This window comes from Diceros bicornis, chromosome 34 (assembly GCF_020826845.1).
Source record: "Diceros bicornis minor isolate mBicDic1 chromosome 34, mDicBic1.mat.cur, whole genome shotgun sequence".
NCBI lineage: Eukaryota > Metazoa > Chordata > Mammalia > Perissodactyla > Rhinocerotidae > Diceros > Diceros bicornis.
In genome coordinates this window covers 11,364,099-11,508,277 of record NC_080773.1, presented here as the reverse complement: position 1 = coordinate 11,508,277, position 144,179 = coordinate 11,364,099, and the positions used below count along the sequence as shown (strand labels likewise).

The window sequence follows — 144,179 nt, the reverse complement described above, 5'->3', positions numbered from 1 at the left end:
TTACAATTAGTCACTACGCTATTCAGGGACAACCTTTCTAGCTCAAGTTTTTACAACCTTTTCCCTACTCCCTCATCATCAAAATGAATTTAGTAAGGATTTTATTCTTGATGCTGCTGTTGCAAGATTGTTTAACAAGAGAAACGAGTGAATATTGATTATCAGCATTGTTATGTGTATTTCGTAAACCAAGTTTTGAAACAGAGTTTCCCTGTTCAGGTAGTTGGGAGGGGGTAGGAATGTACACTAATCAGAGGATTACTAAAGACAAACAGAAGTTGGGGCTGCAATACTGCTTAGTTGCTACTTTAAGACATATTGGTAATATCATAACTGTTCAAAATTGACCTTTATTTTCCTTACATGCATATAATTCTTTTCAAAAGTCATTACGTTCCTCTTACAAAGTTACATAATAAAGTTTACCCCATACCAAAGAAAATTTTTTAAAAAATCACCTTCACTATTTCCCACCTGTCTACTATTAAAACTTTGGATATTATCTTTTGATATTTTCTTCTGTTCTCAAATATGGTCCACATTTGAGTCTAATAAGTGTGTTTTAATGAGATAACTACCCATTTAACTGTAACTTGCTTTATTTTTTTAAACTTTTTATTGTAGAAAATTTCAAACATATAAAAATAGGACAGTAAAATGAACAGTGATGTACCCATCACATATTTTTAATAATCACCCATTTTTTGCCTGTCTTGTTTCTCTTCCAAATATTTCTGGCTGGGATATTTTAAAGCCAAACCAGTATATTATATCATTTCCCTTCTACATTTTTCAGTATGTATCTTGAACAGATAAGGACTTATTTAATATCCACTAATATTTCAGATTTTAATGACCATAGTTGGTTTATTTGACAGGATATAAATGAGGTCTGCACATTGCATTTGGTTGGTATGTCTCTTGTGCACCTTGCTTTTCTGACTTTTTTAAAATACCTACAGAATAAAACGGGAACATAGTAACAGCAATGCCATAATATATCTTACTCATTCCCCCCAAGCTGAGTATTCAGGTTATTTCTTTGTTGCTGCAAAGTAGTGCAATATATATCCTTACATGCTTATTCTTGCATGTTGGTGTTTTTATTTCTATAGAATATATTCCTACAGATTAGACTGCTAAGTCAAATTATGTGTACATTTAAAAATTTTAATAGATTATGCCAAATTTTGAAAAAGTCAATTTGCATTCTCATTAATGTATGTGAGTCTCATTCCCCATACTATCACCAGGGGCAAAAAATATGGACTTCCTTTGGAGCCATGATGGAATGACAAGTTTGAACAGGGACTGTGATCCCTGACAGAAGAGAAAAAAATGAGGTGAGCACTACAGTCACACCACCTTTCTACCTGGAGGCACGTTCCTTCTGGATAATGAGAAAGGTTGTCCCAAGCAGAGCATGCTGGTCTTGCTGTGTTGAGAAGATGGAGATCAAAGAGACTGGCATGCCTGAAAGTTGTAGGACAGTTCCAGAGAGAAGGGAGCTGTGCAGAGAAGAGTTTCAGAAATGTGCACAAGGGTCATCTTTAGTCTTTCCTAATATTAAGTAGTACATGTGTAGGGTGTGATCCTACAAGACTCAGCAAAGTGTAATCAGGGAGCTGCAAGTTGGAAAATGCCCAGAGCTGACACAAGGCAAAGAGATGTTCTAATTCTGACCCTGATGATCACCCATACTATTCAGTAGATAGCCCAGAAGAGTCACAGATTAGGAGAAGAGCTAAACTATCTCTAAAACAAACACCTCAGACCTGTCCTAAACTGCTTTTTTAAAGCTTCAAAAGAATCAAGCCAATTTTCAAGAAATGTAACTGCCTGCAGAGCAAAGCTCAATACTCAAAAAAAAAAAAAAAAAGTAACAACAGCCACTATAAAACACTGTAAATTTCACAATGTCCAGTATCTATAAAAAGAAGCCAAAAAATGTGATACAAAACCAGGAAAAATCAATCTGTTGGCCCAGACTGAAATGGCAGGGAAAATGGTATTAGCATAACATTATTAAAGAAGCTATTATGCTTTTATGCTGCAGATTTTTTTTAAAAAACCATAAACATAATGAGGACAGAAATGGAAGCTATATAAAAGAACAAAATGGAACTTCTAGAAGAGAAATATGTCCAAGAAGAAAAATTTACTGGAAATTAAAATACAATGAAAGAAAAAATTCAGTGAACTTGAAAACACATCAGGAAAAATGAAGCACAGAGAGAAAAAGACTGAAAGAAAAGAAGAGATCCTTGAGACCTATAGGCGAATATAAGCAGTTTAAGATATGTGCAAGTGGGATGTCAGTAAGATGGTGAAGTAGGATGTGCTGGACCCTCTTTCCCCCAACAAACACACTGATTGGCCATTCATGGAAAAATTCCCTTTGTGAGAAATCCAGGAGCTAATTGAGAGGCTTCTGCACCCCAGGAGAATGCAAAACCAGACTCACCAAAACCTGTAGGGAGATAGGGGACACCCTGTCACCAGAGTCCTGGTACTCAGTGCAACACCATAGGATCAGTGAGAGACCTTCTAGCTACCAGCTTCACCCAGGGGAGAGAAGGGGGTGGTTCACACATTCTACACCCCAAATTTCCTGAGGGGGCTCCCCAGAACACTGGCTTCTATCTTGCCTGTCATGGAGCTCTGACAGGCACAGCAGAGTCTAGCCACCCAATGGAAATGGAGATGGTAGCTTGGGCTGGTAGACACCATAGATCCCTGCCTCTGTTCAGCATAGAGCAAGAAGATGAAAAAGTCCCAGCCCTCAGCTTCCCTGTGGGAAAGGAAGGAGTTGATCCATGTATCCAACACCCCAACTTTGCTGGGACTGCCCAAAGAACTGGCAGCTGACTTGATATTCTTAGAGCTCTGACAGGTCTGGCACAGTCTATACACCTGGGGGAGAACAGAGACAATGGCTTGGACTGGTAGATGCCATAATTTCCCATCCCCAGCTCAGCACAGAATGAGTGGGCAAACATCACAGCTTCTTACTTCTTCCTAGGGAGAGAAAGAGTATGTAGAGGCCCCCAGAATCTCTGGATGGCCTGATTGATGGGGGTCCTCTCCTGTACAAGGCCAGTCCATGAAGACAGAGAGATGCCTGCTTTGTCTGAAGTGCAGACACCAACACAAAGAGTCAAGGAAAATGAAGAATCAGGCAAAGATGTTCCAAACAAAAGGAACAAGATAAATCTCCAGAAACTGACCCTAATGAAATGGTTATACAATTTACCTGACAGAGAAATCAAAATAACCATTATAAAGATGGTTACCGAGGTCAAGAGAACAGTGTGTGAACAATGTGAGAATGTCCACAAAGAGATAGAAAATATAAAAATGTACAAATAGAAATCATAAAGTGGAAGAACACAATAACTGTACTGAAAAAGTCAGTAAAGAACTCCAACAGCAGACTAGATCAAGCAGAAGAAAGAATCAGCAAAGTGGAGGACTGTTCATTGGAAATCATTCAGTCAGAGGAGTAAAAAGAAAAAAGAATGAAAAAGAGTGAAGACAGCTTAAGGGACTTATGGGATACCACCAAGTGGGCCAATAAATGCATTATGGGAGCCCTAGAGGAGAAGAGAAAGGACCAGAAAGTTTATTCGAAGAAATAATGACTGAAAACTTTCCAAATCTGGAGAAATGGACATCCAGATCCAAGAAGTTGAAAGGACAACAAATAAGATGGAATGAAACAAAGCCACACCAAGACACTTGATAATAAAATTATCAACAGTCAAGGACAAAGAGAAAATTTTAAAAAGAGGAAAAGAAAAGTGATTTGTCACATTAAAAGGAACTCCCATAAAACTATCAGCAGTTTTTCAGCAGAAACCTTGCAGGCTAGAAGAAAGTGGGATGATATGTTCAAAGTGCTGAAAGGAAAAAACTGCCAAGCAAAAATACTACGCCTGGCAAAAATGATTCACAAAATGGAGAGATAAAGACTTTCCCGGACAAACAAAAACTGAGGGAGTTCATTACCACTAGACCTGCCTTACAAGAAATGTTAAAAGGAGTTCTTCAAGTTGAAATGAAAGGACACTAAAAAGCAATATGACAGCATAAGAAAGTATGAAACTTATTGGTAAATGTAAATATATAGGCAAATACAGAATACTGTATTCACTGAAATTGTGTCCAGTGAATTATTTTTAATTCTAGTATGAAAGTTAAAAGACAAAAGTATTGTAGGGGCCAGCCCCATGGCCTAGTGGTTAAGTTCAGTGTGCTCTGCTTTGGTGCGGACCTACACCACTTGTCAATGGCCATGCTGTGGGGGTCACTCACATGCAAAAAAAAAAAATAGAGGAAGATTGGCACAGATGTTAGCTCAAGGCGAATTTTCCTCAGCAAAAAATAAAAAATAAAAAAAAAGTTGAATTGGGAAGAAAATAAAAGAATTTTTTAAAAAGCATTGTAAATAATTATAACTAAAAATGTGTTTAAAGATAAACAATATGAATAGATGTAAATAGTAAAAACAATAATATAAAGTTGGAGGTAGAGAAGTTAAAATGTAGAGATTTCGTATGTGACTGGACTTGAGTTGCTATCAGCTAAAATTAAAATGTTATAAATATATTTTATTAAGCCCCAAGGTAACCACACACACGCCAAAATACCTATAAAAGTTACACAAAAGAAAAACAGAAAGGAAATAAAGCATATTAGTTTAAAAAACCAACAAAACACAGAGGAAGACAACAAGAGAAGAAAAGACAGACAAAAGAACTACAAGATTAACAGAAATCAACTAACGTGATGGTTAACTTTACGTGTTAACTTGCCTGGGCCATGGGGTTCCTAGATTAAACATTATTTCTGGGTGTGTCTGTAAGGGTGTTTCCAAATGAGATTAGCATTTGAACTGCTGAACTCAGTAAAATAGACTGCTCTCCCCAATGTGGGTGGGCATCATCTGATGCACTGAGGGTCTAAATAGGACAAAACACAGAGGAAAGAGGAATTCAGCCTCCCTTTTTTTTTTTCTGCCTCACTGTTGAGCTGGGACATCTCATCTTTTCCTGCCTTTGTACTGAGATTTACACCATTGGCTTTCCCGGTTTTCAGGCCTTCAGGCTTGGGCTGAACTATACCACCAATGTTCCTGGGTCTCCAGCTGGCAGATGGCAGATCCTGGGAATTCTCAATCTCCATAATCACATGAGCAAATTCCTCATAATCTCTCTCTCTCTAGATTAGATAGATAGATAGATAGATAGATAGATAGATAGATAGATAGATAGATATTCAAAAGACAGAGTGGCTGAGTGAATATAAAAAAACACTAAGGGGCTGGCCCCGTGGCTTAGCGCTTAAGTGTGCGCACTCTGCTACGGGTGGCCTGGGTTCAGATCCTGGGTGCACACCGACGCACTGCTTCTCTGGCCATGCTGAGGCGGTGTCCCACGTACAACAACTAGAAGGATGTGCAACTATGATATACAGCTATCTACTGGGGCTTTGGGGAAAAAAAGGATGAGGATTGGCAATAGATGTTAGCTCAGAGCCGGTCTTCCTCAGCAAAAAGAGGAGGATTAGCATGGATGTTAGCTCAGGGCTGATCTTCCTCACACACACACACAATAAAACACAAGATCTAGCTGTATGCTACATAGGGTGAAAGTGAAGGAATGGAAATAGATAATCCATATAAATGGTAACCAAAAAAGAGCAGGGGTGGCTATACTTATATCAGACAAAATAGTCTTTAAGTTGAAAACTGTCACAAGAAACAAACAAAAAATTATATAATGATAAAAGGGTCAATATCAAGGAATGTATTACAATTACAATTAAAATATATATGCATCCAACATCAAAGCACCTAAATACATAAAGCAAACATTGACAGAACTGAAAGGAGAAATAGACAGCAATAAAATAATAGTAGGAGACTTCAATACTTTCAATAATGGATAGAAAATTCAGACAGAAGGCCAATAAGGGAATGGAGGACTTGAATAACACAATAGACCAAGTGGACTTAACAGATATATACAGAACATTCCACACAACATCAACACAATACCATTCTTCCCAAGCACACATGGATCTTTCTCCAGGATAGATCATGTTAGGTTACAAATTAAATTGTTACAAATTTGAGAAGATTGAAATCATATCAAGTATCTTATCTGACCATAAATAGAGTGAAACTAGAAATCAATAGCAGAAGGAAAGCCAGAAAATTCACAAATATTTGGAAATTTGACAACACTCTCTTAAAAGAACATTGGATAAAAGAGAAAATCAAAAAGGAAATTAGAAAATACATAAAGAAAAATGAAACTGAAAAGATAACATACCAAAACTTATGGCATGCAGCAAAAGCAGTAGTAAAGGGAAGTTCTTAGTGGTAAATGCCTACATTTAAAAAGAAGAACTATCTCCAACAGACTAACTTTATACCTCAAGGAGCTAGAAAAAGAAGAAACAAAATAACAAAGGTTAGATCAGAAATTGGTGGTCTAGTGGTTAAAATTTGGCTCTTTCACCACCACAGCCTGGGTTTGTTTCCTGGTCAAAGAACCACACCACCCCTCTGTTGGTTGTCATACTGTGGTGGCTGTATATTGCTGTGATGCTGAAAGCTATGCCACTGCTATTTCAAATACCAGCAGCATCACCCATAGTGAACAGGTTTCAGGGGAGCTTTTAGACTAAGACAACTAGGAAGAGGACCCTGGCCACCCACTTCTGAAAAAAAAACAGCCATGAAAACCCTATAAAGAGCAGCAGAGCATTGTCTGATATAGTGCCGGAAGGTGAGAGGATGGCACAAAGAGACCAGGCAGGGTTCCATTTTGCTGTACACAGGGTCACTAGAAGACAGAATTGACTCAATGGTACTAACAACAACAACAAAGAGCAGAAATAAATGCAATATAAAACAGAAAAATAATAGAAAAAATCAATGAAGCTGAGCTGATTTTTTAAAAGATAAGTCAAATTCACAAACTTTTAGCTAGACTAAGAAAAGAAAGGGAGAGAAGACTAAAATAAATAAAGTAAGAAATGAAAGAAGAAACATTACAACTGATACCACAGAAATAAAAAAGGATCATAAGATTACTATGAACAATTGCATGCCAATAAACTGAATAACATAGAAGAAATGGATCAATTCCTAGAAACATAAAATCAACCAAGTCTAAAACACACACAAAAAAAGTCTGAACAGAACTATAACTAGTATGGAGATTGAATCACTAATTTAAAAAAAAAAAACCTCTCAACAAAGAAAAGCCCTAATACAAGATAGCTTCACGTGTGAGTTCTACCAAATACTTAAAGAAAAATTAATGGCAATCCATCTCAAACTCTTCCAAAAATTTGAAGAGGAGAAAACACTTCCTAACTCATTCTATGAGGCCAGCATTACCCTGATAATAAATCCGACAAAGATACTACAAGAAAAGAAAACTACAGGCCAATATCCCTCATGAATAATGATGCCAAAATTCTCAACAAAATCCTAGCAAACCAAATCCAATAGCACATCAAAAGAATCATAAACCATAATCAAGTGAGATTTATCCCTGGGATACAAGTATGGTACAACACATGAAAATCACTTAATGTTATACATCACATTAACAGAACAAATGATAAAAATCATATGATTATCTCAATAGATGCAGAAAAAAGCATTTGACAAAATTCAACACCCTTTCCTGATAAAAACTCTCAACAAACTAGAAATAGAAGAGAATTATCTCAGCGTAGAAAGGCCATTTATGAAAAGCCCACAGCTAACATGGTGAAATGTTAAATTAATTAGAATAAACATTAAATAAAATAAAACTTAAATAGTGAAAAGCTAAAATTTTTTCCTTTAAGATCTGGAACAGGGCAAGAATGCCCAGTCTTGCCACTTCTATTCAACATAGTACTGGAAGTCCTAACCAGAGCAATTCAAAAAGAAAAAAGAAATAAAATGAATCACATTAAGAAAGGAAAAAGTCAAATTGTCCCTTTGCAGATGACATAATCTTATATACAGAAAACCCTTAAGACTGCATTTAAAAAAACTGTTAAAACCCATAAATGAATTCAGTAAAGTGTAGGATACAAAATCAACATACAAAAATCATTTCCATTTCTATACACTAACAAACTTTCTGTAAAGGAAATTAGGAAAACAATCTCTTTTACAATAGCACCAAAAAGAATAAAAGACTTAGGAATAATTCACTTAATTAAGGAGGAGAAAGACTTGTGTACTGAAAACCACAAACCATTGATGAAAGAAACTAAACAGGACATACAAATGGAAAGACATCCTGTGTTCATGGATTGGAAGACTTAATAATGTTTAAATGTTCATACTATCCAAAGTGATGTGCAGATTCAATGCAATCCCTATCACAATCCCAATGGAATTTTTTTTACAGAAATATAAAAAATAATTCTAAAATTTTCATGTAACCACAAAAAACTATGAATAGGCAAATCAATCTTGAGCAAGAACAAAGCTGGAGGCATCACACTTACTGATTTCAAAATATAGTACAATGCAAGAGCAATCAAAACAGTATGGTACTGACATAAAGACAGACAGATAAACTAATAAAATAGAGAGCCCCAAAATAAATCCATGCATATACAGTCAACTGATCTTTGGCATGGGTGCCAAGAATATACAATGGAGACAGGATAGTCTCTTTAACAGACGGAATCCACATGCAAAAGTATAGAATTGGTCCCTTATCATGCATGATACATACAAGTCAACTTAAAATGATTTAAAGACTTAAAATTAAGATCTGAAACTGTCAAGCTCCTAGAAGAAAATATAGAGAAAAAGTCTTCTTCACAGAGGTCTTGGTATTGATTTCATGGATATGAAACTAAAAGCACAGGCAACAAAAACAAAAATAAACAAGTGAGACAGCAAAGGAAACAATCAACAGAGTGAAAAGACCACCTATGGAATGGGAGAAAATATTTTCAAACCGTATAGCTGATAAAGGGTTAATCTCCAAAATCTATAAGAAATTCCTACAACTCAATAGTAAAAAAACCTAATAACCCAATTAAAAAATGGGCTAAGGACTTAAATAAACATTTTTTCCAAAGAAGATATACAAATGGCCAACAGGTATACGAGAAAATGCTCAACATCATTAATTATCAGGGAAAAGCAAGTCAAACTCACAATAAAATATCAACTAAAACCTATCAGGATGGATTTTATCGAAAAACAAAAGGCAACAAAAGGCAAGGATGTGGAGAATTTGGAAACCTTACCCACTGATGGAATGCAAAAATGGTGCAGCCACTATGGAAAGTAGTATAGAATTTACTCAAAACATTAAAAACAGAACTACCATATGATCCAGGAATCACATCTCTGGATATTTATCCAAAATAATTGAAATCAGGATATTGAAGAGATAGTAGCACCCCTGTGTTCATTACAGGACTATTCACAATAACCAAAATGTGGAAACAACCTAAATGTCCACCAACAGATGAATGGATAAAGAAAATGTGGTATATGCACACAATGAAACACTGTACAGCCTTTAAAAAGAACGAAATTCCAGGGGCTGGCCCAGTGGTGTAGCAGTTAAGTTCACACACTCTACTTCAGCAGTCCGGGGTTCGCCGGTTTGGATCCTGGCCGCAGACCTACACAGCACTCATCAAGCCATGCTGAGGCAGCCTCCCACATACAGCAACTAGAAGGATGCACAACTATGACATACAACTATCTGTTGGGGCTTTGGGGAGAAAAAAGGAAAAAAGGAGGAAGATTGGCAACAGATGTTAGCTCAGGGCCAATCTTCCTCAAAAAAACAAAGCAGCTCATCCTCTAAAAAAAAAAACAAGGAAATTCTGCAATATGCAACAACAGGGATGAATCTTGAGGACATTATGCTAAGTGAAATAAGCCAGTCACAGAAAGACAAATGCTGAATGATTCCATTTACATGAGGTATCTAAAATAGTCAAAATAATAGGAACAAAGAGTGGAATGGTGGTTGTCATGGGCTGGGGGAGGGGAAAATTGGGAGTTACTAATCAATGGGGATAAAGTTTCAATGACAGAAGATGAATAAGCTCTAAAGAACTGTTGTACAATGTTGTATTTATAGTCAACAATAATGTACACTTAAAAATTTGTTAAGAAGGTAGATTTCATATTGTGTTCTTATGACAATGAAATAAAATTTTAAAAAATACATGTGTTAATGTGTAAACATGAGTCTCAGAAGAAGATACAAGAGGAAGGAAGAAAGAAAAACATATGAAGAAATAATGGCTGAAAATATTCCAAATTTGATGAAACCTATAAACCTACAAATCAAGAAGCTCAAGGAATCCAAGGAGAATAAACAAAGAAAACCAAGGCATATCATAAACAAATTGCTGAAAACCAGTGGTAAAGGAAAATCTTGAAAACAGCCTCAGAACAAATACATTATGTATATAGGAACAAAGAATAAAGTCCACAAACTACTTGTCAGAAATTATACAAGCTAGAAGACAAAAAAATGTCATTTTATACTGATGAAAGAAAGCCCTGTCAATCTATAATTCTAAACATAGCAATAATATTTTTTAAACAGACTTTATTTATTTATTTTGAGGAAGATTGGCCCTGAGCTAACATCTGTTGCCAATCTTCCTCCTTTTTTCCTTTTTTCTCCCCAAAGCCCCAACAGATAGTTGTGTGTCATAGTTGTGCATCCTTCCAGTTGCTCTATGTGGGTTGTCACCTCAGCACGGCTTGATGAGTCGTGCATAGATCCGCGCCCAGGATCTGAACCGGCAAACCCCGGGCCACCAAAGCAGAACGTGTGAGCTTAGCTGCTACACCATTAGGCTGGACCCCAAAACATAGCAATAATATCTTTTTAAATGTAAAGTGAAAGCTTTTGTAAACAAACAAAAGCTAAGAGAATTCATCACCATCAGATCTACAAAAATATTGAAGAAAAAGTTGGTGGCTGAAGGAAAAGCATATCAATCAGAAACTTGGATCCACAAAAAGAAATGAAAAGCAGCAGAAAAATTAAATATGTGGGTAAATATAATCAAATTTTTTCTCATATTTTATTCTCTTCAAAAAAACCAGAGTATTTAAAGCAAAATTAATAACCATGTATTGTGGGGATTGTAATGTCTGTGGAAGTTAAAAATATGAAAACAATAGCACAAGATGGGGAAGAAAAGAAGTATACTGTTGTAAGTTTCCCACAATATATATGACATGGTATAAAATATGAAGATTGACATTAAAAGTTAAAGAAGAATATTGAAAACCGCTAGAAAAAGACACTAAACATTTAAAAGACTTATATTTAATAAGCCAACAGTAGAAGTAAAAGGAATACTAAAAAACAAAAAAAAAAAAAAAAAGAAGGCAGAAAATGAGGAAAAGGGGAACAAAGGGTAGATTGGTCAAACAGAAAATAAAGAGCAAGATAGTAGATATAAACTCAAATATATCAATGACTACATAAAACGCTAATGGTCTAAATACTCCAATGAAAGACAGAGGATGTCAGACTGGGTAAAAGACAAGAGATAATTTAAATATAAAGACTCATATTTAAAGTAAAAGGTATATACCAACTCAAAGAGGTTAAAAGTAAAAAAGATATACCATGCAAGCTCTAATCATACTGGAATGACTATATGAATGTAAAACAAATTGACTTTGAAGCACAAAGTAGTGCTTCTGGTAGTAGTATTCTGGTAGAATACTACCAGAAATAAAAAGGAATATTTTACAATAAGAGATGGATTCACCAGGAAGACATAACAATCATACACGTAATTGCAGCCAACAGCAGGACTTACCAATATATTAAGTAAAAACTGATAGAACTTAAAAGGAAAATAGCCACAGTCACTATTATATTTGGAGTTTTCAACATTCTGTTCTCAGTAATTGATCTTTTTAAAGTGTATAGGAAATCAGTAAAGATATAGGACACTTGAACAACACTATTAACCAATTCATCCTAATTGATATTTATAGAACTGTATATCCAAAAGCAGCAGAAAACAGATCATTTTCAATTCTTCAAGGAACATTCACCAAGATTGATTGTATGTTGAGCCATAAAACAAGTGTCAATACTGAAAGGGATTGAAATCATGTAGAATGTGTTCTCTAACCATAGTAGAATTAAACTGGAAATAAATAACCAAATCCAAAAATATTTGGAAATTAAGCAACATACTTCTACATAACCCACAGATCAAATAAGAAATCACTGGGAAATTAGAAGATATTTGGAATCAAATGAAAATGAAAATCACATACATAAAATTTTGTGGGATGCAACTTAAACAGCACTTAGAGAGAAATAGATAGCTTTAAATACTTATCAATGAATCAAGCTTCCATTTAAGGAAGCTAGAAACAGAAGGAAAGAATCAAACTGAAACTCAATAGAATAAAGGAAAGAACACAGATAAGAGCATAAATAGGACATCAGTGAAAATGATGGAATGACGGAGTAAGGACTTGCAAAAAGAGGCTAAATATCAGTGAGAACAGTGATATTTGTGGTGTTTTAACTTGCTCTATTCCCATTCCACCTCTCACCAGCTCAATGTTAGTCTTGAAGATAAACAGCCTGCAGTCATATTGCAAATCACCCCTGGTAGCAACTGGCAGGAACAGAATAAGGTTGTAGCTCCATCATTGCACCATTCCTAGAGAAGCTGTAATTATTTGACTTATCTGGTGGTGCCAAGGAAGACCTCACTTGCAAGACTTTTTTTATTTGACCTTACTTGGTGTTTTCTCAGTAAGAACAGCCTTTTCTCGGGGCAATTTTTGAAAACAATCAGAGGCAATTAGATAACAGTTGGAGCAAATAATAAGCTAAATGAAATCTTACAAGAAAATTTGGGGGACTAGGATGTCCAAAGGGGGCTTTGAAAAACTCTAACATATTCCTGGAAAACTACAAGGCCATGCACATGTGTAGTGGGGCTTGCACATGAACAGAGGGCTGTGGGCATGATTAGACCTGAAAGATACTAAGCTTTAACTTATGGCTGAACTTCTACACAAGCAGAAAGTGAAAGTTAAACAGAGTTGTAAACTACCATGCTTAGTGTGAATGACACGCCCCAACATGCATGCAGAGACTCTCAGCAAAGACTGAGAGGTTTATTGGTGATATACATTTAAGGAAGTCTCTGTCCAATCATTAGCTGACCATTAAGCTACTTGAGCAGAAACTAGATGGCCACATATGAAGAACACAAACTTTACAGAATTAGCTCAGAAAAGTCACTAAATAAATAACAATCAACCCTGGGGAGGGGGGAAAATCTGATTTCCAGATTTATAACATTTTCTTATTTTAAATGTCCGGTTTTCAACCAAAGATGGAGAGATATGCAAAGAAACAAGAAAGAATGGCCCATACACAGTAAAAATAAAAAAAAAAAACCAGTCAATAGAAATTGGTTTAGAGAAACCCTAGACTTTGGATTTCATAGAAAGAATCTTTAAATCTGCAATTTTAAATATGTTCAAACAACTGAAGTGCACCAAGCCTAAATAAGTAAAGTAAAATATGAGAACAATATCTCACCAAATAGATAATATCAATTCAAAAAAAAGAAATTATAAAATAGAAACAAATGAAAATTCTGGACTTAAAAAATACAATAACAGAAGTAAAACTTCACTAGAGGGGCTTAACAGTAGATTTGAGCATCTAGAAGAAAGAATCAGTGAATTGAAGATAGGTCAATTGAGATATCTATTTGAGTAACAGAAAGAAAAAAGAATGAAGGAAAATGAACACAGCCTCGGAGTCCTGTGGAACACCGACAAGCATCCCAATATATGTATAATGGACTCTCTGGAGGTGAAGAGAGGGACAAAGGGGCAGAAAGAATATTTCAAGAAATAATGTTTGAAAATTCCCAAATTCAATGAAAAATCTACACGTCCAAGAATGATCCACATCTAGACACACCACAAACTGTCAAAAGTCAAAGACAAAATAAGAATCTTGAAAGCAGCAAGGGAGAAGCAATTCACTATGTACAAGGGATACTCAATAAGACTAACAGCTGATTTCTTATCAGAAACCATGGATGCCAGAAGGCAGTGTGATGATATATTCAAAGTGCTAAAAGAAGTGCCAACCAGGAATTCTATATCCAGTGAAATTCTCTTTCTGTTTTTTTTTTTAATTTTTTGTTTATTGCAGTAACATGGGCTTATAACGTTTAAATTTCAGGTGTACATCATTATATTTCTATTTCTGCATAGATTACATCATGTTCACCACCCAAAGACTAATTACAACTCATCACCACACACATGTGCCAAATTACCCCTTTCGCCCTCCTCCCTCCCCCCTTCTCCTCTGGTAACCACCAATCCAATCTCTGTCTCTATGTCTTTGTTTATTGTTGTTATTATCTACTACTTAATGAAGGAAATCATATGGTATTTGACCTTCTCCCTCTGACTTATTTCACTTTACATAATACCCTCAATGTCCATCCGTGTTGTCACAAATAGCTGGATTTCATCATTTCTTATGGCTGAGTAGTATTCCATCAGTATATATACCACATCTGCTTTATCCATTTATCCCTTGTTCGGCACTTAGGTTGCTTCCAAGTCTTGGCTATTGTGAATAACGCTGCAATGAACACAGGGGTGCATGTATCTTTACGCATTGGTGTTTTCAAGTTCTTTGGATAAATACCCAGCAGTGGAATAGCTGGATCATATGGTAGTTCTATCCTTGATTTTTTGAGGAATCTCCATACTGTTTTCCATAGTGGCTGCACCAGTTTGCACTCCCACCAGCAGTGTATGAGAGTTCCCTTCTCTCCACATCCTCTCCAACACATGTTGTTTCCTGTCTTGTTAATTATAGCCATTCTGACGGGCGTGAGGTTATATCTCATTGTAGTTTTGATTTGCATTTCCCTGATAGTTAGTGATGTTAAACATCTTTTCATGTTCCTGTTGGCCATCGGTATATCTTCTTTGGAGAAATGTTTGTTCAGGTCTTTTGCCCATTTTTTAATTGGGTTGTTAGTTTTTTTATTGTTGAGATGCATGAGTTCTTTATATATTTTGGAGATTAACCCCTTATCAGATGTATGGTTTGCAAATATCTTCTCCCAATTGTTAGGTTGTCTTTTCGTTTTGTTGATGGTTTCCTTTGCTGTGCAGAAGCTTTTTATTTTGATGTAGTCCCATTTGTTTATTTTTTCTATTGTTTCTCTTCCCTGGTCAGACATGGTGCATGAAAATATGTTGCTAAGACCGATGTTGAAGAGCGTACTGCCTATGTTTTCTGCTAGAAGTTTCATAGTTTCAGGTCTTACATTCAAGTCTTTAATCCATTTGGAGTTAATTTTTGAGTATGGTGTAAGGTAAGGGTCTACTTTCATTTTTTTGCATGTGGCCATCCAGTTTTCCCAACACCATTTGTTGAAGAGACTTTCTTTTCTCCATTGTATTTCTTGGCTCCTTTGTCAAAGATTAGCTGTCCATAGATGTGTGGGTTTATTTCTGGGCTTTCGATTCTATTCCATTGATCTGTGTGTCTGTTTTTGTGCCAGTACCATGCTGTTTTGGTTACTATAGCATTGTAGTATATTTTGAAGTCAGGGAATGTGATACCTCCAGCTTTGTTCTTTTTTCTCAAGATTCCTTTACCTATTCGGGGTCTTTTGTTGTTCCATATAAATTTTAGGATTCTTTATTCTATTTCTGTGAAAACTGTTGTTGGAACTTTGATAGGGATTGCATTGAGTCTATAGATTTCTTTAGGAAGTATGGACATCTTAACTATGTTAATTCTTCCAATCCAAGAGCACAGAATATCTTTCCATTTCTTTGTGTCTTCTTCAATTTCTTTCAGCAATGTTTTATAGTTTTCGGTGTACAGATCTTTCACCTCTTTGGTTAAGTTTATTCCTAGGTATTTTATTCTTTTTGTTGCAATTGTAAATGGGATTGTATTCTTAATTTCTCTTTGTGCTACTTCATTGTTAGTGTATAGAAATGCAACTGATTTTTGTATGTTGATTTTGTATCCTGCAACTTTACCATATTCGTTTATTACTTCTAAAAGTTTTCTGGTGGATTCTTTAGGGTTTTCTATATATAAAATCATGTCATCTGCAAATAGTGACAGTTTCACTTCTTCCTTTCCAATTTGGATCCCTTTTATTTCTTTTTCTTGCCTGATTGCTCTGGCTAGGACTTCCAGTACTATGTTAAATAGGAGTGGTGACAGTGGGCATCCTTGCCTGGTTCCTGTTCTTAGAGGGATAGCTTTCAGTCTTTCACCATTGAGGATGATATTAGCTGTGAGTTTCTCATATATGGCCTTTATTATGTTGAGGTACTTTCCTTCTATACCCATTTTATTCAGTTTTTATCATAAATGGATGCTGTATCTTGTCAAATGCTTTCTCTGCATCTATTGAGATGATCATGTGATTTTTATTCTTTATTTTATTAATGTGGTGTATCACGTTGATTGATTTGTGAATGTTGACCATCCCTGCATACCTGGAATAAATCCCACTTGATCATGCTGTATAATCTTTTTAACGTATTGTTGTATGCGATTTGCTAGTATTTTGTTGAGGATTTTTGCATCGATGTTCATCAGTGATATTGGCCTGTAATTTTCTCTTTTTTGTGTTGTCCTTGTCTGGTTTTGGTATCAGGGTAATGTCAGCTTCATAGAATGAGTTAGGGAGCTTCCCCCCCTCCTCAATTTGTTGGAAGAGTTTGAGAAGGATAGGTATTAAGTCTTCTTTGAATGTTTGGTAGAATTCACCAGGGAAGCCGTCTGGTCCTGGACTTTTATTTTGGGGGAGGTTTTTGATTACTGTTTCGATTTCCTTACTGGTGATTGGTCTATTCAAATTCTCTATTTCTTCTTGATCCAGTTTTGGAAGGTTGTATGATTCTAAGAATTTATCCATTTCTTCCAGATTGTCGAATTGGTTGGCATATAGCTTTTCATAGTATTCTTTTATAATCTTTTGTATTTCTGAGGTGTCTGTTGTAACCTCTCCTCTTTCATTTCTGATTTTACTTATTTGTGCCTTCTCTCTTTTTTTCTTGGTGAGTCTAGCTAAAGGTTCGTCAATTTTGTTTATCTTCTCAAAGAACCAGCTCTTGGTTTTATTAATTTTTTCTATTGTTTTTTCAATCTCTATTTCATTTATTTCTGCTCTTATTTTTATTATTTCCCATCTTCTACTGATGTTGGGCTTTGTTTGTTCTTCTTTTTCCAGTTCCTTTAGGTGCATTGTTAGATTGTTTATTTGAGATTTTTCTTGTTTGTTGAGATAGGCCTGTATTGCTATAAACTTCCCTCATAGAACCACTTTTGCTGTATCCCATAAATTCTGGCATGTCGTATTTTCATTTTCATTTGTCTCTAGGTATTTTTTGATTTCTTCTTTAATTTCTTCATTGAACCAGTCGTTGTTCAGTAGCATTTTGTTTAATCTCCACGTATTTGTGGCTTTTCTGATTTTCTTCCTATGGTTGATTTCTAGTTTCATACCGTTGTGGTCAGAAAAGATGCTTGGTATGTTTCAATATTCTTAATTTTATGGAGACTTGTTTTGTGGCCTAATATGTGATCAGTCCTAGAGAATGTTCCATGTGCATTTGAAAAGAACGTGTATTCTTCAGTTTTTGGATGAAATGCTCTGTATATATCTACTAGGTCCATCTGTTCTAGTGTGTCATTTAAGGCCAATGTTTCCTTATTGATCTTCTATCCGTTGGTGTAAGTGGAGTGTTCAAGTCCCCTACTATTATTGTGTTACTGCCTATTTCTGTTTTTATGTCTGTTAATAATTGCTTTATATATTTAGTTGCACCTACATTGAGTGTGTAGATATTTACAAGTGTTATATCCTCTTCTTGGATTGTTCCCTTGATCATTATGTAATGCCCTTCTTTGTCTCTTTTTACAGTTTTGTTTTAAAGTCTATTTTGTCTGATATGACTACTGCTACCCCAGATTTCTTGTCATTGCCATTTGCATGAGTATCTTTTGCCATCCCTTCACTTTCAGTTTGTGCGTGTCTTTAGGTCTGAAGTGTGTCTCTTGCATGCAGCATATATATGGGTCTTGTTGTTTTATCCAATCAGCCACCCTGTGCCTTTTAATTGGAGTATTTAGTCCATTGACGTTTAAAGTAGCTGTTGATAAGAATGTACTTACTGCCATTTTTTAAGTTTTTTTTCTCAGTGTTTTAGTAGTCCTTCTCTGTTCCTTTCTCCTTCTATACAGAATTGATGGTCTCTTTAGTTTGACCTCTGTCTGAAAGCTCTACTCTTTAACTACCCTCCTCCCTCATTTTATGTTTTTGGTATCATATCTAACCTCTTTTTTGTGCATTTGTATCCATTACGTTCTTATCATGGAAATGGATAAGTTTTCCTATTTGTGGTCTTCTCTTTTCCTCTTAAATCAGTCCCTTTAACATTTCTTGTAGCACTGGTTTCTTGGTGACAAACTCCTTTAATTTTTGCTTGTCTGGGAAACTTTTTATCTCTCCTTCCATTTTGAATGATAACCTTGCTGGGTAGAGTATTCTTGGCTGTAAGTTTTAGCACTTCAAATTTATCATGCCACTCTCTTCTAGCCTGTAAGGTTTCCGCTGAGAAGACAGCTGATAGCCTTAATGGGTTTCCTTTGTATGTAAATTGTCTTTCTTTTGCAGCTTTTAGGATTCTCTCTTTATCTTTAATTCTGGAAATTTTGATTATGATGTGTGTTGGTGTGGGCCTCCTTGGGTTTATCTTGTTTGGGGCTCTCTGTGCTTCCTGTACCTGGATGTCTGTTTCCTCCCTTAGGTTAGGGAAGTTTTCATCTATTACTTCTTGAAATAGATTCTCTGCCCCTTTGTCTCGCTCTTCTCCTTCCAGGACACCTATAACACGGATGTTAGTGTGCTTGATGTTGTCCCAGAGGTCCCTTAGACTGTCCTCACTCTTTTTAATTCTTTTCTCTTTTACCTGTTCAGCTTGGGTAATTTCTTCTAGTCTTTCGTCCAGCTCGCAGATCCATTCTTATGTATCCTCTACTCTGCTTTTGAGTCCCTCTAGTGAATTTTTCATTTCCGGTATTGTATTCTTCATTTCTGATTGGTTCTTTTTTATATCTTCCATTTCTTTGTGGACATTCTCACTGAGTTCATCTAGTCTTCTCCCCAGATCAGTGAGCATCCTTAACACTCTTTGTTTGAACTCTCTGTCAGGTAGGTTGCTCATTTCTGTTTCACTTAGTTCCTTTTCTGGGGCTTTGTCCTGTTACCTTACTTGGAATGTATTCCTTCGCCTCCTCATTTTGCCTCTTTCCCTGTGCTTGTGTCTACGTATTAGGTAGGTCAGCTACGTCAACTGCTCTTCGATAGGTGACCTTATATAAGTGATGCCTTAGGAGGCCTTCAGTGTGCTTCCCTCAGTTCTCCTTGTTCCAGGGGTGACCCCTATGTGGGCTACGTGTGTCCTTCTGTTTTGGCCTGTTGGCTCTCCCTGTAGGCGCCCAGGTAGGCCGAGTTATGCTCCTGGCCAGCTGTTGTATTGATCAGCTGCTTGTAGTTGTTGTGTGCCCTTCAGTCTCTTTATCAGGTGTGGGGAGCCCCAGCACAGTTGGCTGCAAGTTCTAATACCACATTTGTGTTGCACTATTTCTTTTAAGTGAGTAGGCCCCCAGTGTGGCAGGTTGTTAGGCTCAGGGGCTTACAATTGCTATAAGCCTCCAGCCTTTAGGTCCCTTGTCAGCTCTCTGAGGATTGCAGCTTGGTGGGGCTGGCCTCAGGCATGGGAGCACCCATTGTTTCAGGCTTTGGAAGGTCGGCCAAACCCCTTATGTGGGTCTTTGAGAAGCACAAGTCTTCTGCAGCTGACAAGCCCTGCCACCCACAGGTCCACACACACAGTCAACACAGTCCTGCCCCATGTGCACGCCCCAACCTCCTCTAGTGGACCCAGTCTCTCTATGGTGGGGGCCCCACACACACTCCACCACTGCCCCACACTCTCCACCCACTCCTTGTGCATGCCCTGCCCTTCTGAAGTGGGCTCAGTTGCCAGGCTGCAGAGAATCCAGTCACCAATCTATGCAGGCCCACAAGTTGCCTGAGGGCTTGTTTTTGGGTGGGGCCAGTCTCTAGGGTGGGCTGCCTGCTCTGGCTGAGCTGGATTAAATTGGTGTTCTAGTGGGTGGGGCAGACCTGGGCTTGCAGGCCCCAGGGAGAACTCCAATGGCGTTTGTGTCACCTTGCCCACACCAGGCCACAACAATGGCCACCGCCAATGTCTCAGTCCCTGAGAGGTCTCACCTCTCACCGAGATGCACTCAGGGCCTATCAGGTGAGTCTTTTTTCACCCAAGCCCTGTGCACCTTTCTTTCTGCTGATTTTAGGTTTCTGTCTGAAATGGGTGAGTTTGTGCATGGGCCCTTAACAGCCGATTTTAATTTCTTTGTGAACCAGCTTTTCTGGGGGTACTCCCCAATGTTTTAGTAGCAGGCAAATTCAGATATTGTGCCACTCGTCTCGATTGTGCTGGGTCCAGAAAATGCCCACAGCGGGGGCGCTCCCCAGCTCAGGGCCCCCCTCCTCCAGGGAGGGCTGTGTACCTTTGGGCTGCTCCTGGGCAGCTGTGAGGCGCTGTGGCTTGTGAAGGCGGCGTTTTTTCTCTCCAGAAGGGAGTTTCTGCCTCTTCCACCTCAATTAGGATTGTCCTTTGTTGCAGGAGTTCCTCTTATCCAGTTTTCAGTTCTGTCTCAGGGGTAATTTTTCCACGAGTAGTTGTAAATTGGCTGTGTCCGTGGGAGGAGGTGAGTTCAGATTCTGCTTACGCCACCATCTTGACTTCTCTCTCTGAAATTCTGTTTCAAAAATTAAGGATACTCCAAGCAAATGGCAAACAAAAGAAAGCAGGTGTTGCCATACTTATATCATACAAAGCAGACTTCAAGATAAAAGGCAATGAGAGACAAAGAGAGACAGTATATAATGATAAAAGGGACTTTCCACCAAGAGGGTATAACATTTATGAATATATATGCACCTAACACAGGAGCACCAAAGTATATAAAGCAACTATTAACAGACCTAAAGGGAGAAATTAACGAAACACAATAATAGTAGGGGATCTCAACACCCCACTTACATCAATGGATAGATCAGACTGAAAGTCAACAAGTAAATAGTGGATTTAAATGAAACACTTGATAAGGTGGACTTAATTCAATTAGAAACAGCAGAATACACATTCTTCTCAAGTGCACATGGCACATTCTTAAAGATAGACCATATGTTGGGAAACAAGGCAAAACTCCATAAATTTAAGAAGACTGAAATCTTATCAAGCATCTTTTCTGACCACAACACTGTGAAACTAGAAATCAGCTACAAGAAAAAAGCTGGGGAAGTCACAAATATGTGGAGACTAAACAACATGCTCCTTAACAACCATTGGATCGATGAAGAAATCAAAGGAGAAATCAAAAAACACCTGGAGACAAATGAAAATGAAAATACAACATCCCAACCCTTATGGGATGCAGCAAAAGCAGTGCTAAGAGGGAAATTTATAGCAATACAGGCCCAACTCAACAAACAAGGAAAATTTCACATAAGTAATCTTAAACTACATCTAACAGAACTAGAAAAAACAAGAACAAACAAAGCCCAAAGTCAGCAGAAGGAGGGAAATATAAAATTAGATCAGAAATAAATGAAATAGAGGCTAAAATTAGTAGAAAGGATCAACGAAACTAAGAGCTGGTTATTTGAGAAGATAAACAAAATAGACAAACCCTTAGCCAGACTCACTAAGAAAAAAAAAGAGAAGGGTCAAATAAATAAAAAGAGAAGTGAAACAGAAGAAATTATAGTGGATACCACAGAAATACAAAGGATTATAAGACAATACTATGAAAAACTGTATGCCAACAAATTGGACAATCTAGAAGAAATAGATAAATTCTTAGACTCATACCACCTCCCAAAACTGAATTAAGAATAAATAGAGATTCTGAATAGACCAATCACAAATAAAGTGATTGAAACAGTAATCAAAAACCAGAAGTGACAAGTGACAAAGTTCCAGAGTTCATTCATGAGAAAAACTCTCAGAAAAGGAGGAATAGAAGGAAAATTCCTTAAACTGACAAAGCGCATCCATAAAAATCCTACAACCAACATGATACTTACTTGTGAATGACTTACCCCTTGGAGTAGGTTTCCACTCCTACTCAATATTGTATTGGAAGTCCTAGTTAGTGCATAAGGAAAGAAAAAGACATCCTGATTGTAAGGGACAAAGTACAACTTTCTATCTGCAGTTTACATCGTCATATACATAGAAAACCCTAAGGAACATACCCCAAAAAGGCTACTAGAACCAATAAATGGGTTTAACAAATTCACACAATTCCAAATAATACTTAAAGGCAATTGTATTTGTATATATTGGCAATGTAAAATTAGAAAATAAAATTTTAAAACAATACAGCTTAAAATAGAATAAAAGTAAAATAGGAATAAATTTAAGGAAATATGTATAAAACTTGTACAATGAAAACTATGAAACATTGTGGAGAAAAGTAAACAGACCTAAGTATAAAGATGTACCATGTTCATGGATTGGAAGACTCAATTTTGTAAGATGTCAATTGATATTTAAATATTGAAATTGATTTATGCATTTAATATAACGCAAATCAAAATCTCATCATTATTTTTGTAGAAATTGACAAATTGAGACTAAAATTTATATGGAACTGCAAAAGATCACGTATAGCCAAAATGACTTTTAAGACCTTTAAGAGAAAAAACATTGGAAATCTTACACTACCTGATTTCAGGACTTACTATAGACCTATAGTAATCATGACAGTATATTTTGATTTAAAGATAAATAAAAGATCATTGGAAAAAATAGACCCACACATACTGGTCAGTTGAGTTTGGACAAAGATAGGAATTCAATGGAGAAAGAATATTCTATTCAAGAAATGGTGCTGCAACAATTGAATGTCCATGTAGAAAAAAATGACTGTATACCTTTATGTCACACCATACAAAAAAAAATTTCAAAATGGATCCTTGACTTAAATATAAAATGTAGAACTATAAAACTTGTAGAAGAAAAACATTATCACTTGAGATAGGTAAATATTTTCTAGGATACAAATAGCACAAACTATAATAAAAAATGGAAAAATTTAATTTCATCAAAATTTTAAAGTTTTGCTCCTCAAAAGATACTATGAAGAAAATAAAAATGTAAGGCACAGACCAGGATAAAATGTCTACAATACATATATCTGACACATATATAAACTCTTACAACTCAATTTTAAAAAGAGTTGTAATTAAAAAGAGGGCAAAGGATTTCAATAGACATTTCACAAAATAAAATCTATGAATATCCAATAAGAACATAAAAAGATCCTCAATATTATTAGTCATCAGAGAAATGCAAATTAAGATCACGAAGGGCTACCATTACCAGAATGAGTAAAATTTAAAAGACTGACAGTGCCAATTGTTGGCAAATACATGAAGCATTTGGAGCTCTCATCTGATGGAAAGGTAAAGTACTATACCCACTGTGGAAAAGAGCAACTTTTTAAATAAAGTTAAAAATACAATTATCAGCTTGTGGTTACTTATATATGGACTAAGAAGTATAAACCAAAACTAAGGATTGGAGGGGAATAGGAATGTAGACGAAACAAATGTATATGTATATGTAACTATATACATTAATGCCACTCTTATGTACATACCTGAAAAATGAAAAATATGTCCACAAAAAATGATGCAAATATTCATATTAGTTTTACTTTTCTTAATCCTGCATGGAAACCATCCATATATTTTACCAACAGATGAATAGATAAATAAATTGTGGAATATCCATGCAATATACTACTACTCCACATTAAAAAGTAATGAACTAATGATGTAGGCAACTACCTGTATGAATCTCAAATTTTTATGCTGAGTAGAAGAAACAAGATTACATTCTGAATGATAGAATTCTATTTGTCTAGGAAAGAAAAATGTAATCTTTGGTAACAGAAAGCAGTTCAATAGTTGCCTGTACCTGGTGATGTGTGGTAATTGACTGCAAAGAGCTTAAATGAAAACTCTGCAGTGATAGAAATAGTCTATATTTTAATTTTAATTTTAAATATTCGATATTTTAATGGTTTTACTGGTATGTACATTTATCAATAATCATTAAACTGTGCACTTAAAATGGATGTATTTTATTCTATGGATTTTACCTTAATAAACTTAAAATTGTCCTAACATTTCAGGGGAAAAAAGATGTACTCAGAACTTGTATATTAAAAAATATTGAGAGGCCCGCCCGGTGGCATAGTTATTTTTCATACCTCTAGCACAAGGCATATTTTCTTTTAAAGACAGAAAGAGGTGGATGTTACCTAAAGTGTGCATAGTATGGAAGTTCAAAACTACATTCCTCAACTACAGTAATGATTAAGCTGCCAAAAACTGTGAGAATCAACATTTTTGGATCTCTGGAATCTAATCAGAAACTTTCAATGACCAGGGAAATTCTGAAAAAACAAAGGCACTGTGGAAATTGGTAAGAGACCTTTGTGGCATTTTGACTTACTTACCTTCAATCCCCACACTCAGCATGGAGGTAGCCATTAAGACATTGGATTGTGTACCTGGTACAGCTCGCTGGTGACAGAGGGAAGAGTGCAGAACTTATCCTCAGAGAGTTGTGGTTGTGGGTTTTGACCTGATGGTGGCTCCCTTTGGGACCAGCTCAGGGTCTTGCATTTGTTTCATCCACTTCAGAGCTTTCTCATGGAGGAGGGCAGCCTCCTGGGCAGCATTTGTCATAAGAATTTGAAGGAAAATTTGCTAGATGCAACCATGGGCAAGAAGCAGACAGACCAAAAAAGCCCATATAAGAAAGAAGATGGGGGAGGAGAGAACAGGGAGTTTGAAAATATCCTGCATATAATGGGGACTCTAAAGGCCATGCACATGCCGAGGGCTGGCTGCTTCCTCAGAAAAGACCTGAGAACACCCTCAGATTTTACTTACGGCTGACCTTTAGACTACACTCAAACAGGAATTGATGGCTAAGGCAGAATTGTAAATAGCCTAGCTAAGCACAGAAGGATTACCTAAAGACAGAGTCAACCTGCAAAGATCAGCAGTGTATGTTTTTTCTTTCTTTTTGGCTTCATGAGTTTAAGAAAATCTCTGTCAACTCACTAACTCACCACTAAGTTAATGGAAGATTTCGGTAACCAAGCATGACAGAGAATACAGTCTTGACAAAATAGTTTAGAAAAGTCACTAAATAACAATTACAATTCACAACAAGCAGCAATAAATCCCGGGGAAAGGAAAGAATCTGATTTACAGAATTACTACATTATAATATTCAAACATGTCTAGTTTTAACCAAGACTTATATGGCATGCAAAGAAATAAGAAAATATGGTCCATTAACAGGAAAAAAAAAACCTGCCCATGAGGAAGCCCAGACATTGTACTGACTAGAAAAAGACTTTAAATCAACTGTCTTGAATATGCTCAAATAGTTGAAGGAAGCCACGGACAAATAGCTAAAGGAAACCAGGAGAACAATATCTCAATCAATAGAGAATGTCAATAAGGGATAGAAATTATAAAAAAAGGAACCAAAAAGAAGGTGTGGAGCTTACAAGGACAATAACTGAAATAAAAATTCACTATAATTCTTACTACAATGCCTATAATTTTTTAAAAATGGAAAATAACAACTGTTGATGAGGATGTGGAGCAATTGGAACCCTCACACATTGCTGGTAAGAATGCAAAATGGTGCAGCTGCTATGCAAAATAATTTGGTGGTTCCTCGAAAAGGTAAACATAGAATTACCATATGACCCAATAATTCCACTCTTAGGTATATACCCAAAGGAATTGAAAGCAGGGACTTGAACAGATACATGTACACAAATGTTCATTGCAGCATTATTCATAATAGCTAAAAAGTGGGAACAATTTAAGTGTACATCAACAGATGAATGAATAAACAAAATGTAGTATATATGCACAATGGAATTTTATTCAGCCATAAAAACAAATGAAATTCTTATACATGCTACAACATGGATTAATGTTGAAAACATTTCATTAAGTGAAATAAGCCAGACACAGAAGGACAAGTATTGTATGTTTCCACTTATGTGAAATATCAAGTACAGGCAAATTCATAGAGACAGAAAGTAGATTAGAAGTTTCTAGGGGCTGGGGAGCAAAGGGAAAATGGGGAGTTATTGCTTAATAGTTACAGAGTTTCTTTTGGGGTGATGAAAAAGTTCGAAATAGAAGTTATGGTTGCACAACGTTATGAATATAATTAATGTCACTGAATTATACACTTAAAATTGGTGAAAGTGCAATTTTTATGTTGTATCTATTTTACCACAACTTTTAAAAAGTTGATAACGTAATATGCCAAACACCATTGGATAGTACATTTTGAGTTTTTAAATTGTATGGAATGTGAAATATATCTCAATAAAGCTATTTTAAAATTAGAAACAAACTAAAATTATACAGAAGATAAGAAAGTAAACAAAGTGGTACATTAGAAAAAATAAAGAAGGCAGCAATAGAGGAATTGAGGAACAAAAAATGTATGTCATATAGAAAACAAGTAACAAAATGGCAAAGTTCTTCCTTATTGGTCATTACTGTAAACATAAATTGATTAAATTCTCCTATTAAAAGGTAGATATTAGCAGGATGTAATTAAAAACACCATCCAACTATATGCTGCTTACGAGAAACTCAGTTTAGATACAAAGAAGCAACTAGGTTGAAAGGGAAAGAATGGAAAAAGATAATCTACACAAACAACAACCAAAAAAGATATGGAATGGCTACAAAACTATCAGACAATAAAGACTTTAAATAAAAAAATATTTACAAGAGACAAAGTAGGACATTATATAATAAAAAGCTAAATCTATCAAGAACAAATAACAATTATAAATATATATACACCTAACATTAGAGCCCCAAAATATATGAAGAAAAAACTGACAATTAAAGGGAGAAATAAAGTACTACAATAATAGTTGAAGACTCCAATACTTCACACTCAATAACAGATGGAACAATTAGACCAAAAAATAAGCGAGACTAGAGGACTCAACCAAACTATAATTGAACTAGATCCAACAGACATATAGGGAACATTCCACCTAACAACAGCAGAATACAGATTCTTCTCATGGCCACATGCAACATTCTCCAGGATAGACCACATATTAAGCCACAAAACAAGTCTCAATAAATTTTTTTGCCAGAGGCAGAGGTGAGTGAAATGGGTGAAGGTAGTCAAAAGGTACAAACCTCCAGTCATAGGATACGTAAGTATTGGGGATATAATGTACAGCATGGTGACTATAGTTAACAATACTGTATCATATATTTGAAAGCTGTAAGAGAGTAGTTCTTAGAAGTTCTCATTACGAGAGAAAAATTATAACTATGTGTGGTGATGGATGTTAACTAAACTTATTGAAGTAATCATTTTGCTATATATGTATATCAAATCATGGTGTTGTATACCTAAAACTAATAGAACATTATAGGTCAATTATACCGCAATTTAAAGAAAGTAAAAAATATAAATTTTAAAAGATTGACAGTATGCAAAGTATCTTCTCTCACTACACTGGAATGAAATGAAAAATCAGTAACAGAAGGAAATTTGGAGAATTAAAAAATATGTGGAAATTAACATATTCTTAAACAATCAATGTGTCAAAGTAAAAATCAAAAAGGAAATTAGAAAATACTTTTAGACAAATGAAAATGAAAAGAGAACATAAGAAAATTTATAGGATGCAGTGAAAGTAGTGCAAAGAGGGTAATGAGAAGTGCTATACATTGTGGTGCTGATTTACATTTCCCTAATGAATGATAATGTTGAGCATCTTTTCATTTGTTTGTTAGCCACTTTCACTTTGGAGAAATGCCCATTCAAATCCTGTGCCAATTTTTAAATGTGGTTTTCTCTTTGTTGTTGAGTTCTAAAAGTTGATTATATATTCTGGATACTAGACCCTTATCAGATATATAATCAGCAAATATTTTTTCCCATTTTGTTTGTTATTTTTTACTTTATTGATAGTGTTCTTTGATACACAGAAGTTTATAATTTTGATGAAGTCCAATTTATCTATTTTTTTCTTTGGTACTTTTGCCTTTGGTGTCATAAATAAGAATCCATTGCCAAATGTAAAGACATGAAGATATACCCATATGTTTTCTTCTAAGAGTTTTATGGTTTTAGCTTTTACCTTTAAGTATGTGATCCATTTTAAGTTAATTTTTGTAAATGATGTGAGATAAGGTTCCAACTTTATTCTGTTGCATATGAATATGCATTGTTCAGAATTATTTTCTGAAAAGACTGTTCTTTCCCACATTGGATGGTCTTCGCAGCTTTGTCAAAAGTCAGTTGACCATAGATGTATGAGTTTATTTCTGGCCACTCAATTCTGTCCCACTAATATGTCTATCCATATGCCCGCACCACAGTGTTTTAATCACTGTAGCTTTTTAGTCAATTTTGAAATCAGGAAGTGTTAGTCCTCCAGTTTTTTCTTTATTAATATTATTTTTGCTGTTCTGACCACTTACAGTTCCATATGAATTTGAGGATTGGCCTTTTCATTTCTGCAAATGGTCTGTTCTGATTTTGATAGATTACATTGAAACTGTAGAATGCTCTGGGGAGTATTACCAATTTAACAATATTAAGTCTTCCTACTCATGAACACAGGATTTCCTTTCACTTATTTAGACCTTTAATTTCTTTCAACAATAATTTGTAGTTTTCACTGTACAAGTGTTGAACCTCCTTGGTTCAAGGAGATCCTTTTTGATATTATTGTAAATGGAATTGTTTTCTTAATTTTCTTTCTTTAAGAATTTTTTTGATTGTTCATTACTGGTGTATAAATATATAACTGAATTTTGTGTGATGATCTCGTGTCCTGCAGTGTTGCTAAATTAGTTTATTAGCTCTAATAGTTTTTTTGTGGATTCTTTAGGATTTTCTATGTACAAGTTCACATCATTTGTAAATAGAGATAGTTTATACTTCTTCCTTACCAACCTGGATGCATTTTATTTCTTTCACTTGCCTAAGAGCTCTGGCATAGAACTAGTACAATGTTGAATAAAAGTGGCAAGAACAGACATGTTTGTATTTTTCCTGATCTTAGGTGGAAATATTTCAGTTTTTTACCACTGGGTATGAGTTAGTTGTTGGTTTTTCATAGTCACCCTTTATTAGATTGAGGAACTTTTATTCCAAGTTTGTTGAATGTTTTTATCATGAAAGGGTGTTGGATTTTTTCGATTGCTTTTCTGTCATCAATTGAGATGATCATCTGTGTTTTTCCTTCCTTCTATTAGTATGATGTATTGATTACTTTTCATATTTTAAAATACCCTTGCATTCCTGGGATAAATCCCACTTGGTCAGAGTGTGCAGTACTTTATGCTGCTGGATTTGGTTTGCTAGTATTTTTTTGAGGATTTTTGCAACTGTATTCACAAGGTATGTTTGTTTGTAGTTTTTGTCTTTAAAGTGATTACATTGTCTGGCTTTGGTATCAGGCTAATATAGGCCTCCTACATTAGAATAAGTTAGGAAGTGTTCTATACTCATATTCTTGGAAGAGTTTGAGGCTTGGTGTTAATTCTTCTGATAGACTTCTCCAGGGAAGTCATCTGGTCCTGGGATTTTTTTTTTTTCGTGGCAAGTTTTTTGATTACTGATTCAGATTACTGATTACAATCTCTTTACTTGCTATAGGTATATTCAGATTTTCTATAAAAAATTCAGATTTTTTTTTCATGGGAAGTTTTTTGATTACTGATTTGATTACTGATTACAATCTCTTTACTTGCTATAGGTATATTCAGATTTTCTATTTCTTCTTGAGTCAGTTTTAGTAATTTTTTTCTAGGAATTTGTCCACTTCATTTAGCTTATCTAATTTCTGGCATGCAATGTTCATAACATTTTCTTATGAACTTTTTTATTTCTGGATAATAATGTGACTAAATTCACTCCTGATTTTCCTAATTTGAGTTTCTTACCTTTTTTCTTGGTCAATCTAGCTACAGGTTTCTCAATTTTGTTGTTCTTTTTTAAAAAACTTTTGGTTTTGTTGATTCTACTATTTTTCTATACTGTATTTCATTTATCTCTGCTTTAATCTTTACTCGCTGTCTTTCTACTTGCTTTGGGTTTAGTTTGCTCATCTTTTTTCTAGTTACTTGAGGTGGAAAGTCAGTTCTAATATTTATATTTGGTTATTCCTTATATCTTTTATTTTTTATACTGATATTCCCTTTCAATCTCTCTCTTCTCATTTGATTCAAGAGTGTTTTCAATTGCTTGTTGCATTTTGATGATAGCTGCTTTAAACTCATCAGATAATTACAACATCTGTGTCATCTTGGTCTTGCATCTGTTGTTTGTCTTTTCCCATTCAATTTTAGATTTTCCTGGTTCTTGGTATAATGAGCATTTTAAAATTGTTTCCTTGACATTTTGATTATTAGGTTATGAGACTCTGGTTCCTATTTACATGTGTGTTTAACTTTTTAAGAAACTGCCAGGGTGTTTTCCAAAGCAGTTATACCATTTAAATTCCCACTAGCAGTGTATGAGATTCAGCTCCTCCTTATTCTTGCCAACATGTGGTATAGTCAGCTTTTTAAGTGCCAACTATTCTAATAGGTGTATAGTATTAATTATTGTGGTTTAATTTACATTTCTATAATGACTGATGATGTTGAATATCTTTTCATGTGTTTATTTGACATCTGTATATGTTCTTTGGTTATATATCTGTTCAAATCTTTTTCTCATTTTTAAATTGGAGTACTTATTTTATCATTAAGTTTTGAAAATCTTTTTATATTTAAATCCTTTATCACGTGACTGGAAAATATTTCTCACAGTTGGTGGCTAATCTTTTCATTTTCTTAAGTGTCTGTTGAAGAGAAGTAGTTTTCAATTTTCATGAATTATTATCAGCTTGTTCTTTAAGGATCACACTTTCAATATAATATCCAAGAAATTTTTGCCTAACCCAAAGTTCTGGAGTTTTTATGGTTTTATGTTTTACATTTAGGTCTGTGATATATTTTTAGTTATTTTTTATATAGTGTGAAGTATAAATCAAAGGGTTTTTTTGCATATGCATATTCAACTCTTCTAGCACTATTTTTTGAAAAGACTCTTTTATCCATTAAACTGCCTTTGCACCTTTATCACAAATCAGTTGTCCATATATGTGTGAGTCTATTTCTGAACTCTATTATGTTCCATTCACCTATTTGTCTACCTTAACCACACAGTCTTGATTACTTTAGCTTTATAATAAGTCTTAAACTCAAATAGTCCATGTCCTTCAATTTTGTTATTCTTTTTCAAAGTTGTTTTGCCTATTCTAGGTCCCTTCCATGTCCATGTGTATTTTAGAATCAGTTTCCACAAAAAAATAGCTTCCTAATATTCTGATTGGGATTTCATTGAATCTATAGGTCAATTTGCAAAGGGCTGACATCTTTACAGTATTGAATCTTCCAATCTCTGAATACAGTATATCTCCACTTATTTAAGTCTTAAGTTCTCTCAGCAGTGCTTTTTGGTTTTCATGGTATATATCCTGCACTTCATTTTCTAGATTTCTCACTAAGCATCTCATGCTCTTTATGGTGTTATAAATGGCATTTTTATTATTTTTATTTTTAAAGATTTATTTATTTTCCCCCCAAAGCCCCAGTAGATAGTTGTATGTCATAGCTGCACATCCTTCTAGTTGCTGTATGTGGGACGCGGCCTCAGCATGGCTGGAGAAGTGGTGCGTCGGTGCGCGCCTGGGATCCGAACCTGGGCCGCCAGCAGCGGAGCGCACGCACTTAACCGCTAGGCCACCAGGCCAGCCCTAAATGGCATTTTTAAAATTCAAGTTTCAGATTGTTCATTGCTAGTACATGGAAAATAATTTGATTTATGCATATTGATCTTTACCCTGCAACCTCAGTAAACTCACTTATTAGTTTTAGTAGCTATTTTTGTCAATGCCATCAAATTTTTTAATCTAGATATTCACATTTATTAACACAGATACTTCTTCCTTTCCAATCTGGATACTTTTTTTTTTTTCTTCTTTTTTCTTTATTGCACTGGCTACAGCCTCCAGTACAATGCTTAGTAGAAGTGTTGAGATGACATCTTTCTCATTCCTGATCTTAGGTCTTACACCATTAAGTATGATGTTAGCTGTAGATTTTTCAGATACTCTTTATTAGTTGAGGAAATTCCTTTCTATTCCTCTTAGCTGAGTTCTTCTCATTAATGGATGTTGAAAGCTTAATACTTTTTTACTGGATGCCAGACATAAATTTTGCCGTTAGGTGCTGCATGTTTTTGTATTCCTATAAATATTCTTGGTCTTTTTTGGGATCCTGTGATTTGAAAAATTTGATCTTTTTGAGGTTTGCTTTTAAGTTTTGTTAGGTGGGATCAGAGTAGTGCTTAGCCTATGGTAAATTTTCCCCACAACTGAGGTAAAACCCTCTGGGTACTCTACCTGATACTACGTGAAGTCTCAGGTTTCTCACTTTGGCTGCTGGGAGCGGGAATTATTCCTGGACCTCTATGAGCTCTGAGGATTGCTCCCTCTAATTCTTTCAGCTGGTGATTTTTCCCTGGCTTCAGATAGTTTCTTGATAAATGTATTAATGAGTCTTTAGCTGAACTTAAGGGAAATCCTCTGTGGATCTCTGGAAATCTTTGTGCAGTTCTCTCCTTTTGGTGTTCTGCCCTGTAAACTCTGACCACGTTGGCCTCATTGGCCTCCCCATCCCATTTCAACACTAGAGACCACTGGGCTCTGCCTGGGTTACCCCTCCCAGCCATAAGCTGGGCAATCACAGGGCTCACCTCATTTCTCATTTCAGGGATCACTGTCCTTTATTGGAATTGGACATTTCAAGATGTTCAATGTCTTGAAAACCATTGTTTTACCTATTTTGTTCAACTTCTTAGTTATTTCCGCTGTACAGGTAAACAGTCAGTCAACTGTTTACTCTTTTAATGATGACTGCTGACTAACAGAATTAATAAAATTAATGCAAATACATCACATTTTTCCTTTTTGGTTAAATTTAAAATATTTTGTCTAGGAAATATATTGTACCCCGAGGTTATGAAAAATTCTCAGATGTGTTCTAAAGTTTTATTATTTTGCCTTGTGTTTTAAGTTATCAATCCATCTGGAACTCATTTTCATGTATTGTTTCATGGATGCTCAATTGCATTCTTATATGGATAATCAATTGTTCTAGAACAATTTATTGAAGAGGTGTTCATTCCACAGAGCTCTGCATTGCCACCTCTGTAACTAATAAAATGTCCCTAAGCATGATATATTTCTGAGATCTCTGGTTCCTTTGGTCTATTTATCCATGTGTAGGATACCATATTGTATTAGTAGCTATAGATTTATGTCTTAATATATGATAGAATGTCCTCCCACACTGTTCTTATCTTTCAATAGTGTCTTGCTTATTCATGACCCTTTGCATTTCCATATGTTTAAAAATCAGCTAGTTAAGTTTCCAAAAAATTCCTGTTATGATTTGTTGATAATTTATCTTGCTTTCCACTGCCAGGAATGAATCTAATTTTTTCCCTGAAATTTTATCCAGCTGTACTAACACTAATTATTAAAAAGTTCTTTTCCAAAATAGTTCTAGCAGAATGGCTCCTGCAAAGAAAGGTGGTTAGGGAAAAACTAAGGGCCAATCTGTTATCTATATGGTAGACTAGAAAAGACATTATCAACACTGACAAATATATCAATGAGTGGGAGTTCAAGAAGCATGTACCTCAGACTTTCAGGGAGATCCAGAAATTAACCATGAAGGAGACAGGAACACCAGATATGCATACTGATACTAAACTCAACAAGGTGTCTGGGCCAAAGAAAAAAGGAATGTCCCATACTTACCTGCATATAGATGTCCAGAAACCTCTAAATGTTATTTTTCTCAGTGCACTTATCACCTTAAAAAAAAATCTAGTCAGCATGAATGAAAATGGCTTGTTTATTACAATAGTGATATAAGAAAAAAAATTCCTTTTTTCCACGAGTTACGAATTTCCATAGAAGAAAATAATTTGGGAGGGAACTACTCTTCCCTAATACTGTTTAACTATTGTTAAAAAACTGAATTATAAATGTGCTAAGTATATGTACATATATACTCACCATTCCTTAACTCATGTAATACTAAAAAGTACCAAGAAAATGCACTTAGAATAAATTGATTAAATACTGAACTGATAAGGTACATTTTCATCATTGATATCTTGTTATTATGTCTAAACTACAGAATTATTACCCATCTAGATCAGAGCTTAAACATTCTGGGTAAACGTCATTTGACTATTGTATTAGTTTTTTCATGTATGTTCATGAGTGAAATTATTCTGGAATTTGTTGTTCAAGGGCTACTCCATATCTAATTTTATTATCAGAATTATGTTACTCTTTTAGCAGGAAGTGGCAATTTTTCCACAGGATTTTTTGTTCCTTCAGGGGGTAGTCTGCACAATTATCTGGTCCTACAGGATTTTTAAAGATTTTTTTTTCCAATTGTTAAAATTTTTTGGCTCTTTTTAGTTACTCTCAAAATTTAATCATTTAAAATAATATTTTCCTAGAAAATAAACCATATTCTCTATATTTAAAAATGTCTAGTAAAGTTTATATACATTTACATGACCATTAAAAAATCCTCTAAACATATAGTTATATCATATTTCTCCTTTCTTATCATAATGTGGAGGCATTGCCAAAGTCTAGTAAATAACAGTTTTCTTCAAAGAAACATTTTGATTTAAAATAAAAAACCTTCACATAAACCAATGTTAACCTCAATCAAAAACACACTTTCTGTATTGTTCTTTATTCCATGATTTTTGCTTTATTTTCATTAAACCTTTCCATCAATTCATTTGGGGCATCTGCTCTTACTCTAGCTTGTTTAACTGAGTAATCGTTATTTAACCTGACAAATATTTGGACCCCACAATATGACAGGCACTGTCCTAAGTGCTGGAGATACAGTGGTGACAAGAAATAAACTGCCCTCCATCTTCTTGGTTTTATATCGAGCAATTTCCATTGAGAACTGCTATGGTCACATTCACAGGATTTCATATACAGGAGTCTCATTATCATTCACATCTAAGTAGCCCGTAATTTCATTTTCGATTTGCTCATTAATCCGAGAATTGTTTATATATGTAGTGATAAATTTCTGAGAGGTCAAAATTCATTTGGCTATTTTCTAATTTCTACACTTTTAATTGTGGTCATAAAATGGATATGACAATTGGCTTTAGCAATCTGTCAGAGACGAATCACTTCTGAATGCCTTTTCTAAAAAAAAAATGCTGAGCACGCAACCCCACTTTCACTAAAACCATAAGGCTTTATTTATAGTATAAATTTTTTGATGCAGCAAATGAAATTAATACTGATTCAAAGCTTTCTTCCCTTCATTCTATTTTACTGTTTTTTTCTTCAGAATTAACATTCTGCTGTTCAATAAGACACACATACAAATGGCCTATTTTCTACAATCATACTCTTAAGGTCTTCCTCTCATAGATATGGTCTAATACTAATATTAATAATGGTCATAAAGTCATTTAAATCCTCAAACTCATTTAACCTTTATAATCTGACAAGTAAGCAAAACAGATTTAAGTTACTTTCCAAAAAATACAGAGGTAAGTTTTGTTGAAACTAAGACATGCTAAATAAGTTGTATGACAAAACTTGAAGCTTTTCCAGATTAATTACATAACAATAATTCACCTTTGGTATGATTTTGGGGTTGCAACAAGATTTAAGTAGTGATGGAAGGTTTCCCTAGATGAATTGGATTTAAATTCTATGCAGCTTAATATCAATGATGGGAGAATGTTTTGAGAATGATTCAGAAGGAATTGACACTATCATCTCATTCATAAGTTTTACCTTGATATTCCATAACCGACGACCAATCCATAAATGCTTTCCTGTATTATATACATTGCATTATGAATTCTCTTCTGTTCAGTGTGTTGTGTGCTCTGTCAAAAGGTTTTCTAATATTACTTACACTTGCGGGGTTTCTCAAAAGAAGGAATTAACTGACATCAATTAACGAGTCATGAATAAAGCCTTTCCTACATTTTTGTACCATAAGATTTCACAAGAGTGAAATCAAGTTAGAGCCGGGAGAAAACGCTGCCTCAAAATCATTGTATTCATAGGATTTCTTGAAAGTGTAAATATTCTGGTGTTGGGCAAAGTCTGAGTCACAATTAAAGGGGTTCCCAGAGTCTTTCCATTGATAGAGATTCTCACCATTGTGAATTTTCTCTTCAGTAAAATATGAATAGTGACTGAAGATCTGGCCACTTTCCTTACATTCATAGGGTTCTGCATCAGTATGAATTTTCCTATGTCGTGAAAGCTGTGAACCCCAGATAAAAGATTTCCCACATTCTTTACATACATAAGGTTCCTCACCAGTGTGTATTCTCTGATGTCGAGTAAGTTGCGAACACCAGAGAAAGGCTTTTCCACATTCTTCACATTCATATGGTCTCTTTCCAGTATGGATTTTCTGATGCCGATTAAGTTCAGAGCCACGAAAAAAGGTCTTTCCACATTCCTTACATTCATAATTTCTCTCACCAGTATGAATTTTCTGATGTCGATTAAACTCTGAGCCATGAAGAAAGGTCTTTCTGCATTCCTTACATTCATAGAGTTTCTTCTCATTATGAATTTTCTCATGTTGAGCAAGATATGAGGCCCAAATAAAAGTCTTCCCACATTGCTTACATTCATAAGGTTTCCTCCCAGTATGAATTCGCTGATGTCGAGCAAGGTGTGAACTCCAGATGTAGGCTTTCCCACATTTCTCACATTCATAGGGTTTCCTACCAACATGAACATTCTGATGTTGAGCAAGATTTGAACCACGAATAAAGGCTTTTCCACATTCCTTACATTCATGAGATTTCTCACCAGTATGAATTCTCTGATGTTGAGTTAAGTGTGAGCCACGAGTAAAAGCTTTCCCACACTCCTTACATTCATAAGGTTTTTCACCAGTGTGAATTCTCTGATGTTTAGTAAGATGTGATCGCTGACTAAAGGCCTTCCTACATTCATTACATTCATAGGGTTTTTCACCAGTATGAATTCGCTGATGTCGAGTAAGGTCTGAGCCACAACTAAAGGCCTTCCCACATTCCTTACATTCATAAGATTTCTCACCAGTATGAATACGCTTATGGACACTAAGTTGTGAATGAAATCTAAAGGCCTTCCCACATTCCTTACATTTAAAAGGTTTTTCACCAGTATGAATTCTCCTATGACCAGTAAGACTTGAACGCAAACTAAAAGCCTTCCCACATTCTTTACATTCATATGTTTTCTTAGCAGTGTGAACTGTCTGACATGGAGTGAGTTCTGAATCAGGAAGAAAGGTTTTCTCACACTCCTTATCTTCACAAAATTTCTCACCTGTGTGAATTAACTGGTGTTGAGTACAGTCTGAGCTAGAACAAAAGGCTTTCCCATACTCTTTAAATTCATTCAGTTTCTTTCCTGTATTAAGTTTCTGTTGTAGATTAAAAGCTGTGTCCTGGTTAAAAGTGGACATTTTTTCATAGGTGAGTATAACCTGCTTAAAACATTCTTGTTGATTTTCCTGCTGTGTTTCAAACTGACCGTTGCTTTCCAAATCACGTCTAAAGCATAAACACTCAATGCTGTGTTTTTTACAAATTTCCATTATTTCACATTGAGATAATGCTCTCTCAAAAACGCCGTTTTTTTGTGATAACTTCTTGGTCTGATACCTGGACTGCATATCTGAAAGATAAGATAAATTCATACTGTTTTACTGTTCAAAAAGAAAAAAAACCTTCCAATGTAGATATAGGAAATAAATCCTAAAATAAATAAAGCCACACAAGAAGTGAATGGTTTAAAAAATTCTCAAATTCTGGGCAATATGAAAAAAGGGCAAGAAATAAATAGAAATTTAAAGGAATAATAATTGAAGCAGGTGATTAGATATATAAAGTTTTGTTTTGGTCAAATTCATCTGAGGAGTTCAACTGAAAAAAAATGATTGTTCAGGTACCATCCCAATCATGAAATACCAATTTAAAACTTCAGACTTTCATTCAGTATGGTATAATCAACCCTTAGCATATGTTAGGCATTAAAAAAATAATTCTGTAAAAAATACACTACAAGACAAAAAAAAAAGTGAACAGGGAGGAATTTAGGATGGAGTAAAGGATAATATTACAAAAACCAGGGACCAGGAAGCACAAATGAGATCATTTAATCAAATGTGATAACAATCTAACACATCTCACTGTCTAATCTTGTTGACCTCTACTGAAATGAATACATATACCGTTCCACATTACTTTCTGTACAGATAGGAGGAAACAAAAGCACACTCAGGCTAGCTCAAAGACAAGTGTGCAGAAACGTAATCATACCTACTTACTCATTCTTCCCTTTGCCTTTGCGCATTTAAAGACTTCACCCTGCTCATTTCCTCCATGGTGCATAGCCAAGTCATTTTTTGTCACATGATCCCAACCAAGGCCCTTTTGTTTTATTTATTCTTGAGTTTATAGTATTGCTCACCCATTCTGTTTTATGCTTTCAAGCCCTTTCCTAGGTCTTCTCTTCCTTTCCCTTGTAGCCGAGGCCCTGAAAATATCTCAGAAAATATCTACAAATTTTCAAGTACTATGTATGACACTACGATGAATGTTTTATGTAATTCTGAGCTTAAAAACAGGAATGTTGGGAAATAGAGAATTAGTCTAATACGTGAAAAGTGGTCTGATTTAGAGTTAACAGAGTACTAGGGACTGAGTAACACAGGACATGTTGCATTTGGGTTAAAGGAAATAATTATGGGTGACAGTTCATAGGAAATAGTTGGAGAAATTTGCCAAGGGAGAAGAGTCTGGCATGAGCTAGGATAAGTAGGACTCCTCTGCGACTCATTTTTGATATGTGCTTAGGATTCAATGAAACTGTCATATGGTGGTGGTGCTGTAAATATTCCTCGGGACGACAGAGGTGGGAACTGAACAAGTACTCTAGCAGCGACTGAATGATTCAGAAGGCAGTTCAATTACAATGTATAAGTAGTAGTGTACTGTACTGGAAAGATGACAGACGAGTTTCCAGCTCTGTTTACTAAAACCATCTTTAGATCATGAGAAAATTACTGAGCTTGAATGAGCTTATTTTTCCATATGATAAATAGGGATAATATCTCTTTCAAGAGGTTTATTGAGATGATTGGGATAATATACTATTTCTATACAGTGACTGACACAGAGTAAGTACAACTAGTAGATAAGGATGATGATGATGATTAGAGAAGAAAAATTTGGGAATGTGCGGAACTGGGCGTTGGAAATGGTTTAACAGTATCTCACACATAAGCCACTACTCAGAAAGTAGTAATTATTATTGTGCTAAATATTGCAGACAAGTAGTTTAGGATAAATGGAAAAAATATTGAAGGAATATAAAACAAAGACATTAAAATAAATTCCCCAGACAACAGCATGTGATGAGAAAACAGCTACTTTGAGTTGCTGCCTGGGCATCTTACAGTATGATGCCCTGGCTCACACCCAGAGTCTGGACATCTAGATAAGGACCTGAGCTTAGGACACCCACCACAAGGTCCCATTTTGCTTTTCCCAGGGCACCTTTTAAAACAACCACTTAGAGTTGAGCCTGCGAAAGGTGAGTGACCTCTGCCCCAACCACTTTATAAGTAACAGGTGCTTGCTACCCTGCTCTCCGTCTCCTGCTCGCTCATGACTTGGGAAGGGGGACTGCCCTTCCCCCCGTTCACCGTGCCCCCGCTACCCCATTTCTGGGATCTATAAGTAACAAATCTCGTGACTTCCTTTGTGTGAGTGTATTAAAACTGTGCCTTCAATCAAAACGACCCCAGGTCTTCACTTCCCCAAAGTGGGAGCTCAGATGCTGAGGGAGCTGCCTGCTGACCTCGTGTGAGTGGCTTGTGCCTCCTCATTCAGCAGGTCATAATCTGCACATTCTTAATTTAAAACACTAGCTACGGGGCCCCCAACACACAGGATCAACATGGAAGTTAGAAATAATGACCTTACCCCATTTTCACTCGACCACCTTCCTACCTTTCTCACTTCGGTTTAGATCCCAGGTCCTTAACTATGACTCCTGCATCCATCTCTTCCTGGTGAAACCCAGCTTGCTGCTTATCCTGGGCCTGAACTAAATAGGTGAACACAGCTGGAAAAAAGAAAGTGCTGCTGACTAGAGTAACTTCAAATGTATTTAAAAAAAAAACAAAACACAGTGGGTTCTCAGCTCTGCCCAGAATTTCTACATAACTCTAGTCAAATATAAACATCTATGTATAACCCAGTGGAAGACAGTCAAGGACCTAGAAACAGAACAGAGTTTTTATGGAAACAGATTGTGACAGAAGGAACAAGACAGATTATTCCACACGTGTTGTTTCACTATAGCCATGTGGGGGAAAATTACATCTCTTCTTTATACCATACACAAACACAAACTACAAGTAAATTAAAGACACAGGTGGTAAAAAAAAATCTTTAAAACTTATAAAACAAAACTTAAACATCTTTAACAAATCTCCATGGGATATCAAACTTGCAGGTAAAATATATTAGGAGAACAAAATAAGAAAATACTATGACTGATACTATTTGAAAATATTGAAGGGCTTAGCCAATTTCTATTATTCCAATTGTACTGGTACTAGCATTTAACTTAGAGACTGACAGAACTTATGACATCTTCTCAGGGCTAAGGTGATAAAGACTGGTATCCAGGGTCTGTCTACAGGGGGAGTCCTAAACATCCCTCATATTGAGTTATAATTGAAGGCTTGTAACCTAAGAATATGGGTAAAGCACAGGGAGACCTACAGAGGAACTACAGCTCAGACTCAAACCATCTCTGACTGAAGACAGTGATGGATTGAGATATCAACCAAGATCCTACTAATGCCTTCAGGTACCTGATAGAAGCAAACAGAATCCTCTATAAAGGAAGATATCCTAGGCATTAGTTTTATCATTTTGAAACAGTGTGTGGCACAAAATTAAAGAAATAACTAGACAATATGAATGTAAAAAATGACAGAAACAACAGATAGTAGAAACACATCTGTAAGGACTCTAGATAGTAGAGTTATGAGATAGAGTTTAAAAATAGCTATGCTCAAGAAGCCAAAAAACAAAATTGATCATTTCAGCAAAGAATAAGAAACCAATATACATCAAAAGAAAAATTCTGATAGAAAAAGTTTGGAAAAGTCATAAGAGAAGCATTATGACATAGAAGATTCAGTTAGAACGTTAAATGCAAATGTAAGTGGAGGCTTAAAGGGAGAAAAGAGGAAGAATGGGAGAAGCAGTAATATTTGAAAAGAAATGGCTGAGAATTTTCAAAACAAAGTCCCTGAGCAGGTGAATGAATAAATAAATTATAATATAGCCATAAATGGACTACTACAGAGAAATAAACTATTGATACACACAAGAACATAGATGAATCTCAAAATCTTGCTGGCAAAAGAAACAAGGCCAAAAAAAGTGTACCTTGTATAATTCAATTTATATAAAATTCTAGAACATATAAGCTAATCTAGAGTTACAGAAAGCAGTTCAGTGATTGCTTGCAGATGGGGGTAGAAGGAGGAATGGATAGCAAAGGGGCACAAGGAAATGCAGCAATGACTGAGGTGTCTATTGTCTGATTATAGTGGCTATTTCATGGATGTATACACATCTGTCAAAACAGATCAAACTGGGAGAAGTCAAGATGGCGGCATAGGCAGACTCTGAACTCGCCTCCTCCTGCAGGCACAGCCAATTTACCACTACTCTTGGAAAACTTACCCCTGAGAGAGAACTGAAAACCAGATATGAGGAACTCCTGCAACAAATGACAATCCTAATTGAGGTGGAAGAGGCAGAAACTCCCTTCTGGCGAGAAAAAACGCCGCCTTCACAAGCCGCCAGCTTCGCCACCGGGGAGCAGCTCACAGGTCCACAGCCCTCCCTGGAGGAGCAGGGCCCTGAGCCGGGAGCGCCCCCGCTGTGGGCATTTTGTGGACCCAGCACAATCGAGACGAGTGGCATAATATCTGACTTTGCCTGCTGCTGAAACATTGGGGAGTACCCCCAGAAAAGCTGGATCACAAAGACATTAAAACTGGCTCTTAAAGGGCCCACGCGCAAACTCACCCATTTCAGAAAGCAACCTAAAATCAGCAGAAAGAAAGGTGCACAGCCCTTTAGGGAAAAGAGACTCACCTGATAGGCTTTGAGTACATCTCGGTGAGAGGTGAGACCTCTCCAGGGACTGGGACATTGGCAGTGGCCATTGCTGTGACCTGGTGTGGGCGTGCTGACACAGACGCTGGCAGATGCCATTGGAGTTTTCCCTGAGGCCGGCTAGCCCAGGTCTGCCCCACTCGCTAGAGGACCAATTTAATCCAGCTCAGCCAGGGAAGGCAGCCCCCCCTAGGGATTGGCCCAACCCAACAAGCCCTCAGGCAACTTGTGGGGCTGCTAAGGGAGCTGCCTGGATTCTCCACAGCCTGGTGACTGGGTCAGCCTCTGTAGGGCAGGCTATGTGCAAGGAGCGGGTGGAGAGTGTGGGGCTCCTGCCTTGGAAAGACTGGGTCCACTTCAGGAGGTCGGGGCATGCGCACGGGGCAGGACTGTGTTGATTATGTGTGTGGACCCATAGGCGGTGGGGCTTGTCAGCTCCAGAAGACTTGTGCTTCTCAAAGAGCGATATAGGGGGTTGGCCCCACCTTCTAAAGCCTGAAACAATTGGGTGCTCCCATGCCTGAGGCCAGCCCCACCCGGCTGCAATCCTCAGAGAGTTGACAAGGGACCTAAAGGCTAGAGGCTTATAGCAATTGTAAGACCCTGAGCCTAACAACCTGCCATGCTGGGGGCCTACTCACTTAATAGAAATATGGCAACAGGAATGTGCTATTAGACCTTGCAGAGAACTGTGCTAGGACACCCCACACCCAATAAAGATACTGAAGGGCACACAACAACTACAAGCAGCTGAGCATTACAACAGCTGGCCAGTGGCATAGCTCAGCCTCCCTGGGCACCTACGGGAAGAACAACCCTGCCACAACAGAAGGACACACGTAGCCCACACAGGGGTCACTCCTGGAACATTTGCAACTGGAAAGGAGAGGGAAGCACACTGCCATGCCTCCTAAGGCATCACTTATATAAGGTCACCTCTCTGAGAGCAGGAGACATAGCCGACCTACCTAATATATAGACACAAGCACAGGGAAAGAGGCAAATGAGGAGGCAAAGGAATACATTCCAAGTAAGGGAACAGGACAAAACCCCAGAAAAGGAACTAAGCGAAACAGAAATGAGCAACCTACCCAACAGAGAGTTCAAACAAAGAGTGTTAAGGATGCTCATTTTGGTCTTAGCAACATATTTTCAAGCACCATGTCTGACTGAGCAAGAGAAACAATAGAAAAAATAAACAAATGGGACTACATCAAACTAAAAAGCTTCTGCACAGCAAAGGAAACCATCAACAAAATGAAAAGACAACCTAACAATTGGGAGAAGATATTTTCAAGCCATACATCTGATAAGGGGTTCATCTCCAAAATATATAAAGAACGCATGCATTAGAAAAAACTAACAACCCAATTAAAAAAATGGGCAAAAGACCTGAAAAGACATTTCTACAAAGAAGATATACAGATGGCCAACAGGCACGTGAAAAGATGTTCGACATCATTAACTACCAGGGAAATGCAAATCAAAACTACAATGAGATACCACCTCATGCCGACAGAATGGCTATAATTAACAAGACAGGAAACAACATGTGTTGGAGAGGATGTGGAGAGAAGGGAACTCATACACACTGCTGGTGGGAGAGCAAACTGGTGCAGCCACTATGGAAAACAGTATGGAGATTCCTCAAAAAATCAAGGATAGAACTACCATATGATCCAGCTATTCCACTGCTGGGTATTTATCCAAAGAAAGTGAAAACGCCAATGTGTAAAGATACATGCACCCCTCTGTTGATTGCAGCATTATTCACAATAGCCAAGACGTGGAAGCAACCTAAGTGCCCATGAAGGGAAGAAGGGATAAAGAAGATGTGGTATATATACACAATGGAATACTACTCAGCCTTAAGAAATGATGACATCCAGCCATTTGAACCACATGGATGGACAGTGAGGGTATTATGCAAAGTGAAATAAGTCAGAAGGAGAAGGTCAAATACCGTATGATCTCACTCATTAAGTAGTAGATAATAACAACAACAAACACATAGAGACAGAGATTGGATTGGTGGTTACCGGAGGGGAAAGGGGGAGGGAGGAGGGTGAAAGGGATAATTAGGCACATGTGTGCAGTGATGGATTGTAATTAGCATTTGGGTGGTGAACAGGAGAACATGATGTAATCCATGCAGAAATGGAAGTATAATGATGTACACCTGAAATTTATACACTGTTATAAACCAACGTTACCACAATAAACCAAAAAAAAAAAAAAAAAAAACAGATCAAACTGTATACTTCAAATATATGCAGTTTATTGTGTTTCAATTATACTTTAAGTTGTAAAGGGGCCGCCCCGTGGCTTAGCGGTTAAGTGCGCGCGCTCCGCTGCTGGCAGCCCAGGGTTCGTACCCCGGGCGCGCACCGACGCACCACTTCTCCGGCCACGCTGAGGCCGCATCCCACATACAGCAACTAGAAGGATGTACAGCTATGACATGCAACTATCTACTGGGGCTTTGGGTGAAAAAATAGATAAATAAATTTTAAAAAAATTTAAAAATTAAAAAAAAAAAGTTGTAAAGTAAAAATTTTAGCACCAAAATAAAACTAAAGGCCTATAAGGAAATAAAGATAAATATCCTTTCAGCCACTCTAACTAGGCATTAGTGTATTAGTGTTTTCTTTATGTGAATGCTCATTCACACTAAAAATAAAAAGTACTAAGCCAACACATGATAGGGATAGATCAAGCACAGAACAGATATTAATCAAATAAATACGAGCAGTAAATCAGTAAACAAACACAGGAGAAATGTGTCCTCACTAGAAATCAATAGCCTTTATCCTTTTAAATTATTAGAAGGTTTTAACTAAAAATAACCCATTTACAGTGAGGCTACACTGAAACTGATACCATCCCTGATCTCCTTATGAACCAATGCCCTCCAATCCTTCAGAAAATGTAAATATTAATACCCACAATATAAAAATGCACTCAAGTAGTGGCTACATCTAGGATGCCCATGTGCTTACTATGAATCAGCTGTCTGTTTCCAAACTTGTTTTTACCAGTTGTTCTTGATATTTTAATTATATATTTTAATAACATTATGTAAAGAAATATGAGAGAAAGGTTGTTTTTATGAAAGTTGAATGTTCTAGAAAAACATTCAAGAAGGCTACAAATTTTATTTTAGTAGTTTAGAGTCAATCATAAAGACTGTAAAAAATAAAGAGATTCTACAGTAAGACTGCCTAAATTCTCATTGCCCTTAACAAAACAGAACCAAGAAATTACGAGAATGAATTATTGGCATGGTTAATACAAGAAAGAATAAGCAGAATTCCAATTAGGTAGGACATGCCCTGGCCCAATATTGAAATATGGGTGAAACAGTTGTGAGCTGTAAATAAATAGTCCCAGGTTGTTTAAGATATTCATATAATTTTGTATGATTTAAAATAACTTTTTTGAATGACTAATCAATTAATCTTAATTAGTTACACACATGGTCTTATAACTTTAAACCCTTTGGCCAAGGAATCTCATATCTGAGACACAGCTATCACCCAATGTGGAAAAATCCCCATGAATAATTGACATGTACCAAGAGTGGCAACTTTAGTAACAATAAATGCAGAACCACCTTAATGTATAACAGTACATTCATAACATGTGAAAATAAACCAAAATCAAAAAGGTACATGGTAGTGTTCTGGGCATAAAAATATGAAATAAAATTATATATACCTCATAAAACAGAATAAATTTTAAAAGCTTTTATTTTGAAATAATTATAGATTCACAAGAAGTTGTAAAGATAGTCCAGAGTCCTGTGTGCACTTTACCCAGTTGTGCCCAAAGAATACATCTTACATATTTATCATACAATATCAAAACCATGAAATTGACATTTGTGCAATGCACATGTATAGTTTTATGTCATTTCATCACATATGTGGATTCCTGTAACCACCACCACAATCAAGACAGAGAACTAGTCCACCACCACAAAGATGCTACGTCTCATGCTACCCCTTTATAGTCTTCACCACCACCACTGCTCCCCCCTGCCCATGCCTAATCCTGGCAACCACTAACATGCTTCCAATCTCTTTAATTTTGTGATTTCCAGAATGTTGTATAAATGGATTCCTATAGTATGTGACTTTTTGAGATTGGCATTTTTCATTCAACATAATATCCTTCAGATTCATTCAAGGTGTTGCATGTATCAATAGTTCAGAATAAAAACAATTTTAAAACATAAATACAGTTTCTGGAATTTAAAAACATGATTTCAATAGGGAAATAAAATTTATTTTCTTCCCTTGATATTTCAAATAAGAAAGAAGCTCCAAGAGTATGTTATTTCAATCTCGGTCCTGCTCATAACAGGAAATTCGTTAATTACCATCTACTTGCCAAATAGACTCCTTGCTTCCTCCTGACAGCCAAGACCGGTCTTTTACAGCACTGCACTCTCCTCCTGGTCCTCTATTAGCCCTAACCTCTCTTCTGCTACTTCCTCTGCACTGTAGCGAGAAACTTTTTTCATCTATTGTCCTGATTTTCAACAAAGCAGCCTATTAGGCCTTCTCTTAATGTAGAGCCTATTTCACGGAAATTTATAGACATGTTCCAGTCACAGAAAAGAATACAAAGTTTCATAATAGATTATATACTCTTTGTTAACCTTTCTTAACCTAAAATGAAATTAGAAAATCAATAAATGTTAGTTAGAAGAATGAATTAATGAGTGCGGGAAATGCGGAAGCAAGGAGAAACTAGGGAAAATAAGAAAAGTTCAAGAGATAGTAGATAAAACGAAAACCAGGGTCAAAAATGTTTTTTTAGTGAGTGAAGAAATTTACAAATATCTAAATGAAAAAAAAGGGAGAGATGAGAAGAAACTTGATCTAAACCATAGATAAATTGACCACTGGAAAAAAAGAATGACACTTACCTTTTTGTAACATGAAGGAAAAATGAGAACACTGAAATAGAGTGGTATTTGGAGGGTTCATTTGGAAATTCACGTTAAAAAATTTACTTCTGTCTCTAGGTCCCAGGCCTTTCTCCATAGGCTTTTGGCCTTTGAGAAGGAGATTCTAGACCAATATTTCAGAGATGTTGCTGCCTCACTCAACAGCTGGGCTGTTATCTGCAGTGATGGCCTCCCCATGCCTGCTCAGCCCTCACTCACCTGTGCAAGGTCCTCTTGTCTCATCCTTCAAAACCCTCCAGGGCTCCTTCCCCTTCTCCAGTAAAGAGAACACATCTGGCTGATAAATGCAAAGTCCTGATCAGAAGATAAGAAACAGGAAATGACCACATGGTAAGGGTTCCAAAATATGCATCTAGTCCCTTGGTTATTAAGGAAGAGAGACAATTATAGGAAGGGCAAGAAAAAGGCAAAAAGATTTCTAAAGGATGGAGAAGATGGAGGTTTCCAATGATGATGACTACTGCCAAATTTACAAAGCAAAAACCATTGTCCCAGAAAGAGGTCAGACATTCTCCTAGACACTTGAACAATCCAAAATTCACAATGTAGAAAGCAGGAATTTCTGGGGTCAGATTCTGAATCTTACCCAGTGAGACCATGTTGCTGTAGTTCTCCAACATCACATCTCTGTACAAGTCCCTCTGTTCAGAGTCCAGGCACTCCCACTCCTCCTGAGAGAAGTCCACAGCTACGTGCCTGAACATCAACTGCTGAAATGACAAACCCAAGCATCAGTGGTGAAATTACAAGAAATCTTTTAAATGGAAGGGGGAAAGATAGAAAAGGGCACTGCAGGAAGTGTGTCTACACTGAGCAAAAACTGGAGTTGACTGCCTGTGGTATGGGGGGAAATGACAGGGAAAGGAGTGTGACTGAAGCCAAGTGCCTACACGCTCTTAAAATCTCCTATTGCTCAGTCAACATCCTTATGACTTTCCAGCAACAAACACCAAGACAACAGGATGGCAGCCCAGAATAAGAGCCATCATATGAGTTCTTTGTTGATACCACTGAGAGGCTACACCAGCCTAGAATGACTGACTCCAGATTTATTAGGTGAGAAAAGTATTTTTTTTTCTTAAGCTACTGTTAGTTGAATTTTCTGTGGAGAATGTATAAAATCTCTAGGCTCTCAACCAAGTAGCTGACAATCAGCACGTGTCTTGTTAATGATATTAATCTCTCACTGATTTCCTGGCAAGATCCCAGACCTCTCTGAACTCAATCTCTCATCATATCCTCTATCTAAAAGCATGATAAAGTGCTACATACTAAAATGAATATCAACTCCCATCCTTCCTAAGTGAAACATCCCATTCTATAGAGTAAATAAAAACTTTCATGTAGTGTGTCCCTTTTAGCCACTCAGTTCCACCTCCTTAAGCCACAGTTTTGAAAAGAAAGTCTCTACTATTTCCTTTAAGGGAATATATTTCTCCTCCTTGAGTGCCCTGTCAAAGTATTAGGACACAGGAAGTACTAAATGCCATGGTGGAGACAAGAGGGACACCTAGGGAAGGCACTGGACTGTTTCACAACTATCATTTACCACATTGGTAGGGACTCAGCAGTTTAAGGATAAGGAATAAAAATATTCACATGATGTGATAAATGGTTACATTTTCGGAGAGGCAATTCCAACTCACGTGGGCCATGACTTAAAATTCTAAGAGTCGATCAGTCTTCTTCAGGATTCCTCTTCTGGTCAAGCAGAGTCCTGAGAAAGCAGAGCTAGAGGGAAGGAATCATGAGAGGTCAGGCTTTCCTCAGAGCTTCCAAATGGACTAAGAATGCCATTTTCCTCCTTGAGGGAAGGTCAGAGGGAATCTGCAGAAATCCTGGACCTATCCAAAACCCAAGAGACTCAAATACAGCAGGATGTCCAACCAGTTATGCCAAATCATGACATGGATCAGGAAATTCAAGATATAAGGTCATTCTGACTTTCCCTGAATATCCCTTTTCACAACATGGACCCCAAGTTAGACATCCCCAAGGGAACCCCAAGAGCAATGGAACTCTCCAATCTGGAGTCCAGTGCATTTGCCCAAGGCCCTCCCGTGAACTTCCCCTGACAGTGGCTTTTCATCTCCTCTATGTCAAACAAAGTGTATAGTAACTACTGACTCATTTTCATCCAAAACATCCACACCACAAAACTAAAGGCAACTGTGAGGCCAGAATAACTCCAACCAGATTCACTAGTCATTCAGTGAGATGACTGTTTACACAGCCTAAGCAGTCTTTTCTGGAGCATAAACATACCTGTACACACAGTCTTGGGCCCAGCTGCACTGTCAATTCCCATTAACCTCCAGGCCCAGCACTCTCTGGTTTCTTTCTGCTTTCTGGCATCATCCAGACTCCTTTTTCAGTGTAAAGCCTTGGAGGAAAGGGTAAATGTGGTTCTGATAATTTATTCCCACTCTAGGGTAACAACAAAATAATACTGATTGAGCAGAGTTATGTTCTGGGTATTTTATGTGTGTGTATGTATAATTTTTTTTAAATTAGAAATATGGAAAATTTTACACATATAAAAGTAGATAGAATAGCATTATAAATCTCCTTTTTCCCTCAGATTCATCAATGATCAACTCATATCTACATTAGCCTTCATCTTTAAGCCATCTGTGAAAGTTAGTTATCATCCTCATTCAAAAGATTAGGAAACTGGTCACTTGCTCAAATTTACTATTAGGAAGTAGTATAGGCTTGCTGAACCCAAAGCTTGTTCATTTTCAATACTGGATCTTACATCTGGATTCCAGGATTCCTCATTTTATTGAGTGAAGATGAGTTGGCCCTGGCAGACTATGCTTTGCCTCCTGTATTTTATTGACAATGAGCAGCAGGGTGGCTTTGTCATGAAAGGAATACAAAGATGGAAGGAAGGTTGGGATTGGGTGAGTAATCAGTTTTACAAAGCAAATATTTTTATTAAAAAAACATACAGAAGCCTCTGGAATCTGGCTTTGTGCTTGGTACTGGGAATCCAGATAAATATTCTGCAGGATCTGCCCTCAAGAAGCAATTACAATACAACAGGATATAAAGGTTATCATGGATGTAGAAGAAGAGACAAGTAGTTCAAAGGAGCCCAAGCCAAACTAATTAGTAAGGGAAAGCTTCCTATAGGAGATGGTGCTTCAGATGAGTCTTGAGGGGTTCACCAAAGAAGACAGAGCAAGGGAGAGGGATTTTCTGGCAGAGGAAACAACATGTCAAAATCAAGCGTAGCTATCTTTGTGCATTCAAGGAGTGTAGACTGGGAGGAAAGACCAATGACAGATGGAGATGTAAACAGCAGGGATCAGATCATGAAACTCCCTAAAAAATAGGCTATGGAGTTTGGGCCTTATCTCAGAAGTAATAAGAATTCGTTTTGCATTTTTAAGGTAAGGTTGAAAAATATTTCTAATTAAAGATACAACAAAGCTGGTGTGGGAGGGTAGAGGAAAGATTGATGTACTCAATGAGGGGGGGGGTTGGTTCATGAAAATTTCATGTAAAGCATGTAGTACAAATTCGGCCTAGAGACAGAGAACTTCAGTGGTATAACAGGACTTTAAGTGCTTTCAAAAATGAGTGAAGAGCTGGAGAAGAAACTGTGGACTGAAATATACTTTGTGTTGGGAAATAAAAAGGACTTGAGAGTGTGACTATTATATAGTTTTAGGGAAGAACTAGTTCTAAACCTGATATTTCTCCTCTTGGAAACCATGTAGAAAGAAAGAAGAAAAATAAAAGTCCTAACCACTAGGAAACAGAGAAAATGACACACTCCAAATTATTTGGAAATGCAGCCAAAAGCAAATGAAAGAACAGAAGCTATGTAGGTAGCCACAGTGATGCTGCAAAGAAAAATGAAAAATATTCCTTCCCATGAGGAGTACCACACGCTGAATGGGAGTTTCTGTGAGCAGGAGTGATATGAAAAGGAGGTGACTGATGGAGGAGAGGGTAAAAGGAGGCATGGAGGAGCCAGCGCCATGGCCTAGTGGTTCAGTTCAGTGCGCTCTGCTTCGGTGGCCCAGGTTCGGTTCTCAGGCATGGACCTACACCACTTGTTGGCAGCCATGCTGTGGCAGCAACCCACATACAAAATAGAGGAAGATTGGCACAGATGTTAGCTCAGGGCGAATCTTCCTCAGCAAAAACAAAACAAACAAAACAAAAGGAGGCATGGAGATGTCAGGGGGATTCAAGATGGCAAAACACATAGGCTATATTCTTTTTATTTTAAACAGCTTTATTGAGATATAATTCACATACCAAACAATTAACCCATTTAAAGTGAAAATTTCAATGATTTCTTTTTAGCAAATTCAGACATGTGCAACCATTACAAGTCAATTTTAGAATATTTTCATCATCTCAAAAAGAAACCTTGTGTCCTTTAGCTATCACTCCCTGCCTGTCCTCTCAACTCCCCTATTCTCTCCCCGTCTCCCCCAGCCCTAAGAAACCACTTATCTACTTCCTGTCTCGATAGATTTCCCTATTCTGGACTTTCATATGAATGGAATCATATAATATGTGGACTTACTGCGACTGGTTTCTTTGATTTAGCATAATGTTTTCAAGGTTCATCCAAGTTGAAGCATGTGTCAGTATTTCATTCCTTTCTATGGCTGAATAACATTCCATTGTATGGAGAAACCACATTTTCTTTACCCATTCATCCGTTAATGGACATTGGGGTTGTTTCCACCTTTTGACTATTATAAATAATGCTACTCTGATCATTCATATACAAGTTTTTGTTTGAGTACCTGTTTGGTAGTTTTCAGAGTATGAGTTTTACACTTCATTTACTAAATTTATTCCTAAATATTTTATTCTTTTTGATGCTATTGTGAATGGAACTGTTTTCTTAATTTCATTTTTGCATTGTTCATTCCTTGTGTATAAATATACAATTTATTTTTATATATTGATCTTGTACCTTAAAACTTTGCTAAATTTGTTTATTAGTTCTAATAGTGTTTTTGTGTATGTATTCCTTAGGATTTTCTATATAAAAGATCATTTTACCTGAAAATAGAGATGATGTCCTTCTTTTCCAATCTAGATGCTTTTTGTTTTTCTTGTTTAATTGCTCTGGTGAAAACCTCCAGTACAATATTGAATAGAAGTGGCAAAAGCAGACATTCTTGTCTTGTTACTGATCTTAGGGGAATAACATTCAGACATGCACCATTAAGCATACTAGCTGTGGGATTTTTGTAGATGTCCTATATTAGGTTGAGGAAATTCCCATTTATTCCCAATTTCTAGAATGTTTTTATAATGAAAGGGCAGTGGCTTTTGTCAAATGCTTTTGCTGTGTCTATTAAAATGATCACGTGATTTTTGTTTTTTATTCTATTGATATGATGTATTACTTTAATTGATTTTTGGATGTTCAGACAACCTTACATTCCTGGGATATATTCCACTTGGTCATGCTGTATAATTCATTTTATATGTTGCTGGATTTTGTTTGCTAGTATTTTGTTGAGGATTTTCGTACTCATATTTTTATGAGATACGCTTTGTCAGGTATCTAGGTAATACTGGCGTCATCAAATGAGTTGGGAGCTTGACTCTATTCTTTAATTGCAGCAGAGAAGATACTGGGGAACTCAGCTGATAGTAGGAGTCCTCCTGAACCAGGTTAGGTTCTGAACAACAAAGAAAGCCTGGCTATTCAGAGGGGCCGTGTTTTAAAGAAATTGTCTTCTACTGTAGTAACAGAGGAGAGAACTCTTGAGCAGAAGAACCTAAAAAACTACTTTGCTCCATTCACCTTTTCACAGGCAAGTACCAGTGACAGCTATTCCAGGATAATCTATCACGGTCCAAGAAAATAACAAAATTAGAAACACTGTGTTCAAAGATATTGTTAGATAAAAGTTCAAAGAGTGCCAAATTCCCCTATGTATAAAGAAAACTCACCAAAAAACATCAGAGAAGATTAAAATTATTACCCAACATTCCAATATGAATAAAAAAATTTATGATACAATCACAGCTCTATAGCAAGGCAGTAGAATTAGTAGAATTCAAGAAAGAGAGAACATAGGCAAAACCATTTTAGAAATGAAGAATAAACTACAAACAGCACAAGCTATGACAAATACCACAGAAAGTATAGCATGAACAAAGAATACAGAAATCAGTGAATGGAACAAAATGAAACAAAGAGATGACAATTATTGGAAGAAAAAAAAAGAAAGTCAGAGATGATCCAACTTGCAACTAAGCAGAGCCCCTAAAGATGAAATCCAAATTAAGGAAGAGAACAAATATTTAAAACTATATTTTTAACATTCAAGAATAATTTCCTGAAATAAAGCATGAATATACATAATGAAAAGACACATCATACTGCAGGGGGAAATGACTCAAATTTGTCAGTACCAAAGCATTTCCTAATAAAATTATTAGACTAAAACCCATGGGGAATCAACATAAAAATATTGAGCCACCTATAAGAAAAAGGAAATTCAGTTGTCACTAGACTTCTCCACTGTTAAATTCAGTGCCCCAAACAGTGAGGTAGCCCCTCCAATATAATTGTGGAAAAATAAATGAGGGAGTCAGAAATTTTACATGCAGCCAAGCTGTCTGTCCTTCAAGTACATAAAGGATATATAGAGTTCTATGATGCAAGAAATTAGGGAATATGGTTCATATGAGCTCTTTCTGAACTATTAGAGGACATATTTCAGCCACAAAAGAGACAATAGAGAAAATTTCAGGAAAAGCAGTGGTGGTGAACATATTTAAACGCAAATCTAAATCAAAAAGAAAGATAGAGATTATAGTAGCCAGCATGCTAGATGGCCCCCAAAGGTACCCAGTACTTGGTATTAACCAAGTGTAGTTGCCTCCTTCATTGAGTAGAGCTGACTTGTGTACCAAGAAGATACTGTGGAAATGGGAGAGTATGAGGATAGGTCATAAAAGACATTGTAGCTTCTACCTTACACTGTCTTGCTGTCTTTTTGTTCTGGGGAAAGCCAGTAACACGTCACAAGGACACTCAAGCAGCCCTATGGACATCCACACAGAGAGGAACTGAGGTCTACTGCCAATAGCCATGTGAGAGAATCATCTTGGAAGGTGATGCTCCAGCCCCAATCATGCTTTCAGATGACTGTAGCCCTGGCCAAGAGTTTGGCTGCAACTTCATGAGACTCTGACCCAGAACCTCCCTGCTAAGCTGCTCCTGAATTCCTGATTCACAAAAATGGTGTAAGATAATAAATATTAGGGCAATATGTTTTACAGCACTATGTAAATAATATAGGGATAAAGATCATAGAATGTTAAGTAGACAAGCTCACTGACTGCCTCATTTGTAGCAACTGGGAGAGAAAGGATGTCACTTAAAGCTGAAAAGTCATGGGTAGAAATTTAGGAATATTTGAGAATACAATGTAAAGCCAGAGAGAATAAAAACGTCAACTGCATTTATATATAAGCAAAAATTAGGAAATTAAAAATTAAATTAAAATAATAGCATTTACAATAGCAACAAAAAAATTCAAATACCTATAAATAAATCTAACACAATATGTACAAGGCCTCTACATTGATTACTACAAATAACACTGAGAGAAATTAAAGAACACCTAAATGAACGGAGGAATTCATCACATTTATGGGATGAAAGGCTGATTATTCTCAAGATGAGAATTTATCCCCAATATAATAGTATAGGAAGGTAAAACTAAACGGATGGTAAAAGACATACCATGCAAATCATAATTTAAAAAAAAGCTCAGGTGGCTATATTAATATGAGACAAGGTAGATTTCAGAACAAAGAAAATTACCAGAAAGAAAAGATGGTCTTTTCAATAAGTGGTGCTAGGTCGACTGAATATCTATATGGGGAAAATGAATCTTCATCTTTCCCTCATAACATACACAAAAATCAATTCTAGAAGGTTTGTACATCTAAATGTGAAAGAGAATAAATCTGGGAGAAAAGACAAATATCTTGTTGCCTTTGGGATAGGCGAAGATTTCTTAAACAGGAGACAAAGGAGAACAAACCATAAATGGAAAAAATAAAAATAATAAATTTTAAAAAGAAATTTCTGTTCATCAGAAAAGAACGAGTGAAAATGCAAACCATAGCCTAGAAGATGATATTTGCAATACACAGAGCTGACAAAGGACTCACATCCAAACTAAATAAAGAACTCCTAACAGTCAACAATAAAAAGACAGACCAGCTCCTGAAAACTTGAACAGATACTCCCCAAAGGAAGGGCAAAGGACTTGAACAGGCACTCTCCAAAGGAAGATATCCTAATGGTCAACAGACATTAAAACAAAAGTGCTCAACTTCATTAGTCATATGTTAAGAAAACCACAATGCAATAAACTATATATCCACCATATTGGCAAAAATTTTACAGTCTGACAATACCACATGTTAACAAGAAAGTGGAGCACTTGGAACTTGCATAAACTGTTGATGGGAGTACTACGTGGTTTAGCCATTTTGGAAAACTGACAGAATCTGCTTAAGTAGATTCACATACCCTATGACCCAGCAATTTCTCTCCTAGAAATAGACCCAACATAAATGGATACATATGAACACAAAAACAAATGTAAGAATGCTCCTAGCATCATTATTCATGAGAGCCCAAAGTTGGAAACAATCCAAATGTCTATCAACAGTATGACTAGTCTTAAATGGACAAATACAGGTGGCATATTCATGCCCTGGAATACATTTAGCAATGTGAACAATAAGCTATTTCTACACACAACAGTATGTATGAATCTCACAAACATAATGTTGAACAAAAGAAGCCAACACAAAAGTTTACATACTGTATGATTCCACTTACATATAAGTTCAAAAACAGATAAAACTGATGTATGGTGGTTACTTTTGGGGAGCTACTGACTGAACAGGAGCACAAGAGGGACTTCTGGGGTACAAGTACTGTTTTATTCTTGACCTGTGTGCTTATTATGTGGGTGTTCCCTTTGTGGTAATTCACTCCAACTGTACCGTTTTGATTGTGTTGGCTGTTTGATTGTATTATCATGTATACATTTGTCTGCATATATGATAAACTTCAAAAAAAGTTCATTTTATGAATTAGGGAGAAATATATACAGGGCAAATGCAAACAAAAAAAAATAAGCAAGGGTCATGATCTTGAGCATGCTGAAATACTAAAGCCTACAATTCACAATAAATGTATACAATTATCAATATCTATAACAACTAAAGGCAGCAACTTTCATAAAGCAAAAGTTACAGGTTATATAAGATAAAATTTCATTAATAATAAAGGATTTTCAAACATTTTTCTCAAACCAAGACAAATCAAGTGGAAAACAAGTAACTATAGACTGACCATATATTAGATCACAAAGTAAAATTCGTTAAATTTCAAAGTTAAAAAATATCACAATGCCACAAAACCGGAAATTACAAGTGAAGAGGGGGCCTATGTGCTTTACCTGAAGTCCTCAACTTTATCGACAGGGATTGAGTTCCCCTCTTGTCACAGGGCTCAAGACCCCTCCACAGCATTGAGGCTAAGACACTACACCACTACATTAGTTTTCTACTATTGAGTAACAAATGATCATAAATGTAGTAGCTTAAACAATAGAAATTTATTACCTTAAAGTTATGTAAAAGTCTGGGCTCTCACTGGGCTAAGATCAAGGTGTTGGCAAGGCTGTGTTCCTTTCTGCAGGCTCTAGGAGAAAATTTCCTAATGTTTTCCAGCTTCTAGACGCCACCAATACTCCTTGGCTCAAGGCTTCCTTCCTTTATCTAGCCAACAAATTTGCACCTCTCTAACCCTTCTTCTGTGATCACATCTCCCTCTCACTCTAAACTCAGTTAGGAAAGGTTTACTGACTTTAAGGATCCATGTGATTAGATTGGGTCCAATTGGATTAATCTCATTTCAAGGTCTAACTTAATCCCGTTTGCAAAATCCTTTTGGCCTTGTAAAGTAATTTATTCACAGGTTCTAGGGATTAGGACCTGGACTTCTTTGCAGGGGCATTATTCTGCCTACCCCAACCACCCTTAAAGCTTCTATCATTGGATTCCCTCTTTCTGAGGGATACTCAAAAAGCCACCTCTTACTACCCTCTTACTACCGTTAACACTACCTCTCCAACACTGTCAAGAATCCAACCAAAATAAGCATCAATATCCCCTGCATCCGTGTTAAGGCCATCATAAGAAGCCCTAGACTCCCTGGTCATCTCTCTTTTCAGACACTGTACTCCCCATCAGTTGGATGTCCCCTTGTCTTATCCTTCACCAACTCTTGACACTTTCCAGTATGCCCTCTGGAATTCGTAATTCATTAATAACAAACCTCTCTTTTACCTTCAACCACTTCCTTGAACACTCCCTTCACCTCGGGGTCTAACAGAAACCTGGCTCTCCCCAGAGGACTCTGCAGCCCTCTCAAGGTGTTTTTTTTTCCCCCTACAGCCTCTTGACACTGGGTCTAGGAGTGGGGCAGAGGTCCTCTTTGCCCTTATTGCTTTCAGACCTTTCTCCTTTCCTCCTCCATAAATGCTCTAGCTTTGAATTGCATGCCCTGAGATTATAACTCACCACACCTCACTGTTGCTGACATCTACCAAACACAGAATATTTCCCTTTGTTTTTGAAAACTCAAGCTCATAGCTCACTCTCTGCAACATTACCACCTTTCTTTGATTCTTGCCATTTCAGGACACCCACAGATGAGCCTGGCTTACTCACCCTTCCTTACCTGCACTTCTACTTTTCTTTCTTTCATGGCTCATTCCCACCGGCATAGTGATAGCTTATTTCTCTCCCCACCAGCTGCTGTTCCATTTCTCTGCTCATATTTACAGAGAAACTCTTGGAAAATGTTGTCCACACTGTTTCCTAGTCCTCTGCCCTCATTCAGCGTTACCCTACTGCAATCCAACTAACGGCCACCACAGAAACTGCTCTCCACCTATTCACGAATGACTACGAATGTCACTAAATGCAATGCTCAATTCTTTGTCTCTGGCCCCACAGCTGCTGCTACCACATTTCCACACACGGTCACGCACCTAGTGACGCAGTCACAGTCATACACATACACAGTCACACCTAAAATAGTGCATTACAATCACGTACAGCTCCCGTCACCATCGCGCGCTGCAAACACACACACCCCGCCTCTACGCCTCCCGTGCGATTACCTTCACACTTTGTTCCTGTATCAATTTCACACAAGCACCCACGGTTCCCATCGTGATCGCTGGCGCGCGCACGGACTCACAAACACAGATCCCCCACCACCTTCCCTCCCACGCCCCCTTGCTGGCAAAGCCCCAAACTCCGAAAACGTGAGCCCCTCACTGCCCTCCCCCGCGGGCTCAGACCCTCGGGGGTCATTCCACTTCCGGGTCTTAGACTCACTTACCTGACCCTGCGGTCCCCGTGGAACGGTCCGCAGGGACTCGCGCGCGATCCCTCCTATGGCCCTGAGAGGCCGGTGCGCGGACTGGACGTTGCCTCGGGTGCGGTGAACATTGGGAAATGTAGTCTGGCACTTGGACAGCCTTTAAAAGCCCAGAGACCGACGGTCTCAATTCGTAGGCCTTGGTCTCGGACCTCGTCCTTTCCCTCGGCAAAGACCATCCCCCTAACACCGTGTGGCCGAGAGCTTCAACCAGTTCCAGGTCGCGTTTAGAACGCAAGCCTCATCTGAAGCCCCCACGCTGCCCTTCCTCCGCAAACGGGTGCCCCTCTCCGGGAACCTGGACAATAAGCCAACGCTGCCTTTCGACTGGAAGTAGCCTTGGACGCGATGGCCCCTGGGAAATGTAGTCCAGAGCCCTGAAATACCTCACAGGGAGGGTGTAATTCTTTGCAGCGCGAGCTCGCCGCCTGGGCGTCTGATAGATACTGGCGTGGCAGAAAGGTCCTGTAAGGCGGTGCCAAGCGACCGGCGAGTCCTTACCATCCGCGCCTGAGCCTCGGCCCGGCCGGTGGATACCTCTTATTCCAAAGCCTGGGCCTGGGGGTAGGATGAAGGGGAGGATCTATGGGGCACAACTGGATGCCCGGCCCCAGGGGGGGGTCACCTGTCTGAGAAGCCCTGGGAGCTCCTCCTCGAACCCAAATGTAGTATCCCTCAGATCAGCAAACAAATACTTGCCTTATTGCTATCCTCCAATTATTCTTAAAGTGTTTGGTTTAAATTAATATTCATGGTTACATTAGTATTTTGTAAATGTTACTCATGTCTGGGCCGTTCTTTTTGCTGAAGTTAATACTTGCCAGCTTTTTACATTTGCTTCCTTTCCTACGTGCTCATCATTTAGATTTATATCTAAACTTCCTGAACTTTCTAAATTCCTCCGTTTAGAGGAATGATTTTTTTCAGTATTTTCAAATTCGATTATCTTTAAAAAATTTTTTCCTTTAAAATTTTTTTATTGTGAAATAGAAAATACCTGAAGAAAAGTGCATAGAGTCTGTAAGTTCAGTATAGTTCCATACAAGTGAAGAAATAGCACATTGTTGATATCTCAGGAAGAAATGCCCGCCCCATGTGATCATTTCTGATTCCCAGCTGACCACTATCTTGAATGTTAGTGTAATAATATCTTGGTTTGTCAGTTGTTATCTATCTTTGAAATTTACATGAATGCAATCAAATTGTAGGAATCCCCTATCTTGCTTAGTTGTTAAAATTCCTAACTGGATTAACTCAAAACTCCACACTAAAGGCTTTGCAGAAGGAAATGTATGCGCATTCAGGCATAAAAATTACTTTTCTCAGTTACTACTGTGTTTCAGGACCCCAAGATCAACCCTCCCTCCAAGTTCAATGATTCACTGGGAGAACTCAGAGTGAAACAATACAAAGCAAAGTCGGCAAAGAGAAAAGGTGTATGGGGCAAAGGCCAGGAAATACCAGGCACATGGTTACAAAGGTCCTTTCCCAGTGGAGTCACATAGGACATTAATTCCCTCGGCAATGAGTTGTGACCACATGTGAAATGCTGCCCACCAGGGAAGCTCATTAGAGACTCAGTACCTACAGTTTTTATTGGAGGCTGGTCACATAGGCAGCCTCTGCCTGGCGCATACCAGAATTTCAGACTCCCAGAAGGAAAGCATGTGTTCAGCATAAACTATATGATTTGCACAAACAGTTCAGGCATAGTGAGCCACGCTTATCTGTTAGGAGAGTGGGAACCCTCTCAAAATCTAAGTTGTAGACGCAAGCCAAGGGCCAACCTTGCTTTCTAAGGGTAAGAAGTCTCAGGTCTGCTATGTTAACTCTTTTCTGCACACTACTGTCCTAAACAAAATGTCTGGCTTTCAATAACAAAAAAATTACAAGGCATATGAAAAGGCAAGAAAAATCAAGACACAAAGCAACAATCAGAACTAGACTCAGGTGTTCTTAGCTTGTTGCTGCATAACTTCGATCTCTGCTTCTGTCTTCACAGGGACTTCTCTTCTCTGTCTTCTCATCTTCTGTCTATTTTAAGGACACTTGTCATTGGATTTAGGGCATATCCAGATAATCAAGGGTGATCTCACTTAGAGATTCTTAACTTAATGATGTCTACAAAAACCTTTTTTCCAAATAAGGTCACATTCATAGGCCTTGGGGATCAGGACATGGACATATCTCTGGGGTGCCACCATTCAACCCACTACAGCCCGCTACTCTGTTTAGTCTTACCCTAATGGATTTCCTTAGAATTCTCATCCCATCTCACTGCTACAAATGACATCTAGGTACTGGCAACACACAAATGTTTCTCTTTAGCATGAACTGTCTCAGTCGTTTAGCAGAGCAAAGACCAAACTCTTGATCTACCCCCTAAAACTTGCTCATTCCATAGTTTTATCTTAGTAAATGACAATTCTGGTCTTATAGTTTCTCAAGCTGAAATACTTGGGTCGGCCTAGGTTCCTCTCTTTCTCTCATTTTCCACATCAAATCCATTACCCAATTCTTTTGGCTTTATCTTCAAAATATATCCAGAATCCAACTACTTCTCACCACTACCACTGCTATCACCCTGGAGCAAGTCACCACCATCTCTTACCTGGATTATTCCCACAGCCCATCAGCCAGTTTCCCTGCTCTCTTCTTTGTCCCCCTACACTATACTCTGTACTCAGCACCCCGAGTGATCTCTTTTAAATGTAAGTCAGATCATGTCATCCTCTGTTCAAAATCCACTACTGCTTTCACATCTCACTGAGAATAATAACCAAACTTCCTACAATGCTCTCCAAGGCCTTCCATAGTCTGTCCCCTCATTCACTCTTTCAGCTCATCTACTACTCTCCACTTTGTCACACTGGCCTACTTGCTGCTCCTTGAATATATCAGGCTTGTACCCAAACCACGGCATCTATGTTGTGCTGTTTTCTCTGCTTATAATGCTCTTTATTGAAACATCTTCAAATGTCACTGCTTCTTCTTTTCTTTTTGTTCTTCTTAGTAAGGCTTTTCCTAACCATTCTATTTAAAATTGCAACTCTCTTGGCACTCGCTATTCTATTTCCAAGCTTTGTTTTTCTCTATAGATCTTACCTTTATCTGGCATACTATAGATCTCATTTACATATTCATTGGCCACTTTCCCCAACTAGTATGTTCCTTGAGGACAGGAAATTTTGGCCATTTTGTTCACTGATGCCTTTCTCGTGCCTAGAACAGCACTTGGCACAGACAAAGGGCTCAATAAATATCTGCTGAATGAAGAAATAAAGTGTTTGACAGGAACAGGAAATAGGCACTTTCATAAATTTTTTGGTGGGACTGGAAAGTGATTCATCTTCTGTGGACTGCAAATATTTATACACAACCTCTGACCCAGCACTTCTTAGAGGAATTTGTTACAAAAACGTACATGCACATCTGTGCAAAGCTGCATATATAAAGACATTCATTCCAGACTGCATAAACCTGAAAACATCCTAAATATTCATCAATATGGTATTAAAGTAGGACATTTCCCCTACCACAAAATACTATACCACCATAAGAAAGAATAAGCAATATGTATTAATATGGAATTTCTTCTAAGAAATAATAGTCAGTAAAAAATAAGGTGGCTTGTAGTATACTAACATTTGTGAAAAATAAAGATGAGGGACTATATGTACATAGATATGTTGGTATATTCCTAGAATAACTCAAAGTAGTTTATATAAGAAACTAGTCGCAGCAGATACATGTGGAGAAGAGAAATAGTGAAAGGAAGACTTCTTTTTTCGCTATAATCTTGTTTAAATTTTTTAAATCAATGAGATGATTCCTTTAAAAACAATTATGAACTAAAAAAGCTGGCAGAAAGGGGAGCTCGGAGGAAAGCAGCAATGATTTCTAAGCTAGCAACTTCAGGAGGCGAGGGAGGCTGCTGAAATATGACGGTGGGAAGTAATGACAATGGGAAATGCAGATGTAAAATATAACCCTGAAGCTTTCAGCAATGGAAAGATAGAAAATGGAATGTAATAAAAAGAAACTGCAGCATGAAACAATAAGAGTTTTGAGAGCCTGCAGATGTATGAAGGACTGACTGCGTGTGTAGGCTAAGAGAATGAAGACAACATGGTCCTCTAGGATCTCCTTAAACAAGAAGAAACTGACAGAGGAAGAATGATGCCTGAAGGGTTCACGTCAACTAAAACTCAAGAAGAGTAGGGCTTATAAAGGAAATCTTGAAAAACATTTTAGTGGTGTCAACTCCCTCACTGAACATCTGTGCTCTGCCTTGTCCCAGGCATATCTGCCTGGTTCTCTCTCACTCACTTGGACAGAACCTCCTTTACATTTCTTCTACTCACCACCCATGGCCTCTCTTCCTGCTCCATCTTGAAGATTTCATCCATCTGGTGATGTGATAGCCTATATATGGGAAAATGACATAAGACTTGAATTTTAATTCAAGCACCATCCCAATCTCAGATTGAGCCTGTGCCTTTACAGAAGTTATCATATGAAGAGGAACAAAGTAAATAATCTTTTGCCTTAAAGGTTGAGCATATCCAATCATGCTGCAGAGAGCTTGAGAATATCTGAAGTCTTGCATCTCAAAGGTGAATCCGTTAGCCGTATAAAATTTATAAATATTTCAGAAATTGAAAAGAGACAGCACTTTACTTTCAAAAGTTGGGTTATACAGAGAAGCTATCCACACCTAATGTGGCCGTGTTGCTGTAGTTCTCCAGCATGACCTCCCTGTACAACTTCCTCTGAACATCTTTTAACTGTGGCTGATGCTCCTGGTGAATTGAACAATCACATCTCTGAATGTTTGCCCCACCAATGTATCCCAAAGAACAGAGAAGAAAAAATGTCTTGGGGGAAGGTTGTGAACATAACCCGAAACAGACACCTTAATAACAAAATATACCCTGTTTAAAAAGTCACACCGATTTGTTCTATTCCAGAACAAATGTTTGGAATCTGAAGTGTTTCTATAAAAATGCTATCTTATTTATTATATCAATTATGTAGCTTTTTCCCCTTAAAATTGAACTCCAGGAAGACACGCCTTTATTATCACAATTTGAAGAGGAAATGAGGCTTAGAGGATTCAGATTCCTCCACAATTTCAGCCATCCATGCAGTGACCCACATTCACTCATACACACACATAGTCATACACATACACACATAGATCCACACACAATCTTGCCCCACCAGGCACACACACACAATTATTCCAACCACACACGCCTGCAATATGACCTTCCATCTTCACGAAGCTATACATCATCTTGATCCCACTTCTCTCTGACGCTCAACAATTTTACCCGCACGCAGTTTCTCTTTTACTCAACTACCCCTCAAAGCCAGCCACACACGCAGTCTCACCACGGTCTCACACACTCGCGCTTTCCTTTGCCCACGGGGCTTGCGGATTCCTCCCCTTCAAAATCCCCAGGCTGGTTGGTCCCAGACGCTCAGGTCCCACACTCAGGTTCGTTCTTCTGGCTCCCCGCTCCGCAGCAGCCTGCTTCAAACGCATCTGCGCGCTCCCATGGCAAAGCGGAATTCGGAGCAGCCTCCCAGGCACTTAACTGCGGCAGGCCCCGCCTCAATGCCTGGAGGACACAGCTTACCTTGGCCGGGTCAATCGGGCCTCTGCGAAGTCCTGGACTACATTTCCCAGAAGGCCGTGGGGCCCAGTATGTTACAGGGTGAGCAGCCGAAGCCTGAGAGCCGCGCTCTGAGGCTGGGCTGTGTCAAAATAAAATTGCACCGGACAGGTTACACAGGTAAGGAAGACTTTATCAAAGACGATCGCAGTAGGGAAGGGAGATTGAACTCAAATTGGTATATAATAGTAGTGAGGATAGGTGAAGGAGTCAGTGGATGGAAAATTACTAAGAGGAAGTTGGTTTAGTATCAACAGTAAGGAGATTCTTGTTGAACTAGGGTCAGCAGGTCAAAGACGAAGTCTAGTCAAGAAGAGGGCTCAAAGGAGCCTGACTAAAGCTTGGTAGAGGAAGTCCTTGTCAGCTGAGACTCCTGGAAGCCTCTGGTGCGCGGCTTAGCTGGAGGATGTAGTTTTGGCCGGGTCCAGGCACGGGGGAAAGCGGGATGACCGGGAGTTAGCTTTTAGCAGGCTGTCCCTTTCTGGACTACATCTCCCAGAGGCCTCTAGGCCCAGTGCTCCTTCCCGCGAGAACTAGGCCTTCTCCTGAGGAGTGGGCGGGTTCTTCTGGCGGGTTGGAGCAAACGGCCTGAGGGCGCTGGGGGAGCTGCTGCGTTCCGCTTGTCCCAGTTAGAGAGGAGCGGTGCTGACCAGACCAGAGGAGGCGGAGGTGAGGTAGCCTGGAGCCCGGGATTGGGGCCAGGCGAGTCTGGAGCCTCCGGCCTGTACGGGGTGTGTGGGGGAGCCAGCTGAGAAGGGGAGACTGTGAGGAGCGTGCGTGCCTGATTGTGACGGTGAGTGTCCCTGTCTGTGTGACCGTGAACGCAGCTGTGAGGGCGGGGAGGAGGAGGGCTTGCTTTGTGGTTGTGATTGTGCAGGTGTGATCCAGGTTTAATTGTGCGACCGGTGTGGCACTGTTTGCGAATGTGGGATTCCTTGACCGCGGTTGGAAACTCTGTCCCTTTGGTGTGTGTGTGTTTAGGACCATTGGGAACCGTGGGTGTGGCATTTGAGACGCCTCAACTGTGAGATTTGTGACTGGGTTTCCCCGTGGTGTGTTATTTGTGATATTGTTGGTGTAGGGTGCGTGTGAATTTGTTGTCACTGTGTCCCCGTGTGTGGCACTGGGAATGTGAATGTGTGGGGTGCCTATGACTCTGCGGTGGCGACTAATCTGTCCCCTTGGTGTGTATGCTTGTGTGGCCGTGTGCGGCCCATTGTGTTTAGGTTTGGGGTACCTGTGTCCCCGTGCTGTGAGTGAGTTTGTGTGACTGTGTCTGTATAGCACTGTAGGTGTGGGGTGCCTTTGTCTGTCCCTTGTGACTCCAGCGCTCCGTTCCCAGGAGACCTCTGAGCTCAGGGACAGCTTCTGCCGGGAACTGCTGTGACCCTGCTCTAGTCTGTGATGCTGGTGCTGAGCAGGACGCCCTAGCCTTGTCTGACCTGTGTGTGGGCGGTGGGCGGTAGAGTGACCTGGGCTACCAGAAGAACCTGGTGTTTCCTGACTCCTTTCTCTTTCCCCAGCTCTGCTCTGCTTGCACAGAAGCTTCCAGAGTGGAGTAAAGAATGGCCGTTGAACATCCACAAGGCACCTGCAAGGTAGCTTGTCCTTTCCCCTTGTTTCCTGAAATCCCCTGTTCTTTGTCAGGACCTGACTTGCTTTCCTTCTCTTGAAAATTCTTGCCCATCAGATGATCTGATCCCTGGAATTTTCCCTTTGAGAAAATGTGATTGGCTCCAAACCCCAACCCACACACACGCACCTGATTTTCTCTTACTGATTTGTGAAATGGTTTAATTTTTCTTTATGTTGTCATTTTAAGAAAAATACTGTTTCTTTCGGATAATAAAAGCAAAACATTATTTTAAGTAATTTCCAAAGTACAGCAATCCCCAATGAAGAAAATGTAAATTCCCAGTTAAAACCAATGCTTTTTGATATTTTCTTCACAGTATGTTTTATGTATATATATAAAATATGATTTTTAAAAATTGAATTCATTCAACATTTACCATTTTAAAGCTTACATTTTCACATAAAATTATATTTAAGTATTTTCCCACATAATTTAATATTTGAAACGTTTTTAGAGGTGCATATTTATTTGAATGCCTATGGCTTATTTTGTCTGTTTCAGATTAGATACAGAAATGTCATATAACACCAATTTGTGCGCTTTAACAAATAATTATAAAGACCCAAGTAAGGAGTACCCAGGTTAAGAAATAGGATACAGCCATTTCTAAAGAACCGCTCCACAGTCACAAACAATTGTGCTCCTCTGGTGATAACCGCTGTGATCATTTCTTTGCCTTTTATTAGAACTTTAGTACCTATGTATGAATTCCAAAACCATATAGGTTTAGTTTTTGTCTGTTTCCTATCTTTGTATGAATAGACATTCTTTTGTGTCTTTTTTTCATAAGAAATGTTTGTGAGCTTCATTCATGTTTCCTATAACTACAGTTCATTTTTTTCCTTGCTATATACATACTATCTCATTGTATGATAGTATCATAATGTACTACTATACATAACGTACATAACTGTTCTCTAAAGATACTGTGCAAGTTATCTACTTGTATAAGCAGTTTACGAAGGTTCCTTTTGCTCCACATCCATGCCAGCCCTTGGCATCGTCATACTTTAAAATTTTTGCCAATTTGGTAGATGTCTAATGTAACACATTTCATTGATATTTTCTTTATTATCAATGAAATTGAACACCAACTGATGCCCACCTTGATGTCCTCTTTTGTAAAATGCTTGTTCAAATATTTTGCCAATTTTTAATTAGGTGGTTTTTCTCTAACTGGTTTATAGCTGTGGATATATGTATATGTGTGTATATCTTCTATGTATTAGTCTATTGTCAGTTGTCCATGTGACAGATATTTTCTTCTGCTCTGACTTGGTTTTTTATTCTGTGGCGCCCTTCAATGAATAGAGGTCCTGGATTTCAGTGAAATCTTTTTCAGTGGTTAGTGTTTCTCTTCTATAGCCTTTTAGTTTTTGGCTTTCACATTTAGATCTTTACACTCCATGGAATTGATTTCTGTAGGGTAGGGATTCAATTTCATTTTATCCATCATGTGGATATCCAATTGGTCCAGTATCATGTATTGAAAAGTTCATCTTATCTACACTGATCTGCAGTACCATGTTAGTCAAAAATCAAGGAACTGTGTATGTCTGCATCTGTTTCTGGACTCTATATTCTGTTCCATTGCTCTATTTGTCTCTCCTTGCAGCAATACTTTGCTGTCTTATTCAGTGTGACTTTATAACATTTGGAGCAAGTCCTCTTACCTTCTTGTTCCTCAAGAGTGTCTTGGCTGTTTGTGTTCCTTTGCATTTCCTTATAAATTTTTGAAATGACTTGGTTCCACTCAAACATCTTTTGGGATTTTGATTAAATTGCATTATATCTATAATTATGTGAATAGAAATTTGGGGAATCTTCTAATAACATGACCTCTCAATTGATTTAGGTCTTCTTAATGTTTCTCAACAAGGTCTTATCTCTTCTAAATAGTGTTAGGAAAATAGGAATCATATAATCCATTGTATAATATTTCCCTTTTGCATTGACTGCCAGGAATCTGAGCACTTCAGATGATGATCAATCATAGTAATAATCTTAGCCTGGGTTTTTGATACTGAGTACATTTTTGGAAGTGGGGGATGTAAAAATTAGATATAAATTTAGATACAAGTATAAATATTTATTGTCTAATATTTTTGTTTTAATAACATCTGGTCCAATCAAGTCTGTTTTATATGGTACCTTTTACTGTTCTCCCCATATTATATTTCTTTTTTAACTGCCTTTTCCTCTTATCCTACCCCCTCACACCCCCACCCCACTGTCCTCTGTCAGGTATCTTCTGCCTATACATCTTTGCCATCTCTTGTCATTAATCCTTCAGTTTAAATGTTGGCTTCTTCAGAAAAAAATAAACAAATCATCTCTCAGATTATTATACCTACACTAGTCTTTCTGTAACATAGTGTAAAAAGCATAGGATCTAGTATCAGCTGTAGCTTCTGATCTCGGCTACACCACCTGTGAGCTGTTTAACCTGTAAAGGAGTGGTTCTCATTCTCAGTGTTTTGAGAATGAAATAAGATAGGTGTAGAACACTTGGTACATATCAGAAGTTCAATAAAGGTTAGCTCCCTTTCTCCTTTACCTCCCATTCTTGGGATGTCTATATCAATTACAGGATAAAGCACTTAACTAAAGGCCTTTTGGTGGTTTCCAAAGGATCTTTATTTTTCTTTTAATTGAGATATAATCAACATATAACATTATGTTAGTTTCAGGTGTACAGCATAATGATTCAATATTTTGTATATATTGCAAAATGACCACCACAATAAGTCTAGTTAACATCCATCACCATATATAGTTACAAAAATTTTTTTTCTTGTGATGAGAACTTTTGAGATTTACTCTCTTAGCAACTTTCAAATATGCAATACAGTATTGTTAACTATAGTCACCATGCTGTACATTACATCCCCGTGATTTATTTATTTTATAACTGGAAGTTTGTGCCTTTTGACCCCCTTCACCCATTTCACCCACCCCTCACCACCTGCCTCTGGCAACCACCAGTCTGTTCTCTGTATCTATGAGCTTGGTTTTTGTTTGTTTGTCTGTTATTTAACCCCCACATGTAAGTGAGATCATAGAATGTCTTTTTGTCTTACTTATTTTACTTAGCACAGTGCCCTCAAGGTTCATCCATGTTGTCAGAAATGGCAAGACTTCATTCTTTTTTATGACTTAATAGTATTCTATTGTATATACATAGTAATGTGGGTCGCTTAACGATGGGGACACTTTCTGAGAAATGCACTGTTAGGCAATTTTGTTGTTGTGAAATATCACAGAACGTACTTACACAAGCCTCGATAGTATAGCCTACTACATATCTAGACTATATGGTACTAATCTCATGGGACCACTGTCATATATGCAGTCTGTCGTTGGCTGAAATGTCAGTATGTGACACGTGACTGTATACCACATCTTTATCCATTCATCCATCAATGGTCACTTAGGTTGTTTCCATATCTTGGCTCTTGTACAAATGAACATGGGGCTCATATATCTTTTTGAATTAGTGTTTTCGTTTTCTTTGGACAAATACCCCAAAGTGGAATTTGTGGATAATGTGGTAGTTCTATTTTTAATTTTTTGAAGAACCTCCACACTGTTTTCCATAGTGGCTGCACCAATTTACGTTCCCACCAACAGGGCACAAGGGTTCCCTTTTCTTCACATCCTTTCCAACAGTTGTTATTTCTTTTCTTTTTAATAACAGCCATTCTAACGGGTGGGAGGTGATATCTCATTGTAGTTTTGATTTGCACTTCCCTAATGATTAGTGACGTTGAGCATCTTTTCTTGTGTACCTGTTGGCCATCTGTATGTCTTCTTTGGAAAAATGTTTACTCAGATCCTTTGCCCATTTTTTAAATCAGATTGTTTTTTTGCTTTTGAGTTGTATGAGTTCTTTATATATGTTAGATATTAATCTTTTATCAGATATATGATATGCAAATATTTTCTCCCATTCAGTAGGTTGCCTTTTCATTTTGTTGATTTCCTTTGCTGTGCAGAAGCTTTTAGCTTGATGTAGTCCCACTTGTTTATTTTTGCTTTTGTTGCCTTTGCTTTTGCAGTTAGATCCAAAAAATTATCACCAAGACTGATGTCAAGGAGCTTACAGCCTATGTTTTCTGCTAAAAGTTTTATGGTTTCAGGTCTTACATTCAAGTGTTTAATCCACTTTGGGTTAATTTTTGTGTATGGTGTAAGACAGTAGTCTAGTTTCATTCTTATGCATGTGGCTGTCCAGTTTTCTCAACACCATTTATTAGAAAGACAGTCCTTCCCTTTTGTAAATTCTTGGCTCCTTTGTCATAAATTAATTGACCATATATGTGTGGGTTTACTTCTGGGTTCTCTGTTCTGTTCCATTGATCTATCTGTCTGTTTTTATGCCAATACCATAGTACTATTTTTATTACTATAGCTTTGTAATATAGTTTGAAATCAGGGAGTGTGATGCCTCCAGCTTTGTCCCCCAAAGAATCTTGTAAGCAAATTTTGCTCTCTAGCTGCCTTGTCAATTCTTGAGAGCTGAGATTGTATATTTCAGTTCTCTTATATACATAACTTTTCAATCCATCTTAAATTTGTTTTGCTGTATATAGGAGTCTAAATTCAGTCTTTTCTCATTTACTCAGTATTATTGCAGTATCTTTTATTCAGTAATAACTTATTTCCTTTTCTATTACATTGCATTGTCTACTTCGTATTATATTATTTAAGTAGTTTGTATTATCTATTTGAAATTTTTAAATTTATGTCTCTATGCTTGTACCTGTGCCATGTTTAAATTGTTTCTTTTTAAAAATCTTTGAATACCTGATCAAATATGTCACTTTTTTTCTGAAGATAGCTGTATTCTCTATTCTTTTCATTACAAAAGAATTCTTTATTACAACAAATTTAGAAAATATAGAGAAGCATAAATAAAAAACAAAGATCATCTGTAATGCTATCAATTAAAGACAACTGCTGTCAAATTGTTAGGGCAGATATTTAGAATTCTTTTTTTAATGTGATCATACTAAGGCTACTGACCTGTAACCTGTCTCTGTCATGTCAAAATACATTATGAACAACTGTCTGTGTCTTTACACGTTCATCTGTACCATGAGTTGTAATGGCCTCATAGTGTTACCATTTCACCAAGCCCCTTTTGTTGAATATGGGTTGCTTACAAATTAATTGTTATTATAAACAATGAGCATGTCCTTAGGCCAAATGCTAGTGTTTTCCTTATTGTATTTTATTTTTAGTTAAATTATAATTACTTATATAATTAATGAATATATTTTTCTTATAAAAATAATTTATAAGTTATAGAGGGGCTCAAGTCCCATGTGACCACAGTTCTGAATCCCAGGTCTCTACCCAAAGGCAGCCACTATTATAAGTTAATTATTAATCCTTTTTTTTTTAAATTTTATTATTCTTATTTTTTTTTTTGGTGAGGAAGTTTAGCTCTGAGTTTACGTCTGTTGCCAATCCTCCTCTTTTTGCTGAGGAACATTGGCCCTGAGCTAACATCTTGTGCCCATCTTCCTCCATTTTATGTGGGACGCCTACCACAGCATGGCTTGATAAGCAGTGCATAGGTTTGCGCCCGGGAGCCAAACCTGCAAACCCAGGGCCGCTGAAGTGGAGCACGCAAACTTAACCACTGTGCGATCAGGCCGGCCCCCAATTATTTATCCTTTTTATTTTCATCCTATGTGTTTAAATTCATACACATGTAAATGTGTATGTGGTACTGTTTTGTCACTTAAAAATATTTCTGTATAAAGAAGATTATAAGTGCATCCTGCAAAATGTGGAAAGTAACTGCATTATAGGGTTGGTCCTAGGATTGAGTTGGTTCGTGTAAAACCCTTAGAACAGGACCTGACCTGTTCACTTCGTGTCAGTTAGTGGTCACTGGGTAGTTATTGTTACCGTTCTGAAACTTGCTTTTTCATTCTGTGTGGAGAATTGTTCACATAAGTATAGAGCTACTTCACTTTAATTGCTTCATGTAAGGTCATATTTTATAATACTGTGGTATGTTTAATCATTTTCTTGTTTTCAAACATTTAGATTTTATATAGTTATCACTGTGGCAAATGACACTCCAATGAACGTCTATGTAGAAGCCTTCTCTAAGGTATATAGTAAAAGTGAAATTATGGGGACAACAGAGTACACGTATTTTAAACTTCAGTAAATGTTTCTAAGTTAAACTTCACAATAGCTTGTTCACTTTACAGTACACCCAGCTGTCTCTGACAGAACCTGTTTCTCCACTGCCCGTTTGGTTTCTTATGGCTGCATAAGGTACAAAAAAACACTTTTAACAAATAGGACAGAGGGTTAATTATTTCATTTAATTTAGGCTAGTTATTCTTAACCTTGGTTACGGATGTCTGGGTCCCCTCCCCAGCAATTCTGATTTAATTAGTCTGGGATATGGCCTGGGTATCATCATTTTTAAAAGATCACCAGATGATTCTAGTGCACTGCCACAGTTGAGAATTAATGACTGAAGCTCATGCAAAGTGACAAGAAAAACAGTAAGATTTCATTGGTCTGGAGTGGGGTTCCAGCTTTAGAGTTTTTTAAAAAGCTACCCAATTGATTCTAATTGCAATCAGAGTTAAGAACCACTGGCTTAGGCAAATCATGATTCATTTTCTGGAGCTGAGCACCATAGCTTTGGAAAAAAAACATTCTTGTAGCAAGGAGGTAGGATAGGGATGATTTTGAGGGAGGCATTCAACAGTATCTGCCTTACCTGTGCCCTTGCCAGCAATTATTATGAAAATATCATTGTTTGGTCATTTTAGTGATATTTTGGGAGAAAACTTAAAGCATATGGTATACACACATTTAATCAGAAGTCTTCATTTTTTGTCAAAAGCAAACTTTGAGTTTTGTGAATCTTACATATTTTTAAATTTTTATATTCTGTTTTTTTCTTCATTAATTCTTTCCTGCATTTTTTTTGAGATCCTTTGTTACAGTATTGAATTCAAATCAGTTTTATTTTCTTTCTTTAAAGGAGTTTAATGTTATTAATTTTTCTTTTTTTTGGTAATTTTCCTGTGTCCAGGTTTTTTATATGCAGTGCTCTTCTTTTCACTTCATTTCTCGGTATTTTATATTTCTGTTTAGTTTCATATTTAACATACAGATTATTTAAGAATATATCTTGTTTTGTTTTGGATAACTTTAAAATTTTGATTAAATTTCAAACTTGCAGAAGAGTTACAAAGTGTTCTTGTGTACTCCTTACTCAGATTCACCAATTGTTTACATTTTGCCCCTTTTGCATTATCATTCCTGTGTGCACTTGGAATTGTTCTCACTTTCTCTATGTATGCATACGCACACACACAATACACACATTTTATCTGAACCATTTAAGAATAAATTGTAGATATTTGCCCCTTTACCCTTAAACACTTCAGTGTATTTCCTAAGAACAAGAATATACTCTTACATAACCACAGTCCAGTTATTAAAATAAGAAATTTTAATAATTGTGCAATACTGTTATCTCACAGTCCGTATTCAAAATTTTTCACTCTTCTCAATAATGTGCTTTGTAGCAGTTCACCCTACCCTCACCCTCTCTCCCCAACGCACTGTCCAGGATACAGACTAGGATCATACATTGAATTTAGTTATCATGTCTCTTTTTAGTCTTCTTTAATCTGGATGAGTTGCTCTCTGTTTCTGTGTCTTTCATGACCTTGACATTTTTGATGAGGATAGGCCAGTTATTTTGTAGAATGTCCCTTAATTAGAATTTCTCTTATGATTCCTCATACTTAGATTCAGGTTATGATTTTTGTGGCAGGAATACCACAAAAGTGATTGTATCCTTCTCAGTGCATCATAGCAGGGAATACATGATATTGACTTTTCCCATATTGGGAGATGTTGACTTTGATAATTGGTTAAGGTGGTATCTACTATGTTTCTTCACTGTAAAGGTAGTAGTTGTCTCTTTGTAATTAATAGATAATTTGTGGGGAGATACTTTGAAACTGTGTAAATAACTTATCATCAAATTTTCACTCTACTTTTAGCATCCGTTGTTATTATTGTCTGGATCCGTTATTACTATGATGTTTTCAAAATGGCGTTTTTTTTTTAATCTCCATCATTTGGTCTTAATTAGTTGACATTCTATTGTAAAGAAGAACATTCCCTTCTCCCCCACTTATTTGTTCCTTTGTTTTATTTATTTATTTTTTTGTGTGTGTGAGGAAGATTGGCTCTGAGCTAACATCTGCCAGTCCTCTTCTTTTTGCTGAGGAAGACTAGCCCTGGGCTAACATCCATGCCCATATTCCTCCGCTTTATATGGGACGCCGCCATAGCATGGCTTGACAAGGGGTGCGTCGGTGCACGCCCGGGATCCAAACCAGCGAACCCCGGGCCGCCGCAGTGGAGCACCCACTTAACCTCTTGTGCCACCAGGCCGGCCCCTGTTCCTTTGTTGTGTCAGTATGAATTCGTAGATTTTTACCTTACTCAATGGGTTATAATTTGCTACTGTTTAGTTTGATCCTCAAATTGTCCCAGATTTGGCCAGTGAGAGCCTATTCAGGCTGGCTTCTGTGTCCTTTTGACTTTCCCTATGATTCTTTGAGCATTTCCTTCCTTTCTGGTGCAACAAGATGTTACAGGCTCATTTCTAGATACTCTCTTAGTTCCAGCCTGAAGTGAACCATTTCTCTAAAAAGCCTGGTTCCTTGCAGTCAAGAATATTTAGAAACCAAGATTTGGGTGACAGGACTACGATATTCATTCTAGTCTTATCCTGTTCCGCATTTGTATCTCCCTGCTCCAATAGTTACCAACCTGGCTCTCATTAGCCTCGTTATATTTAATAATCTGTTCAATTGTAGAATATACAAAAATAGCTTTACAATTACTAACCTATACTATACTAAATATCAAACCTGCTAAGTGGAACTCCGTATTTATTTATAGTACCCTTTGTCTTTAGAATAAGGGTACATAGTTAAAATACTGTGTTTGACTGTACTTGGATTCATTTTTTAGTCTCTCCTTTAGTATGGTTATGTTATTCATTTGAAATACATTTAGCTTAATTTGTTCCTATTTGTAATCTGTTTGATTTTTTTTTATTATTGTTAATCCGTTCTTGTTGATTTGATTTTATGAATGTGTTCATTAACATGGTTCCAAAAGTTAAAACTATACAAAAAGGTACAGTTAGAGGCTGGCCTGGTGGAGAAGTGGTTGGGTTCCCACGTTCCACTTGGGCAGCCTGGGGTTCGCCAGTTTGGATCCTGGGTGCAGACCTACTCACGACTCATCAAGCCACGCTGGGGCGGTGTCCCACATAGAAGAGCTAGAAGGACCTACAACTAGGATGTACAATTCTGTACTGGGGGCTTTGGGGAGAAAAAAGAAAAAAAAATGATACAGAGTAGTGTCACTCTGCTCCCACAGTCCTCATTTTATTGAATATTATGCACTAAATTGTGTCCCCCAAAAATTCATATATTGAAGCTCTATCCCCCAATACCTTAGAATGTGACTGCATTTGGAGACAGGGCTTTTAAAGAGATGATTAAATTAAAATTAGGCTGTTAGGGTGGGTCCAAAACCAATCTGACTGGTATCTTTGTTTTTTCTTTTTATAAAGTTTTTTTGTGTGTGTGTGAGGAAGATCAGCCCTGAGCTAACATCCATGCCAATCCTCCTCTTTTTGCTGAGGAAGACTGGCCCTGAGCTAACATCCGTGCCGATCTTCCTCTATTTCATATGAGATTCCACCACAGCATGGCCTGACAAGCGGTGTGGCGGTGTGCGCCCGGGATCCGAACCTGAGCTGCCAGCAGTGGAGTGCGTGCACTTAACCACTAGGCTACGGGGCCAGCCCATGGTGTCTTTATATAAGAGGAAATTTAGACACACAGAGACACCAAGGCTGCTAACATAGAGGAAAGACCATGTGAGGGCACAGTGAGAAGGTGGCCATCTGCAAGCCGAGAAGAGAGGCCTCGGAAGAAACCAAACCTGCTGACACCTTGATCTTGGACTTTTAACCTCCAGAACTGTAAGCAAATAAATTTCTGTTGTTTACATCACCCAGTCTGTGGTATTTTGTTATGGCAGCCCTAGCAAATGAATAGTTAATTCTTCCTGCCTCATAGTATGTACCTGTCCCCCTGGAACATGCTGAGATTGGACCCTCATTGTAGGTCTAGTGGCAACAGAATGGTTCTGGTGGGTCTTCAGGAGAATGAGCATGCCTTTTCAAGGTACTGCTCCAGGTGATGTTATCATAAGTTTTCAATCAGAGGAAAGCTATTGTCCCAGACACTGAATTGCAAGTTACTTCCGCTGGTAAGAGAGGCCCGCAGTGACTTGGGGCGTTCAAGACTGTCCATTTCGTCTGGGTCCCAACCAGTTGTCTCAATTTCGTATTTAAGGATCTCATTCTTTACCAAACAATCCTCTAACTTTCACATGAAAAGCATGGCAAAACTGTGAATTCAACTGTTACTGCAAGTCAACAACCTGTACAATTTTGCATTTGATTTTCAACAATATCAGCCTTGTGAGAGTTAACAGACCTAATCTTGTTAATTTCTCTTTGTAAGTGCTCAAGTGAGCACAAATGAATCCATCCCACACCAGTTCTTATAAGTCATCATTACTGCCATAATGGTCAAGTACAGCAACTGCATGGCTCCCAAGGCACGTGCTTTAGTTGGCACGTCATCACAATCAACCACAGCTTGAATAATTGTGATCCCACTGCATGCCACGGACTTTTAGCATCCCAAATCCCATTGGCAAGGAGCTCTGCACTGTAGTCGCCCAAAGGATTAGTAAACATTTGGAAAAGAATAGCTCAGTGCAACAAAGATTTAAAGGGTGGCTAAAAGACATGCCCAAACTAATCCCCAGATCCTAACTTTACAGGCCTGTTTCCTTGGACCACTTCAAGTACCAATTCTGTTGCAGTTAGGATCCAATCAAGAGACAGAAAACACACAGTAATTTGAACTGAGAAAGTTCAATATAGAGAATTATTAACTATAATGGAATTGTAGTAACAAAGGATTGGCTAGTAAGAAGTAAAGAGAATGCTAAAGACCATAGGAATAGCAGATATAAAGAGCAGCCACTACTCATATTGGTTGAGATAGAGTGCCCAAGGAAGCCCAGGGCTGAGAGCCAGACCCTGTTGGAGAGGGCACAGTTGTGGCTCCCTGAATGACAGAGTAGTTGCTGTGGTGTAGGGCTGGGACTAAGGTGAACCCACCCAAGTTGCGGGAGCTATGCACTAGGGAAGCTGCATGTGCTGCAGGAGGTGGACTGGGTGCTGGAGAAGCAGGACAGGCAGGCACACCAGAACCAGGGGGAACGCTTCCTCCTGCAGTGTCTTTCTACTGTCCTCTGCTGACAAAGCTTAATGCTGTGCTGGCAAAGGAAAAATATTTAAATGGACCAAATCCACTTTCACGGAGTAGGCAATAAATTGATAACTAGCATACAGTCTTCTAAGAGTTTTAATTTTAACTTAAGTATGATATGAGATAGAGATATAATCCTTTTTGTATGGATATCTGATTATTTTAGCACCTTTTCTTGAAGAGTCCATCCTTTTTTCACTGTTGCAGTGCGAGATTATAAGTTTTCATATGTGTGCGAGTGTTCACCTGGCTCTGTCCTCGGTGCCATAGTTCTGTTTTTTCTATCCCTGTGCCGGTGCCACAGTCAATTAATGACTATTTTATAATAAATCTTGACATCTGATAGAGCAAGTCCTTCCAGCTTTTTTTTTTTTTGAGGAAGATTGGCCCTGCGCTAATGTCTGTTGCCAAATTTTTCTTTTTCTTTTTTTCACTCCCCAAAGCCCCAATACATAGTTGTGTATCATAGTTGTAGAGTTGTAGCTCTTCTGTGTGGGACGCCGCCTCAGCATGGCCTGATGAGCAGTTAATAGCTCCATGCCCAGGATCCAAACTGGCGAACCTCGGGCCGAAGCAGAAAGCATGAACTTAACCACTACGCCACCGGGCCGGCACACTTCCAGCTTATTTTTAAGGAGTGTCTTCATCTCTAGTCTTCTATATAAGTTAGAGAATCATCTTGTCCAGGCCCATGAAAAACTTGTGATTTTTGGTTATAATATAATTATAATTTAATATAATTAAATATATAGATCACTCTGGAGAGAATTGTAGATACCTTAATTAAAAAATTGATGCTTCCTTTTAATAAGAAACGGCATTTCCATTTATTTAGGTGGTGTTTAATATCTCAGTCCATTTTTATAATTCTATCCCCATATTATACATTACTAAATACTTTGCATTGATGCTACTTATAAATAAAATGTACTTTTTAGATTTTGTTGTTGGTGTGTAGAGATGCAGTTGGCCTTTGTTTTCAGGTTTATTTCTGAGAGTTCTGCAAAATCTCTTACTAAATCTAACAGTCTGTTAGAGAATCTTTTGGATTTTTTTCTTGTAGGCAGTCATAAGACCTGCAGACATTAGTTTTGTTTCTTGCTTTCCAGGCTTATTTTACTTGCTACAACTTTTAAGGACATGTACTTACTCTTTCATCATCTGGTATGTTCTTTCCTGTATTTTGTAGGTGCCATTCATCAGAATAAGGAAATTTCTCTCTACTCATAGGTGAAGAGCTTTTTTTTCTTTTTTGTAATTGGTTGTTGAATTTTATCAAATTATTATTCCCTGCCTATTGGAGATAATTGTGTTTTTTTCTCTTTAATCTGTTAATATAGTTAATTACATTAATAAATTAGATTTTCTAATATTCAAGCAGTCTTGTATGCCTTGAATAAAATTCCTTAAATAAAACTTAGTCATAATGTTTTCTTTTTTTAGTATTTATTGTATTCAGTTTTCTAGAATTTTGTTTTTGGTGTTTATATCTATGTTCATAAGTTAGATTAGCCTGAAATTATTCTCTCTCGTGTAGCCCTTTTCTTATTTGGTGTAATGGCTATGCTGGTTTCATCAGATAAATTGAGGAATGTCCTCTCTGTTGCTTTTTTAAAAGCTGAAGTTTTAAAAAAATATATTGAGCCAGCCCTGATGGCCTAGTGGTTGAAGTTCGGTGCGCTCAGCCTGGGTTCAGTTCCTGGTCATGGAACCACACCACTCATCTGTCAGTAGCCATGCTGTGGCGGCGACTCACATAGAAGAACTAGAAGGACCTGCAACTGGGACTATGTACTGTAGCTTTGGGGAGGAAAAAAAAAAAAAAAGAGGAAGATTGGCAACAGATGTTAGCTCAGGACAAATCTTTCCCAGCAAAAAAAAAAAAAAACTATTTTGTACATTCAGGCATGTATAAAATATATTCTAGGTTAAGTAATAATACCCATATAACCATCACGCGGTTTAAAAAAATACATTGCTATTACCTCAGAGCCCTCTGCCTACCCAAACAAAATTATCTTTTTCGCTCCTTACTGAGGTGTAACCATTAAACAGACTTTTATAAAAAATCATTCCTCTATTATAAAAATCTGTTTACCAACTTTGTATGACGCCCTAAAAAATTCTCTAATTTTGCCTGCTTTTAAACTTTACAGGCGTATCTCTGAGACATTGCAGGTTTAGTTCCAGACCACCACAAAGAAGCAAATATCACAGTAAAGCAAGTCACAAATTTTTTGGTTTCCCAGTGCATATAAAAGTTATGTTTACACTATACTGTACTCTATTAAGTGTGCAATAGCATTATGTCTAAAAAAACAATGTAGATACCTTAATTAAAAAATACTTGATTACTAAAAAATGCTAAACATCACCTGAGCTTTCAGTGAATTGTAATCTTTTTGCTGGTGGAGGGTCTTGTAAAAAATGCAATATCTGTGAAGTGCAATAAAATGAGGTATGCTTATATATAAATTAAATCATAGTGTATGTGTTCTTTTGTTAATTTTTTTAATATTGTTTTTGAAACTAATTCATATTAGTTTTACATTTAGATGTATCCTGTTTATTTTCACTGCTGTGTGCTATTTTATTTCATAAACTGTATAACTATATCCGTTTACTTTATCCAGTATATATTTTTTGTGGATATTGGGGTTTCCAGCTTTTTGTTCTTAATAAAAACTGCTTCTATGAACATTCTTGTATATGTTTTTCCTAGGACTGGAATTGCTGAGTTATAGGGAATATGCATATGAACCTAGATAAAACCAAACTCTTTCAAAATGGTTGTATGAGTTTCTACTTCCAACAGTGTATGTTTCCTTATTGTTCAACATCTTTGCCACCATTTGGAATTGTTACACTTTTTGTCTATCTGATGTGTGTATAGTGATTTGTCATTATGTTTTTAGTTTATAATATCTTAATTGCTTATGAAACGGAACATCTTTTCATTTGAGTTTTCTTTTGACTTCTTTTCTCTCTTTTTTCAATTTTTTTTTTATTTAGGCGAAGTTCGTATAACATACAGTTAACCTTTTTAAGGTGTATAATTCAGTGGTATTTAGTGTAAATTTAGTGGTATTTAACCTGTATTCACAATGTTCTGCATCCATCAACTCTTTCTAGTTTCAAAACTTTTTCTTCATCGCATAAAAACACCATGTACCCATTTGAAGCACAAAATTTTTAACTCTGATGAATTAAAATTTATGTATTTTTTCTTTGATTGCTTGTGCTTTCAGTCTCAAATCTAAAAATACGTTGCCAATTCCAAGGTCAGGAAGATTTACAAATTCCTCTGTTTTAACAAAAGAGTTTTATGGTTTAGCTGTTATATTTAGGTTATTGATCTATTTTGAGTTAATTTTTTTATATGAAGTGAGATAGAGGGTCTGACTTCATTATTTTGCATGTGTTTATCCAATTGTCCCAGCACCATTTGTTGAAGAGAGTTTTCTTTCCCCATTGAATGGACTTGTCGTCTTTGTTGAAAATCAACTGGCCATAGATGCTTGGGTTTATTTCTGGATTCTCAGTTCTATTCCATTGGTCTGTATATCTGTCCTTATGCCAGTATCACTGTTTTGATTAGTGTAGCTTTTTGTTAGTAAGTTTTGAAATCAGGAGGTGAGTTTTCCTACTTTGTTTTTCTTTTTCAATATTGTTTTAGCTATTCAGGGCCCTTTCCTTATGAATTTGAGGACTGGCTTTCTATTTCTCAAAAAGGCTGTTGAAATTTTGATAGAGAGTGCACATTGAATCTGTAGATTGCTTTGGAGAGTATTACTATCTTAACACCGTTAAGTCTTCCACTCCATGCACATGAGATATTATTGATATGATATAAGTTATTTACCCAGCTGGTGTACTGCAGTTCACTTCTGGCACTAACCACCCGGAGTTAGCATCAGACTCCACAGGTTTTAGCTTACTGAGTTTATCTGTCCCTGCTTCAGACCAACTGGCTACAAATTTGGTTGTGGGGAGAGGGTTTCCATGACCACCCTCCCTGTCAAGTTTAATAATTTACTAGAATGACTCATAGAACTCAGGACAGCATTATACGTACACGTAAAGTTTTACTGTAAACAATAAGGATACAAATCAGAAATAGCCAAATGAAGAGACACATAGAGCAGGATCTGGAAGGAACCCAAACACGGAGCTTCTGTGCCCTTTCCCTGTGGAATCAGGGTGTGTTACCTTTTTGGTACATCGGTGTGGTCACCAACCAGGAAACTCCATTGAGCTTCAGTGTCCAGAGTTTTTATTGGGTTTTCATTATGTAGGCATGATGGATTAATCATTGGCCGTATGATTAAACTCAGTCTCCAGCTCTACTCCCCTCTCCCAGAGGTTGAGCTGGCTCAGTCTTTCTGGTGACCAGACCCAATGCTGAAGCTACCTAGGGAGCACCATGAGTCACCTCATGAGCATAAACTCAGGTGTAATTCAATAACAAAGACACTTCTATCACTTGGGAAATTCCAAGAGTTTTAGAAACTCTGTTCTAGGAACCTGGGACAAAGACCAGACATAGACAATTGATATCTTCCCATTTATTTAGTGGTTCCCTTTTTCTTGGCTCATTTAGCTTTTTATTAATGATTTGGAAAAGGTCTTTATATTTTGAATACTAGCTCTTTGACAGGTAAATACTTTATATAAATATTTTCTCCCACTCTATGGCTTATTTCTTTACTCTTTATAATGGATTTCCTTCATAATTGAGCTATGAATTATGTTTACATTGTTGTACAACTTTGTTTTCAATGTAATTAATATTACCTTTTTTTAAAAGGGAGGGTGATGCTTGGTTGTCCATATATCTACCACTAATTCATACTCAAAGTTTTCCAGAAAATAAATCTTTGGGAAATCTGTGAGTTTCGTGTGTTTAAAGACAGACCTGCAGGGGCCGGCCTGGTGGCGCAAGTGGTTAAGTGCACGCGCTCTGCTGCGGCGGCCTGGGGTTCACTGGTTCAGATCCTGGACGTGCACCGACGCCCCGCTTGTCAAGCCATGCTGTGGTGGCGTCCCATATAAAGTGGAGGAAGATGGGCACGGCACAGATGTTAGCCCAGGGCCGGTCTTCCTCAGCAAAAAGAGGAGGATTGGCAGATATTAGCTCAGGGCTGATCTTCCTCACACACACACAAAAAAAAGACCTATAATCTTTTGTTTTCTCTGCCAACTATGTTTGTACAACTATTATTCTAGAATTTGCCTGCTTTTTGAATTCTGTGCTCTTCTCTGTTGAGTTTTTGTTTCTTGGATTCCATGCCTTCCTATTTCTTGGTTTACTCCAAAAAAATTCCAAATATCAAAATTGGTTTTTGATAGAGGTGGCATGTAAGAAGGGATAAATATATTAAATTTGTGAGTTCTAGTATATCTGAAAAGGACTTTTTAAACCAGTATATTGATTCTTTGGCAGGGCATGGAATTCTACTTGAAATTATTTTCCCTCAAATTTGAAGTTATGGCTTCTTAGAATATTGTTGAGAACTCCAAAGCCATTTTCATTCCTGGTCTTTGTTTATGCACTGTTTTCACTCTTCGAAGCCTTTTAGGGTCTTTTCTTTGTTCCCAGTGTCCTGAAACCTAATGTGTCTTAGTGTTAATCATTTTTATTCTTTATGGTAGGTATCAAGTGAGCCTATTAAATGTGGAGATTCATGTCCTTCAGTTCTGGCAAATTTTCTTAAATGCTACTTTTAAAAATCTGTAATTTCTGTTTTCTTTGAAAATTTTCCAATGTACGGAAAAATTGAAAGAATATTTCAGTGAACCCCATATAGCCATCACCTAAAATCACCAATTGTTAACATTTTGCCACATTTGCCTTATCTTTCTAAATACACACACATGCACAAATTTTTTCCCCTGAATCATTTGAAGATAAGTTGGAGACATTCTGACATTTTAACTTTAATACTTTTAGCATGCATCTCCTAAGTATAGGACGTTTTCCAAACAATAACAATGACTTATCAAATCTATGAAATTTAACATTAACTCACTAATATCACTGCAAACACTTCATGTTCACCTGTCTCCAGTGGTTCCCCAAAATGTCTTTTTTGGGGGCTGGCCCCGTGGCGTAGTGGCTAAGTTTGGTGCACTCCATTTTGACGGCCCAAGTTCACAAGTTTGGATCCCAGGTGCAGACCTACATCACTCATCAGCCGTGCTGTGTTGGCAACCCACATACAAAACAGAGGAAGATTGGCACAGATGTTAGCTCAGGGCTAATCTTCCTCAGCAAAAAAAAAAAAAAACCGGGGCCGGCCCCGTGGCTTAGCGGTTAAGTGTGCGCCTCCGCTACTGGCGGCCCGGGTTCGGATCCCGGGTGTGCACTGACGCACCACTTCTCCCACCATGCTGAGGCCGCGTCCCACATACAGCAACTAGAAGGATGTGCAACTATGACATACAACTGTCTACTGGGGCTTTGGGGGGAAAAGAAAAAAGGAGGAGGATTGGTAATAGATGTTAGCTCAGAGCCGGTCTTCCTCAGCATAAAAAGAGGAGGATTAGTACAGATGTTAGCTCAGGGCTGATCTTCCTCACAAAAAAAAAAAAAAAAAAACTCCTATTTTAGCTGATGTTATGTTTTTTTGTATGTTTACTTGGTTGTTTGTTTGCTTGATCTAAGATCCAATCAAGATTCATGTATTATTTTGGTTGTAGGTCTCTTTAGTTTCTTTTACTCTAGAACAGCTTCTCATTTTTTGTTTGTTTTATATGATATTGAATGTTTTCGAGAATTCATGACAGTTGTCTTATAGAATATCTCACAACCTCCATTTGTCTGATGGCTTCCTAATGGAAATAGGAGGCTTAGATTCAGCTTAAGTATTTTTGGCAAGCATACTGTACTGCGTAGGAGATATGATGGTGTACCTTTTATTTCATTATATCGGAAGGCACAAATGTCAGGTTATTCCAGTATCGATGATGCCAAGTTTTATCACTTAAGGTTAAAGGTGGTGATATTCCAAATCTTTCCAGTTATAAAGGTATATTTTTTCCTTTATAATTAGTAAATTATAGTCTGTGTAGTGATATTATGAGACCAAGTGAATATTCTTTTTCCCAACAACCAATCACTTTCTGGTTTTAGAATTAATTGAGGATCCTTACCTGAATCAATTATTAGATTGGTGATTTCAAAATGGCGATTTTCAGGTTCCTTCATTCCTTCTAGCACCCTGCCTGACATTTGTCAGATGCTTCACACACTTTTAAAAATGATCTCCTCCCATTAGATGTTGAGCTGCCTTGAATGACCTTCCAACTTTCTTTCCTATTTTCAATTTCCACATCTTTTTGTACTTTTTTTTTTTTTTTGTGAGGAGATCAGCCCTGAGCTAACATCCGCCAATCCTCCTCTTTTTTTTTTTTTTTTGCTGAGGAAGACAGCCCTGGGCTAACATCGGTGCCCATCTTCCTCCACTTTATATGGGACGCCGCCACAGCATGGCTTACCAAGCAGTGCGTCGGTGCGCGCCCGGGATCCGAACCAGCGAACCCCGGACCGCCGCAGCGGAGCGCGCGCACTTAACCGCTTGCGCCACCGGGCCGGCCCCTCTTTTTGTACTTTTTAAAGAAATTTCTTTCATTTATCTTTTAAGTCTTCTAATGATTTGTTTTTATTCCCACTTTATATTTTTATTTTCTGAGAATTATTTTTTGTTTCTTATTCCTTTTATGTTATCCTATTCTTCTATCATGTGAAATAGCTTCTGCTATTCCTCTGAGGGTATTAATGGTGGCTTCTGGAATTTTCTTTGTTTTCCTATGTAGTTTCTCTTCTCAGTTCTTTTGGGCTTTGTTTAATTTCTTTTACATTACAGCCTTTCCTCAAATATGTGATGATATTTGCCAATCTGTATTTTAGAGTGGACGCTGAGAAGCTGATTTAACTTTTTGTATGCCAACTGGTAGACTTTCTTAGGTATGTAGTGCCTCCATTTCTTAAGCTTCTGTGGGGTTCTGCAGCATAAATCATCCCCTTTTGGGTTTTCCTCACTTTTGGGTTAGGTTTCATCTTTCTTTGGTTTGTTAAGTTAGTCATCATTTATCTTCATGCTTTCTAGCTTCAAAAGTTTTGTGGCTGCTATTTCCTCTTTAAATCTCTTTGACTTTGTAGGTTTGTTTGTTTTAAAAAAAATCCATTTCATTCATTTTAGTGAGGTTTTAAAAAGAGCAGAAATAATGCATGTGATGCTCTTGTCCTGTTTGAGAGAAAGTATATCCGCTTTCTAGAGAAATCTTGTTTTTAGAAGTTTATTTTTAAAAATAATAAATTTTGAAACTATTACATTAGCCATTATTACATTAGCCATTCAGTAAATATATTTTGATCTTTTTGTGTGTTCCAGGGTCCAAGTTGATTAAAGTAACAGGCATTATCCTTGCCTTTCTGAAACTTGGCTCTATTGTAGCAGACAGACATTAAGCAAGCATTCAAACAAACATGAAATTTGCAATTGAAGGGGACAAATATGTAATCACCCATTATCAAAACAACAAAGAAAGGAAGAAAAAACAAAAATTACAAAAAATACTTTGAGAAATCATGAGAGGATGTGCATAATTAAGACTGAGTATTCAGAAGAGATCTTTGTTAGGATATGCCATTTAGCAAAGACCTAAACAATGGCCAAGAACTTGCAAGGCCAATAGTGGGGGCAGTGGGGAGGGGGTATGGAAGAATATTTCAGGCAGATGAAATCATTGGGGAGGGGGAGTGTTATAGTTTAGTGCATTTGAAGAACTGAGAAAGCCAGTTTAGCTATAGCTTGCTGTTGAGGGGAGAGAGATATCAGGCAGGAGACAGATCTCTGAGGAATTTTTAAGACCAAGTTAAGGAATGTGGGTCTTATCCTAAGGACAATGGGAAACCACTGAAGCGTTCTGAGCAGAACAGTGCCAGGCTGAGTATCACTCCGGCTGCTAAGGGTGCAAAACTGGAAATGCAAGCAGCTAGATAAATGCTGAGTTTAATGTCCAAATAAAAGATAATTTTGGCTTGGGTCATCTGTTGACAGTGGAGATGGAAAGAACAATTTCAAGACATATTTAGGCCTAGTCTAAACAAGCTTGCTGTATGAGTGTTACAGGAAGGGAATGGAGCTGAGATGTTTTCACCTTTTGGGGCTTGAGGTATTTGCTCAGGGTCTTAATTGATGTCTTTAAATCCCTTCTTTTTCCTGGTCTCTTTTATGGCATATAAGTCTTCCAAAATAATAGCTACCAAACACTGTGCAGTTACTTTATACAACTACATAAATAGATTATATGTGATTTCAGAATCATTCAGTAATCATCAGAGCTGGAGGTTTAGAATACTCGTCTGTCTGCATCCTTCTTGTAATCTTCCAATGGTATTACATTACTTCCTATCTTCTCTTCCCTTCTCTCTAACTTAAACTAGATTCTCAAATACTCTGCTGTAGCCTTTCCTGAGTCCCCTCTTTTGTTCTCCCAAGGTTAGTCTCGTAGACTTTCTAGGCAAACATGGATTTTATCAAATGGCAAAAACAAACCACAGAAGAATCTTCCCTCTCCATTGCTCATCCCAGACTCATTCAGCACATTAATCTTTCATCAGGATACTGCTCCATTTGGAGTAACTTTCTCTTCTAGCTCCTTCAGATTATATGCAATTTATGTTTGTTACTTGACCATCTAGCCTAGATTTTTCCTTCCAGGTGTAGTTACTTAATGCTCCAAACAACCCTAAGAAATGGGTTAAATGGTAATAACCCTTATTTTCAAATGTATATGACACTAGATTTATCCTCTAACAAGACTGGCATGGGGCCTGGACATCTTTGTATTTATCAAGCTCCCATGTCTGTAGGGGATTTTTATCTAAAATGCTATTTAGGAATAATTGACTTAATCTGTTATCTTAAATACCTCCATCACCTTGCAGTGTGACTTCTCATTCTTTCTACTTTCCTTATCTATTTGTCACATTACCCAGTCATATTTGAGAACCATATAAGCTACTCACTTTTTATGAAAATTAGTTTCAGTTAAGTCTTTTCATATCTATTTTAAAAGTTTTATTTCTCCCAGAACACAAAAAAAGTGAATGTTTGCTTTTATATTTTCTTTCAGACTGTGAATCAAGGTTGAGACCAAGAAATTATTTCTGAAAAAAAGGATATTTATGGAATAGAATCATCCTGATGGGAGATAATGGAAAGACTTATAAGAAACAGCATTGAGTGTTCAAGTTTCAGAGGTGATTGGGAATGTAAAAGCCAGTTTGAGAGAAAACAGAAATCTCAGGAAGGACATTTCAGTCAAATGATATTTACTCCTGAAGACATGCCCACTTTCAATACCCAGCTTCAGAGAATTCATACTGATGAGAGACTCCTTGAATGTAAGGAATGTGGGAAGGATTTTAGTTTTGTATCGGTCCTTATACGACATCAGCGAATTCATACTGGTGAGAAACCTTATGAATGTAAAGAATGTGGCAAGGCTTTTGGTAGTGGTGCAAACCTTGCTTACCATCAAAGAATTCATACTGGTGAGAAACCTTATGAATGTAGTGAATGTGGGAAAGCCTTTGGTAGTGGCTCAAACCTTACTCACCATCAGAGAATTCATACTGGTGAGAAACCGTATGAATGTAAGGAATGCGGGAAAGCCTTTAGTTTTGGATCAGGCCTTATTCGACATCAGATAATTCACAGTGGTGAAAAGCCTTATGAATGTAAGGAATGTGGAAAGTCCTTTAGTTTTGAATCAGCCCTTACTCGGCATCACAGAATTCACACAGGTGAGAAACCTTATGAATGTAAGGATTGTGGGAAGGCCTTTGGCAGTGGTTCAAACCTTACTCAACATCGGAGGATTCATACTGGTGAGAAACCCTATGAATGTAAATCATGTGGAATGGCCTTCAGCAGTGGTTCAGCCCTTACTCGGCATCAGAGAATTCATACTGGTGAGAAACCATATATATGTAATGAATGTGGGAAAGCTTTTAGTTTTGGATCAGCCCTTACCCGACATCAAAGAATTCACACTGGTGAGAAACCTTATGTATGTAAGGAGTGTGGGAAGGCTTTTAATAGTGGCTCAGATCTCACTCAACATCAGAGAATTCACAGTGGTGAGAAACCCTATGAGTGTAAGGAATGTGAGAAAGCCTTTAGAAGTGGTTCAAAGCTTATTCAGCATCAAAGAATGCACACTGGTGAGAAACCCTATGAGTGTAAGGAATGTGGGAAGGCCTTTAGTAGTGGTTCAGACCTTACTCAGCATCAGAGAATTCATGTGGGTGAGAAACCCTATGAATGTAAGGAATGTGGGAAAGCTTTTGGTAGTGGCTCAAAACTTATTCAACATCAGCTAATTCACACTGGTGAAAAACCCTACGAATGTAAAGAATGTGGAAAGTCTTTTAGTAGTGGCTCAGCTCTTAATCGGCACCAGAGAATACACACTGGTGAGAAACCCTATGAATGTAAGAAATGTGGAAAGACTTTTGGTACTGGCTCAAGCCTTACTCAACATCAGAGTATTCATACTGGTGAGAAACTTTATGAATGTAAGGAATGTGGGAAGGCTTTTGGGAAGGGTACAAAGATTCGGCAACATAAGAAAACTTATATTGGTGAGAAGCCCTGTGAGCTGGAAACTCTATAGGTAGGAATTACATGGTTAAGGAAGGACACACGACACATAAGAAAATTCAGACTAGTGCGAGTCCCTACATATGTAATTAAGGTACAAATGCCTTATTTATGCTTTACCACTTAGTCTGAGAGAATTTACACAGGGAAAAAAACCCACTCTGAATAAAATAAATATTTAAAGATCTTGATTTTTATTCCTTCATTATTTTTGGAAAATTTATACTTGTGAATATTAAAAATTGAAAAACCTTTTATTGTATTTTGCCTTTATTTTAAACATTGAAAAACTTATTTGGGAGCTAACCCTGCTACTTTTATTTTTTTTAACGTTCTTAACTTTTTGTGGATTATACAGAATTACTACTGATCCATCTCAAAATTATTTTTAATTATTTATTGAGAGTCTACTTTACCCTTTTTCTCCCTCCCGTTTCTCATCCTAACACCATTTATTCAATAACTGTGTTTATTTTTGTATTGTTCTTTTATTGACTGTTTGATGGAAAGTTATATTTTTATACATATAAAACTTGGATATCAGGTCACTCTTTGTTTTTCAAATTTGCATATCTGTGTTTCATCCTGTTTGTGTTAAGTTACTGTTACTTTTAAGTATTCTTTAATATCTCGTGGATCTGTACCTTTTATTTTGGAAGATTATTTCATTTTCCTTTTATAAAGTTTATACTTTTCTTTTTGCAAAAACATTTTTCTTCTATAAAAATGTAGATATGAACAAAGAAAAACCAGGTACAGTTATTTGTAATATTACCAGTCATAGACAATCACTGTCAAATTTTTGGAACAAACACTTTAGGATTATATATCATTGTTTTTGAAAGAAAGTGTGATTATGCTACAGTGTAATCAGCATTTAATATTCTTTGTAAATATGTTGTTAGTGTTTTATTGGCTTGAAAGTTTTCATCTGTCTTTATCAAACCTCTATTTTGTCAAATATTGAAAATTTTTCCATTATAAAGAGTGACTTTAATGGCCCCTTTGAATGTGTCTGCTTTATTTATTTTTTATTTCAGAGAAAATGTGTGGATCTCTTCTGCTTTTAGAAATTTATGCATTGTAGATAAAGCTGTGCTTCCCTTTGACCAACATCCCTACCTCAGTTATTTCCCCAATGTTAACCAACTTACTTATTCTTTCAGATCCTTTTATATGTATATATAATGTGTTTATGGTAATGTGGGTATAATTAGTGTACTTCAGAGGCTTGTTATGTGGATTCTATAATTTTGCCCATCACATAATAAATAGTTGTTTAGTATTAGGCATCATCATTGTTTTTATCTTAATCTTTGTTGTTTATGGAAAAACTTTTAATCACAATCCATACCTTACTCAACATCAAAGACATTAAAATGAAAAAAGACATTCATGTAAATGAATATAGGAAAAGTTTGATCGATATTCATTCCTTATTGAACAAGGGATAATTCATCTTAAAGAAAAATATGAGATTGTAAAGTATAAGAAGGCAAAGTGCATCATAAAATTCATACCAAGGTGAAAGGAAAAATAGGGTAGCTCTTCCATAAAAGTCTGAATACTGAGGAATGGTGTCAGCATTGTGATGGCATAAGATGCCCCTCCATCCCCCAACCCCCATTTGAATAACTTAAAATTCAGCATTCATCCACAAACAAAAGTGCCTCTGTAGGAGTTGTGGGATCCAACACCATATGTTAAGGGACCTGGGAGGAGTCTCGCCCACCTGTGCGTCAAGTAATAGGTAGACTGTCCTTAGTACAGGCTGTGGAACCAGCAGGAGTCTGTGAAACAGCCCCAGCTCCTCTTGGCCACACTGTTGGGTCCACTTCTGCTCGAGAGTGCTGATTTGGGCAGACACCCACAGATGAGAGAGCCTTCGTAGATGTCCAGGTTTTCTAAGAAGAGACCCAGCACTCTGTTTCTGTTGGAGCAAAAAAAAAAAAAAAAAAAGAGTTGGATGCATTGGAAAGAGTGAGATGAACTTTGGCAGCGCTGCCCCTTCCCCAAGGCGGCACAGCAATGAGCTGAACTAGCAAGTGACAGCCTCTCCTATGGAGGAAAGGGAGAGTGGTGAGTGAGTGACCAGATTCCCCATTTCCAGAAGCCCATTTCTCTCCTCCAGCACCCAGAGTATTGGGACAGTACCTCCATGACTAGGGAGAGGGAGGAGATTGGGAAAGAGGCAGATAAGAATATCCAAGTGCATTAAAGGAAAGTGGTTCCTACTGACTGCATTCAGGACTCCAGCAGGAAGCCCACCATGAGCTTCTGGGAAAACCTCACTCACAGATACCCCCACCTGGCTTGCAGGCACCCCTGAATGTTAAACCCACACCTCCCCCCATTCTGCAGCTGGCTCCTTGTGCATGCTCCCAAGTGCAACAGTGAGAGACAGTTCCAGTAGAAAGGGAGAGCATGCAGAAAACAGGACAGTCTGTGGGCTAGGGCGAAACCACAAACTTGAGCTGTAGTATCTTCTTAGCGAAAACAAAAAGTTTCCAGCAGCCAGCCTGGTGAGTTGTAAGATTGAGAGAAGACATAAAAGCTTAAGAATTCTGCCATGAGGGAGCAAGAAGCATGGAGCAGAGAAAGCCTCAGATATAAGGAGGACCAACGAAAATTATCTCCCACTTGAAGGCAGCTAATAACGATTGGAGGAGGTGACTGCTTACTCAAATGTGAAAATAGCAATGCAAAACTCCAAGGAACATGAAGAATCAAGGAAACTTGAAATCACAAACAGGTCTCAATAATCCTCCAGTAACCAAACTCAAAGACACAGAATTTTGTGATTTGCCTGATAAAGAATTCAAAATAGCTGCTTGGAGGAAACTCAATGAGCTACAAGAAAACACAGAAAGACAATTCAATGAATCAGGAAACAATACATGAACAAAATGAGAAATTTAACAGAGAGGTAGAAATCAAAAATGAACCAAACACAAATTCTGGAGCTGAAGAATTGAATGAGTGAAATGAAAACTGCAACAGACAGCTTCAACAGTAAAACAGACCAAAGAAAAGATAGAATCAGAGAGAGAGAGAGGATAGGAACTTTGAAAGAACCCAGTCAGAGGAGAACAAAGAAAGAAGAATGAAAAAGAGGAAAGAAAGCCTATATGATCTATGGGACACTATAAAATGAACAAATATCAGAATCCCTGGAGTTCCAAAAAGAAGAGAGAGAAGAAGGGGGAAGAAAGTTTATTTAAAGAAATAATTGCTGAAAACTTCACAAACCTGGGGAGAGACTTGGATATCCAAAATCACGAACCTAATAGATCACACCATTATCTCAATTCAAAATGACCTTCTCTTAGACTCATAATGAAACTTTCAAAAATCAAAGACAAAGAGAAAATCCTAAAAGCAGCAAGAGGAAAAAAGGTTGTAATCTACAAAGGAACCCCCATTAGGCTGTTAGTGGATTACTCAGCAGAAACCCTACAGGCCAGGAGAATGGAATGATATACTCAAAGAGTTGAAAGAAAAAAATTGCCAGCCAAGAATACTCTATCTGATGACGTTATCCTTAAGAAAAGAAGGAGCAATAAGCTTTCCCAGACAAATCAAAGCTGACAGAGTTCATCACCACCTTACAAGAAATGCTGAAATGTGTTCTTCAAGCTGAAACAAAAAGATGCTAACTAGTAATATGGAAACACAGGAAAATATACAACACACTAGTAAGGGTAAATATACAGTCAGATTTAGAAAACTTTAATTCTGTAATGTGGTGTGTTAACCATTTGACTGGAGTATAAAGGTTAAAGGAAAAGAGTATAAAAAATAACTATTAGTGACTGTAATTGGTTAATGAATATATAATATAAAAAGAGGTAAATGGCAAAATTAAAAACATAAAGGGGGGAATAAATGAAGTAAAACTTTTGTTTGTGATCAAAGTTAAGTTGCTGTCAGCTTAAAATGAACTGTTTCATCTATAAGATGTTTTATGTAAGCTTCATGGTAACCATAAAGTAAAAAGCTGTAGTAGATTCACAAAAGATAAGGGGAATCAGAGCAGAGTACCATGGAAGATCACCAAATCAGAAAAGTCAGCAGAAAGAGAGGAAAAAAAGAACAATGGAACTACAAAACAGCCAGAAAGCAATAAGATGGTATTAGTAAGTCCTTACATATCAATAATTACTCTAAATTTAAATGGATTGAATTCACTGATCAAGAGGCACAGAATGGCTGGGTGGATAAGACCCAACTCTTTGCTGCCTCCAATGACTCACTTCAGCTTTAAGGTCACACAAAGGCTCAAAGTGAAGAGATGGAAAAAGATATTCCATGCAAGTGGAAACCGAAAGAAAGCAGGGGTTGCCGTATGTATATCAGACAAAATAGACTTTAAACCAAAAACTGTAATAAGATACAAAGAAGGTCATAATAGAATGATAAAGAGGTCAATTCATCAAGAAGATATAATAATCATAAATGTTATGCACCCAACATTGGGGCACCTAAATATATTAAGCAAATACTAACAGATATGGAGGGAGAAATAGATAATTCAGTAATAGTAGGGGACATCAGTACCCCACTTTCAGTAATGGATAGATCATGCAGAGAAAAAGTCAACAAGGAAACGTTGGTCTTGAACCATACATTAGACCAAATGAACCTAACAGACGTATATAAAACATTCCATTCAACAGCAGCAGAATACACTTTCTTCTCAAGTGCACAAGACATTCTCCAGGATAAATCATAGGTCACAAAAAAAGTCTTAAGAAATTTAAGAAGATTAACATCATACCAAGTATCTTTTCCAACAACAATAGTATGAAACTAAAAATCAACAAGAAGAAGAAAGCTGGAAAATTTACAAATATTTAGAAACTAAAAAAAACACTCATGAACAACCAGTGGTTCAAAGAAGAAATCAAAAGAGAAATTTAAAAAAAAATCTTGAAACAAATGAAAATAGAAATAACACACAAAAACCTATGGGATGCTGCAAAGGCAGTTCTTAGAGGGAAATTTATAGTGATAAAAGCATATATTAACAAAAATGAAATATCTCAAACAATTTAACTTTAAATGTCAAGGAACTAGAAAAACAACGAGCTAACCCAAAATTAGCAGAAGCAAAAGATCAGAGCAGAAATACATGAAATAGAGACTGGTAAAGCAATAGAAAATATTAACAAAACTAAAATGTTTTTTTGTGTGTGTAAGGAAGACTAGCCCTGAGCTAATATCCATTGCCAATCCTCCTCTTTTTGCTGAGGAAGATTGGCCCTTGGCTAACATCCGTGCCCATCTTCCTCTACTTTATATGGGGCGCTGCCACTGCATGGGCTGACAAGCAGTGCGTCGGTCCATGCCCAGGATCTGAACCTGTAAACCCCGGGTTGCCAAAGCGGAGTGTGCAAACTAAACCACTATGCCACTGGGCTGGCCCCTAAAATCTGTTTTTTTGAAGATAAATGAAATTGGCAAAACTTTAGCTGGAGTAAAAAAAAAAGTGAGAGGACCCAAATAAAAAAATCAGAAGTGAAAGAGACATTCCAACTGATACCACATAAATAAAAAGTATTATAAGGGACTGCTATGAGCAATTATATGCCAACAAATTAGATAACCTAGAAGAGATGGATAAATTCCTAGAAACATAAAACCTATCGAGACTGAATCATGAAGAAATAGAAAATCTGAACAGATCAATTGCTGGTAAGGTGATTGAATCAGCAATCAAAAATCTCCAATGAAGAAAAGCCAGCACCAGATGGCTTCACTGGTGAATTTTATCAAACATTTAAAGAAGAATTAATGCCAATCCTTCTCAAACTCTTCCAAAAAGTCAAAGAGGAGAGAATACTCCCAAACTCATTTCACAAGGCCAGCCATACCCTGATGCCAAAACCAGACAAAGATGCCACAAAGAAAGAAAATTATAGGCTAATAACCCTGATGAATATAGATGCAAAAATTCTCAAGAAAATATTAGCAAACTGAATTCAACAGTACATTAAAAGAATCATACACCATGATCATGTGGGATTTATCCCTGGGATACAAGGAGAGTTCAACATATGCAAATCAATAAATGTCATATATCAGATTAATAGAATGAAGGCTAAAATTTATGATTATCTCAATAGATGCAGAAAAAACATTTGACAAAGTACAATAGTTTTTCATGATAAAAACACTCAACAAATTGGGTGTAGAAGGAATGTTCCTCAAGACAATAAAAGCCATATGTGACAAACCCACAGCCACCATCATACTCAACAGTGAAATGTTGAGAGCTTTTCTTCTAAGATCAGGAACAACACAAGGGAACCCACTCTGACCCCTTTTATTCGACATAGTACTGGAAATTCTAGCCAGTGCAATAATTTAAGAAAATAAGTAAAAGGCATCCACATTAGAAAGGAAGAAGTAAAATGGTCTCTGTTTGCAGATGACATGATTTTATATATAAGAAAATCCTAAGGACTCCACCTTAAAACTGTTAGAGCTAATCAACAAGTAGAGTAAAGTTGCAGGATACAAAATCAACATACAGAAATGAGGTGCATTTCTATACACTAACAACAAAGTGTCTGAAAAATTAAAAAACAATCCCATTCATGATAGAATCAAAAACAGTAAAATACTTAGGAATAAATTTAACCAATGAGATGAAAGATTTGTACACTGAAACCTGTAAGACTTAGATGAAAGAAATTGAAGAAGACACAAATAAAAGATATCCCATGTTCGTGGATCAGAAGAATTAATGTTAAAATGTCCATACTACCCCAAGCCATCTATAGATTCAATGCAATCCCTATCAAAATTCCAATGGCGTTTTTCACAGTAAAAGAAAAAACAATCCTAAAATTTGTATGGAGCCACAAAAGACCCCAACTAGCCAAAGTAATCCTGAGTAAGAACAAAGCTGGAGACTCCACACTGCCTCATTTCAAACTATACGACAAAGCTATAGTAATTAAAACTGGATGGTATTGGCACAAAAATGGACACAATACAGTGGAACAGAATTGAGAACCTAGAAATAAACAGTACGGTCAACTAATATTTGACAAGGGAGCCTAGAATACTCAATGGGGAAAGGATAGTCTCTTCAATAAATGGTGCTGGGAAAACTGGATATTCATATGGAAAAGAATGGATTTGGACCCCTAGCTTGTACCACTGATAAAAATTAGCTCAAAATGGATTAAAGATTTAAACATAAGACCTGAAACTCTAAGACTCCTACAACAAAACATAGGAAAAAGCCTCCTTAATATTGGTCTTGGCAATGATTTTTTGGATATAACATCAAAAGCACAAGCAACAACACCAAAATAAATAGGTGAGACTACATCTAACAAAGTTTTCTGCACAGCAAAAGAAACAACCAATAAAATGAAAAGGCAACCTATGGAGAAAATATTTGCAAATCATGTATCTCATAATGGGTTAATATTCAAAATATATAAAGAACTCACACAACTCAATAGCAAAAACATCTGATTAAAAAATGAGAAGAGGGGGCCCAGCCTGGTGGTGGCATGTTTAAGTTTGTGTGCTCTGCTTTGGTGGCCTGGGGTTTGCAGGACGCCCTGGTGCAAACCTACGCACCACTCATCAAGCCAGGCTGTGGTGGCATCCCACATACAAAACAGAGGAAGATGGGCACAGATGTTAGTTTAGGGCCCAACTTCCTCACAAAAAAAAAAAAAAAAAGAGAAGAGGAACTGAGTAGACATGTTTCCAAAGAAGACATACAAATGGCCAACAGAAAAGATGAAAAGATGCTCCACATCACTAATAATCAGGGAAATGCAAATCAAAACCACAATGAGCTATTCCCTCACACCTGTTAGAATGGCTATCATTAAAAAGTCAAGAGTTAACAGATGTTGGCAAGGATGTAGAGAAAGGAAACCCTTGTGCGCTGTTGGTGGAAATGTCAATTGGTACAGCTGCCATGGAAAATAGTATGGAGGTTCCTTAAAAAATTAGAACTACCATATGATCCAACAATCCCACTTCTGGGGATATATCCAAAGGAAATGAAAACAGGATCTTGAAGAAATATCTGCACTCCCATGTTCTTGCAGCATTGTTCACAATAGCCAAGACATGGAAACAACCTAAGTCAGTCAATGGATGAATGGATAAAGAAGATGTGATACATCGTATACATATACATATACACACACAATAGAATATTATTCAGCTATGAGAAAGAAGGAAATCCTACTGTTTGCAACAACTTGTATCAAACTTGAGGGCATTATGCTAAATGAAATAAGTCAGACAGAGAAAGACAAATACTGTATGATATCACTTATATGTGTAATTTAAAATAGCTTAACTCATAGTAACAGTTTATTGGCTCTTACCATGGGCTGTGGGGGAAAGAGGGAAATGTCAGTCAAGGGTACAAACTTCCAGTTATAAGATGAATAAGTTTTGGGGATCTAATGTACAGCATGATGACTAATATTGTATTATATACTTGAAAGTTGCTAAGTAGGTAGATGTTAAATGTGTCACCACAAAAAAGAAATGTTAGTTATGTGACATGATGGAGGTGTTAATACTATGATGGTAATCATTTTGCGTTATATAAGTGTATCAAATCAACATGGTGTACACCTTAAACTTACACATTGTTACTGTCTATTATATCAATAAAGCTGGAATTAAAATTTTTAAAAGCTATAGAAAAATAAATCAAATATCTTCATAGATAGGGAGAAATTATATTTTGTGTATATATGTATGTATATATGACCTTTATTTTGTTGAGGTATGTCCTCTCTATACCCACTTGGTTGAGAGTTTTTATTGTAAATGCGTGTTGAATTTTGTTAAATGCTTTTTCTGCATCTATTGAGGTGATAATATGATTTTTATCCTTCATTTTGTTAATGTGGTGTATCATATTGATTTGTAGATGTTGAATTATCCTTGCATCCCTGTAATAAATCCCACTTGATCATCATGTATGATCCTTTTATGTATTGTTGAATTTGGTTTGGTAATATTTTGTTGAGAATTTTTGCATCTTTGTTCGTTAGGGATATTTGCTTGTAATTTTCTTTTCTTCTTGTGTCCTTGTCTGGTTTTGGTATCAGGGTAATGCTGGTCTTATAAACTGAGTTTGGAAGTGTTCCCTCTTCTTCCGTTTTTTGGAAGAGTTTGAGAAGGGTTGGTATTAATTCTTCTTTAAATGTTTGGTAGGGATCACCAGTAAAGCCATATGGTCCTGGAATTTTCTTTGTTGGGAGGTTTTTGATTACTGACTCAATCTCCTTAATAGTAATCAGTCTGTTCAGATTTTCTATTTCTTCATGATTCAGTCTTGGTAGGCTGTATGTTTCTAGGAATTCCTCCATTTCCTTTTAGGTTGTCTGATTTGTTGGCATACAATTGTTCATAGTAGTCTCTTATGATCTTTTGTATTTCTGTGGTATCAGTTGGAATGTCTCCTCTTTCATTTCTTATTTTATTTATCTGAGTCCTCTTTTTTCTCTTGGTGAATCTAGCTAAAGATGTGTCAATTTTGTTTATCTTTTCAAAAAACCAGCCCTTGGTTTCATTGATCTTTTCTATTGTCTTTTTAGTTTCTATTTCATTTATTTTCACTCTGATCTTTGTTATTTCCTTCCTCCTACTGACTTTGGGCTTTGTTTGTTCTTTTTCTAGTTCCTTCAGATGTAAAGTTATGTTGTTTGACATCTTTCTTGTTTCTAGATGTAGGCATTTATTGATATGAATTTCCCTCTTAGAACTGCTTTTCTAACGTCCCATAAGATATATATTGTACTTACATTTTCATTTTTCTCAGGTATTTTCTTGTTTTTTTAATTTCTTCCTTGACCCATTGGTTGTTTAAGTAGCATGTTGTTTAGTCTCCACATATTTGCGAATTTTTGAGGTTTTTTCTTGTCATTAATTTCCAGTTTTATATCATTGTGGTTGCAAAGATGCTTGATAGGATCTCAGTCTTCTTAAAGTTATTGACTTGTAGTGTGACCTAACATATAATCTATCCTGTAGAATGTTCCGTGTGCACTTCAGAAAAATGTGTATTCTGTTGTTTCTGAATGGAGTGTTCTGTATATGTCTGTTTAGTCCATCTGGTTTATGTTTAAATCTTTAATCCTTTTTCACTTGAGTTTTTATGTATGGTGTGAAACAAATGTCCAATTTCATTCTTTTGCATGTTGATATCTAATTTTCCCAGCACCATTTATTGAAGAGACTATCCTGTCCCCATTTTATATTTGTGGTGTCCTTGTCAAAGGTTAATTGATCATATATGTGAGGGTTTATTTCTGGGCTATTCTTTTTTGTGTGTGTGAGGAAGATCAGCCCTGAGCTGACATCTGATACCAATCCCCCTCTTTTTTCTGAGGAATTTTGGCCCTGAGCTAACATCCATGCCCATCTTCCTCTGCTTTATATGAGACACTACCACAGCATGGCTCGACAAGCAGTGCGTTGGTGCGCACCCGGAATCTAAACCAGCGAACCCGGGGCCACCACAGCGGAGCACATGCACTTAACTGCTTGTGCCACTGGGCCGGCCCCTGGGCTATTCTATTCCTTTGGTTTATGTGTTATTTTTATGTCAGTACTATACTGTTTTGATTACTGTAGCTTTGTAATATGTTATGAAATCAGGGGGTGTAATACCTCCAGCTTTGTTGGTTTTGCTCAAAAGTGCTTTAATTAATTGGTGTATTTTGTGGCTCCAGATGAATTTTATGATTTTTTTTCTATTTCCATAAAGAATGCCATTGGAATTTTCATAGAGATTGCATTGGATCTGTAATTTCCATGTATTTATAAATTTTCCCATTTTATTTCTATTATTGATATCTAGTTTTATGCCATTGTGATAGAAAAAGATACTTGGAATAATTTCCAGTCTTCCTAAATTTATTAAGACTTGTTTTGTGACCTAGCATGTGATGTTTCCTGAATAATGTTGCATATACGTTTGAGAGGAATGAATAGTCGGCTGATGTTGGGTGGAATGTTCTGTATATGTGTGTTAGCTTCATTTAATCTATTGTGTTGTTCAGTTCTGCATTTTCCTTATTGGTTTTCTGTCTGGATAATCTATCCATTTGTAAGAGTAGGTATTGAAGTCTCCTACTATTATTGTATCGATGTTTCCCTCTTCAGACCTGTCAATGTTTGGTTTATATATTTAGATGCTTTGATATTGGGTACATATATATTTATAATTGTTATACTTTCTTGTTCAATTGTCCCTGTTTTCATTGTATAATGACATTCTTTGTCTTTTATGACAGTTTTTTACTTAGAGTCAGTTATGTCTGATATAAGTATAGTCACGCATGAAATATATTTCTCCACCCCACACTTTCAGCCAATGTGTGTTCTTAACTCTGAAGTGAGTGTCTTATAGACAGCATATAGTTGGGTCTTGTTTTTTTTTTTTTGGACCATCCTATGTTTTTTCAGCCACTCTATGTCTTTTGATTGGGGAGTTAGGGTCCTTTACATTTAAAGTAATTTTTGGTAGGTAAGGACTTACTTTTGTCACTTTGTTAATGTTTTCTGTTTTGTCTTTCTCTTATATCTTTCTTCCTCTTTTGTTTGTTTATTGCAGTTTGATGAGTTTTTGTACTGATATTCTGTGATTCTTTTCTCTTTGTCTCTTGTGTATCTACTGTAGGTTTTTCCTTTGTAGTTACCATGAGGCTTAAATCAAATAATTTATAGTTATACTAGTCTATTTTATTATTTTTATTGTGAAATTTTTATTGTACATTATTGTTTATCAGTCAACAGATAAGTGCATCCCTCCACTCCTTGTGCCCATCCCTTACCTCCCTAGCCCCTGGTAACCACCAAACAGTTCTCTGTCCATGTGTTGGTTTATCTCCCACATATGAGTGAAATCATGCACTGTTTGTCTTTCTCTTTCTGGCTTATTTCACTTAACATAATACCCTCCAGGTCCATCCATGTTGTTGCAAATGGGACGATTTTGTCTTTCTTTATGGCTGAGTAGTAGTCCATGGTATATATATATCACATCTTCTTTATCCATTCATCAGTCGAGGGACACTTGGGTTGCTTCCATGTCTTGGTGATAGTGAATAATGCTGCGATGAACATAGGGGTGCATAAGCCTCTTTGGATTGTTGATTTCAGGTTCTTTGGGTAGATACCCAGTAGTGGGATAGCTGGATCATAAGATATTTCTATTTTTAATTTTTTGAGGAATCTCCATACTGTTTTCCATAGAGGCTGCACCAGTTCACATTCCCACCAGCAGTGGATTAGGGTTCCCATTTCTCCACAGCCTCTCCAGCATTTGTTGCTTTTTGTCTTGGTGATTATAGCCATTCTAACAGGTGTAAGGTGATATCTTAGTGTGGTTTTGATTTGCATTTCCGTGATGACTAGTGATGTTGAGCATCTTTTCATGTGCCTAATTGGCCATCTGTATATCTTCTTTGGAGAAGTGTCTGTTCATTTCCTCTGCCCATTTTTTGATTGGGTTGTTTGTTTTTTTGTTATTCAGTTGTGTGAGTTCTTTATATATTATGGAGATTAATCGCTTGTCAGATATATGGTTTGCAAATGTTTTTTCCCAGCTGGTGGGTTCCCTATTCATTTTGATCCTGGTTTCATTTGCCTTGTAGAAGCTCTTTAATCTGATGAAGTCCCACTTGTTTATTTTTTCTTTTGTTTCTCTTGTCTGAGTAGACATGGAATTCAAGAAGATCCCTTTATGGCTGATGGTGAGTAGTGTACTACCTATATTTTCCTCCAGGAATTTTATCGTTTCAGGTCTCACCTGTAGGTCTTTGATCCATTTTGAGTTAATTTTTGCGTATTGTGAAAGAAGATGGTCTACTTCCATTCTTTTGCAAGTGGCTGTCCAGTTTTCCCAGCACCATTTATTGAAGAGACTTTCCTTTCTCCACTGTATGTCCTTAGCTCCTGTGTCGAAGATTAGCTGCCCATAGATATGAGGTTTTATTTCTGGACTTTCAGTTCTGTTCCATTGATCTGTGTGTCTGTTTTTTGTACCAGTACCATGCTGTTTTAATTACTATCGCTTTGTAGTATGTTTTGAAGTCAGGGATCGTGGTGCCTCTAGCCTTGTTCTTCTTTTTCAGGATTGCTTTAGCTATACGGGGTCTTTTGTTGCCCCATATGAATGTTAGTATTCTTTGTTCTATTTCTCTGAAGAGTGTCCTTGGCATTCTGATTGGGATTGCATTGAATCTGTAGATTGCTTTAGGTAGTATGGACATTTTAACTATGTTTATTCTTCCAATCCAAGTGCATGGAATATTTTTCCATTTCTTTATGTCATCATTGATTTCACTCAATAATGTCTTATAGTTTTCATTGTATGGGTCTTTCACTTCCTTGGTTAAATTTACTCCTAGATATTTTATTCTTTTTGTTGCAATTGTAAATGAGATTGTCTTGTTGAGTTCTCTTTCTGTTAGTTCGTTGTTGGTATATAGAAATGCAACTGATTTCTTTAAGTTGATTTTGTACCCTGCCACTTGGCTGTAGTTGTTGATTATTTCTAATAGTTTTCCAATGGATTCTTTAGGGTTTTCTATATACAAGATCATGTCATCTGCAAACAGCAAGAGTTTCACTTCTTCATTGCCTATTTGGATTCCTTTTATTCCTTTTTCTTGCCTAATTGCTCTGGCCAGAACCTCCAGTACGGTGTTGAATAAGAGTGGTGAAAGTGAGCACTCTTGTCTTGTCCCTGTTTTCAGAGGGATGGCTTTCAGTTTTTCCCCATTGAGTATGATGTTTGCTGTGGGTTTGTCATATATGGCCTTTATTATGTTAAGATAATTTCCTTCTATACTCATTTTTTTGAGAGTTTTTATCATAAATGGATGTTGGATCTTGTCAAAAGCCTTCTCTGCATCTATTGAGATGATCATGTGGTTTTTATTCCTCGTTTTGTTAATGTGGTGTATCACATTGATTGATTTGCGGATGTTGAACCATCCCTGTGTCCCTGGTATAAATCCCACTTGATCATGGTGTATGATCTTTTTAATGTATTGCTGTATTTGGTTTGCCAATATTTTATTGAGGATTTTTGCATCTATGTTCATCAGGGATATTGGTCTGTAGTTTTCCTTCTTAGTATTGTCGTTGCCTGGCTTTGGTATCAGGATGATGTTGGCCCCGTAGAATGCGTTGGGAAGTGTTCCATCTTCCTCTATTTTTTGGAATAGTTTGAGAAGGATAGGTATTAAGTGTTCTTTGAATGTTTGGTAAAATTCTCCAGAGAAACCATCTGGTCCTGGACTTTTATTTTTTGGGATGTTTTTGATTACTGTTTCAATCTCTTTACTTGTGATTGGTCTATTCAGGTTCTCTATTTCTTCTTGATTCAGTTTTGGGAGGTTGTGTGAGTCTAGGAATTTATCCATTTCTTCTAGATTGTCCAATTTGTTGGCATATAGTTTTTCATAGTATTCTCTTATAATCTTTTGTATTTCTGTGGTATCTGTTGTAATTTCTCCTTTTTCATTTCTCATTTTATTTATTTGAGCCTTCTCTCTTTTTTTCTTGGTGAGTCTGGCTAAGGGTTTGTCAATTTTGTTTATCTTCTCAAAGAACCAGATCTTTGTTTCATTGATCCTTTCTACTGTTTTTTTAATGTTAATTTCATTTATTTCTGCTCTGATTTTTATTATTTCCCTCCTTCTGCTGACTTTAGGCTTTGTTTGTTCTTCTTTTTCTAATTATTTTAGGCATAGTTTGAGGTTGCTTATTTGGGCTTTTCTTGTTTGTTAAGGTGGGCCTCTATTGCTATCAGTTTCCCTTTCAGGACTGCTTTTGCTGCATTCCATATGAGTTGGTATGGTGTATTTTCATTTTGATTTGTCTCCTGATATGCTTTGATTTCTCCTTTAATTTCATCAATGATCCATTGGTTGTTTAGTAGCATGTTGTTGAGTCTCCACAGCTTTGTCACTTTCCTGGTTTTTTCCTTGTAGTTGATTTCTAACCTCATGGCATTATGGTCTGAAAAGATGCTTGTTATGATTTCAATCTTCTTATTTATATAAGCATGTCTTGTTTCCCAACATATGGTCTATTCTTGAGAATGTTCCATGCGTGCTTGAGGAGAATGTGTAATCTGCTGTGTTTGGATGGAGCACTCTATATATGTCTATTAAGTCCATCTAATCTAGTTTTTCATTTAGGTCCGTAATTTCCTTATTTATTTTCTGTCTGGATGATCTGTCCATTGATGAGAGTGGGCTGTTGAGATCCCCTACTACTATTGTGTTGTTATTAATATCTCCTTTTAGGTTTGTTAATAGTTGCTTTATGTACCTTGGTGCTCCTGTATTGGGTGCATATATATTTAAAAGTGATATGTCTTCTTGGTGGAGTGTCCCTTTTATCATTATATATTTCCCCTCTTTGTCTCTCATTACCTGTTTTATCTTGAAGTCAACTTTGTCTAATATAAGTATGGCAACACCTGCTTTCTTTTGTTTGCCATTAGCTTGGAGTATTGTCTTCCATCCTTTCACTCTGAGCCTGTGTTTGTTTTTAGAGCTGAGATGTGTTTCCTGGAGGCAGCATATTTTTGGCTCTTGTTTTTTAATCCATCCCACCACTCTGTCTTTTGATTGGACAGTTCAGTCCATTTACATTTAGGGTAATTATTGATATATGGGGGCTTGTTGTTGTTATTTTATTGCTCTTTTTCCAGTTCTTTTGCATTTCTTTTGTTTCTTCAAAAAGTAGGTGTTTTGAAGAAACACCTTGGTGTTTCTTGGTGTTTCAGACTACCAATTTAGTTTGGTAGTTCTCTATGGGGGTTCTCTTAGTTTTCTCTTTCTTTATTGTGTGTGATTCTGTTCTGATTATTTGGTTAGTGGTTACCATGAGGTTTGTATAAAAAATCTCATGGATGTGATAGTCCATTTTTTTATGGCCTCTTATTCCCTTAGACTAAGTTGATTCAATCTCTTTCCTCTTCCCCTTCTTATTCCTTCTTGTGTTATGAGTTCATGTTTAACATGATGAGGTTATACTTATGCTTGGTGCTTACCTTCCCTTGATCTTTGGTTTTATATTTAAGTGTTTGATAATCTATTTTGGTAAAGGACTGCAAATTTTATGGTTTTGTCGAACTTTTTTCCTTCTTGTTCAAAACTTTGAATCCCCTTTCCCTTTTTTTCCTCAGGGCTGAGGGCCTTCTTGAGCACTTCTTGTAGTGGGGGTCTTGTGGCAATGAACTCCCTTAGCTTTTGTTTATCTGGGATAGTTATTATTTCTCCATCATATCTGAAGGATATTTTTGATGGATAGAATATTCTTGGCTGAAAGTTTTTGTCCTTCAGAATTTTGAATGTATCATTCCACTCTCTCCTAGCCTGTAAAGTTTCTGTCAAGAAATCGGCTGAGAACCTGATAGGAAATCCTTTGTATGTTTTTGTTTTGTTTTGTTTTTTGTTTTTGTCTAGCTGCCCTTAATATCGTTTCTTTGTCGTTGACTTTTGCCAGATTTACTACTATATGCCTTGGAGAGGGTCTTTTCTTGTTGATATATTTAGGAGATCTATTGATTTCATTCACTCGTATTTCCAGCTCCTTCCCCAGGTTTGGGAAGTTCTCAGATATTATTTCTTTGAACAAGTTCTCTGCTCCTTTTTCCCTCTCTTCTCCCTCTGGAATACCTATAATCCTTATGTTGGATTTCCTAATTGAGTCGGACATTTCTCAAAGAGTTTCTTCATTTTTTTTTAGTCTTAGTTCTCTTTCCTCCTCCTCCATCTGGAGCATTTCTGAATTGCTGTCCTCAATATTGCTAATTCTTTTCTCCATATTGTCAGCTCTGATGCTTAAGGCTTCCAGATTTGTCTTTATCTCCTCTATTGTGTTTTTCATCTCTAGGATTTCTGATTGGTTTTTTTTTTTTTTACAGTTTCAATCTCTTGTGAAGAAACTCCTGATTTCATTGAATTGTCTGTCTGTGTTTTCTTGTATTTCATTAAGCTTTTTTATGATGGCTATTTTGAATTCTCTCTCATTAAGGTTATACGTTTCTGTGCTTTCTGGGTTGACTTCTGTGTGCTTGTCATTTTCCTTTAGGTCTGGAGATTTAATATATTTTTGCATGGTGCCTGTCAATGTGGGCTTACTTTTCCTCATAATGAAAAGATATGGTCACAGTTTCCTCTTGCTGCCCCTGGGTGGGGGTCAAGGGCTGTGTATTCTGGCCCCCTCAATCTGCGGGCACTCTCGCCAGCCCCTGGCTGATCTGAGGTGTGGCTGAGTGGAGGCTGTTGGTGGGGGAGGGTGGGAACAGCTGGAGCTGGAGCGTGGGAACAGCTGAGACTAGAGCGCAGCTAGGCTGAAGCAGCTGGGGCTTGGGTGCAGGTGGGTTGAAGCAGCTGCAGCTGAGGTGCCACTGGGCCAAAGAAGCAGGGGCTGGAGTGCCACTGGGCAGAAGAAGCTGGAACTAGAGTGCGCTGGGCCGAACCAGGAAGAGCTGGAGCACTGCTGGGCCAAAGAAGCTGGAACTGGTGTGCGCTGGGCCAAAGAAGCTGAAACTGGAGTGCACTGGGCCAAAGAAGCTGGAACTGGAGTGCGCTGAGCTGAAGAAGGAGGAGCTGGAGCACAGCTGGGCCAAAGAAGCTGGAACTGGAGTGCGCTGAGCCAAAGAAGGAGGAGCTAGAGCACAGCTGGGCCAAAGAAACTGGAACTGGAGTGTGCTGGGCTGAAGAAGGAGGAGCTGGAGTACCTCTGGGCCAAAGAAGCTAGAACTGGAGTGCGCTGGGCCAAAGATGGAGGTGCTGGGGCACCGCTGGGCCAAAGAAGCTGGAACTGGAGTGCGTTGGGCCAAAGTTGCTGGCGCCAAGTCAGCTGGAGCTTGAGCATAGGCCAAGCCAAAGCTGCTGGAGCCAAGAGTGGGGGTGTGTGGTCAAGCCAAGAGGGCTGGGGGCAGGGCACAGTCTGGCCAAAGGAGCTGGGGCCATGGCATGGAGAAGCCGGGGAAGCTGGGGCCGTGGCTTGGTCCAGCGGGAGCAGCTGGGGCTGTGGCGTAGTGGGGCCTGAGCTTCCGCTGCCTCTGGTGCAGGGGCACAGGCTTGCTTCGGTGCTGGTCAGCCCGGGAACCTAGGGGCCACTGCCTGTGGAGGTGGGGTGGTCACGCTGCCCCTGCTGGTGGGGCCCACGCGCCTGGCGGCTGCTGCCTCTAAAAACAAGGCTGAGCTGAAACGCCGCTGTGCTGAAGCACCAGTTGGGTGGGATGGGTGGAGGAGGGGCCCTTACTTTCGCCTCCCCCATCTCAGACATTTCTCGCCTTGCTGTCTCTCTCTCCTCTCCTGAGGTGCTACCTTGTTGAAACTACTCTCGCAGCAGTTGCACTCCCTTCCCTTGGGCTGTGAGGGGTCTTGGAGAGCGCTGGTTTTCACGCAGCACCCCTCCCCCTCCTCTGAGAGCCGTGTGGTCTCAGTCTCTGGGTCACAGTCCTTGGGGAAGGAAGGGAGCTCCTCTTACCTCCTTCCACTTCTTCTGGAGATTCCAGCACCTCTGTGCTCAGGTGTACAGCTGCCTGGGTGCCTCAGACGTCCCCTGTGTTGTGTGAATAGCTTCTGTTGGAATATGAATGTCTTTTTTGTTTTGTCTTAGAGGGGGAGAGTTCAAAGTGGGAAGCTCACTCCGCCATGATGCTGATGTCACTCTCAAATTCTTTTTTCTATACCAGTCTATTTTAAATGATAATTTAACTTCAATCACATACAGAAACTCTACACTTTATTTCATTCCACACACACTTTATATAATTGATGTTAGATTTTACCTTTTTTTTTTTTAATAGTTTTTTGTGTGTGTGTGAGGAAGATCAACCCTGAGCTAACATCCATGCCAATCCTCCTCTTTTTGCCAAGGAAGACTGGTCCTGAGCCAACATCTGTGCCCATCTTCCTCCACTTTATGTGGGACACCGCCACAGCATGGCCTGACCAGCAGTGCGTCAGTACATGCCCAGGATCCAAACCCAGGCCACCAGCAGCAGAGTGCATGCACTTAACCACTACACCACAGGGCCAGCCCTTACCTTTTTTGTATTATACTTTCATTAGCACATTTCTTTGGTTATGGTTATTCTTTTTTAAATTTTTATTCAGTTTATTTAAACTCAAAAAAAAAAAAAAAAACAGTTTACTCATCTCTCCCAACTCCTGCACCCTGCCTCTTGCAACCACCAATCTGTTCTCTGTGTCTGTGAGCTTGGTTTCATTTTTTGTTTGTTTGTTTGTTTGTTTTAGATTGCCCATATGAGAGAGATCATATGGTACTTGTCTTTCTCCATCTGACTTCTTTCTTTTTTTTTTTTTTTTAAGATTTTATTTATTTATTTTTCCCCCCTAAAGCCCCAGCAGATAGCTGCATGCCACAGCTGTGCATCCCTCTAGTTGCTGCACATGGGACGTGGCCTCAGCGTGGCCGGAGAAGCGCTGCGCGCCCGGGATCCGAACCCGGGCCACCAGCATCGGAGGGCGCGCGCCCAACTGCTAAGCCACAGGGCCGGCCCTCCATCTGACTTATTTCACTTCGCATAATGACCTCCAGGTTCATTCATGTTGTCACAAATGGCAAAATTTCATTCTTTTTTATTGCTGAATAATATTCCATTATATATACACTACAATTTCTTTATCCATTCATCTATGGATGGACACTATCAATGTTTCCATATCTTTGCTATTGTAAATAATGCAGCAAGGAATATGGGAGTGCATATATCTTTTGAATTAGTATTTTTGTTTTCTTCAGATAAGTACCCAGAACGGAAATTTCTGGATCATATGGTCGTTCTATTTTTAATTTTTTGAGGAACCTCCATACTGTTTTCCATAATGGTTGCATCAGTTTACATCCCCACAGACAACGCACAAGGGTTCCCTTTTCTCCACAGCCTCGCCAACACTTGTTATTTCTTGTCTTTTTGATAATAGCCATTCTGACAAGTGTGAGGCGATAGCTCATTGTAATTTTGATTTGCATTTTCCTGATGGTTAATAATGTTGAGTATCTTTTCATGTACCTGTTGGCCATCTGTATGTATTCTTTGGAAAAATGTCTATTCAGATCTTCTGCCCATTTTTAATTGGAATTGTTTGTTTTTTCACTATTAAGTTGTATGAGTTCTTTGTATATTTTGAATATTAGCTTCTTATCAGATGTATGATATTCAATTATTTTCTCCCATTCAGTAAATTGGCTTTTAATTTTTTTTGATGGTTTCCTTTGCTATGCAGAAGCTTTTTAGTTTGATGTAATTCCGCTTGTTTATTTTTGTTTTTGTTGCTTTTGCTTTTGGTGTCAGATTCAAAAAATCATCACCAAGACCTATCAAGGAGATTACTGTCTATGTTTTCTTCTAAGAGTTTTATGGTTTCGGGTTTTACCTTTAAGCCTTTAATCCATTTTGAATTAATTCTTGTTTATGGTGTAAGATGGTGGTCCAATTTCATTCTTTTGCCTGTGGCTGTCCAATTTTCCCAACACCATTTATTGAAGAGACTATCCTTTTCCCATTGTATAGTCTTCCATTCTTTGTCATAAATTAATTGATCATATATGCTTGGGTTCATTTCTGTGTGCTCTTTTCTGTTCCATTGATCTAGGTGTCTGTTTTTTTGCCAATACCACATTATTTTAATCACTATAGCTTTGTAATGTAGTTTGACATCGGGGAGCATGATGCCTCCACCTTTGTTCTTCTTTATCAAGATTGCTTTGGCTGTTCAGGGTCTTTTGTAGTTCCACACAAATTTTAGTATTGCTTGTTCTATTTCTGTGAAAAATACCATTGGCATTTTTATAGAAACTGATTTGAATCTGTATATTGGTTTGGGTAGTATGGACGTTTTAACAATGTTAATTCTTCCAATCCATGAGGATGGAATATCTTTCCATTTATTTGTGTCTTCTTCAATTTCTTTCATCAATGTCTTATAGTTTTCAGTGTACTGGTCTTTCACCTCCTTGGTTAAATTTTTTCCTAGGTATTTTATTCATTTTGATGCAATTATAAATGGGATTGTTTCCTTAATTTCTCTTTCTGGTGGTTCATTATTAGTGTAAAGAAATGTAACATTTTTATGTATTGATTTTGTATCCTGCAACTTCACTGAATTTTTTTATTAGTTCTAGCATTTCTTTGATGGAATCTTTAGGATTTTCTATAGATAATATTACATCGTCTGCAAATAGTGACAGTTTTACTTCTTCCATTTAGATTTGGATGCCTTTTATTTCTTTTTCTTGCCTAATTGCTCTGGCTAGGACTTCCAATACTGTGTTGAATAAAAGTGGTGAGAGTAGACTTCCTTATCTTGTTCCTGATCTTAGAGGAAAAGCTTTCAGCTTTTTGCTGTTGAATATGATGTTAGCAGAGGGCTTGTCACATGTGGCCTTTATTATGTTGAGGTATGTTCTGTCTATACCTGCTTTGTTGAGAGGTTTCTTTTTTTTTATCATAAATAGATGTTGAATTTTGTCAAATGCTTTTTCTGCGTCTATTGAGATGATCATATGATTTTTATCCTTCATTTTGTTAATGTGGTGTATCACATTGACTGATTTGCAGATGTTGAACCATCCTTGCATCCCTGGAATAAATCCCACTTGATCATGGTGTATGATCCGTTTAATGTATTGTTGAATTTTGTTTGCTAATACTTTTTTGAGAATTTTTACGTCTATGTTCATCAGGGATATTGCCCTGTAATTTTCATTTTTTCTTTGTCATCCTTGTCTGGTTTTGCTGTCAGGGCAATCCTGGCCTCAGAAAATGTGTTTGGAAGAGTTCCCCCTCTTCTATTTTTTGGTAAGAGTTTGAAAAGAATTGGTATTAATTTTTCTTTGAATGTTTGGTAGATTTCACCAGTGAAGCTGCCTCATCCTGGGTTTTATTTGTTGGGAGGTTTTGAATTACTTTTAATTTAATTACTTTAATTATGATTCAATCTTCTTGTTAGTAATCAGTCTGTTCAGATTTACTTTTTCATCATGATTCAGTCTTGGTAGGTTTATGTTTCTAGGAATTTATCCACTTCTTCTAGGTTGTCCAATTTGTTGGCATATAACTATTCATAGTAGTCTCTTATGATCCTTTGTATTTTTGTGGTATCAATTGTAACGTCTCCTCTTTCATTTCTGATTTTATTTATTTGAGCTCTGTCTCTTTTTTTCTTGGTGAGTCTAGCTAAAGGTTTGTTAATTTTGTTTATCCTTTCAAAATATCAGATCTTAGATATATTGACCTTTTCTATTGTCTTTTTAGTCTCTATTTCATTTATTTCTGCTTTAATCTTTTTTATTTCCTTCCTTCTACTAACTTTAGGCTTCATTTTGTCTTCTTTTTTTCTTCCTTGAGGTGTAAAGTTAGATTGTTTATTTGACACATACTCCTTTCTTGAAATAGGCATTTATTGCTATGAACTTCTCTTTTGGAACTGCTTTTGCTGCATCCCATAAATTTTGGTATATTACATTTCCATTTTTATTTGCCTCAAGATATTTTTTTAATTTCTTTTTTGATTTCTTCTTTGACCCATTGGTTATTCAGTAGCATAGTGTTTAATCTCCACATATCTGTGAATTTTCTAGCTTTCTTGGTGTAATTAATTTCTAGGTTCATACCACTGTGGTCAGAAAGATGCTTGATATGATCTCAATCCTTTTAAATTTATTAAAACTTGTTTGTCAGCTAACATATGTTCTATCTTGGAAAATGTCCCATGTTCACTTGAGAAGATTGTGTATTTTGTTGCTTTTGGATGGAAGGCCGTTGTTTCTGTATTGATTTTCTGCCTGGATGATCTATCCATTGATGTAAGTGAGATATTAAAGTCCCCTACTATTATTGTATTGATATCTATTTCTCCCATTACATCTGTTAATATTTGCTTTATATATTTTTGTACTCCTATGTTGGGTGCATATTTACAAATGTTATATCTTCTTGGATTGACCCCTTTATCCTTATGTAATACCCTTCTTTGTATCTTACTGTACTCTGTTTTAAAGTCTCTTTGTCTGACATGAGTATAGACACACCAGCTTTCTTTTTATTTCCACTTGCATGGCATATCTTTTTCCATCCCTTTGCTTTCAGCCTGTGTGTATCCTTACTTCTAAAGTGTGTCTCTTGTAGGCAGCATATAGATAGGGCTTGTTTTTTATCCATTCAGCCACACTTTATCTTTTGATTGGAGAATTTAGTCCATTTACATTTAAAGTAATTATTTATAGGTATGTGCTTGTTACCATTTTGTTAATTGTTTTCTAGCTGTTTTTGTAGTTCCTCTCTGTTCCCTTCTTCTTTTCTTGCTCTCTTCCTTTGTGGTTTGATGACTTTCTTTAGTGGTATGCTTATATTCCATTCTTTTTATCTTTTGTGTATTTACTATAGGTTTTTGCTCTGTGATTACCAAGAAGCTTTGATATTACAACTTATATCTATAACATTATATTTTATGTTGATAACAACTAAAGTTTGATCCCATTCTAAAGCTCAACATTTTTACTGTTCCCTCCATGTTTTTTGTTTTTTATGTCACATTTTACATCTTTTTATCTTGTGTATCTCTTAACTAATTACTATAATCATAGTTATTTTTTCTCCTTTTGTCTTTTAACCTTCATACTAGCTTTATAAGTAATTAATCCACTACCTTTATTATATATTTACTTTTCCAGTTAGATTTATTCTTTCACATGTGTTCTTTTTATTAATTAGTACCCTTTCTTTTCAGCTTAATGAAGTCCCTTTAACATTTCTTGTAAGGCTGGTTTAGTGGTGATGAACTCCTTTAGCTTTTGCTTGTCTGGAACATGCCTTATCTCTCCTTCAATTCTAAATTATAACTTTTTAGGGTAGAATAGTCTTGACTGGAAGTTTTCTTTCAGCACCTTGAGTATATCATGCCACTCCCTTCTGGCCTGCAAAGTTTGTGCTGAAAAACCTGCTTATAGTCTTATGGGAGTTCTCTTGTATGTAACAAGTTTTCTCTTGCTGCTCTTAATAGTCTCTTGTTTTTTTTAACTTTTGACATTTAATTATAATGTATCTTGGTGTGGGTCTCTTTGGATTCATCTTTTGAACTCTCTGGGCTTCCTGGATCTGGATTTCTGTTTTCTTCCCTAAATTAGGGAAATTTTCAGCCATTATTTCTTCAAATGATTTTTATGGGTCTTTCTCTCTCTCTTCTCCTTCTGGGAGCCCTATAATGTGAGTGTTAGTCCATTTGATGTTGTCCCATAAGTCCTTTAAGCTATCTTCACATTTTTTTATTCTTTTTTCTTTTTGCTACTCTGATTTTGTAAGTTCCACTGCCTTGTCTTCAAGTTGACTGATCCTTTCTTCTGCTTCATCTAGTCTGCTGTTGAACCACTCTAGTCTGTTTTTCAGTTCAGTTATTGTATTCTTCAGCTCTGTGACTTGTATTTGGTACTTTCTTATGTTTTCCATCTATTTTTTGAAGTTCTCACTGTGTTTATCCATTCTTATCCCCCAGTTTGGTGAGCATCTTTATGACCATTACTTTGAACTCTTTATCAGATAAATTACTTATCTCCATTTCATTACTTTTTTTTTCTGAGGTTTTATCTTATTATTTCTTTTGGGACGTATTCCTTTGTTTCTTCATTTTACTTGAATCTCTGTGTTGGATTCTATATAATAGATGAAACAATCACCTCTCCCAGTTTTGAAGGAGTGGCCTCTCTTAGAAGATGAACCTTTTCATTCAGCCATGCCCCAGGCTTGTCTCTCAAGCTTTTAAAAGTATGCAAATATATACAGTCCTGAGGGGTTATAGTTATTCTTAATAAGACATAAGTCTTTTAACTTTTTTACTAGTGTTAAAAGTGATATACATGCCACCATTATAGTATTACAATATCCTGTACTTGTCTTTATATTTACCTTTACTAGTGATGTTTGTACTTTCATATGCTTTCCTGTTGCTTTTGTGTGTGTGTGTGTGTGTGTGTGAGGAAGATCAGCCCTGAGCTAACATCCATGCCAATCCTCCTCTTTTTGCTGAAGAAGACCAGCTCTGAGCTAACATCCATGCTGATCTTCCCCTACTTTATGTGGGATGCCGCTGCAGCATGGCCTGATAAGCAGTGTGTCGATGCACATCCAGGATCCAAACCCAGGCCACCAGCAGCAAAGCGTGCGCACTTAACCACTACACCCCGGGGCCAGCCCCTCCTGTTGCTTTTTAATGTTGATTCCTTCAAACTTGTAGAACTCCCTTTGGCATTTCTTGTAAAACAGGTCTTGTGGGGACAAAATCCCTCAGTTTTTGTTGTTGTAGTTTCTTGGCTCATGGCTCCTTCATTGAATCACACCCACCTATTGCTTCTGGTGTGTGTGTGTTTAAGACTATTTTTTAGAGCAGTTTTAGGTTCAGAGCAAAATTGAGAAGAAGGTACAGATATTTCCCATATACCCCTGCCACTAGGCTTGTATAGCCTCCCTCATTATCAACACTTCTCACCAGAGTAAGTACATTTGTTACAATTTATGAACCCACATTGACACATTATTATCACACAAAGTCCATAGCCTTACATTAAGGCTAGCTATTGGTGGTGTATGTTCGTTGGTTTGGGACAAATATATATTGACATGTATCCATAATTATAGCATTCTACACAGTATTTTCACTGCCCTAAAAATCTTCTGTGTTCTGCTTATTCATCCCTCTCCCATCCCCACAACTCCTGGTAACCACTGATCTTTTTACTGTCTCTATAGTTTTGCCTTTTCCAGACTGTCATATAGTTGGGAGTCATACAGTATATAGCCTTTTCAAATTGACTTCTTTCACTTAGTAATATGCACTTAAGTTTCCTACATGTCTTTTCATGGATTAAAGGTCCATTCCTTTTTAGTACTGAATAATATTCTATTGTCTTAATGTACTACAGTTTATTTATCCACTCACCTACTGAAGGATATCTTGTTTCCAAGTTTGGGTAATTGTGAATAAAGCTGCTATAAACATCCATATGCAGGGTTTTCTGTGGATCTAAGTTTTTAACTCCTTTGGGTAAATACCAAGGAGCCCTATTTCTTAATCATATGGTCAGTGTATGTTTAGTTTTATAAGAAATCGCTAAAGTGTATTCCAAAGTGTCTGAACCATTTTGCATTCCAACTAGCAATGAATGAGAGTTCCTGTTGCTCCCCATTCTTGCCAGCATTTGGTGTTGTCAGTGTTCCATATTTTGGTCATTCTAATAGGTGTGTGGTAGTATCTCACTGTTATTTTAATTTGCATTTCCCCAGTGACATATGATGTGGAGCATCTTTTCATAGGCTTCTTTTCTGCCTGTATATTTTCTTTGATGAAGTTTCTGTTAAGGTCTTTGACTCATTTTTTTAATGTGGTTGTTTGTTTTCTTATTGTTGAGTTTTAAATGTTCTCTGTATATTTTGGATAATAGTCCTTTATCAGATGTGACTTTTCTCCCAATCTGTGGCTTGTGTTCTCATTGCCTTGAAATTGTCTTTCACAGAACAGTGTTTTTAATTTTAATGAAGTCCAGGTTATCACTTATTTCTTTCATGGATCATGCCTTTGGTGTTCTACCTATAATGTCATAACCAAACCCAAAGTCGTCTAGATTTTATACTGTTATCTTTTAGGAATTTTATAATTTTGCACTTTACATAAATCTACAATCCATTTTGAGTAAATTTTTGTGAAGGGTGCTTTATTTAGATTCTTCTTCTTCTTCTTCTTTTTTTTTTTTTTATTGAGGAAGAATAGCCCTGAGCTAACATCTGTTGCCAATCCTCCTCTTTTTGCTGAGGAAGATTGGCCCTGGGCTAACATCCATGCCCATCTTCCTCTACTTTACATGTGAGATGCCTGCCACAGCATGGCTTGATAAGCGGTGCATAGGTCTGCACCCGGGATCTGAACTTGCAAATCCTGGGCAGCCAAAGCAGAGCATGCGAACTCAACCATGGTGCCACAGGGCTGGCCCCTCTAGATTCATTTTTTTGCATGTGGATGTCCAGTTTTCCCAGAACCATTTGTTGAAAAGATTATCTTTGCTCCATTGTATTGCCTTTGCTCCTTTGTCAAAGATCAGTTGATTATATTTATGTGGAACTATTTCTGGGCTCTCTATTCTGTTCCATTGATCTATTTTTTTAATTGAATAAATTTGACATGTAACATTGTGTAAGTTTAAGATGTACAGCATGTTACTTTGATACATTTATATATTGTAATATGATTGTCAACATACTGATATTTATCACATTACATAATTATAGTACTATATTATTGTCTATATTCATTATACTGTGCATTAGATCTCTAGGCCTTATTTACTACTTGTTACAAGTTTGTACTCTTAAACACCATCATTCTTATCCTCCCCCCATCCCCTGGTAACACCATTTTACTCTCTGTTTTTTACAGGCTTAACCTTTTTTAGATCCCACATATAAGTGACATCATACAGTACTTGTCTTTCTCTGTCTGACTTATCTCGCTTAACATAAGGTACTTGAGGTCCATCCACATTGTCACAAATGGAAAGATATCCTCCCTTCTCATGGCTGAATAATATTCCATTGTGTATATGTACCACATCTTTTTTATCTATTCATCTGTTGATGGGTATTTGGGTTGCTTCCATATCTTGACTATTGTGAATAATGCTGTGATAAACATGAGAGAGTGCATGTTTGAAAACTTGTTGTGCATATCTTGTTGAAATCCTGTTTTCATTTCCTTTGGATATAGACCCAGAAGCAGAATTGCTGTATCGTATGGTAGATCTATTTTTAATTTTTCGAGGAACTTCCATATTGTTTTCCATAGTGTTTGGACCAATTTATAGTCCCACCAAAAATGTGTACGTGTTCCCTTTTCACCACAGCCTCTACAGCACCTGTTGTCTCTCGTCTTCTTGATGATAGCCATTCTAACAGGTGTGAGGTGATACCTCACTGTGGTTTTGATTTGCGTTTCTCTGATAATTAGTGATGTTGAGCATCTTTCCATGTGTCTGTTGGCCATTTTTTATCCTCTTTGGAAAAATGTCTATTTAGTTCTGCTCGTTTTTTAAACTGAATTGGTTTTTTTGTTGTTGTTAAGTTGACTGAATTCTTTATATATTTTGGATATTAACCCTGTATCCAATATATGGTTTGCAAAACCTTCCTCCCATTCTGTAGGTTGTCTTTTTATTTTGTTAGTTGTTTCCTTTGTTGTGCAGAAGCTTTTGAATTTGATATAGTCCCATCTGTTGATTTTTGCTTTTGTTTTTCATGCTTTGGCATCATGTAAAAAAAATCATTGCCAAGACCAATACCAATAAGCTTCTTCCATATGTTTTCTTCTAGTAGTTTTATGGTATCAGGTCTTATGTTTAAGTCTTTGATCCATTTTGAGTTAATTTTTGTGAGTCGTGTGAGATAGGGGTCCAATTTCATTGTTCTGCGTGTGTTTCTCCAGTTTTCCCAGGACCATTTGTTAAAGACACTCTATCTATTTGTCTATTCTTTTGCCACTACCACACTGTTGTGGTTGCTGTACCATTATAGGGAGTCTTGAAACTTTGTTCTTTTCTCCAACTTTGTTCTTTTCCATTACTATTGTGTTGGCTATTCTGGATCTTTTGCCTCTCCATATAAACTTTAGAATCAGCTTGCCAATATCCACAAAATAACTTGCTGGAATTTTTATTTGGATTGCATTGAATCTGTAGATCAAGTTGGGAGGAACTGATGTCTTGGCAATATTGAAGCTTCCCATTCATGAACATGGAATATCTTTCCATTTATTTATGTCTTCTTTGATTTCATTTATCACAATTTTGTAGTTTTCCTCATATAGATCTTGTACATATTTTGCTAGATTTATACCTAAATATTTCATTTTGGGGGGTGCTAATGTAAATGATACTGTTTTTAATTTAAAAATCCATTTGTTCATTGTTGGTATATAGGAAAGTGATTGACTTTTGTATATTAACTTTGTATCCTTTAACCTTGCTGTAATCCCATAGTAGTTCGAGGAGTTTTTGTGTGTGTGTCAGTTCTTTCAGATTTTCTCCATAGGCGATCATGTCATATGTGAACAAAGACATTTTTATTTCTTCCTTCCCAATCTGTATACCTTTTATGTCCTTTTCTTGTCTTATTTAATTAGCAAGGACTTCCAGTTCAATATTGAAAAACTGTGGTGAGAGGGGACCTCTTTGCCTTCTTCCTGATCTTAGTGAGAAAGCTTCAAGTTTCTCACCATTAAATATAATATTAGCTATAGGATTTTTGTAGATATTCTTTATCAGGTTGAGGAAGTTCCCCTCTATTACTAGTTTATTGAGAGTGTTTATCATGAATGTTAGATTTTTTCAAATGCTTTTTATGCATCTATTAATATGATCATATGATTTTTATTTTTTAGTCTGTTGATGTGATGAATTACATTAATTGATTTTCAAAGGTTGAACCAGCGTTTTATACTTGGGATAAATCCCATTTGGTTGTGATGTATAATTCTTTTTATATATTGTTGGATTCAAGTACTAATATTTTATTCAGGATTTTTGCATCTATTTTCATGAGAGATACTGGTCTGCAGTTTTCTTTTCTTGTAACATCTTGTCTGGTTTTGCCATTAGGGTAATTCTGGCCTCATAGAATGAGTTAGGAAGTATTCCCTCTGCTTCTATCTTCTGAAAGAGATTGTAGAGAATTTGAATAATTTCTTCCTCAATTGTTTGATAGGATTCAACAGTGAACCCATCTGGGCCTGGTGCTTTCTGTTTTGGAAGGTTATTAATTATTGATTCAATTTTATTTATACATTTATGCCTATTCAGATTGTCTATTTTATCTTGTATGAGTTTTGGCATATTGTATCTTTCAAGGAATTGTTCCATTTTATCTAGATTATCAAATTTGTGGGCATAGAGTTGTTTATAATTTCCTTTATTAGCCTTTTAATGTCCGTGGGATCTGTAGTGATGTCTCCTCTTTCATTTCTTATATTAGTAACTTATGTCTTCTGTCTTTTTTTCTTAGTTAGCCTGGCTAGAAGCTCAGTGATTTTACTGATCTTTTCAAAGAACCAGCTTTTAGTTTTGTTGGTTTTCTCTATTGATTTCCTGTTTTCAATTTCATTGATTTCTGCTCTAATTCTTATTATTTCTTTTCTTCCTTACTTTGGATTTAATTTGCTCTTTTTCTATTTCTTAAGGTGGAAACTTAGTTTATTGATTTTAGATCTTTATTCTTTTCTAATGTATACATTCATTGCTATAAATTTCCCTCTAAGCACTGCTTTCCCTGCACCCAACAAATTTTGATAATTTGTGTTTTTTTAATTTAGTTAAAAAATATTTTAAAATTTCTCTTGAGATTTCTTCTTTGACCCATGTATTATTTAGCATTGTGTTGTGTAATTTCCATGTATTTGGGGATTTTCCAGTTCTCTTTCTGTTATTGATTTCTAATTTAGTTCCATTGTTGTTTGAGAGTACACATTGTATGATTTCTATTCTTTTAAATTTGTTAAGGTGTATTTTATGGCCCAGAATGTAATCTATCTTGGTGAATGTTCCATGTGAGCTTGAGAAGAGAGGACTATTTTTTAACAATGCAAAACCAAGAGTCCCTTATAGAAAAGATTGATAAGTATGACTTTTTGTGTATAATACAAGTGACAAACATGATTCATTTTTTGGAAATTATCACTTAATAATAGTCTCAATAAGAGAAAAACACCAACCTAATAAAAAAATGGCCAGAATATTTTTAAAATTTCATAAAACAGGAACTGCAATAAGAACTAAACAGAAGTAATTATCCTTATAATATTATAAAAATAGTGATCAATATTATGATAAATGTAAATGAGAACTTTTGTTTTCACTTCTTATACTGGCAAAGATATAGAAATTTGTTATTAACTAAGTTGGCCATGGTGTGGGGAATGATATTCTCACACCCTCCTGGTAGGCCAGGTGAATTGGTACTGCCTCAATAGAGGTCAGTTGGAAATATCTTTCAAACTTTAAAATTCATGTATTGTTGGCCAGCAGTTCCAATTCTAGGATTTTATCCTACTGATGTCAGGCATATGCACAAGGATATTATTTATGGAAACATTGCTTTTATAATCATAGCAAAATTTTAGAAACAATGTCAATTTCTGCTAATGGAAATTGGTTAAATAAATTATTGTACATAAATTTAATTAAAATGTAGCACATTAAAGGAATGAGTTATATCTCTATGTATTAATATAAACCATTCTAAGAAGTATGAAGATGTGAAAATAGTAAGATGCAGAAATATGTATAAGCTAATATTTTTATCAAAAAATTTATTTATATGTGTAAATATGTACACACCCACATATATACAGACATGTACTTTCAAGGTGTACTTGTTGCATGGGGAAGAAAAACTTGGAGTCTGGAGTCTATAGTTGAGAGATGTACTTTTATCACAATGTACCATTTTCTTACTTTTGAATTATTATTACATGAAAAACCTAGGGCTGTTTAGGAACAGGAAGAAGGAGAAGCAGAGGAAGAGCTTCTGGGTCCACATCTCCAACCAGGTTCAGGTGCCTAGAGTGCAATGTGTTGCAGCTGGTTTGTGGGGACTCAGGCTTAGTTAAGGAGTGGGATTTGTATATTCTCCAACCCACCACTGTCCGTGTCTTTGTGTGGTGGGGAGTGGTTGCAGGTTGATTGAATGGACAGAGTGAGAATAGGGGAAAGGGTAGCCATTTGAATATGGTAGTTCTGGGAACTGTGAGGCTAGCATGGTGCCATCAAATCTGCCCTCTCAAGCTTCTGCCTTTATCCAGAAGAAGATCTTCAAGGAAGACTGCATATCTTCTACAAGATTGAAAGCTATGGCCCAGGTGAGATGATTCATCCTCTCTCCTTCCTGAAATATATTCTTTCCCCCAGGACACATGACCATTTGTTTTCATTATCCTGACCTTTCCAGAGCAAGAACATCTTTTCTAGAGCTTCCTAACCATTTCATCCCATTCCAGGCACACAGCCCTGGGATCTCCCTTTTAATTGCCATCTAATCTCCCTTCTAGTTGCAAACAAGTGTTTATAAGTTCTTTCTGTTAATCAAATGACATCTCCTTGGTTCATGTGGGGCCAAGAATCCTGATAGAGCAGAGATATTTGTTGGGAGTCCTGACATGCCCGAAAAGTTATGTGATGAGGTGGAGCTGAGTACTTAGGTTAGAGCTCACAGTGGAAAGCCATGATTATCTCCATGGGGAAGATTTCCTGGTAAGAAAAGATGGGAGGTAGTGTTGATGGGGCCAAGACTTCATTTGATGACACCCTCTTTGTGAATGGGTCATCACTTTTCATTAGTTTTCTGTAATTCAGGAAAAATAAAAATTTACATTTTATGATGGGGATGGTTACAAGAAGGATCAGCCCAAGGCATATGTTGTTGAGAATTGTGTCAGAGCTCAGACCAACGTTGAGGATCTTAAAGAAAGGGTAAGTCGAGTGCCTCTCTGTGATATATGTGCTTCTCCTAGAAATGCTGTTTATTAAATAAATTTGTTTCAATAGGGAAAAATATATTTATACTAAAATGTGTCATAAAAATGAACCAAGAGCTTCTAAAATCTCTTAAGTTATATACAAATTCTATTTTCTGTAATGAAGATAGTTAAATTCATTCTTATCAGATATTAAATATTGAAATAGCACTGAAAAATCTATAATAAAAAAAAAAAACAGCGTTTTCCCTGTCATTCAGTTTCAGTCCAACTCCCCAAAGGCACTGACCCTCAACTAATGGCATTTGCTCCCAGATTTCCAATTATTCTCACATTGTTATTTATTAAACAATTAAATATTTATGAGTATATTTATAGATTTTTCTACACCATTTTCATCGCCAAATTTGCAACTTTCTTGAGCTCCTGGTTGTCTTATAATCAAACTACACTTTAAAGTATAGCACACACTCAAATTGCCTTAAGGCAAAATAAAGGGTAAGCACAACAGTGCATTGAAACACATGTAAATAGTAGTACATATGCTAACATTCCGAAGAGTCCTGGACAACACTGTCTCTTCACCTTCTCACTTGGCAAAGTATTCAAAGAAAATAGTTGAGGCTCATCCAAATGTCACAACAGTATAAATGTGTTCCATGTGATAGTCTGGCTAGAAATTGTTGTAGCAAGTAAATTGGTGTTTGTTTTTGCCTAAAACCGTATAATGTTCACATATCAGTTCTTACGTTTGTTTAGTGTGTTTTCGAGTAAAAGATTCATTATATTGAAAAAGAAAAGTGTCATTGTAGAAATAGTGCTTTAATTTTTGGAAGCTTTTAAAGTAAAAAAATCATTCCTAAGTAGTCATCATGTGAGATAAGTTTGTGTAGCTTTTCATTTTTTGGTAAAGTTAATTTTTTGAGTGAATTTTTTTTCCTAGCTTCTAGTAAGTATTGCTAATATTTCAAAATGTGACAATGTCCCTATTACATACATATTAATAGCAATTTTCACATGGTTGAACGTTATTTCCTGAGGAATCTCTTATGGTCTTCCATGGTCACTGCTCATATCTGGACAGATTTTTCTTTATCTCTGCTTCCCAGCTATTGTCCTAGCTTTTCCATTTTATATTTACACTGGGACCTTCTCTTGCCCCTCTGCCATGTTCATTTTTTTTTTCTTGATCTCTTGTGTAAATCTTTGCTCTTTTACTCTCTGGTCTTGATATAACATATCCTCTATTACCTTTGTAGAAAAGATGGTCCATATAAAAGGCTGAAAGAAGGTATTTCTCTCCCCAAGCCAGTCAGTAAAGATTGGAGGAAGAGACTGCTTCTTTAAATGTCAACACAGCAGTGCAAGACTTCAAGGAACTTGATAAATTAAGGAAACATGACACCAGCAAAGGAACACAATAATTTTCCAGTAACCAACCCCATGGAGGTTGGAGATCCGCAATTTTCCTGATAAAGAATCCAAAATAGTTGTTTTTAGGACGCTCATTGAGAAACAACAAAACACAGAAAGACAGTTCAACAAAATCAGAAAAACAATTCACAAAGAATAAAATTTAACAAAAAGATAGAAATCATAAAAAAGAACCAGACAAATTCTGGAGCTGAAGAATACAATGAATGAAATGAGAAATGCAATAGAAAGCATCAACAGTAGACTTAATCCAACAGAAGAGGGAATCTGTGAAGTTATAGACAGATCATTTGAAATTATCCAGTCGGAGGAAAACAAAGAAAAAAGAATGAAAAAGAGTGAAGAAAATGTAAGACCTGAAAGCATAAAACTATTAGAGGAAACTATTAGAAGAAAACATAGGGAAATAGCTTCTTGACATTGGTCTGGGCAATGATTCTTTGGATATGACTCCAAAAGCACAGGCAACAAAAGCAAAAATAAACAAGTGGGACTACATCAAACTAAAAAGCTTCTGCACAGCAATGGAAAGTCAAAAAAATGAAAAGGCAACCTACAGAATGAGACAATATTTGCAAACTGTATATCTGATAAGCCATTAATATCCAAAATATGTAAGGATTTATACAACTCAGTAGCAAAAAAAAAAAATTAAAAAATGGGGAAAGGACCTGAGTAGACATTTTCCAAAGAAGATATACTAATGGCCAACTGGTACATAAATGGTGCTCACCATCACTAATGATTAGGGAAAAGCAAATCAAAACCACAATGAGATATCACCGTAGACCTGTTAGGATGGCTTTTATCAAAAAGACAACAGATAAGTGTTGGTGAGGATGTGAAGAAAAGGAAACCTTTGTATACTGTTGGTTGGAATGTAAATTAGTACAGCCATATAGAATACAGTATGAGAACTCCTCGAAAAATTAAAAATAGAACTACCATATGATCCAGCAGTCCCACTTCTGGGTATATATCCAAAGGAAACAAAATCAGTATCTTGAAGGGATGTCTGCACTCCCATGTTCATTTTGATTGCAGCATTATTTACAATAATGTCCATTGATGGATGAATGGATAAAAATAGATGTGAAAAATCTATCAATCTATCATGGAATATTATTCAGCCATGAGAAGGAAAGAAATCCTGCCATTTGTAACAACATGGATGTATCTACAGGACATTACGCTAAGTGAAATTAGCCAGACAGAGAAAGACAAATACTGTATGATCTCACTTATGTGTATATCTTTAAAAAAAAAGTCCAACTTCTAGAGGCAGAATAGAATGGTGGATACCAGGGGCTAGTGGGTGGAGGAGATAGGGATATGCTGGTCAAAGAGTACAAGCCTTCAGTTATAAGATGAATAAACTCTGGGGATCTAATGTACATTGTAGTGACTATAGTTAATAATGATGTGTTATGCACGTGAAATTTGCTGAGAGAGTAAACTCTAAGTGTTCTCACCGTGCACACACACAAGAAAAGGTGACGATGTGAGGTGTTGGATGTGTTAATTAACCTGATTGTGGTAATCATTTCACAAAGTATGTATATGTCAAATCATCACGTTATACACTTTAAATACATACAATTTATTTGTCAATTATACTTCAATAAAACTGAAAATATCTGTTTTAAATAAGAGAATAGAAAACAATAAAAGAGAAAAAAACGAAAGAAAAAAGGTACATAGGAGATACATATTTGAGCCTTAGCTTATCTAGAAATGTCTTATACAACCCTTACATTAGTGTGAATTTTGGCTGGACTCTAGTCAAGAATTCATTTCTCTCTCAGTATTCCAAAATTTGTTACATGCTTTGTTTTTTCATGTCAGGGTACCATTGAGCAGGCCGTCGGGTTTCTGTTTCCTGATGTCTTTCATGTGACCTGCTTTCTGATTGTTGAAAATGTTAGGATCTTCTCTATATTCCTATTATTCTAAAATTTTATCCTTTGATACCCTGCCAAGAGTTTACTAATTGTTTATGACTTGAGTTTTCAGGGGAGAAGGGGAAGCAGGAAGTTACTCCTCTTTATTGAAAATATACTATATACCAGTTGGCTTTTTAATTGGAATATTCCTCTTAATTGGATTTAATATATTTTTAAACAAGAATGGATCTTGGAATTCTCTCACCGTGCACAGAGTTTTTGTCTGCAGGAATTGGGTTGTGTGAGTCCTGCTCATTGATTAACAGTAATTGTATTCTTCACTCATATTACAGACTTTGAGCCCAGTTTTTTTGCTCTCCATTTCTCTCCTTTCCTGTAAAACTTTCCTTTACTTCCTCTACTTTTATGTTTTTCTTCTCTCCTTCCATCTTGAATTCATTTATTTTCATTACACAAGTATGACTCAAGTTTTTTTGTTTCAGGGATTTGTGATATTCAGGGATGTGTCCATAGACTTCTCTCAGGAAGAGTGGGCATGCCTGGACTCGACTCAAAGGAATTTGTACAGATACGTAATGTTGGAGAATTATAGCAACCTGGTCTCAGTCGGTAAGTATACCTATCTCCAAAAAGTCAGAGTTTGCCCTCTGGAATATTTGCTTCCCCCAGGAAGACTCTGTCAACTCCTTTCATACATCCTATGCATGTCTTCTCCCTGTTCCTAAAGAAACAGCTTGAGCTTTGTAGAGCTGGGAATGGGTAGCTTCATTGGGCCTAAGGCCAAAGCTCCATTGTCTCTGCTTTTTTGTGGCCCCTCCAATAGTGACATCATCTTTTATTTGCTGATCGCAGGACAGGATTTGAGTCCTGGGACACCTACAACATAAAAAGTCTCCTCTCTTCTCTTGTGAGTAGGACTTTCCATTCCCAAGCCAGACGTGATCTCTTTATTGGAGCAAGGGAAGGAGCCTTGGAGTGTTTTTGACAGTGAGCTGACAAGGGGCCTGTACATAGGTAAGTGATTGATGATCAGGCAAGGGGAGAGGTGTGCGGGATGTAACCTAGCTCAGTGAGGAGACCATATCTTTGAGGTCTTTTGGGAAATTTTCCTTCAAAGGCCCACAACTGTAGAGAAAAGTAAACCTCACCGTGAGCATCCAAACACCCATACCTCCACCTCCAACCTAACACTATCCATGCTCCGTTGCTCCCATATTTTCTTCCTATTCCTAGTAGGTATTTCTAATGACAAACATCTACTTTTGTTTGGGATCTAATTCCTTCCCATTGGTTTACTGTCTTTTGCCCTTTGGTCTATATATGTGTCATTCCCTTAAACATTTTGGTATTCAGTATGTTCACTTTTTTGATTCATTACTTTATTCATGTATTCATTTTTTCAACCAACACTTCCTTATATTCTATGTTGAGGAGGATATTTTTCTAGGATACATAGAGATTATAAAATATATGAGCTATTAAGAAACTTGTACCCTAGGATTGAGAAAAATCCTTCAAAAAGTAGAGTTAATTTTAAGAGGAGTCCAAACACTACAACCAGAAGAAATGGCTAAAGATTGAAAGGTGGAAAAGCCTCACAGAGCTGTAAGTGTTGGAGCCTTGGGAGCGATTATAGTCACCTCGGTAGAGAGTTTTGGGTGTAAAGGTTATGTGCTTGCAATGGGAAGGCAGAGGTTGCAGACAAGAAGAGATTGAGGTGAGGGAGGAGGATCAAGCAATGGGACGAATGCATGCAATGAATATAAAATAGAGTGGAGAGAGGGAGCAGATTGTGTGAATATAGATGATTCAGGGCAGAGGGCACAGTAAAGTACAAAAGTCCTGAGGCAGGCAGCTTCATTGTGTGTGAGGAGCACCAAGGTGGCAATATGGCTAGGTCAGAGTAAACAAAGAGGAGAGGAATATGAGATGTGATCAGAGAGGTGTATGTTGGAAAGAGTCCGTTTATGGTGACCTTGTAAATTGTGGTTGAACTTTTTCTGAGTGAAATAGGACATAAATAGAAGATTTTAAGCAGAGCTATGACATGATTAGATTTTTTTTCTTCCCCTCCCCCCCAAGCCCCAGTAGATAGTTGTATGTCATAGCTGCACATTCTTCTAGTTGCTGTATGTGGGACACGGCCTCAGCATGGCCGGAGAAGCGGTGCATCGGTGCGTGCCCGGGATCCGAACCCGGGCTGCCAACAGTGGAGCGCACGCACTTAACCGCTAAGCCATGGGGCCGGCCCATGATTAGATTTTTATTTTTTTAAAAATACTGGTTTTTTCTATTTACAGAAGAGGAAACTGAGGCACAAGAACTTGAAGTAACTTGTCCAACATCAACAACTAGTAAGTGTTGGAGATAAGGTTTGAACCCAAGCTGTACATGCTCTAAGCCCCTAAGCTGTGTTGCCTCGCCAAATCAAATCAAAAGGGTGTAGACATAGTGAACGTGTTTTCATCTGAATTACAGGTGAATAGATAGAAGTTAACTTTTAAAATGAGATATCACCTCACGCCCGTCAGAATGGCTATAATTAACAAGACAGGAAACAATATGTGTTAGAGAGGATGTGGAGAGAAGGGAACTCTCATACACTGCTGGTGGGAGTGCAAACTGGTGCAGCCACTACAGAAAACAGTATGGAGATTCCTCAAAAAATCAAGAATAGAACTACCATATGATCCAGCTATTCCACTGCTGGGTATTTATCCAAAGAACTTGAAAACACCAATGCGTAAAGATACATGCACCCCTGTGTTCATTGCAGTGTTATTCACAATACCCAAGACTTGGAAGCAATCTAAGTGCCCATCAAGGGACGAATGGATAAAGAAGATGTGCTATATATACACAATGGAATACTACTCAGCCATAAGAAACGATGAAATCCAGCCATTTGTGACAACATGGGTGGACATTGAGGGTATTATGCAAAGTGAAATAAGTCAGAGGGAGAAGGTCAAATACCGTATGATTTCCCTCATTAAGCAGTAGATAATAACAACATCAAAAAAACACATAGAGACAGAGATTGGATTGGTGGTTACCAGCGGGGAAGCGGGGAGGGAGGAGGGCCAAAGGGATAATTCAGCACATATGTGTGCTGATAGGTTGTAATTAGTATTTGGGTGGTGAACATGATGTAATCTATGCAGAAATAGAAGTATAATGATGTACACCTGAAATTTATACAATGTTATAAACCAATGTTACTACAATAAACAAAAAATTTAAAAAAAAAAGAGAGATGATTTCCAATAAAATTTTACTTCTAAGGTATATCAAAATTTAGAATATATTTATATTATTTTGATAATTGTCTACTCATAATAATTTTAATAAAACTCAATCCAGAAGAAAAAATAAATTAAAAAATAAAATGAATTTTTAAAATAAGTTTTTACATTCCATAAACAAATAGCTAACTATAACACACGTTATTACATGCATTTATATATATGTTTATATATACACACATTAGATGTTTAGAAATGCATCACAGATTTCCTCTAAAACGCTATGTTATGTGCCTTCCTATCTTAATAAACTTTTAGATATATTAAATCAGTATTATAATATCAATACATTATAATAGAGATATATTTGCATAATTAGGTTGGTTCCAAATTCTTCCAATTTCAATGTCTGATTGAAACTGCCATTCTTTTATGCATTTTTTTGTAAATGGATTTTTTCTCGTGATTGACTTTTTTAAAGCAGGCGATTTTTAAAGACTTTTCCAATAATGCATATAATGCATATATTCAATTTTATTACATCGTCTTCAGGAATGTGTACGTTTCTGAAAAATAAACCATTCCATGTTCTTTCTAGTCTTGGAATCAAGAACAGTACCTTGCCTATTTTTTTTTTCAAATAAAGAATTTTTTAATAGTGAAGGCCAAATTGTTTCAGAATATTTTACATTCAGGATTTATCTAACTGCCACCTCATGATTAGATTTACATTAAACAATTTTGTCTGATCTGATACTTAGGTAGGGTTATGTACTTCTTAATTTATCATATCAGGAGGTAAAGACAAGTTTTCTCATTACATGATGGTAATTTTGATCAAGTAGATATGGAGATGACTGCCAGATTTTTCCATTGGAAAGGTATATTTTCCCCCTTATAACTACTGGATGATCTGTGCACTGAGACTTGGAGACTGTATAACTGTCCTCCAGAAATCTTTTACCCAAAAGGCTTGACATTCATTGGTTCTTATTCAAAGCAATTATTAAATTGAGCCTATAAAATGGTGAGATTCTAATGATCACCTTTTTCTGCATTTATTAGTTGGCCTTGCTTTTGTTAAGAAGAGCTTTTCCTCTCTACTTTTGTTGAGAAACATTACAGATTCATTGATTCTTTTTAAATTAAATATCTTATAATCCATTGTAATCATTTTTCTTTTTGATGATTAAGTTGTCTCAAATTTGGCCATTGGGGGCCTCACTCAGCTAGCTTCTGCATCCTTTTTCCAGGTCTACATGAGTCTTTAATGACCTTCTTTTTTCTGGCACAAAAATATGTTCCCGGTTCATCTTGTATTTTCCCTGCCCCGCTCTTGGAATTAGCCAACCCATTAAGAAGCCTTAGTTTCTTTTAATAAGGAATGGTGTTCATCAACCAATATCTGAGTGTTCAGTGTCCTCATTACTACTGGGCTGTCATTGCTTCTGTTCCCATTCAGTGGAAAGAGACAGGAAACATATTTTTATCATTCAATCATACCAATAACTCTAAATTCAAATCCAAGAGACAAGATTCTGTCTCATTTTTATGCATTTCAATTTTGTAACTTTCCCTTTAACAGTGAAAAGACTCTATTTCCCACAAAATGAATATATTTACTGAAGTCTTTTGTCCTAAATGCCGCAGAATAGATGCAGAATTAGAATACCAACAGAACTACTGACAAAAAAACCTACTAAGACAAGTTCAAGATTTCTTACAGTTTTGTTTTGTTTTCCTTTTTTTGTTTGTTTGTTTTTTGCTTAGAATGTGTTACACTAAGGATTTCCAGAGTATACTTTGAAAAGTTGTTAGATTAATTCTTTTCTCTGCATTTTCAACCTAATATACAGTTTATTTTAACTGTTGAGTTTAGATGTTTTTAGTTTACATTTGGAATATATAAAACATTTACATAATTCAAAAGTCAAAACTATATAAAAGTTATACTTAGAAAAGTCATGTGTGCATCCCTATCTGCTTAATCCATTGCCACCCCCACTCTAGGTATCCTTTTTTTTTTTTTTTTTGGTTAGTCTGATTTATCCTTTCTGTATTTATTTTTTCAGAAATAAAGTGTGTTCACATTTATATTCTCAATTCTCCTTTCCTCTTTTACATGGGATATTATTCTCTCTGCACTCTTTTTTACTGTCTTTGTTTTCTTTTTATTATGATTATTAACAAGATGTTGTGGAAATCATTGCATATAGATACAGTGACAAAAATTGAAAAGGTATATAATATTGACTTTTCTTTCTTGGTGTTCTATGTGTTGACTTTTGCCATAATCCATTAATTATTAGAATAATTCCAACAATTAGTAGAATTTCCGTGTAGACAATCACAAAACTTGCAAATATTTTCAGTTTTGTTTCTTGCTTTCCTATGCTTGTAACTTTAGTGCTTTGTTGTAGTCCTACTGCAGTGGCTACACCATCCAGGAAATGTTTAAGAGTAATGTTACTGTGTATTTTCATCTTTTTTCATGATTTTTATGGGCATGATTTTTTTCTTCTTTTTTTAATTTTAAATTTTGGAATAATTTTATATTTACGGAAATAGTATAGAGAGTTCCCATATAGCCCTCACCCAATATCAATTCTCCCTAGTTATTGTGGTATATTTGTCAAAACTAAGAACCCAAGGTTGGTATATTACTATTAACTAAACTGCGGAATGTATTCAGATTTCATGGTTTTCCACTAATGTCCTTTTTCTGTTAGAGGATCTAATCCAGGATACCACATTGTGTTTAGTTTTTTGTTTGTTTGTTTAAGAAATATCAAACTGCTCAGCTTTTTTATGTTTTTTTAGGAAGATTGGCCCTGAGCTAACATCTGTTGCCAATCTTCCTCCTTTTATTCTTTTTCCTTCCAAAAGCCCCAGTAGATATAGTTGTATGTCATAGTTGTACATCCTTCTAGTTGCTCTATGTGGGACGCTGCCTCAGCATGGCTTGATGAGCAGTGAGTAGGTCCACACCCAGGTTCCGAACCAGTGAACCCTGGGCCACCGAATTTAACCACCATGGCACCAGGCCAGCCCCTGTATTTAGTTTTATTTAGACCATTTAGTTTGTATTTAGACCATGTCTCTTGGTCTGTGACAGTTTCTTGGTTTTTCCTTGTTTATGTCCTTGACAGTTTTGAGGAATACTGGTCAAGTGTTTTGTAGAATATCTCTCAATTTGTATTTGTCTGATGTTTTTCTGATGACTAGACTGGATTTTGGGGTTTTGGGAAAGAATACCACAAAGGTGAATTTGGGCTTGATTTTAAACTTTCATTGTTATCTGTATTTTTGCTGTATTTTTATGAGGATACACTTTATTAGTATAAGGAAATTCTATTTTATTCATAGTGTAATAAGGGTTTACTTATGATTGGATGCTGAATTTTGTTTAGTTATTTTTTCTTCTGGGATCATGGTTTTTTTTCCTTTAATATAGTGACATATTAATAAATATAAATAAATAAAAATATGTTTTAATTTTATATTCTTAGAATGAATTCAATTGGTCATGATGTTATTTTTTATTAAATTACTAGATCCAATTCGGTAATATTTTGTTTAGAATCTGTACATCTATATTCATTAATTAGATTGAATCATAATTTTTCTTTCTAATACTGTCCCTGTCTCATTTTGTACCAGCCTCATCAGATGAATTGAGACTATTCTCTTTTGTTCCTCTTTTAATTTTTTTTCAATATTTTGGGGGGAAACATACATAAAGACGTGATTATAAAATGTATTTTACATTTCAAGTAATAAGAACACTCACATAACTACCACGCCACATTTTTCAATAGTATGTTTTGTAACTCACTAATGATGTACAATCAAATCTTGTATTTTAGCAGCATTAGAGTTGCTTTTTATCTCTGCTTAGAACAACCCAATACCTAACAAGGTTCATCTATTTAATTTTGTTTTTGATATTTTTGTATTTATTATTTAATTTTATTTTATAATTTTCTAAAATATTTACAAAGTTCCAATGTCAGATCTACAAAACAGCATATACTCACAGAAGTCTAGCTTCCATTCTTGGCCCCTCCCACTGTTTTCATTCCCTCCAACATAGGAGATCTTTTATAAACTTTATGGTTTATCCTTCCATTGTTTTGTTTAATGTGAGCACATAATGTATATATCTTCATACACTCCCTTTCTATATAAATGGTAGCATACACTAGATACAGTTTACTCCACCTTGCTCTTTTACTTAGAAAATATATCATGATGATTATGCCATAGAAACACATAGATGCTTCTCGTTTCTTTATACAGTTGCATAGAACTCTGTTGTGTGCATATACTATAATGAATTCAAGTAGTACCACGTTGGTGGCTATTTGGACTGATTCTAGTCATTTGTTCTTACAAATAGTTTTGTGGTGGATACTTCTGCATAAATCTTTTCAGATTCTTCCCAGAAAGTATATGTTTGGGTTCCGAGAACTAGGACTGCTGGGTCAAAGGATAAATGCTTATATAATTTTGCTAGAAACTGGCAGATATCCCTCTATAGTGGTTGTATCATTTTTATTTGCTACACTGAATGTGTGAGAGAGACTTATTTACCTATAGCCTTCCAACAGACTGTGTTATCAAACTTTTAGTTTTTTGCCAAAGTACATTTTGAATTTGTTCCAGAATTTGAGAATCATTGATTTAAACTTTTCCTAATTGCTTTCCTCCTTTCCTTTCTATATCACTTTTCAATTTCTATACTTTCTTTATCTCTCAAATTGCACCACCATATCAGAACTATATATTCTATTCACATTTATAGACATTTATGTCAGTGTAATTCTCCCTTTTCTCTTCTAAGTTTTGTGACTTCCAAGGAAAAAAAGTGAATGTTTTTGTTTGTGTTTTCTTTCAGAATATAAATCTAGGTGTGAGAACAAGAAATTCTCTCTCAAAAAGGATAATTATGAAATAGATTCATCCCAATGTGTTAAAACGGAAGGATTTACAAAGCATGAACTTAAACAGGGATCTCAGGGAAGACATTTGAGCCAAGTGTCATCTACCTCTGAAGCCATGTCCACTTTCATTCAGCACACATCTCTTTCTCTCCATCAAACATTTAATACGGAAGAGAAATCTTATGAATGCAAAAAATACAAAAATGCCTGTGGAGAAGACTCACCACTTACTACAAATCAAGAAAGTCATACTGGCAAGAAATTCTATGACTATAAGGAATATGAGAAGGCCCTTAGTAGGACTTCAAAACTTAGTTCATCTCATATAGTGCATATTGGTATGAGAACCTATGAGTGTGAAGAATGTAGGACATCTTTGAATACTGGCTCAGACTTTATACAACATCAGATAATTTTTACTAGGGGAAAATCTAATGAATTTAAGGAAAGTGGAAAGGCCTTTACTAATGCCTCACATTTTTTTCTACATCATAGCATTTATACAAGTGAGAAACCCTTTAAATGTAAGGATTGTGTTAGAGAATTTAATAATGGTACAGCCCTTATTCGTCATCAGAGAATTCATACTGGTGAAAAACCCTATGAGTGTAATGAATGTGGAAAGGCCTTTAGTACTAGTTCAATATTTAGAGTACATCAAAGGATTCACACAGGTGAGAAACCCAATGAATGTAAAGAATGTGGAAAAGCCTTTCGTCATTCCTCATACCTTACTCAACATCAAAGAATTCATACTGGTGAGAAACCTTATAAATGTAAGTATTGTGTTAGGGCATTTAGTAATGTTTCAGCCTTCATTCGGCATCAGAGGATTCATACTGGTGAGAAGCCCTACAAATGTAAGGAATGTGAAAGAGCCTTTAGTACTGCCTCAATACTTACAGCACATCAGAGAATTCACTCAGGTGAGAAACCCTATGTATGTCATGAATGTGGGAAGGCCTTTCGTCAATCTTCAGACCTTAATCAACATCAGAGAATTCATACTGGTGAGAAACCCTATAAATGTAAGGAATGTGGAAGGGCATTTCGTCGTTCATCAGAACTTTCTCGACATAAATTAATTCATGCTGGTAAGAAATTGTATGAATGTAAGCAATGTGGAAAAATCTTGAGTAGAGATTCAATACTTATACAACATCAGAAAATTCATACTGGTGAGAAAGCCTGGGAATGTAATGAGTGTGGGAAAGTTTTTACTTGTGCAACATACCTGACACGGCATCAGCGAGTTCATACTGGTGATAAACCATACACTTGTAACAAATGTGGGAAAGCCTTTCTTCGTTCTTCAGACCTTACTCTACATCAAAGAATTCATACTGGTGAGAAACCCTATGAATGTAAGGAATGTGGGAAGGCTTTTGCAAGAGGTTCAAATCTTAATCGCCATCAAAAAGTTCATAATGGTAAGAAATAGGATGAAAGGATGCTTTGTAAGACTTTTAAGCATGTCTTTTAGGTAACATAACATGAGAGATAAACCCTAGAAACAGAATTAATATAAGAAATTCTAAGAAATACATTGGTGAGAAGAATGAAAATATAATTAATATGAGAATGCCTTATGTGTTTCACAGTTTGACTGCCATAAGAAGAAAGTGAATATTGGAAGGCCTTTATCAACAGTTCATTTTTTTCCAAATTTCAAAAACTTTCTAATCATGAGTGTAGAAAGTGAAAAATCTTTGTTGTCCCATTTTGATTATTTAAAAATACTTTAAATCCACTTTATTTTTTATTTAGCTATAGTTAGTTTGGTTTATGCATAGCTAAAATACTGTATTATTGTAGGTTGTGCATTAAAATTGTAAATTTATTTTGTTCTCATCGAAATTCTTATTACAGTACCACTTATTCAGTAACTATTGCCTAATGCTTTTTATGCACAGTTTAGTGACATTTTATATTCTTAGTGTTATAGTCTTGGATTTAATGACAGTCCTTTTATACCCCAACATTCAATTTGGAGAATCTTCAATTGATCTTTTTAAAATAAGTTTCTACCTATGTATCTTTGCATCTGTACCATTTTATTTAAAATGTTGCTTTAAGATATATATTTTAATGTTGATACAACTGTATCTTTATTTGTATATATAAATTATATTTTCTTTTTATAAAATTTATATTTTATTGTAGTAATTTTCTCTGAATTTTTAAAGAACTACAAAGAAGCCAACAAAGTTACCTTTAATCCTCCAAGGGGATATAACTGTTGTCAAATTGTTGGAACAAATCCTTTCATAAACTTTTTTAAAGAAAATGTAATCATATTATTCAAATAGTTTCACAAATTGCCTTTCTAATGACAAAATACATCACACATAACATTCCATGTAAGTGTATTAATAGTGTTACTATATGTGACTGTACCATTATTTTTACCAAACATCTGTGATGAAATAGTGTGATTGACTCCACTTTTTGTGATTATAAAGAATGCCACATTTAGCATCCTATTTGACACAGTATATTTGCTTATCTGGTTTTCATTACTGAAATAATCCATGCATACCTTTTAACATGTACAGATTTTTAAACATGACAGATTGAGCTGACGTCCCTTTTGACCATGCTGTGCTAACCATTTTTCTCCTCCCATATTACTTCTTGTTGCAGAGTTTTCCTAATGATTTTGCATAAATATAAGTATTTGTGGGAACATTTAATTTTTTAAAAAATTATTCATTTCCATTTCAATGTATTCATGTTCAAAAATTTGTTAATATATATTATTATACTTTATGTGATATGGACATGGCTGTATTCACTAGAATACTTGGGTCTTGTAAGGATAAAATGAGTTAATATATATAAATGGCTTATGATTGAGACTGTAACATACTCAGTAAATATAATCCATTGTCAAAATTATTTTTTCCTTTGGCTGTTTTATTGTTTATGGAATGGATCTTAACTATGATGCACACTTGACTTAATATCAGAAATTTAATATTGAAGAAAAACCTTAAACCCAGTGAATATAGCAAAGTCATCATCATTCATTCCTTCTTGGTCATGAGATGATTCATCCTGAAGAAAAAAACCGTAAAAATAATGAATAATGCTTTCATTCAAATCTAACCCTTTATGCTGAATCCTAAAATTCCTATGAGCATGAAACACCGTCGAGAATATTATTGCTCACATCATCTGGCTGATTAAACAATAATATTAGATTGTGGGAACATCTGACTCTTGATCCAATGCACATTTAAACCAACATTTGATTAAGGATGAAACAAAAACTTAAACTACAATTTCTTTGGACGCAAAGGACACAGAGTATTATACACAGCAAACCCTGTGGGAGGTGGGCAAAGTTACTCGCAGGAGAACTTACAGCTCTAAATCAAGACATGTATTACAATATCAGAAAAAATGAAAATAAACTAAGCAAAGATTATATAGGCTATACATGTAACTATTAATAATTTAAAAAAATAAAGAATACGTGTATCAAAGCTATAAATCACCAGAATTGACTTTAGAAGATTTAGAACGATTAGTAGTGCAGTGAAATTAAATTAGAGACAGATTTTTGTTACCTGTACAGAAAACTACATCCATATCGTCTATAGAGGCAAAATTCTCCCAATATCAAGAACTATTGTATATCAAAAGATAGCAAGATTGACATCTAAGTCTATTACTTTCATAACTCTAATTTTAAACCTGAATTAGGAAGGTTATAAAATAAATTTCATTTTAGTTTCAATTATGAAGGTATGTACAACATCCTAAATAAGATATATCTAACTTTTCTAACTCCCATGGTGTACTCAGATAAATTATTTTAAAGATAAAACTGTTATCCTTTGATATCTTACTTTTAAATTGCACAAAGTGACATCAAAGATATGACCTAGCTATCTATGTTTAGGAAGTTTCTTTTTACCCTTGGTTTGTAAAGTTTACTTTTCAAATGCCAGGATTCACAGGTAGAAGTCTCCCAAAAACATTCTCTGCACTCCACTTTTTTCAATTGGCCTGAGGATTTGCAGGGCCCTGTATCATTCAGGCTCAGTAAGGAGATAGAAAATGTACCAGATATTTATTTTGTAGTTTACATGCAGTAAAATTTTCGTCTCTTTGTTGGATGTACAATTCTATGACTTCTTAAAAATGTATAGTTTTGAAAACACTACCACAATAATGCTACACAACATTCCATTACCCACCAAAACTCCCTTATACTGCTTCTTGGGAATCACACCCTGCCCCCACTTATAAATAATCACTGTCAACCACTGATCTTTTTTGTTCCAAGATTTTTACCTTTTGCAAAATGTTTTATAAATGGAATCATACAATATGTAACCTTTTATAAATGGAATCATACAGTATGTAACCTTCTTTCTCTTAACAAAATGCCTTTGAAACTCTCAAGTTGTTGCATATATCAATAGTTAACTGCTTTTTATAGCTGAGTAATATTCCAATGCCTAGATGCACCACAGTTCATTTATTCATTCACTCGTTGGAGGATATTTGGATTGTTTCCAGTTTGGGGGCATTATAAATCAAGCTGTTATAAGGTTAGTGTATAGATTCTTGTCTGAAAATAAGGTTTTATGTTAGTAGCATAAATACTGAGGAGTGAGATTGCTTGGCCATATGGGAAACATATGCTCAATTTTATAAGAAATTGCCAGATATTTTTCCAGAGGGCCGTCGTAGGCAGCCTCTAAGATGGCCCTCATAGATCCCCCCTCCCACTATTCAAAATGCCCTTGGATCATCACCTCTTGAGTTTGAGCTGCATATAGTGATTTGCTTATAACAAACAGAAGGAGGCAAGAGTGAATGGGAAATCACTTCTGAGAGTTTACCATACAGCTCTGTCTTGAGTGCCCTCTCTTTCTCTTAGAGCCCTTGCCCTTGAGTAAACAAGCTTTCTTGCTGTAAGTAGCCCTGTGGAGAGGCCCATGTGGCATACAACTGGTATTTTCAGCCAGTGGCCTGGGAGGATCTGAGGCCTGCCCAAAGCCATGTGAGTGAGCATGGAAGTGGATCTTAGAAGCACTGAACACTGTTACCTCTAGTTCTCTAGGGTGCTTCTATCTTTGGCCTTGAATATTTTCCTTACATGTATGTGCTGAGCAGTATAAGCAGGTCTCTCTACAAATCTCTGGAGTTCTCTCTCTGCATTTTTCTTCTCTCTAGTACTCTGTCCTGTAAACTCTAGCCATTGTGATCTCTCCAGACTCAGCTCTGTCTCCTCAACTAAGGGAGTCCATCAGACGCCGCCTGGTTTTTCCTTTCTTCCTTGTAGTCTGTGAATTTTCTCAAGGCAGTAAGATAGTGTAATCATAGAACTCCCGTCAGTTGTTTTCCATCTCTCAGGGACCACTGGCCTTCATCACCTGATGCCCAGTGTTTTGAAAATCATTGTTTCATATATTTTGGTACAGTTTTTATTTTTTTGGTTCTTTCGGGTAGTACAGTATATCTAGTCCCTGTTTCTCCATCTTGGCCAGAAACAGAAGTTTTCATCCAATGACTTCTTTTATATGTAATTTTTTTTCATTTTTTATTATGGTAAAATATGTATAACACAAAATTTGCCATTTTAGCCATTTTTAAGTATACAACTCAGTGACATTAATTACATTCATAATGCTGTGAAGCCATCGCCACTAGCTATTTCCAAAACATTTTTATCACCCCAAACAGACTCTAACCAGGAAGCAATAATTCTCAATTCTGCCTATCCCCAAGCCTCTGGTAACCTCTAATCTACTTTCTGTCTATGAAATTGCCTATTATAGATATTTCATATAAGTGGAATCTTACAATGTTTGTCCTTTTGTGTCTGGCTTATTCCAGTTAGCATAATGTTTTCAAGATCCATCCATGTTGTAGCTTGTATCAGAACTTCATTCCTTTTTAAGGCTGAATAATTATCCATTGTATAAATATACCACATTTTGTTTATCCGTTCATCTGTTGATGGATACTTGGGTTGTTTCTACCTTTTGGCTATTGTGAATAATGCTGCAATGAACGTTGGCATACAAATATCTGTTTGTGTCCCTATTTTCAATTCTTTTGGTATATACCCAGGAATAGAATTGCTGGGTCATATGGTAATTCTATATTTACTTTTTTGAGGAACCACTGTACTGTTTTCACAGTGGCTTCACATTCCCACCAGCAATTTATGAGAGTTTCCATTTCATCCTTGCCAATAATTGTTATTTTCCTGTTTTGCTTTTTTAAATTATAGCCATTCTAGTGGCATGAATTGGTATCTCATTGTAGTTTTGACTTGCGTTTCCCTAATTACTAATGATATTGAGCAACTTTTCATGTGCTTATTTGCCATTTGTATATTTTCTTTGGAGAAATGTCTTTTCAAGTTCTTTGCCTATTTTTAATTGGATTGTTTGCCTTTTTTTGTCAACTTTTAGAAGTTCTTTATATATTCTGGATGTAAACCTTTATTGGGTATATAATTTCCAAATATTTTCTCCCATTCTGAAGGTTGTCTTTTCACTTTCTTGATATGGCCTTTGATGCATAAAATTTGTAAAAATTTGATCAAATCCAATTTACCTATTATTTCTTTTGCTGCTTATGCTTTTGTTGTCATATCTAAGAATCCATTGCCAAATCAAAGGTCATGACGAAACTTTGATGTTTTCTTTTGAGTTGTATGATTTTAGCTCATACATAGGTGATTGATCCTATTTTGAGTTTATTTTTGTATATGGTGTGAGGTAGGGATCCAACTTCATTCTTTTGCATTTGGAAATCCAGTTGTCCCAGTACCATCTATTGAAGAGATTATTCTTTCCCCAATGAATGGACTCGGGTCAAAAATCAATTGGCCATATGGGGCTGCCCCAGTGGCATAGCAGTTAAGTGCACACACTCTGCTTCGGTGGCCCAGGGTTCGCGGGTTCAGATCCCGGGCGCACACCAATGCACCACTTGTCAGGCCATGCTGTGGCGGCATCCCATATAAAGTAGAGGAAGATAGGCATGAATGTTAGCCCAGGGCCGGTCTTCCTCAGCAAAAAAAGAGGAGGATTGGCATCAGATGTTAGCTCAGGGCTTATCTTCCTCACACACACACAAAAAAATCAATTGGCCATAAATGTATGAGTTTATTTCTGGACTCTTAATTCTATTCCATTGGTCTATATGTCTATCCCTATGCCAGTACCCCATCGTTGATTACAATAGTTTTGTAGTGAGTTTTGGAATCAGGAAGTGCGGGTCCTCTAATTTTGTTGTTATTTTTCAAGATTGCTTTGGCTATTTAGCGTCTATTTAAAGTTTTTGTCTATTTAAAGTGGCTATTTAAAGTTGACCTTAAAGGGACAACTTTAGGGTCCCTTGTCATTTCATATGAATTTGAAGATTGGCTATTCCATTTCTGTGAGAAACACTTTTGGAATTTTGATAGGGATTGTATTGAATCTATTGCATTGAATTGCTTTGGGTAGTTACTAATATTTATTTCTGAAATTTCAATTTGGTTTTTTTTTTTTTGAGGAAGATCAGCCCTGAGCAAACATCTGCCAATCATCCTCTTTTTGCTGAGGAAGACTGGCCCTGGGCTAACATCTGTGCCCATCTTCCTCCACTTTATATGGGACACCACCACAGCATGGCTTAACAAGCAATGCATTGGTGCACACCCAGGATCCGAACCCTGGGCCGCTGCAGCAGAGCATGCGCACTTAACAGCTACACCACCAGGCCGGCCCCTCTGCTTTGGGTAGTATTGACATATTAACGATATTGTCTTCCTGCCATGAACACAGGATATCTTTCCATTTAATTAGTACTATTTTTTTAAACAATGTTTTCAGTTTTCAGCATTCAAGTCTTTCACCTCCTTGGTTAGATGTATTTATAAATATTTAATTCTTTTAGATGCTACTGTAAATGGAATTGCTTTCTTAATTTTCTTTTCATATTGTTCATTGGTGGTGTATAGAAACACAACTTATTTTTGTGTATTAATCTTGTACACTGTAACTTTGCTGAATTTGTTAATTAGTGCTGGTAGCTTCCTTTTGGATTCTTTGGGAATTTCTATATTTAAAATCATGTCATCTGAGAATGGCAATAGTTTTACTTCTTTCTTTCCAATTTGGGCACCTTTTATTTATTTTTCTTGTCTAATTACTCTGGCTAGAATTTACAGTATAGTTTTGAGTAGCAGTGGTGAAAGCAGGCATCTTTGTCTTATTCCTGACCTTACGGTGAAAGCATTCAGTCTTCAACTGTTGGGTGTTATGTTAGCTGTGGGTTTTTCATAAGTGCCCTTTATCATATTGAGAAAGTTCCATTCTATGCCTATTTTTCTGAGTGCCTTTTTTATCATGAAAGTTGATGGATTTTTGTCAAAGGCCTTTTCTCTGCCTGTTGAAATGATCATATGGTTTTTTCCTTCATTCTATTTGTGTGATGTATTACATTGATTGATTTGCTTATGTTGAGTCACATTCCATGACTTTGGAAAAATGCGTATACCTATATAACATAAATCTCATGCAGGAATGCCACCCAGAAATTTCCCTCATGCTTCTTCCTAGTCAGTATTATCTCCATTTCAGATGCCACCATTCTTCTGACTTTTTTCCACTATAGATTAGTCTTGATTATTCTGATTTTTACCTTGTTTTATAGCAGGCTCACTGCAGCTGTTTTCTTCTTGTTACCATTTGCTCGACTCTGCATTTTTAATCTTTCATGATCATTATGTTTTAGATGTGTTTTTGCATATATCAAGAGTTGGCAAACTACAGTTTGTCAACTCCCCCACAAGGAGTTATGAATACAATATTCCCTCAGTTCTCATATGTTTAAAACTGTTTCCTTCTAATCTTGCTACTTGAAGGTCGTCTTTGTTGGATGTAAAGTCCGTGGTTCACATTTTCTTTTTTTGAGATTCTTTCATGTTTCTCCTTTGACTTGCTTTGTATTTTGCTGTTAAGAAGTCTGTCCAAATTGATTTAGTGGTTTTCTAGTATTTACTTATTCCTTTTATAATGCCTTTGGTTTCCTTTTTTTCTTATTTATGCTTATATTGTTTCATTTATCAGCCTTAAATCATATCTTTAACCTTCTACCTATTTCCTCTGCATGTATCAGTGAATATATTCTTCTTTCCTCAGCCTTTGATCTGTCCTCTTCCTCCGCCTTTTTTCCTCCCACCATATTCCTCCTCTTCTTTTTCTTATTTCTTTCTCTCACTCTTACTATCTTTTTTTTGTTGTTGTTATTCCAAAACATATTATGTGCTCATCACTTGTCTCTCTGTCAAAATTTCCCCAGTCAATGTTTTGCTTGGTTCTTTTTTTTTTTTTAATAGTTTCTGTTTCTCTGCTGAGTTCTATATTTCCATTCGTTTCAAGAGTGTTTACCATTCATGAAGAATGTTTATAATATCTGCTTTAAAATCTGCTTTAAATACCTTCTAACATCTGGGTCATCATGGGGTTGGTGTCTATTGTCTTTTCCCTTGAGTTATAGGTTTTGCTACTTCACTCTATGTCAAGTAATTTTGGATTTTATCTAGAACATTTTGAATATTATGTTAAAGATTTTCTGTAAGAGTTGTAGGTGTGTGCATATCTGCTTCTACAACTACAACACTGCAGCTTTGTGACTGGAGCTTGCCTTGGACAGGTCTGGCAGAAGAAAAGGAAAAAATGTGTTAACTTCTCTACACTCTCCATATTTCCAGGATTCCCTTCTCAGTCTCTGACCAACACGATTTTTTCTCTTGAAGCATTTTCTGTCTACATCCACTGTGCATTTCTTGGATTGGGCTGCCTTCAAGTGTAAGCCAAATGGTATGTTAAAAAAATAAAAACCAGGAGACTAATCTCCATATCAATCATTCTTTGTGTATTAATTTCCCTCTTCAACCCACCTGCTATTATTTTATTATCAGAGTCCTCAGATAGTTGCTTTGTGTATTCCGTCCATGGTTTTTAGTTGTAACCAGTAAGAGAGATAGAGTGGTGTATGTTTACTCCATATTAGTTGGAACCAGAAGTCTACACCAGATATAACAGAAAAAACTATTGTATTACTTTACATAAGTTAATTTTGAGATAAGTTCTATCTCAAAAAGCCGTTACTAAAAAAAAGACTTTTAAACTAGGTGTTGAGTCATTAAAAATGCAAAAAGTAACCATTAAGATCTCACAGGGATAGTCATTTTGTAAGGCAAGTACCACCTGTATGTGTAGGGGAACAATGAGAAGACTTGGAATAATGAATACTTGAAATCTGGTACTAGTGCCTCAGCAATACAGAGGAAGATTCCTTGTATCTGGGACTCAGACCACCTTATGATTGGGGCTTAGCTTGGCTGGTGCTGGTGTCTCTGAGGAAGTATAATATAGGTCGTTCTTAGAATTTTGGAACAACTGCAAACTAGAATCAACAGCTTCTATTGGGAAAGACTGCCACTGATAGCATTTATTACTTTTCTATAGCTGCATAACAAATTGCCACAATTTTAACATATTAAAGCAACAAACATTTATTATCTCAAAGTTTCCATAGGTAGGTGTGCGGGCATGGCCTAGCTGGGTCTTCTGCTCAGGGTCTTACAAAGGTTG

General features: G+C 36.7%; 3 protein-coding genes across 9 annotated transcripts; 2 read left to right on the top strand and 1 right to left on the bottom strand.

Moving 5' to 3' along the window:
• Positions 1 to 31,866: 31,866 nt before the first annotated feature.
• LOC131396788 (zinc finger protein 790) lies at positions 31,867 to 59,374 on the bottom strand. Of its 5 annotated transcripts, none has more exons than XM_058529204.1 (5): positions 59,014 to 59,374; positions 49,223 to 49,307; positions 48,163 to 48,286; positions 47,775 to 47,870; positions 31,867 to 38,069 (listed from the first exon to the last, which is right to left on the bottom strand). In XM_058529204.1, exons 2-5 carry the CDS (start codon positions 49,229 to 49,231, stop codon positions 36,388 to 36,390), a joined length of 1,911 nt encoding a protein of 636 aa, XP_058385187.1. In that variant the 5' UTR covers positions 49,232 to 49,307; positions 59,014 to 59,374; the 3' UTR covers positions 31,867 to 36,387. The 5 variants fall into 5 exon arrangements, with proteins under 5 accessions (XP_058385187.1, XP_058385190.1, XP_058385189.1 ...); XM_058529207.1 differs by having other exon boundaries at positions 48,163 to 48,283; XM_058529206.1 differs by lacking the exon at positions 59,014 to 59,374 and adding an exon at positions 52,614 to 53,553.
• A 6,892-nt stretch (positions 59,375 to 66,266) lies between these two features.
• Positions 66,267 to 89,767, top strand: LOC131396796 (zinc finger protein 345). Its single transcript, XM_058529228.1, has 2 exons — positions 66,267 to 66,331; positions 87,936 to 89,767. Exon 2 carries the CDS (start codon positions 88,017 to 88,019, stop codon positions 89,478 to 89,480), a length of 1,464 nt encoding a protein of 487 aa, XP_058385211.1. The 5' UTR covers positions 66,267 to 66,331; positions 87,936 to 88,016; the 3' UTR covers positions 89,481 to 89,767.
• Positions 66,267 to 135,366, top strand: LOC131396791 (zinc finger protein 383-like). 3 transcript variants are annotated; one of them, XM_058529211.1, is made up of 5 exons: positions 66,267 to 66,331; positions 125,858 to 125,984; positions 126,291 to 126,389; positions 127,676 to 127,729; positions 133,518 to 135,365. In XM_058529211.1, the coding sequence occupies exons 1-5, from the start codon at positions 66,299 to 66,301 to the stop codon at positions 135,002 to 135,004; spliced, it is 1,800 nt and encodes a 599-aa protein (XP_058385194.1). In that variant the 5' UTR covers positions 66,267 to 66,298; the 3' UTR covers positions 135,005 to 135,365. The 3 variants fall into 3 exon arrangements, with proteins under 3 accessions (XP_058385194.1, XP_058385196.1, XP_058385195.1); XM_058529212.1 differs by lacking the exon at positions 66,267 to 66,331 and adding an exon at positions 121,352 to 121,422 and having other exon boundaries at positions 133,518 to 135,366; XM_058529213.1 differs by lacking the exon at positions 127,676 to 127,729 and having other exon boundaries at positions 133,518 to 135,364.
• The last annotated feature ends 8,813 nt before the right edge of the window (positions 135,367 to 144,179 follow it).

Bases quoted from the DNA above. Each gene is read 5' to 3' on its own strand.
- LOC131396796 (XM_058529228.1), top strand. From the start codon at position 88,017: ATGGAAAGACTTATAAGAAACAGCATTGAGTGTTCAAGTTTCAGAGGT.
- LOC131396788 (XM_058529204.1), bottom strand. The intron at 47,871-48,162 runs GTAAGATTCAGA...TCTTCTGATCAG, and splicing joins CAGCAACATGGTCTCACTGG to GACTTTGCATTTATCAGCCA. The intron at 38,070-47,774 runs GTGAGTGAGGGC...CTTATCTTTCAG, and splicing joins GACAAGAGGACCTTGCACAG to ATATGCAGTCCAGGTATCAG.
- LOC131396791 (XM_058529211.1), top strand. From the start codon at position 66,299: ATGGCCGTTGAACATCCACAAGGCACCTGCAAG. The intron at 125,985-126,290 runs GTAAGTATACCT...TCTTGTGAGTAG, and splicing joins TAGCAACCTGGTCTCAGTCG to GACTTTCCATTCCCAAGCCA. The intron at 127,730-133,517 runs GTAAGTGTTGGA...GTTTTCTTTCAG, and splicing joins TTGTCCAACATCAACAACTA to AATATAAATCTAGGTGTGAG.